A 144,179-nucleotide genomic window follows, 5' to 3' on the forward strand; every position below is an offset into this window, starting at 1 on the left:
CAATTACGGCTAAGGTTAAATAATACAGATAACCGACTCATAAAGATAAACCCCTAGAGAAAGTCTAAAACAGCAAAATTGAAAATGTTGCAGGCTCTGTTCATGGGCGGTACTGTCAAGTGCAAACTACCGTCCACGCACCCTAGCACCGGCTTAAGCAGGAATCAACATTTACACATGAAATGGCAAAACTTTGAGTTAAGAAACAATCGCAGATGTGCTCATACGGCGGATATTATGGAATATCCAATGTGACACTTCGTGCCATTCCACGGAAAGCGGCGTATGGTCCCCAAGTAGGAAAGCGTGTGCCCTAAACGAGAAATCAATGGGCGATATTAAATAAAATGCTATTTTGAAAGGGAATCAGATGTTATGAAGTAAATGTATGATAAGACGTCAAAAGACAAAACTTTAAAAGCAGGCAACATATCTTAAGGGTGATTCAACATTATTCAAGTAGAAATATAATTGAACCACCAAAATCAAAAAATTGAATGTACATGGCGATTTTTTACAGCCTCCACACGTCACAAACTACGTTGATGTGGCGATTAAAATAGAGAAAACAAGAACCCCTAAAGAAAGTCCAAAACGGCAAAGTTGAAAATGTTACAGACTCGGTTTGATTGAGCCTGTTTATGGAGGTACTGTCAAGAGCAAACTACCGTCTATCCTTTTTCTATGTCAGATGTCAAGTTTTTTGTGTGTTTCTTTTTCTTGACTAAGTAGGACCCTCCCGTTTTAGTTTAGTGCCTTCTTGGTGGCCTGCTTTGGTGTGTCGGGGGGTTGCGTCCTGTGAACGTTGCCTTTCCCTTGTTGATCTTTATTCAATCACAAATGAAAGAAGATTTTGGCCGAGTTATTGCTGTTGCAAGATATATACGGCTTGAGGCCTGTTGTGTATTAATAAACAATATGTGAGTTGTAACTATTCTCTTCAAATTAGGCAGATTACAAACAAACGAATATTGGCCGGTTTATTACTGTTGCAAAACATTAATGGAATTCCCATAGCAATTGTCATTTCCACCAAAAGATTATAAGCAAATCGTCATTTTATGTCATGTCTTAGTTACAGAGCCGGGTGATAATTCCAATTTTTTAAATACGTACTAATAAATTTGAACCAGTTTAGAGATTTAAATTATTTTTTATAAACAGACGATTTACTAGAATGATTAACAGTTTACCAAAGTTAATAGTTACGATTCATTTGAAATACTACAATCATATTGAACAAAAATAATTGCAAACAATAAGTATCTTTATTTTAACTTATATCAAATAATATGAAGAAAACATAGACCAACGCTTTGTTGAGCCATGGAGAAAGAATCAAAACTAGATTATTATCAAAAAATAAATTGTATAATTTATCTTCAATGGTAATGTAATTCTTTTTTAAAGTGACCTTTGCCGATTTTGTGCAATATTTGATCTTTTATGACAAGTATGAGATTGCCCTTAATTATTTCAAAATTAATTTTAAATATCTGTTGACATGAAATTTTAAATTTGATCTGCTTAAAGTCTTACATATTTCCTTGTTTCTTCACTATTAAATGTAGTTAAAAATTAAAAACGGCAACTGCATTGATAATGAACAATATAGTGTAAACAAATTATGTTATTAATATGCTTGTAATTGTGTTCGTGATTGTTTACTTAAAATGAGTTTTGAACCCTATAAAATTTCCAGTTGTAAATGCACATAAAAAGGATCAAAGACATGAAATGTCAATGCCACGTAAATTAACCAATGGCTATGTGAATCAGGACAAATGACATATGTCCTACAGATAACGAAAAAATCTTTTAATGCATTTAAGTTGTTCACAATATTCAACTCTCATTAAGAATTTTGCAACACGAACGTACGAGATAATATTTTCTAAGTTTTTACATGCTTGCTTGGTTTTGTCACGTGTTTACAATCATGCCTTAAAGAAGGGAGACTGATGCATATGTCAATGTCATATTAAAGTTTTTTGCAATTAACAAAATTGTTTGTATCAACATCAATGCTAATTATACATAACAATTTCAATTATTCATGAATTTATCTCTGTTGTAAGTTACCAAATAAAGTAACATTATGCTTATTTTTAGTTATCAAGTTGTGCTTTAACAGTTGTGTTTATCATTTTCATGTATTTCTGAAGATTTCTTTTAATAACGTTATGGACTAAAAATCAATCATAAACATGATTAGGATAAAATACTTAAATGCCTAAACATATTTAAAAATGCAGCACTCTTTTATCAGTTAAATGTTACAGATACTTTTTGATGGGTATTTTAAGAGTTTTACGAGTCACGTGATTTATTTATTATTTTTGCGACGTGGAATACTTATTAATCAAATTAAATTATGGCAAAATGTAAAGTTTATTTTTTCTTTTTTTTTCTGTGCACTCACTATTAACACTAAGATGGGTATAATGTCACTGTAATCGACAACATGTATATTTGAAGAATACATCAGAAGTTTCATTTTATTCACATTATAAAAGCAACCACATGTTTCCTTGATTGCGTTTACCTTTAACTTTACTTGTGAGGCAATGTTTTGTTTTTCTAAACATCTATTTTTTTTAAAATGATAAGTAAATTATTTAGAATAATTTATGTTAATATAAATTATAATGAATTTGAAACGTTCTGAAATGGAGGCAAATTGTCATTATAAAATCAATGTCTGCGTATTTACACACATCTGAGGGTTACCGTTTTCATTTCAAAACTGTATGGATAATTTCATCTAGCATCGCCAGTATAATTACGGTAGTCTGTATCCTCTCTGATGTGAATACAAACTCATTATGATCTGTCAAACGACTATCCAAGAATGCCACTTTAAAAGAAATCATGCTGGCATTTCTTTGTTCACTTGCACAAAAACATTAACAAACTGTTCTTAGAATCACGTTTTGGTTGTTTAAAGTAAACAGAAATGTCAATATAGTTAATTAGGTGCTTAATACATCAACGATAACACAGACATTTCTTGTATGTAACAATAAAAAGGTGATCACAACACCTTTTTTCAGTATTTCGAATAAAAAACAAAGTTTGATATGTAAAGACAAAATTGAAATTAATTGTTTTTACGACATTTTTTTCCAAGGTGTCATATTGCTATCTAATGATAATGAAGGGTCTTCGAAGCGTATACCATTCATTTTATTTGGTAGAATTGTTCAAAGTATTTTACAAACTCCACTATTAAAACGATTCACTATCCAACAATCGTAACAGAAAGCAAAATATTTATACAACTTTGACAGTACCAAATCATGTAAGATACTCTGTGCTTGTTTGCATTAATGTATTCAATCTTATATACATTTGGCTATAATTTCATCAATTAATATATAAATCAAACACAAATAATAAACGAAAGCCAATATTTATTTAAAGAAAAAATGATGTTCTTCAGTTACATCAAATAAGTTAAAAATGGTTATATTAAAAGCAGTTTCAAAACAAATACTTCAATTTCCAAAATGATCGTAAAAGAAAAGACATTTTTATTTATTAGATTATGTAACTTCCAAAGCATGCCATTTTCAAAGAAGCTTTTCTGTAACAGTTTAGATCAATAGTCTCTTGAAAAGAATTTAATGAACAAACAGCATTCCGGTCATAAATTGTCAGTCAAGGATTTTCGTCTTGGATTTCATTTAACAGCAACAGTGTAAAATAATCGAAGTTAAGAACGCATTTGCATAACATTTGGTGAAAACACAATGAGCCATGTGTTATTTCATTGTTCCGTTTCAATAAAGTAATTAACAAAAGCATACAAAAAAGCAAACATAAAACGAAACAAACATATACAGATGTCCTATTCTAATTGTCATACGTGAAAGCATTTGACTGATTGTATGTAACTTTTGCTTGTCATCATTTTCAGTAAACAGAATACATACATATATCAATTTATTTAGAATTTTGACATATATCATTTAGACAAGTTGTTACAAAATCCCATTCTGAGATAACGTCTGAACACCCACATTTAAATTTAGAACATTGAAAAACATTAATTATTGACAATTTATATGGCTTGTCTTTAAGAATGGACCGTCTGAAGTATATATATAAACAGTATCTTATAAATGTCTCATTAAGTTAATATTTCATTTTCCATGAATAACAGCACTGTACATGAAATACTAACAGTACATCAAATACAGTTTTTTTCGAACCTCATATTTATTGTTTACGTTTTCTAAATGTCTTGCGTCTTTGTTAATATTTCTAATATGGTTAAACCCGAACAAACGCAGTTTTTGGAAGTATATATAAGTCGGCTTGTCGGTCGGCCGGTTCGTCGGTCTGTCCGTCTGTCGGTACACTTCAAGGTTTTCGGGCGATAACATAAGTTTGGAATGAGGTTTGGCTAACAAACATGGTATATAGCAACATAATATAGAAACCCCAGTATGAATTGCTTGTCAAGGTAATGATTACTAAAAATAAAAAATAAAATGTTTCCAAGACAATAACTAGAGTTAGGAATATCTGTTACAGTCAAACTTGATTTAAAGCAAGCCTTTATGGAGATCCCGGTTTGAATTGTTTTTTTTCTTTAAAGGCTTAAATCTATCCAACCCCTAATTAAAGCAACTCTTTGCAAAAAACAATGAGCAAAAGTATATTGATTCTAGTCAAATAAAAGGGTTCATCGTAAGCATTGAAATTAGAAACATATAAATACAAACAATAGCTTGAAATGGATTATGGTCGAAGTCAATTTGAATCTTATAAAAATCATGTTTTTATGTTAGATGTATATTTGTGTTGGTTTTAATGACCAATTAGAATTTAGATACGTGACATTTTGTCAAGACCTTCATTGACGCTACTTGCAGTGCTTGAGTTTTTACGCTAACTTAGATACTGACCAATAATAACATCTTACAACAGTTGGTCAAGTTTATCTTTTTTTGTTGTTGTTGATATATTTATCCATAAACTATGAAAAAAACCCCAAAACCCCCGGGGGGCCTTTTTTGGTTTTTGTAAACAATCGCCTCAAAATTAATTACCAAATCCTCTAAAAATTGGCAAATCACAAACCTACCAATGTATCTGTATATTGCTGGTGCAAAACATTAATGGAATTCCCATAGCAATTGTCATTTCCCTCAAAAGAAAACCCGGGGACCGTCATTTAAATGAAAAATTTTTTAAAATTTTTAAACAAGCCGGTTTTATTAAATTTTAATTTCCAAAAAAGGATTTGGGCAAATTGTTTATCTTTATTTTTTAAAAACCAAAAATAAAAGAACAATGTTTAATCTAATTTTAATTTTTGCTTCTTAAATAGTTTTTTCCCTTTGACTTATTGTCCCGCGCCCACAGGCGGGGGCTTTTGTTTTTTACAAATTTTTTTTCCTGGGCCGGATTGGGGCAAAAAAACCTTTTGGGTTTAAACACAAAACGTAACATCCGCTTTCAAGAACCCCTTTTCGTTTTCCATATTTTTTCCCCTCGATGACGAAAACATGTAAATATTAATAATAGAACCGGAAAGCCGTTCTGCGTTACAAAATTCGAAAGTAAAAAAAAGCATAAATTTATCTTTTGTTTTTTCCCCTTTTTTAGTAGACATGAAAATTAAAATTTTGAACTTTTTAAAAAATACTTTTAACACACATAAATATCTTTAGTGTTTAAAATTTGCAAATAAAAGAAGATTTGAGGAAAAAGTTTTTAACAATTTTGTTTTTGAAAATTTTTTTTAAAAATTTTATATTTTGAAAAAATGTTTAATAATAACATTTTGATATATTGGGTTTTTTTGAAAATAAAAAAATTTTAAGATTTTGGGTTAATTTAAATTGGGCCCAAAGGCACAGCAAAACCACTTGTATTTTTAAAAATGGGAAATTTGGGGGGTCCCCAAACCCAGCAAAAAGCGGGTTTTTTGAAAGCCGGGACCCGATGGACCCTTTTAAAGGGTTGACCCGTTTTTGTCACCAATTTTGGTTTACACAAATTTTGACAAAGGAGAGCGGCCACATTGTTAGATAGAGCCTTTTGGCAAGTAAAATTTCCAAATTCTATGTTTTAAAAAAAATTTTAAAAAAAAAAAATCAAAATAATAAGAAAAATTTTCCCTTGAAGGGGCTTTTTTCTAAAGACCAAAACATTCTTTTGGAAAACTTTACACATTTCATAAAGGGGCAAATTCCATTTTAAAAGTATATTCTAGTGCAAAAAATGGTAATTTTGCAAAAAAATACAAAAAAAATTTTTTAAAAAACAAAAATTTTTAGGAAAGATTTTATCTGCCCTTTTAAAAAGCAGGGACCCAATGACAGTTTTTAAAAGGTAATCCCAAATGAAAAAAAACAAAATTTAAACCTTTTTCTTGGACAAAAAACAGACACATTTCCCGGGTTACAAAAAAAAGGGTTTAAATTTTTAAATTTTGTTTTTTTCTTTTTAAATTTGTAGTTAAATAAGGCTAAAAATTGTTTGTTTTTTTGAAACTATTTTTTTTACAAAAAAAAATAAGGGAGGCCAGGGTCTTAGAAGGACAGAAATACTTTTTATTGGAGTTTTTTTTAAAAAGTTTTTTTTTTGGCGCAAAAAAGCTTTTTTTTTGCACTAAAACAGATTTTAAAAAATTTTCCCAAATTATAAAAATTCAAAAACTTTGAAACCCGAATTTTTTTTGGTTTTAAGAAATTAGCACATCAAGGTAAATGTCTATTTTTATCTTTTTATTTTTTTTTAATAATTTTCCAAAAAATTAAAAACCCTTTGAAGTGTTTTGAAAAGGTTTTCATAAATTTTACAATAAAGGGTTTTTGGTTTTTTATATAAATTTTTTGGCTTTTTCCATTTTGGGCGAATTTTATTTAAAAACAAACAACGAAAAAAGGGGAACCCCCCCTTTAACAAGGAAGATAGAATCAAACAACATCTGCTTTTTGAACATAGAAGTGTAATTTTTTTTTTAGAAGGGTTTAAAAAGCTTTTCAACAAAAATATTTTTGATCTCCCTAAAAAAATAAAAAAGATTTTTTTTAAATATATTCCCAAATTTCAAAAAGGGCTTTCATTTTTTGCCCTCGAAATGAATATTTCCCAAAATTTTCCTCATACCCCCTTTTAAAAATTCGGTAAAATTTTCTTTTAAAGGAAAAACGTATAAACCAAATGTAACGCGTGATAACAAAAAAAAAAATCCTGAATTTGGTTTTTTGGAAATTTTAAATTCCCCTTTTTTCATTCCAGAGTGGTTCTACTTTCAGTATTAAAAAGAAACTTTTTTTTTAATTTTGACATGAAAAAAAAAGAAAAACTATATTAAAAATTTTTCCTTTTTGCAAAACAAATTTGTATTTTTGAAACCCAATTAAACAATTTTAAATTTTTCCAAATCATCTATCTCTTTACTGAAACAAAAACACATACAGCATGTCAAAAATAACTTTAAAAGTTTGTAAGTCTTGTTTGTTTTTAAGGGAAAATTTTCCTTAAAACCAGGTAGGCATCGGGAAAAAGCTTTTTTTTAATTAAAAAATTTTTCCCCTTTTTTAACGAGGACATTATGGACAGTGCAAAAAATAAAAATAATTTAAATGCAAAAAAGGGTTTTACAAAACTTTAAAAAAAAATCAAACAAAAGAAATTTAAACTGAAAAAAGACCGGGCGGGGAAAATTTTTTAAGGAACTGAAAAGACCCACTTTTTTTTGGGGAGTTTTCCAAATTGCTGCATTGCAGCAACATTTTTTACTTGAAAAAATTTACTTTCACTGATACTTTTCGATATACAAATGTAATGTATTTTATGAATCCCCGTTTTTTTCAACAGTTTTTAATAGATAAATATATGATTTACTGAAAACAAAACTAAAAAACAAATAAAAGAATTATCATTTATATTTTAAATTTTTAATTTTTTAAAAAGGGTTTTTGATATACAGAAATTTTTGTTTTTTTTTGGTAAAAATAAAATTTTTTTCCATCGAATGAACTTTTAAAACAGAAATTTCACAAGGGCGTAAAAAAACACTTAACAACAAACAAAACATTTTTTTTTTAATTTTATGCATAAATGCAAATTTAAATTTTCCTCAATTTTTACTGAAAATATCAAAAAAATGTTTTTCACCCCCGGTAGCTTAAATTTCAGCCCGAAAATTCTCAAAAGCTTGGGGCAAAAAAGAACATAACCCAGCGAAAATGATGAGATATTTTTCTTTTATTCAAGAAATATAAGACGCTTTTTTTAATAATAATAAAAAAAAACCCAATTCAAAAAGGAGAAAAAGTCAACCAATTTTAAAGAAATAAAATGAATAAAAAATTTAAAATTTTAAAATTTCAAAATTTAAAAATTTGCAGAAATTACTGAAAGTAAAAGGAAAAAGGGTTTGCCCAACAAGAAAAGTTCAATTGTTTAATTAAATTAAGGGTTTTTTAACCCGGGCCTCCGTGGTCGGGGGGTTAAGTCGATGATTCAAGAATCCAGTTACATTTTGGGTTTTTTGGACCCCCGGAAAGACCCTTTTTTTTTTTTATACGGGGGAATTAGTAAAGCACTGGGGGTAACCCCTCCAGGAACGATGGCTGGGAAAAACTACCCCCAAATAAAAAGGTGAAATACTTTGGGGAAAAAAGGCGTAAAAAAAAAAACCCAAAAAACCCAATATTTTAAAAAAAGAAAGCTTTAAACTTTTGCTGGAAAATTTAAGAAAAAAACCCATAAAATAAAATACAAAGAAAAAATTAAACAAACCCCGTCACATTTTTTACCAGGGGTAAGGGGGAAAACAGAAAAGCATATACTAAACCCGGATACTAAAAATTTTTTAAATCTTTTAAGGGTTGTTTACAAAAATTCAAAAAAGGGGTTTTTCTCACAACTTTTGAAAGTTTAACAAATTGGGGTTTTCCCAGGATTTTTTTCATTTTTAAAATGTTTTTTTAAAGTTTTTCACCCCAAAATTTTAAACTTTCCCATTTTTTTAAAGGGGACAAAAATGCATACCAATGAAAATTTTTCTTTTAAAAACCTTTTCCCTAGAACATTAAAATTTGTTGTATTGGGTTTTTTATCTCTGAATAATTTTTTGGGTTAAGAAACCCTCTTAAAACCGGAAACATTTTGGTTTCAGAAATAAAGGGCGTTTTTCTTCTATACAAACACTTTTATTTGCATTTTTTCATTTTAAAAAATATTTCTTTGAAAAAAACTGTTTTTTTAAACCCCCCCGTCTTTTTTTTTTTAATCAGGGCAGGGGAGTAAAACGTTTATAAGAAAAATGTTTTTATTTTTTAAAGAGAGGTTTTGAAATAAGTTAGGCTTTATTTTCAATATACATATTAAGAAAAAAGAGCAATAGCAAGAAAGAATATTTCAAAATATCATAATGAAACTCATTTTTTTAAAAACCCTTAATTTTTTATAACATCTAGGGGGATTTTGAAACTGTTATGGGGTATTTTATGAACGGGTTTGTACCAAAGTTTAAATTTTTATTATTTTAAAATTTTTTTAAATTTTTCCTAAAATATAAACAAATTTTTTAGAAAGGGATCCCTTTAAAGAAGCATTTTCCTAAAGATTTAAATGTTTTTTTCTTTTTTTAAAATAAAAAAATTTTGAAATTTAAAATATGATCACTTAAAAATGAGGTTTTTGTTATTCAATAACATTTTTTAATCAAAATTTTTATCAAGTAGTTTTAGATAAATTATCCCCTTTGAAGAGGATTTCAAACAACAGCAATTTTTATCAAAGTCTACGTCTGAATTTAAATTTTAATACAGAAAAATGTGCCATGATTTCCCTTTTAAAACCCCCATTTTCCCAAAATATGACAAAAAACGTTTAAAAAAGAAGTCTAAACAATCAATTTTAAAAATTTGAACATTTAAAAATTAAAATTTTTTACAATTTTTATGTAAATTTATTTTTTTTAAAAATGATGTCTAGTAAAATAAATTTTTGGGTTTGAATACCAAATTTTTACTATTTAAACCCTCTGGGCCCTTTTATTTACTGGTAAAACATTTTTATTTTGGTTTTTCCCTTTTTTATTTCATTGCGTAATTATCAATGTAGTATAAATCTCTAGGAGGAAATCAAGCTTAATATGAAAAGAATGCATGTTTAATACAGTACAATTTGGAAATTAATCATACATTTCATTAATGACCATTTTATGTAGTATTTTTATCCATTGAAATGATGTCTCTGGTTTAAATACGAAACAGCAACAGCACTTACGGATGTGTTTACAAATCAAAAATGATAATCAGTGTGCGTATTGAATAATAATGTGAGTATAACGGTTTTTTATTGCCTTTGCACACCCTTACGGATTCATTAGATGACAAAAAAACAAAATAAAAAAAGTATTTTCGCTCGCCATTAGATAACTGATATGTTATTGAATTTGATGATTCTCTGCCAATGGGATAAAGCAAGAACTATCCTAAAAATTTGCTTCAGGCACATAGAAGAAGATGGTTTTTCATTACAATGTAAATTAACACAAGAACATCGCTAATTATTTTTTTTTGGAACCCTTTTAAAACCCCAAAAAAAAATCGTGAGGGGAACTAAATACGTCCAAGTCCTTTCAGCTAAAGGGCTCAGTCAAGGTTTTTAAAAATAAAACACATTTTTGTATCCCGTTTTAAAAAATAATAAAGCCCAAAAAATTAAAGTAAATTTTCTTACTCCGTTTTTCCCCCATAATCATATTTTTTAAAGTGCAAAATTACCAAAATTTAAAAGCGTTGAAAAGCTTTTTCCCAAAACGACTTTAAAAAAAACCTTATGTAACCTGGAATAACTTCAAAATTTTTATTTCAGATGTTTTTCATTTTAAGTTGCATCAAATTAAAATGTAAAAATATAAGGAAAAACTTTTGGGGTTTTTGGGCCCATTTTTAAAAAACCCCGTTTTGGAATAAATAAATTTTGGGAATATACACAATTTAAGGGAATTTTTTTAACCCAATTGAAACATTTTTAAATGTATTTTTATCATTATTCCCTTTTTCTTAAATTTTTTCTTTTTATATTTAAAATTTTTATTATTAATTATTATCCGAAAAGTAAACTATGAAAAAGAAAGGGTTAAATTGATTGTAAAGACTTTAAAGTTTTTAAAAAAACACGAATTTGAAAGGGAAATGCAACATGAGTACCAGTAATATGATGGAAAAACTAGTGCAAAAAGGAAACCTTTTAAACCCCAGTCAACCAAAAAAAAACAGGGCCGGGTTTTATAAGCACTGTATTTCGAAAATAGGGAAGTTTAGTCAGTTAAATGTTTTAAATTTTTATTAGAGAAACAAAATTTCATAAGAAAAATTTTCTAATATTTTGGGGAAAAATATTTTAAAGCTTTATGTACAAAATGGAAATTGGGGTATATTTTGGGGAAAACCTAAATCCTAAAACTTTTTTTCTTTTCTCAACAAACTTGTGGGTCAAACATATCTAAAAAAACCAAAGAGAATAGTGCATATACTTTTGCAACTTTTTTTTGGTTCTGCGGTTTGGGGATAAAAAAATCCTTTATTTCCCAAATTTTATTAAACCTTAGGGTTTTTAAACTTTTTTTTTGTTTTAAACATAAAGTTAAATCCCAACCCGATTTAAATAAGGGGTACACATACAAAACCTTAATTTTTTTCAAAACATTTTTCGTACGGGTTTTTTGATTAACTGAGTTTATTTTTAGACGATACAATAAAAAGGAAAACAAGTCACCCATTCATTGGGGTTTTTTTGGGGGCAAGATTTTATTCCCTTTTAAAATAAAATAGAGGGTGAATTTTTACAAATCGTGGTGCGTCCTAGAAAATTTAAAAATTGCGTCCAACATTGACAAAAAAATTTAAAAAAACACTAAAGCATTTCTGTTATTTTTTGTATCTGGTGACCCGGAGTGCGTTTGGGAGTTTAGCGCGGAGGGAAAAAAGTCTAGTAAAGGTTTAAAATCTCCAGGAAAAGATGGTTTTGGAAAATACCCCCCCCTATAAGACCCGAAAAAACTGTTTTGGAAAAGGGGTTAAAAGAAAAAAACAAATAAAAAAACCAAAATGTAAGGTTACATTCCATTTTTAAAAAACATAATTTTTTGGGTTTAAAACCCTAATGGGGGGAAAAAAGTGAAAACCCTGGGTTTAATTTTAAAATTGCTATCTTTAAAAATTGAACTTCCTTTTTTTTTATTTTTTTGGCAAAATTTAAAAACCCGTTTAGCTTTAAAAATGCCCAAAAAACAGAAAAATTTTCCCGGTTTTTTAAAGAATTTTGCTAAAGGGGCAGTATTTTTCAAAAATTTTTTCCGCGATAAGACTTTACATTGCAACAAAATAAGGCTGTTTTTATGTTATGTTTTACTTCATTGTGATAAACGTCTCTCCACTTGATAATCTATTATTTTATTGTCATGAATGCCTTCGCTCAGAAATAACATTTTGATGCAATATAAATGCTCAATATCTAGAAGATAAACTGTTCCAGAAATCGCAAGATCCAAACGTTATTAGGATTTTAACCAAGTTTTCCAAAATTTCAAGTACTGGTTAGTAAATAAAATCAACCCATGTATAGTTTATTGAAGGAGAGTAAATAAATTTTTGGAAATCTATTCTGAAAATAAAAGATCCGCTGAAACTACAAGTGATTTTTTTCATGTGTACTAGTATTTGTTTCAACCTTTCTTACCACAACTTCCATCCACATGTACAAAACAATTATCAAAGTAATTTGATATGCGTTTACAAAATCAAATTACTTGAAAACGTGCAACACAGAATCTAAATCAAAATAAAACATTTTGATGGCCCATAGCAAAACATTTAAAAAAACCAAAAAATTTAAAAAAATTTAAAAAAACCAATTTCACCGGAAATTTTGGGGTTTTTAAGTGTTTTTGAACCAAATTTTTTTTGTATTTAGGATTTCATAACAAAAACGTGAAATTTTTTTTAAAACCTTCCAAAACCAAAACCAAAAAAAGGTTTTTTTGGGGGAACCCTTCCAATTTTTCAGTTTTATTTGTGTTGATATGGTTACCTAACCAAATTTTTTGTGGAAAAAATTCACATATAAACTTTAAATAAAATGTGTATTTGGTTTTAACAATTTTATCAAAAGTAATGTTTCCCTTTTTTTAAATTTAATTTTACCCATATATAAGAAGTTTTAACCCCATAATTTTTGTTGGGGAAAGCAGTAAAAAAAAATTTTCATTTCCCCATTAAAAATAATAAAAAATAAAACTTTCAATTTCATATCTTAATTACAAATTTCAGGCTGGGGGAGCAGGGATAAATTTCAAGGTTTCCCCTGGGGGAAATTGAATTTTTTCAAATTTTTTTTAAAATTTTCAGATGCTTTCGTTTAAAAAAGGAAAAAATTTTCAGTGATACTTTAAATCTCATAATCTAATATCCCCACTAGCAAATCGTTTCTTACCTTTTAAAAAAGGCTAATTTAAAAATTCCGTTTTTATAAATCATAAAACATGGAATTTTTTAAGTTGGGGTTTTATATTTTATTATTTTTTTGGAATCACGGGACACGTATTTGAAAACATAATTATGTTATTGTAATATAAGTCAATACATCTAAAGCATTTTGCAATATAGCTAATTGAAAGAGTATTGTTCTAATAGTTAATGTTTTGTTTTTGTTGGTGTACTTTATGAGCAAGTTAAATGTTAAGCATGTTTGTTTATTAGTTTAATAGTGTTTAAATAAAAGTTTGCTTCATTCTTTCTTTAACATTGAATGTAGCAACAAAATTAACACAGCAACTGTCAATGGATGCATTTCATTAAACACTATAGGATTGCATGTTGTTGTTTATTTAATAGTTGTTTTATTTGATCAATATCAAACATAAATGAAATGTCAACTTTACATAAAATATCTACTGGCAGTGTAAATAAAGAAAAATTAGGTATGCTCATCAGATAACGAAAAGGTCTGAATGCATTTAAGTTTTTCACAATATCCATCTATCATTGATAGTTGGCGTCTCGAACGCTGGAGATAATATTTCAAAAGTTTTTTAATGCTGATTTGATTTTGTCACGTATTTACAATCATGTCTTAATGTGTGTGTGCTTGTTTGTCTGTTTTTACGCCGTTTTAACACATGTCATGAAAAAAAAAGAAAGGGGCTGACGCATAAAATCAGTGTCAACTTTAAAATTTTTCCCCCAAATAAAAAAAGGTTTTTAAACAACTTTTGAAAGCTTTTAACTGTTATTTTTTTCACATTATTTTAAAAGAGAGAAGCGTATTTTTTAAAAAAAACTTCTTTCGTTAAATTAATTTTAACGCCAATTTTTTCTTTTTTTTTAAATGACATTGTTTGGGGTATAGCTGTTTTTTGAAAAAAATTTATTAAATTTTGGGAAAAATTTAAAAAAGGGGCACAAAATTTTTTTTTTTTTATACAAAATGCGTATTTTTCCCCACATTTCAAAACACATTGCATTAAAAATTTTTTTTTCCCCGCATCGAAGTTTTTGTTCCTCCTAAAGAGGGAAAACAAAAATTTTTTTCCTGTCAAACGGCACTCACATTATCACTGTTCAAATGTTATCATGTTGGTGCTGTCGATTGCAACAACACAATCAATTCTTACGAATCACGGTTTGGTTGTTGACAGAACGAAAAACTGAAACTGTTAACAGCGAACTAACATATACATGCAATGATATGCAAATTAATTCAACGACATCAAAACATAAATATTTCTTTATAGTATATCTGCCTTTAAAGTAATAATATTAAAAGGAAAGTACGACATTATGTCCATAAAACTGTTTGGAGTATAAAACTGATACTGAAATGCTTTAACAAAAAAAGTAATTAATAAAACATATTATAGTTATTATCATGATGACACATTTTTTGTCGGAGTTGTTTTTCGCAAAAATTGTGTCTTGCAATATGTTCATATTTTGATTAAAATATGGGGGTTTGTTCATAACTATTTATGATAAAAAAGTCCGAAGCATATAACATAGTAGTAGAATTGATCAACGTGTTTCACAAACACCACCATAAAGACGTTCTCGTTCTCACACACAAAGTACGTATACAACAAAGTTGATACAAACAATGTCCGATATACATGCATTGTTATCTCGACTTATGTTGCAATTTTATTCAACAGCATCATGATTTAAACATTTTATTTTTTAAAAATCTGGAAGAGAAAACAATAGAGAACAGTTATTTTTAAAATTAAAATATGTTCTGCAGTTACGAGCCATCACTAACTTTAGTAATTATTTATATTTTTAAAAATGTTTAATGTCTGTTGCTTATACCAAAGAAACACTTGAAATGTGTTATTATAACAATCATGCTTAAAAACATAATGATTTTTATTTTCAGAGGAGTTTATCGGTAAGAGTAAAGATCAATTATCATCTTGAAGAGAATTTGACCAACAGCATTCCAGTCATAGACTGTCATAATATTTCACCTAGTAGCAATGTGTGCAAACAATCATGTAACTCAAGGACATTATGTCGTACTTTTTGATGATGACAATTTCACAAATCATTTATTACTTGATTATTCTCAATATATTTATGTATAGTAGAACACGAATACAACGAAAAGAAAACGAAACAAAAAAAGATGTATTTTTCAAATTGTCATACTTGCCAACATATTACTCCTCGTTTGTATGTGCTGGTATTACTTTTTATCATGATTTAGTTAAGTTAAAGAATATACATATACATGTGTATCATATGTCAATTGTATTCAAAATTTAAATATTATATCATTTAAGCATGTTGTTATAGAAACACGTTCTATGGTGACGTATGTAGACACATAAATAAGATAAGAACATTGACACAAATGAATAACGGACGATATATAGTGCTTTCTTTTTTAATGGACCATCTGAAGTACATTTTATTTAGAATAAAAGTACACCTACATATCTTAAGGTAGCGCTTATGCTAATTTTTTTATTGTATCACATTTTCCTTTCGAGGCAGAAATATCTGTAAAAGATATTCAAACTGATGATGGAAAACCTGAAAGTTATTTTTCAAGAATCAACGTTCCTAATAGATCCAATACATGGTTGCTTACTACAATATAATGATATTAAGTGTTCAAAAAGGATATTGTTTATGTTGTTTCCATGGAAAGTGCGCCATTTTTCACGGAAACTATGTCTCCTATGGTTTAAATGAAAATATCCATAACTCATAGAGATGAAAAAATGCGTAATTTAGTGAACATTACAAATTATGCTTTTGAAGCACAACGTTATAAGTTTTTTTTAAATAACATTATGGCGGATATTTACAATATCAGTGTTTGCATTTTGATATACCACGTTGTTAAATAAGTAAACTATCCTACAAATTCGCTTTAAGCCCATAGTTGAAGATGGTTTCCATAACAAATGTAAAAATACACTTATACATTGCTAAGTATGTTTCTGACGTGTTTATAAATCGTGAGGTGATCTTGTTAAGGCTACTTATACTACTTCAAGGCTTTGAGGATAACATGTTTTGTATTTTGCTGAAAGACGAGGGTTGTTAGTCCCCTACCGGTTTACCATGAAACTTGATATATAGATAGATGGCAGTATGGAGATGATGCACGTCTTTTTCTTTTCTTCCTTTGTTGAAAATTCTGGTTGCTATGGCAACAAATAGACTAAAAATATGTCAAATTTTACACATAAAAAACTGGAGCCAGTGATCAGACAAAAAGTACTGGAAATATTTTTATGAAACTTGAAACATGGGTAGGTGGCAGTATGGAGAGTATGAATGTATTTTTCTTTTCTTCCTATTTTGAAAAAAAATGGTTGCCATGGCAACACATAGGCTTAAAAGATGGCAAATATAACAATATTTGTAATTAGTCAAAAAAAGCTGAATTTGTTTATGAAACTTAAAATATGGATAGATGGTAGTATTTATAGTATAATTATACACATCATTTTAATCTTGGCTATAGGGAGTATATTGAGAGCTTTCATACTTAACAAACGTCAGCAACCTCGTCAAGATTTTTAGGCTTTTTCACTATAAGTTCTTTATTTCTTAAGGTATTTATTTCAAACTTCAAACATTAGTTTCTGGTCATCAATGTCATCATATGTGACAAGGTTTTAACAACTCTAGCACAAAAATTATCAGAATTGCCTCCCTTAAACGTACATGAAAAAAATGTTGTTTTTTTAATAACTTCTTTATTTCTTAATGTATTTTTTCAAACTCCATATATATTTTTTTATTATCACTCAATTTGTTTGTGAGAAGGTTTAATACTCTAGCAAGACTATTTCCAAAATTATGTCCCCCTTGAAACTTATTATTTGGTTTTCAAATTTAAATAATTTTACTCTAACTCTTCAAATTACTCTAAACAAATTTTTTTTTCAAACTCCCAAAAATCATAATATAATATTACAATTTTTTTGTTATAAATTCTGCATCCCTTATTTCAGAAGTTATCTCCTCTTAAACTTTTGAATTTTTTTTTTCATTTTTTTAACCGTTTCTTTTACTTTTCAAATTAAAAGATAAACTTTTTCTTATAAAGAAACAGGCTTTTCATTCTAATTGTTCTTTTGTAATTCTTCAATCATGTTTGACGTCTTTGGAATCTTGATTTTCAAAAACAGTTTATCTTCCTCTTTAATAATTTTGCCTTTAAAAATGTTATAATTTTTTTTAACATTTGTGATTTTTAAAAAAACTAACTTAAAGAGTTGCCCTTTTCTCAAGTTCTTGTTTTGTTTTCATAAAAACTGTTTTCTGTGATCACTTTTAAAGAATTTTCCCAACACATTTTCTTGAAAAAAGAGAAAAATTGAAACATTAGTGAATGGTCAATGGCCTCTCAGAATGTTGCTGGGTTCTAACCGGTAAGGGACTTATGGATTGCTTGCAATACTATGATAATTGCTTGTTTTATAGGTAATGTGCATTGTACAACAATGCATAAAAATAGTTTATTTTATTATCTCAGTAGGCATACAAATACATAAACACGAGAAAAAGAATCATAAATAAATATAAAACCATATCTACAGAGGACAACATTCATTCAAAAAGATGATTGATGAATAGTTGTTCTCTACCACATTTCTTGTGTATATGAAATTAAGACAGAACTTAATCAACATGTCCAGAACAATTTGTTTACAAATATTGTCTGTCAACTTTAACATTTTCTTAACCTGAATTCTATTGTATTGTGATTGTTCAGCTGGTAGCACGCGCTTTCTACTGTACCGTTAAATAAACTACAGTAACTGTAATTAACACAAAAATATGTCATTGGGTCAGTAGGTGTATTGTGTCTATTGAAATTTAGCAAGCGGTTTTGTTTCAAAGAATTAAAGTGTTGTGATGATTTCGTTCATGTGGCAAAAAAAAATGAAATTAATAAACCTTCAAGAAGGAAAAAAAAAGAAGAGTTAATCTCCGCTGATCTTGATTTACTTTCTGGTTACTGATTTCTAAGTATGTAAGCCTGCAAAATTTACAAATGTGACGTGAATGGTGTGATACATATTGGTACATAACAAATAAGGTAATTTCCCCATTATGCGTAATTGCTGTGAGTTATTTTACTAACTAATAGAAGGGTGGAAATTTTTATACTTTCCAATTCTCTCATTTGTTATACACGGTTGTGCGTTTGACCTGCCCTTAAACGAAAGTAAAATATTAATGACTTCTCTTCACTATCAAGTATATACATGTACTATCTTCTTACAGTTTATGGTCAGTTAGGTTCAATTAAGCCGGTAATTTAGTAACTTAAAAATAACTATATAAAGGAAATACAGAAGATATATCTGTTAATGGTATACTATTATCATCTTCATTCATATTTTTATACAAGTATTGTCCTCTCTACAAATTTCAAAGTAATTAATTAATTTGCATAATAAAATAAAGTTTTCAAAGATATATATACAACTGACTGTAATATGGAAGTGTCATTATTTTACAAAAAGAAAGAAAGAAAATAAGAATAGAAAATAGCTCTGTAGATTTGTCCTCATTAATAGATAAATGTAGATATTACTCAATTTACTGTATGTGCTCAATCATTGTTCTTTGTATAGATGTTAACCTGTATAATTATGTTTATATCAAGTATCAAATTTTCAGAGCATCAAACATATACAAATATGTACAGTATTAAATAAAGATTTTTAACAGGCACTTGCAGCTTACATGAAATTTACCGTTTTTAAATGATTCAATTCATAGTGAATGATGTAACTGTAGTTACTGATTTCGAAAAACATAATATTATTTAACATGATATCATACATATGGAAGACATGAAATTTACCATTTTTAAATGTTTAACATGCATTGATTCATTTCATAGTGATGTAACTGTTGTTACTGATTTCGAAAAAAAGAATGTTATTAAACATGATATGTTTATCATACTATTGGAAGACATTTTAAATGCAATAACGCTTTGTAAGCTTTTCATGGATCTTTATATATGCCTTAATTGCCCATATTTAATACCTATGCAATGGTAAAAAACACAAGTCTTCAATTAAACACTGTTTTTAACTAATGACAACTTCGATACAGTCAGTCGTTGACCACTGCAATGATAGGGAAACAGGTTGGATGAAGCTTATATAGAACTCCGCACAAAACTCGGTGATCCAGTAAACCAGATATTTAGGTTCACAGGTGGAGAAAATAAAAATCTGACAGAGTCCGTCAAAAATGCAGTACAATCGGGCTAACATGTGACTGTAACAGAAAAGACAAATGTCTCAAAAGTCAGAGGAATAATTGAAAGTTATGGAATGTTCACGATTTGTGATACTGTCATTGTTGTTGGTATTTCTCTATAATCGCGCGGGTATTTTATTTTGAGCCTTTTTGTGAAAATATGAAACATTTCTGCCAGATGGATACCCGATATATTGACAGATGACAAAACAAGGGTACGAGGAAAAACATTAAGCAAAATGGTAAATACATATAAAAAATGATGCCCTGTGTCAGCACTTGTTTATTTGATGATTATTATGCTCTATCAGATATATCTAAACTTGTGAAGCTCTTTTTGAATTCCGAGAAGTTTACCTACTTGTCGCACCAACTAAACTCTTGCCCCGTTCCCTTTTCCAAAAACTTAAAAACGGTTCTTATCTGGTCGTCAAAACAAGTCCCGAAAGACCCTCGGCTTAAACACCAGTCTGTGCCTCAAAGGTTTAAGCATAGTACTGTGACGCATTTAATGATGATTGGGTTCGGTAAGCTGTATACAGTTTTGTAGATAACGTATACAACTCACGCGTTGGCTATATTAATAGTGAGTTGTAAATGGAGCCAAAGAAAGTTGTAAAACTGACAAATAAAATAGTACATATCGTGCGAGAGCTCTTTTTATCTAATAATCTCTTTAGCCGACCTTAAATCATCTTTTCCATTAACACCCTAGATTTGAGTCCCGTCACCGACTTCGGATTATTTCATTTGACGAATCTATCCATCTAGCTGGTCTGTGGATCTATTGATGTGCCAGCTTTTGTCTGATATAATGCACGAAGGGGCAGCTGAGGCTTGCCACATTTTCACGACCAGTAAAGTTGGAATGTCACTGTGTGACCTTTAGAAATTTGTGACTGACTGAATATCAAACAAATAAACAATTCTTGTTATCTCTAGTATAGCTACAGCTCATCTGGGAGACATTAATTTATATGTTAGAGGACATCATCTGCTCAGAATATCCATAACGTAATCTTGATCTTCCTTGATAAAACAATTTAGAACTCTCTAGAACTGTGTATACAACCTAGTTCTGACACTTAAATCAATACAATTGTGTTTATTACTATAAAGATAAGTTTTTCTCCAAATAACTGTTAAGAGTGATGGCATTAGAACTACACAATTAATTAGGACTAGTTGGTAGCTGTATGAGTAAGGAAAAATTAGCCGATAGAGAACAGAGGAATTATTCACGTTATCCGATACTTAAGATATTACTTTCTCAGCAATGGTAGTGGTCTGATTATACAGTGAGGGCAAATGACAATTTCTATGGTAATTTCATCAATGACTTGTAGTAAGCATAACTGGGGTAATGACTTCATATTCAAGTTATCAACTTGATTTGTGGAGGGGAACAACACTAGGGATCTACGTGACAATTTTGAAAATGTCTGCTTTCTTCAACAGCTTGACGGACAGAAATTAAAACAGAATTTGTAGCGTCAGTCAGTATTACACCTATTGTGGCTGATGAGTTGCCTTTAATTTTTGGTTGAGGCATTGCAGCCACCACTGTTTATCCCTGCGTCACAGATCGTATGAGGCGACTAAATGGGTTTGAATAACTGGCTTTTATGCATCTCTCAGCTCTAGAGGTGAGGTGGTTTTCACCCCTGCTGTTTCTTTGAAATTTGTCACACCCCAAGTTAGTCAAAATCATCTATTTTATTTTCCTGTTCCGGCGCCATATGTTTGTGCGCCTTTTAACTTAAACAAACAAATTAACAAAACCTGTTAGAAAAATGTGCAACGGTTTGTAGACTATAATAGGTATATATGTAATCAAGTTTCATAGCGTTTCTACAGTCACTTGGAGTGAAATGATAACAATTAAAGATCGCTGACTAAAATACATAATGCGTTTTTTTCCAGATTCTAGTTTTAGACGTTTATAGTAAATAATTATGTACCTATAAATGCAGCTTCTGATGTGGATAATATTCTAATCTTTACACGCAACTACTACCTCACAAAGCTTCAGTGGATTATTATTATACAAATTTTCGTTAAGGTAGCTCTGAGGTCTTATATCTAGGGTGGTTTACAAGTGTGAAGAGCGTCCCTGTGACTCTGATCGTCAGTGCAATATATGAACACAAATCATATAATAGCAAAATATGTTATTATAATATTATACATCATATGTATAACTAAATGATATCATAAGCATGTTTTGATCACGTGAAAACAATAAACAAAACTTTTCTAAGGACAAAGACATTATTTTCCTCCCGCTCGTCTTATCATTAAACAAATATAATCTAGTACGATTAAGAGAAAAGATAAAAGTCTTACAGGTAATGTTTATGTTCAGTTATTTCTGAAATAATATTTGTATTGTTATAGTGTTTTATCACGATTCTCTTATTCGATTTTCCAAAAACTGCGCAGCAGACTTGTTGAACATTATTACGAGATAAAGGATTTTGTTTGTGTCTCGCCCTACTTTTAGGATATATTTTTGTACTCTTATCTCTAAATTTGTGTATAGTCTGATTATATCGTAATTTGTTTAATTATGAGGTTAAATTAAGTTTATTCACATTTATATGTATATGTGTACAGTGCATGATGGATTTTTTTTATTGCTAGGAATATAAACTATGTTGGATATAGAACATCCATGCTTTATTCTTTAGAAGAATAATGTCAGATCTTGAAATATTACAATTCAGACCTGTTTAAGATAAGTATGGTCAGATTATTAGTTTTGAATAATGCCAAGTTTTCTAACGGGAAATGCGCTTTCAATTAGATTTAACATTATCTCTCATTACTTGATTATATTTTTATTTTATTCTGGGAGTATATATGTAAAACAAATTGATCATTTATAGCAACTCAAAATACTGAAAATGGTTTGCAAGCGTTATAAAAGTGAAATACAACGTTATCTGAATGCTACAAAATACATGTTAAGAAGAAAATGGTATTTGTGCCTTTTTTAGCAAATGCAACGAAGTGAGTACAGTGTGAACAGAACCAATACAGTTGCGCTAAATATATAAAAGACCTTCTGCACTTGCCTTCTATTTAATGTAAAAAAATCATCTACGATATCACATTTTGTCGTAGAACTTAAGACAATTAACAATCAAAGTAACAATCAAAGTAAAATGTGTTAGGTTGGTAAATGTTTCTAAGGTATTTACATCTTATTTACATAAATATAGATTGTTTTGTTTAGATATTGATTCAGTCACTATTTAACAAAATAACTTTAATATTGTCACTCCTGTTTTTGTAACTTAATAAATATCATTTCATTAAACAAAATTAAAAACCTTGGAAAATGATCTCATCCTTATTCAGTAACTTTACCCTTGACGTATCAGGCATTTTTTTCTGAAAATATTTCAACAATTAACATCATGATTTCAGTGATAACATGCTGACATTATCCATTTTCGTTTCCGATTAAATAACAAACTACATCGAAAAATGTCACGGTATACCTTAAATAGCCTAGGGGCTGCCAGTGGTTGTTGTTTGTGCACGCATTAGGACTTAACAATTGGTTATATAAATGAACATGCCAATCGACCTTTTAAAGCGTCATGACTCAAGATATATCTTCCTCAATTAAGAATTCGTAAAGCATTTTTATGTCTTCATTTGTTTTAGCTTACCTGTCACAAAGTGACAAGGTGAGCTTTTGTGGTCACAATTCGTCCGGCGTCCGTCTGTCCGTCCGTAAACTTTTACTTTAAACGACTTCTCCTCATAAACTACCGAGCCAATTTCATCCAAACTTCACATAAATGTTCCGTTGGTGGTCTCCTTAAAGATTGTTCAAAGAATTTAATTTCATGCAGAACTCTGGTTGTCATTGCAACGGAAAGAAAAGACTTAAACAATATTCTTTTAAAAACCCAAAAAGCTAAAACTTAAGATATTTGACATAAAACATCTTCTAGTAAGTGTCTAGCAAGTTTGTTCAAGTAAAAGCCCTGGGGTCAAAATTGGCCCCGGTCGGGGGGAGGTCATTGATTTTCTATTTTCAGTTTCTATATTCAAGTGAGCGACTTAAGAGCCATCATGGCCGTCTTGATTTAAATTGTGCAGAAATATTTATTAAAAGTATATATGTTGCATATATATGGAAATAAGGTAAAATACTACACATTGATACGACAGTTCGTGTAAAATTTGGTTGTAGCGATTAATATAAGAAGGTTTTCGTAAGTGTGTAATGCGTATCTTGGAATTCTCTGTCAACTCTCTGCAGCATTTTGAATAAGATGATATAACACAATGCGCAATGTCGTGTCTTATTCACCACCTTCTGGCGATGAATTCATTATCAACGGCTACGGACTCACTTGCACCAGCAAAACGTTTGTTTCTTGTAGCGATATCAAAAATACCTGATAACCTCGGCGTCGATGCGTTGATGTTTTTTTTTCTATTACCATATGCATACATTACGAAAATGAAAATAACGCGACGTGTTATACTATATATCGCACTGTGACGTGTAGCTTCTAATGTCGTCTGCTATGTCTTGAAAGTTAAACACGATGCTAAATGATTACATGAAATAGGTTCAAGAACAATTCACATGTCGCGTCGCATTACGACTTGTCGTTACTTGACAGACCACAATATTGCTTGACCTTTGTATTAATTAGCATGTGTCATACCATACGTTCTACAACTAAGAACAAAATTTCAAATGGCTGTAAAAGAATTTCGTACCTTAATGATCTTCAACTGCAAACTAAAACAAAAAAGTCTACTTGTTGTAAATCAAATATTGCAATTATTTTAACCTCCAAAGAAATTTAATGATATTTCATTTGACGCAAATAGTAAAGGCAAGTTTTAGAAGTAGGCGTACATGAGATTTGAAGTGAAAACTGTTTTTTTTTTATTTCAATTTGTAATTTCAATTATACTATTCAAATACTATTTGACTTAGCACACATTGTTATACAAAGTGTTGCAAGAACATGGCATCTATTAATTATTTCAATCAAGACTTACTCGTGTTATCTTTAAAAAGGATAAGGCGCTTAAAAAGTAGATAACAATATTCTGCTCAGAATTATCAAATAATTTATTTTATTCGAAATTATCCAGACAAGTAGTACAACAAATAATTAAAATTTCCGTTTTTTACATATGAAATATACTTTCAGATCAAGCGTATAACATAAATTAACAAACTGTCCTTTGTTTGCAATTGATTTCCCAAGACAACTGGAAAGAAGAAGTACATCTACGGATGAATAAAGAATTTGATAGCCGAAATATGTTCATGACACTCTATACAGTGTGTTTGAATGTACTCTTTATGCTCAAATACATAGATCACACATAAATAGTTTTAAGGAATTTCAAACATAATTTTCTGGTGTATTTTTTTCTATAAAGTGACCATCAAATCATTTAGATGTATCTTTGAGTCAGCAAATAAGAAACACTTGTCAAGCCAAAATATTTCAATTTTTTCCTTGAGAACGCTCACTAGAAATATAGCTAATCCTCACAATTACTTCAAAATAAAGCATGTGTTCTTTTAATGAAAATTTTTGATAGAAATGTATCCTTGAAAAACACAATAGGAATTTAGCTTTTTGAAAAGTTCTTAAGGGGATTAAGGATGTTGAACCACAACAGAACTGTAGTAAAGCCAGTTTTGGAAACATTCTACGGTACATTTCTTAAAACATCAAAATCCTGATTGTTTTGTAGCCCATGGTAATATACTTCGCTGCGACTTAAGGGAATACCGGCTTTTGCAATACATTTTACAGTCTTGTTCATAACTTCTAGCACTTTCTAGACAACCGCATCGTAAACTTTAATAATTTTGGAAAGTTCACATCAACATCGATATCGTTATAAAATGATAATATAGAGAATCTGGAATCTTTTATAACGATTGCGATTCTCTCTTTGATCAAATTTCCTTTGCTAAAACATTTTACGGTTATCGGAATTATATTAATTCAAATACTGGAGATTTTCCCCCGATGAAGTTCACTGATTAAACAGAAAAGATTGATCCATTGCAGATCATGTGCCATTTTGCTCAAAACTTGATAAATAGCATTCACGTCTGATATTTGATATAACTTCATTCTCACTTTTTTTCATTTAAATCAGAATATCCGGAAATCATTCATAATTACTCCAGCTTTTTACAGATAAAATATGACGATAGTGACATATTTGATTATGTGAAAAGGTTCTTCCTTTCGTTTATTAACTTAAGGAATTGGATTAAAATATCAAACAAAAGAGTGCCTTACTTAATTAAAGTAAATAATTGAAAAAGAAATCAGAAATATTTTGGTTTATTACATTGCCTATTTCTGCAACTAAATGAACATATACGTATGCCACTTTACTTTAAACCAAATTTAGTCTATGATTGTGCTTGTTGCGGTGATATGTATTTCTTAAGCATCCAATAAATTATCATCTACATGCTTATCATTTAATGAGATCAATATTGATAAAGACAGCAAAATGGTCCATGTGATTTGGAAAGTTCATGATTAAACACAAGTCATATTGAACACTAATGAACAGGTATATGTTGTTGTTTTTTTGTTATATATTCTACATATTCACGAACATACAACACAATAAATACCTAATGATAAAAGCACTCCAATGATAAATATATATATTCATGGAATTATCATATTTAATTATTTATTAATAAAAGTAATAATTGATTGCTATGAAGTGTAATCCCTTTTTCATTATTCAAGTTTTCCAAATTAAAAAGACACAACAAACTAGCTGTACACCACCACGAACAATCATAATAATGATGATACTAAAACATTCTCTTTGTGTTTCGTCGTTGAACTAATTTGTACACTTGTTACTGAATCTGTATATAGCCAAATTTTTGCGTATTTTGTTTATGATTTCCACTTATGTTTATTCGTATGTACGTATTTGCAGTATTGTACGCTAGAGACATTGCAGAATAAATGATGTTGCCAATACTACCTAATTGAAGGTTAAATAAATTCATCGTATCAATTTCTTTCGACTACGTGCAGATACGACTGTTTCACCTGCGCCGCGGATATGCACAAATTGCTTACGGAAACATATTTCACTCGAATACAAGATTTTGATTTCAAAAATTTCTCTCGATATACGCATATTTCTTTAAAATGATTGGAATTACATGACTACGAAGTTGAAAATTTATTGTAACTGAAAGCAATTGAAACAAGAAAAAATGTTTCATTGCATAGCTGAACATTTAAATATATTCTTACCTTTGTAAAATCCTATGTATGTACAAGTGTTTAATTATCTAATTATAGAAAATACAGAAAATGTTTGTCATCTAAAGGAAAAACACTAAGAGTTTGCAGTTACATTATGTGGCCTTTTTAATTATGGCATTATTCATTATGTGCATAGTTCAGTTTATTGGGTTTTCCATCACACCGACATAGTATAAGTCAAATGGCGACGTTCCAGCTATGCTGGCGGAGGAAGGCCTCAGGTGCCCTTCCGTGCATTATTTCAGACACAAACGGGCATCGAAGTAGAACAACCGACGTTACATAAGTAGCTGGATAGGTTCCCAACATTAAAGAATCCCATGTCCTTGTCCGGATTCGAACCCACGGCGCTCAGGGGCAAGTGGTTTAAAGTCAACGACCCAAACCACTCCACCACGGACGCCCAATGGACAGTTAAATGTTAATGACGTATATCGCAAGTCCACTTTAATTATTGTACATCATTTATATTTATAATGCCTATACAACACAGTTCGAAATGTGATATCATATCAAGCAATCGTCGCGGAAGTGTTACGTGAAAACTATATAAAATCGCAATGATATCAACAAATACGGACTAAAGTGTAATGCTGGAATCAAGATTATTCCGCCTTCAGAAAACCACTGATAATCGGTGCTAGACGAGCATTATCATTAAAAGTAAGCACATGTTGCGGACACACTACAACGGTGTGGCATTTTTTTTATGTCATATTTCAAATCGCATTGTAACGTAGCGTTTCTCATATGTTGATTTCTGGCTGGGGAACAGCCTAAAAATCGAAGTTGGATGATTAAACGGAAAACATTCGATGTAATTTCATTAGTTAAGTTGCAATAGCAAAAATCATCGATAGGACAACAAAAGTCGCAAGACTTGTTTTTAAATGGCATGCATGATATTTCACGTTACAACAAATCAAATGAAATTTAATTAATCGTTTTACATTATTAGGCAAACTATTATTGTGCTTACAATTGATGTTAAAAGACAGTTTCCAGAAAAGGGAATTTTCAAAAAAATATAGCCTTTAAACGAATGAATTCAGTCTCCAATGCTCAAATGTGTTTCAAACACTTCGTTCGGAACAAATGAAGTAGAACTAAGTAGAGTTTTTGAATGTACTCTGTATTTAACAAGTACAAAGGAATTAAAGTAATTACAAGCATGTCTACCAGCAAGTTTAATTATGTTCTGACTTTTTTTCTTACTTATTATTAAACAGAAAATCCCATTTAGGTTAATAGTTTGGTTTGGGTGCCCCTCTCCGTTTTATGCAGTTTGCTTAGTGCAACTAATGGTTGTTGATAAGCTGTTATGCTTAAATCAGGAGTTATTCGGCATTGATTGTTTGTGCCCCCTTAATTTCCTGTCAGCACAGATTAGGGTTTGTGCGGCTCAGTTTGTTGGGGCGGCGAGGGTGCGTTCATTAAATGCCACCCTTCCCTTCCGTTTTGATATTTGTCTTCATAGTTTAAGATATAAGTAAAGAAAATTTTATAAAGTGTTAGAAAAATGTATAATTTTTTGTACTAATTTAACATTGTATTTAAATATAAAAACACCCTTTTCTTAAGATGTAAAGGCAATAAACAAGAATTATATTTTCAAAGATTTACTGCGGATTGTTTTAATCAGAAAATGAAATAAATGAGATGAGGAGGAAAAAACAAAACACTTTCAGGTAATGGTTCTGAAAATAAATGTATTGTTATACTGTATTATCACATTTCTCTCCTTTAGATTTACCAAAATCAGCGCAGCAGGACACAAGATGAACAACAAAACAAGATAAAAGGATTGTGTCTGTATCTCACCGCTGGAAATGTTTTTATACTCTTTATCTCTGAATTTGTAAACAGCCTGATTATATCGCATTTTTTTCAATGATGAGGTTGAATTAAGTGTGTTCACATTTATATGTTTTTGTTTTGAGAGCATTATGTAATAAAAATAGCAGAATCCATAAAAAAACGTCCACAAACGGCAAAATTGAAAATGTTGCAGGCTCAGGTTCATGGACAGGACTGGAATTTGCAAGCTACGGTTTACGCCCCTAAGCATCGGCATAAGCAGAATTCAACATTTAACATAAAAATGGTGAAATATTAAAATATGTTTTAAACACTCATGCGCTTCATTTATAAATTTCTCAGTTCTGTGTTGGCTGAACTATTCAAAATAATGACTTGAGCTTTTTATCAACATTTCAAGATCTCAAACTGAATATAATCATTATCTGCCCTTTTTGCAGAAGTGTTCTAATGCAAAATGCTTTATCTATTAAAGTCATAACATAATATCTCACTAGCTGATGAAAATATTCTACATGTATCTAGAACGGGAATGGTTATAAAATTGATAGAAATTAAAAAACAAAAGAAATAGTTTGCTAGCATCATTAGGAGTGATGTTATTTGAATTCAACATACCACTTTATTTTCAATTTGTGAATATTATTGGCTACCTTTTTAACCTTTTTATTTTATGATGCTAGGACATTTTGATAGTATATACTTTCAGACAATCCCAAATTTATATAATGAATGTATCTGCGATTGTTGTATTAGTGAAAATGTTATTTACCAGACGAAAAGAGTACATTTCCGGCACTTTATGAAAAGAAGATACTTTTTTTTCAAACGTATATTAAGAAAATGACTTTGTATATCTTTGATTATTAATAAATATTATTTGACGAGTTAATTTTTGTAACCATATAGGGGAGGTTAAAGTGACACACTTTTTCGTTGTGTAGTTGAGCTCTATATATTAGTAATTTTATTTCAAACGATTGACTTTTATAATGGTGATTGACCAGTGATTGATAAAAGTATAACTATAAAAACTATCTTCATTATAAAATGACTGACATACACATTTTTTAAATGATTTTTACCGATACATTCGAAACGATATTTACATAAAGTTCTATGGGTAACATTGCCTATTGATTATATTTAAATAGTAAAAATAGAAATTGAACACAATTATGGCAATATGTGAAGTAATTTTGACCTTCATTTACACTTAGTTGGACATAATTTCAAATAAAACTAATTTAAACCGTTTCTGCCATTATTAGGTTTGAAATGTGTATCTGAAAAAAATTCGATTTACACTTGTGTTGTGTCATATACATTCATCAATAACTATTTATACTTTCAATTTACAATCGCATCAATATGCGGCGCTCAGTCAAAGACACTTTTTATCCATAAGAAAATCAATTGAAACCTTAAATTTTCTTGTAAATCTTTCGTTTTAAGTGATATCGTGCAGACAAAATCCATTTTGCAAACCGTGGAACAAAACTGTTTCCTTAAGAATATCATATATTGCCGTTGTGACAGGTATTATTTTGCAAACCATTTAGGAAGCTCACAATTTGTGACATGAATATACTAGCATATTTTAAGAAACCTTACCACCAAACAAAGGCCTTTTTGTTTATTTATTTTTTATTCAGGATTAACCATGATTTTACACGAGTTTTTATTTTATTTTAAAAATGGGCAAGTATTAAGATAAGATAAAAAATGAGAATTTGTAATTGAAAAAAAACCAACAAAAAACAAAAAAAAACCCCAAAAAACACAAAAAAAAAAACACACAAAAACAAAAACAAAAATATACGCATTGTTATTGTTTACAAACCTGTTGCCACTTGAAGGTATCACAACATGTATTTTAGTGTTAGTTTTCTTAGTCACTCATGATAGAAATGCCCTTCTATGTGAGACTGTTAAGCTAGGCAGATATAAAACAAACACTATCTTAATGAAGGTAACACATAAATCAAATCAATTGTTTTGACGAATCCATTGATGTCGTGCAGATACGAATTTATCAGCTAGGCAGCGGAAATGCATATTTTGCATACAAAAACATGATTCACTTGAAAACACGATTTTGATTTCAAGAGTGACTGTCAATGTCATCACAAGTTTCTTCAATTTCAAATTGCATAAAAGGACGATACAAAGAATAGTTCATGAGTTAAAATAAAATTAAAGACATTGTGGCGCCGTTATATGTCGCAACGCCGCTTAATGTCGCATTTGCCGCTAAATGTCGCACCATTGCCGCTAAATGTCGCAACCGCCGCTAAATGTCGCAAAATTGACTACCGTTAAATGTCGCAACTGTAACGTTAAATGTCGCACAATTTTCGCTTACCGTTAAATGTCGCAACTGTAAAGTTAAATGTCGCAAGATGTATATTCATGATAACGTTAAGCTTGCTAGTAGTAATATATTACAATAATCATAGAGTAAATGGTTGTATATATTTAGTAACTTGGGACCGAAAGGAATGTCCACATCTGCTGACTCAAGACGAAATACATGACTGTATGCTTTTTAAATGTTCTTTTTGAGTGAAATTAAACTGTCAAAACGATTGATTAAGTTATGGTATGCAAGTACGCTACATGTAATGTGCGTATGATAATCATCTCTGTTAAGTATATTGCTTTGCTTACTTGTGTCCATCTACTTGTCCCTCACCGTTGTTGGTTCGAATCCCGCAAAATACTTAGTTACTTAATTACGCACATTCAATATTCAATATTCAAAAAAACAATTAATAATTATAATTCATAATAATTCATAATAGATTATTAATCGTACATTAATTAAGTCCAAATGCAAAGTAAATGAGCCGTGTCACGACAAAACCAACATGAAGTTCTGTATACATTTTATATATATGTTGGGTTTGATGCGTATTTGTTTACTGATATATTATTGCATTATTATATGTTGAACGAAATTTAGATATATTTCAAAATAATATGTTGTAGTTGATTTAATAAATTGTAAACTGAAGTAGGCGAAATGTAGCAGACGATTGATTATTTTAATTTGTTATATCTTATGGTTGCAATTTATTATCATTATATTTTATATTTAATCATTTGTCTCATATGACATTTGCCTTAAAATAATAAAATGTGTTGATATGTATGATGTGAATTGTGTGTAACAATAAATTAGATAACATATCCATGAACTGGCGTTGTGTGTCGATAATTATAGAGATTGCATGTCACACATATTTCCATCTAATCATAATCAAGTTCATTATACGATCTGATCTGGACACATTAAATATCTGGATTTACCATATTTGTAGTTATATTAAACGGAGGTAACATTTCTGAACTGATTAATTATTGTTTTTTTCTATGTTGAATGTTGTAGAAAAGACTGCATTGAAAGGAATTCATGCTGTGTCATGCTTCCACTACTGGAAAGATGAAATATTTAAAATGGCTTCCAAGATGGATGCCATTTTGCTAGAATTCACCATGCTTAACAAGATCATAAGTGTATTATTATTTAAATGAAATTAACGTCCAATTATTGCATGAATTATTTTCAATCACTTAATTTCCGGAAAAAGACATCTCGTCTCATTTCAAAATGACAGCGGTTTTGATGGTACATCAAACAGATACGTTTTTCAAAACCTGAAATTTACCCAAAATAACTTGTAAGTTTATTTTGATTCACAGTATAAACTGTCCTGTGTTGTAAATTAACGTTTACATCAAATTTTAGTCCCTTCAGTTTATATTTCAGTCTCAGGCCGGCGTCAAAAATGGCCACAAATTAAAAAGTAAGTCGCTGCGGACATATTAAAGTATATTTAAGAAAAGTTTAAATTTACTTATAGTAGCAGTTACTTTCATAAAATAACATGACTGTTACCTGACAAAGTTTACGTAAAAGCATGATGATTTACGGTATAAAAGACAAAGTTATCGTAAGGCATTCACTGATGTAAAAAGGCTTGATAACACTGTCACATAACTTTATTTAATCTATGATAAATTTTACTTCTAACTTACTTGTTACAAGTCATTTAGATAGAAATTAAAATGTACAAAGATGACATTGTTTGCATCATCATGATTAATATGGGGTTCAATATATCACCAAAAGTTATCATGTTAATGGCTGACAGAAAGGATATTTTTCGAATTTGTAGGAATACATTCGCAATTTAAGTACTATAGTAGTTTGTTATATAACCGAAAGTTTTACATATTTCAAGTGGTAATGGTAATAAAGCACCACTTAAACATCAAACACATATTTTTATTTCTGCTACATCAGCATCTAAATGACTAAAAGAAATATTGATGTATATAGATAGCGACCGTCATCTTGAACTCCAACCCAAATAATTCAGTGTCGCAGATCGAAAATAAGTCATTGCTCAGTTTTTAAGCAGAACTCAGTTGACACCTTCAGAACTCTGAAACCCAAAGTGCATTTTGTTCTTTACAAGGAGAAAAGTTTTTTTTTTTGACTGCCTAGTTTATTTATTTTGAGGGCATTTACAGAATAATGAATGAAGAATTGAAAATTTTGCCTGTGTCTGCCTTTGTCACAGTTAAAAACGTGAAATCACTTCCATTTCCTTTCTGCAGGCCTTATCATTTTGCCACGGCTAGCCGCTATTCATACTGAATAACGCAATAGAATATGACCTAAAACTCCGTGACCATCTACATTCTTGCCCATGCTTGAACTCCACCTTAAAACCAAATGGCTCAAAAATGATATTATTGTCAGTCAGTACAGATGTTTATGATTTATGAACTTCAATGTTTCCAAATAGTGTTTAATAAAAAATACGTGATTAAGATTTACTACGTAATATACACTAGTTTACCAAAATGACCTTCCATTTAACCTACCGGCGATAAATTATGTACCTTTACAAACCACGATACCACGCGATACCTTGAGCTTTTTTTTCTAAAATACAATCACCCTTTGAGACTACATATCGGCCAAGGCTTGCATAAATTCCAACGGTATCAAACTATCAGAAATGTGATACTTGATATAACTACGGAGATTTTCTAACTACTTTAGAACCTTTTAAAACAAGGTTTTTTACATTGAACTGCTACTGGAATCCGTGCTAAAACCACCGAAAATGCATTTGAATTTGGTTGTGTTGACTGGTCCAGGGCTGGGAATCAAAACTGCGTCGTATCCTACAAAACGTAAACAAACGCCGCCATCTTGGAACGAAAAACGTATGTTTTTGTTTATAACTTTTTTTGTTGGAAATGACTGAAAACCAGATATATGTATTAACATGCTTCACTATTTTCCGCTTCGTTTGGTATATGTTGCTTGCACAACTATTTTGTAAAACAAAAGTTATAGCGAACTTGCAACTCGAAGCGGGGCAGAATTTTTATGAAAATGTGTGGATACGACGCAGTTCATATTGCTTTATTTATCGTTTTTTCCTTCAAATCAATTATATATTTGTTTCAGAGTTCACCATAAACTTCGAAATTTAATTTTGCATCATTTACTAAAATTTCATTTAAAAGAGATGTTTATTTTTTAAGAAAATAATGATTTTAACGAAATGATACGACGCAGTTGAAAATAAAATATGATACGACGCAGTTGTATTTTTGGCAGTCTTTTGAACAGGGATTATTTTGGCAATATATTTTTTTTTTATGGAATAATAACTTGCGCTAGATAGAAGAAAAACCTAGATCATTTGCGGTGTATAGCAATGTTCTGTTGCTTTTGATTATTTAGAATACATTGTGTCATGTCCAATACAACAATTCATTTGAAAGTTTACACTGCGGAAGCTACTTTTCAGTTAAATATGAACATGTAACCTAATTGATCATAATATCTGAAATAATTTCTTATATTTTCCTGTCTGTTCAATATTATCCCTAATTTTGTTCGCCAAAGAAAATGTAGAAATCTATTAATTTGAATTTATTTTGGCTAGCTACGCTCTAAGTTAACTGTGGGTATGCATGTTCTGGGTAATGACTGCTTTTTGTGGTTTGTTTTCAAACTTTCACGCTACACATTAGCTTTACTAGGGGCGAGGACCTCAGGTGCGCCTTTGTGCATTATTTCAGGCAAAATGTTGCACCTGCAGAGAACCATCGACATTTTGAAACTAGCTTGATAGGTTTTCCAAACGAAAGAATAAAAAGTCCCTGGTGGTTTTCGAATTCATAGCAGTTCAGCTCAAGTGATTTGAATTCAGTAAACATAAACAGCTCGGCCTCGGTCGGACACACCTGTCTGATTTTTTTAAACAAAATTTGTTAACGTCAGCTGTATAAATAAGCAGCATTTTTATTAACTTCTGACGTGAAGTTTTAAGATTATAAATATTTGAATTAATTATAAAGAGAATAACATTAAAATTTAGTATTTCGGTATGACTAACAGAGAAATTTTCAATGAAAACAGGGGGGTCATCCTCTGTAGAGTCATTTTCTGAAAACTTTTGTTTAAGTTTTCAGGCAACTCATTATCAAATAAAAATCACACTTTAGTATGGAGGTATGTAAAGATGCCATGTCTCTAGTCTGTTGAAAATTCGATGCGATAATCTGACCTAAATTTTCTGTTCAATATTGTGAAAACTTCTTCAATACTGTTGAAAGATCATGTCTGCCTATATCTGTATCAAATTTATCGGTGCACAGCGTAAAATACCTTTGCAAAACGGACACCTTCTTTACAACATAATTTGTAGTTGTATCATACGTAACTCGATTTTGAAAATTTAAAGTTTTTTTTAATGGAGAAGAATACTTAAGTGCAAATATAGAAAATACATTCCGTAGACCTTTCCTCATCGGCGATAAAGAAATGCGATACGACGAAATCGCGGCTCTGAAACGGAACGCATAACCTACTTGCAAAAATATATTGTAGCTTATCCATTTATAATGTAATTTTAAAAATTTAAAGGCGAGTTTCATCTGTTCTCACCGATTATTAAGAAAATGAATACAATAAAATCGGCACGTTTTTTTACAAAAGACATAAGTAATAACGGAATTGATTGAAATTATTGCTAATTACAAGTAACAAAGGTAGGCGTGCAATTTGCGCATAGCTCTTTTTCGATAGCAAGAGACCTTTTCAAAATTTGTAATTCTTTCTCTTTTTTTAAAAAAAAAGGTCATTCCTGATTAATACGGGGTCCAGGAGAGGTTACACTGGAATATTGAATTTTGTATAAAAAGTAGTAATCACTCCCAATTCGAACTCGCGGGAACAATTTTAGAAGCATGCCAAGGCAACACTAGAACACGTTGTCATATGGGTGTGCGATCTGTTTCAATGTATATTGCATTTGATACAGCTTTTCGGAATTTGTAGATGCTTATGATAGGTACTAAAATGCGACCGAAAAATGCAGCTTTAATAGAATTGTATTACATTTCCATTTTTATGGAACCAATGAGTGACCTCTGCTTTTGACTTAAGTTGTAAACAAGAAATGTTGATGGACATTATTAGCATACCTAGCACATAATTTAAATAGATTAACCAATATGCAGCCTGCACTGAAAATACAACTGCGTCGTATCATATTTTATTTTCAACTGCGTCGTATCATTCGTAAAAATCATTGTTTTCTTGGAAAATAAACATCTCTTTTTGGTGAAAGTTTAGTAAATGATGCAAAATTATGTTTTGAAGTTTATGGTGAACCCTGGAAACGAATTTATTTTTGATTTGAAGGAAAAAAAGATAGATAAAGCAATATGAACTGCGTCGTATCCACACATTTTCATAAACATTCTGCCCCGCTTCAAATTGCAAGTTCGCTATAACTTTTGTTTTACAAAATAGTTGTGCAAGCAAAATATACCAAACGAAGCGGAAAATAGTGTAGCGTGTTAATACATATATCTGGTTTTCAGTCATTTCCAACAAAAAAAGTTATAAACAAAAACATATGTTTTTCGTTCCAAGATGGCGGCGTTTGTTTACATTTTATAGGATACGACGTAGTTTTGATTCCCAGCCCTGTGGTCTATTAACGCGCAACATTTTCCTACTTCATCGCATGTTGCCATTTAAAAAAATACGAACCAAAGTAACTAGAATAAAAAAATATTATTTATATATTATCTATACATATAAGTATCATCTTATATAATCATCAGCCCGCCAGGTTAGACCAATAAAATTAGTAAATTATCTGCCATAGTATCTCGTGGCCACGAGAAAAATAAAAACACACACATGTCACCTTTGTGCCACCGAACATGCTTGTAGATGAAAGGCCGACACGCAATATAAAAATTCTGATCTAAAATTAAATTTTAATTGAATCTTTCTGGCACAATCTTCTTCTAGCTTGAACCCACATATGGGTTGCTAAATGAAAAAAGTATACAAATGCGTTTTTTTTACCAAGGGTCCCTAAAGCATAAATAATGGTCGTTAATTTATAATACCGACAAATATTACTTTAACTTCAACCAATATCTTAGAGATCACAACAAGTTCCCAGTTCACTTACGTAACCTTTATATTAACATAATACCAGTTTCTGTACATGAATTTAGAGATTGCGATATTTAACGGTGGTGTTGCGACATTTAACGGTAAGGGAAAATCGTGCGACATTTAACGTTACAGTTACGACTTTTAACGGTAGACGATTTTGCTGCATTTAGCGGAGGTTGCGACATTTAGCGGTAGACGATTTTGCGGCATTTAGCGGCGGTTGCGACATTTAGCGGCAATGATGCGACATTAAGCGTCAAGGGTGACATTTCGCGGCGTTGCAACATATAACGGCGCCACAGACATTAAACACAACGATTAAAAAATAACAAAAAATAAAATAAGAAAATGGTGCAATTATATAGCTAGACCCATCAACGTATTCTTATTACTGTGAAATGCTGGAATTCGAACCACAATCTCTTCCAAAGTAGAAAGAATAAGAAACCTCATCAACTGAGATAACTTTAATAAATAAAAAAGTTATATTATTTATGCTGGCAAAGACCTTTCATGACAATATTTTATTCAACACAAATAGTACCGACCATTATTTTACTGTCACTCGTAAGAAGTTCGGAGAATAACATATGAATGAGAGAAGTAGAGAATGTGATGGGTTGTCAATTGTTTTTATTATATCACCTGTCTTATTTGAGCCAGCATAGAGTAAAGCAAACATGTGACATCAAACACAGTCGCCCATAAGTGTCACATATTACTACCATATATTTACACATTTGCAGATGATTCAAATTCAACATATCATCATATGCATGTCTGTATGATAAGTCCTGATATAGTGCCTTCTTTTTTAAATACATAACTTGTCATTCCTAGTTTTTCTGTATAAACACTGTACAATCATTCCTAGGATATGTTGCTTTTTCGATTTGTCTTTTAACCTATTGTATGCAGGCTTCATGACCTCTGTCAAAATATTATTTAATTTAGTTGTCTTCTCATTCAGGGCACTCACATAATTCTATTTGGGAACAATACACCGTTTTTCAATGAGTGGCACTAACATGTCACATTTAAGGTTTTATGGCAACCGCCGTATGAACACAGATGCAAATGACTCTTGATTAAAATTCTCTCCTTATGCATTTCCTAATATTGAAGTCTGCTAAAGCTTGTGCTAGGACGCGTGGATAGAAGCTTACAATATTCCCTACGTCCATTTATAAACTAAACGAAACATAAAAAAAAAACCGATGTCGTCAAAAAAAGTACAACAATCACCAATAACGTCCGCTCCTTCGGTGTCTTATAAACGAAATAAAATATCAAGCCGAGCGTATTACAATAATAAACACTCAATGGTGTTGTTTGCAATTGATTTCACAGACATTTTCCAGAATAAGAAAAGCTATACTTTTTACGGATGAACAAAAAGTCTGGACGGGGCTGACCTTCAATGGCGTAAATGTATTCATGACACTTCGTTAAGATCGAATATGTAGAAATGGTTTTAGAAATTGAAGGTACTCTGTATTTTCTAGGTGGAAGCAGTGAGGGTTTAAAGACATTAAATCATGCCCTTTTTCGGCCTTTCATGGCCATCTTAAATTCCACATGGGCGGGTTGTATAAAAAAGCGCCTTTCTTCTAAAAAAATCAAAATGTCAAAAGAAATAAAATGTAAGTTTTCATTTTGATTTATTACAACATTAATTTCATATCTAACTCGTTAGATATTTTAGAAACTCTTACTTCTGGTTATGCAACAAGGCGTAATATTTTTTCTTAAACACTCACACGTTTCGGTAGTGTTTGTCTTAGAATAAATTAGTGTACAAATTGAAGGTAAATGCACCTTTTCCAATGAAAGAGCACGACAGGACATTTAAAGCCTCAGCCCTCAAGGCGAAAGATGTTAAAATCACTGGGCTACTGACATTAACTGAAAGGAAAACATACGTTAACGGATAAAATTCAATAGAGAACGCGTCGGTGTTTCACGTTTTTAATAAACGAGGTGACGATCTTACATAAAGCTGTTCAGTATGAGCCATGTATGTTCTATGTAACTATGTAGACCTTAATACGTTATTTCAAGTTAAGTTAATAAATACTTTGATTAAATGAGAACTTAAGAACGTATTCCCGACTAAAAATATTTGATACAAAACAATCAATCCGTAAACAGTAAAGTACATGTAATTAACCGGTTCATGTGACATGTTTAGAAATTGTGGATTGTCCGCTTATCGGTAAAGGGAAAAGGGTAATTTCTATGGTAATTTCATCGATGTCCTCTGGTAATCATAACTGGGTTAATGACTTCATATTCCAGTGATCAATCTGATTTGTAGAGTGTGGGTTAAGGACATATTCATGAACAGGATAAGTACAAGAGTATTTTTTGAAGTAATCTTAATAGGAGACACAGGCAAAATTTTCATTTCTCAGTTTTGAATTGTTCACTCATTATTCTGTAAATGAATATATTAGACAGTCAAAGGAACAAAACTTTTCTCTATATAATGAATAAAATGGCGTTTTCCTAACTTGACCTGCGTGAGCTAACATTTCACAATAGTTGTCAAAGTGAACTCTGGAAACGTTAAAGAACATGTCAAATGAATGACTTAGGCTTGTTTCAATCATGCAATATCCACAATATCTGTTATTGTAACTTCAAGGGTTTGTTCAAGTCGCCTGACTTGTTTTAAAACTATTTGGTGATTCTATTGGCGTCTAAATTTTGTTCAATATATATAGATATATTTACGCTTTAAACCCAAAATATATAGAATTTAAACAGAAATTCATGCTGAAACTTCAAGAAAAGTCATTTTAACGTGATTTCAGTACATAAGATCATTTCAATATTTTTGTCATTATTTTGCCTGAATATCCCTTTAATATTTATGTCACACGTAGTGTACAAAACGATTTGTTACAAGTCTGAGCGCGGTATTTGTCATAAAAATTAGTATTTGTCATAAAAAATAGTATTGTGTGTGTGTGTGTGTGTGTGTGTGTGTGTTGGTGTGTGTGTGTGTGTGTGTGTGTGCGCGAACAATGCATACCGTTTTTCGGGTTCATTACAGTTGCACTTACAAGAAACTGCAGTTTGTTTTTATTATTTCATTTTTCAACCGTCCATGTAAAATTGGTACTTGACCACTTTTAAGACATCATTTTGTTTATTCACAGCAAGCAAGCACATGTAACACTCATTTGGTTTGTACACAAAGAATTTATTTTATTTTTAATGCTTTTCAGTGGATTACTGATTTATCCGTGAAAATTATATTTGATAATTTCACAGTGAAAATAATCAAAGTATAATTTCACACTTTTCAATGACGAAACTACTTTTTCATGATTTTCCCCATGTGGTACCTCAATTTTATTTTTGCTGACAATTCTGACAATGTCAGGCTGTTTAAAGAAAAAACAAAGCTGAAATTGATAAATAACTTAAATATCTAAAGTAATAAAAAGAAGAAAACTAACTTCTATTCCTTCAAATTCCAATCACCAAAATTCGTCTCTAATTTTTTTGTTTCCTTTTTACAGTCTGAAAAATACATTCCTTCCACATGCAAAACTGCCCTTGATGACATTTGGGCATATTAAAGTATCCTACGAGCAATAACTGCCGTATGCTTTATGAAAACTTGAAAAGCAATGACAGCCATCCCCGTAGAATAAGTAAACAACCCAGCGTTCCTGAGCCAGCCTTTGAAGTTTTCCATTTTCCTTGCTGCTTTTTTAATGATTTCACATCTGTCAACACTTACTTTTTGTCTGTTACAATCCTCAAATAAGTTTTCTTTCTTTTAAAAAGGTGTATGACTAATAAATCCAAATGATATACCTCTGAATCAAACACAAGTATTTTCCCGCCGTGAAATAGAAATACACAACTTAAAAAAAATGGCTGCCGTTTACATTTAACAAAGCTAGGTCTAATATAAATTCGCAGTAAGTAACGGAAATATGGATGAATGGTTGGACTTTAACTCCTACAAGAATTGTTTGATTTTATTATTAAAACAAGCGATCATTCATATTTTTTTAATAAAATGAATATTAATATCACCGCCATGTAACGTTCATTGTCGAACTATTTTTTTCAGCTCAAGACTTCTTGTATTTAATGAGAAATTCCGACTAAATGGGGCTCTCAATGGGGATAACAGATTTTAATATTAACGTTAATATTATGGAAATTTCGTTTTAACTTGTTTTTAAGCATAAAATAAAAAGAAAATGTGTTTGTTTGTTGTGTAAGATGTAATTTTATTTCATCTCGTGATTTTTAAAAACAGTATTCTCACTCGTGGCTACGCCACTCGTGAGAATACTGTTTTTTAAAGCCCACTCGATGTAATAAATTTCATCTTACACACAAACAAACAAATATCCTCTATATATTTTTAGAGTTACGTTTTTTTCAGCACAGTTGTAAAAGGTAAATCTCTCATGTACTTTTTGCGTTAACATTTCATAGGTCTTTTGAGATTTTGTGAAAATGTATTAACTCTGGAACACCCGTCATATTAAGTGTATTGTAACGATTCTATAATTTGTACTTTAAATAAAACAACAGACTAGATGAACAACAAAACAAGATAAAGGATTTAGTTCGTGTCTCACGGCAAGATATATATTTGTACTCTTATCTCTGAATCAGTATATAGCCTGATTATATTGTTCTTTGTTAAATGGTGAGGTTAAATGAAGTTGATTCACATTCAAACGTATTTGTTTTAAGCGCATGATGGAATTTGTTTTCCGTTTTAAGAATAAAAACACCCATGCTTCATTTAAATAGCAGAATGATGTCTCTAAGGATAAGAATTCTTTAATTTATCAAAATAATGGCCTGCGGCTGGAAATCAACATTCTAAGATAGCAGAATGAATATTAGCATAGCATCATCCTTTTAGAATGATAACTGTTCGATTGAGATATGATTTATCAATTACAAAAAACAAATTGATTATAATTTTCTGTATTGATCTGGTAGAGAGAATCATAAAATAATATTTTTGATAATAATTTTCTATATTGATCTGGTAGAAAGAATACTAAAATAATATCATAATTGACAGAAATTCAGAACGGTTTGCAAACATGAAAAGAAAAAAATTAACTTAAAGTTTATGAAATTATTTGAGTTCTACAAACTACTGTCTTTTAATATGTGAGTGCTATTGGCCTTTGTTAATTTCAAATTAGTGGATGCTATGATGTTAGAATATTTTGGTAGGACTTCTTGTATTTAGAAACATGAACGTTTATATATGAGGCGCGTCATGACAAAACCAACATAATGGGTTTGCGACCAGCATGGATCCAGACCAGCCTGCGCATCCGCGCAGTCTGATCAGGATCCATGCTGTTCGCTGTCAGTTTCTCTACTTGTAAAAGGGTTTGTAAGCGAACAGTATGGATCCTGATTAGATTGCGCGGGTGTGCAGGCTGGTCTGGATCCATGCTGTTCGCAAACCCATTATGTTGGTTTTGTCGTGACGCGGCTCATATGATGAATGTATCTCCGACAGCGGCTGTGCAAAAACTTTTTTTTTCAAAATTCCTTCAAAAATGTTTATGTTCCAAAATCTTATGATATGAAAAAATATCTCGACAATTCTATGTGTTTGTTAAAATAATTATTATCTAATTAATTAATGTTTCGTGTCCTAGTTACATATCATACTGAGGAAGGCTTTTACAAATGTTTTAGGAACGTCACAATAAGTTACATAACAATAAAAAAATATACAAAAAATCATTATAATACCAGAAAACATTGAAAAAACTTTGTAACAAGAAATGTATAATATTCTATTTTTGAGTATTTATTTTGCATTTATTTATATATTTAGAACATATCATGTTGAAAATGCTACATAAATGAATGTAAAATTTTAAATAAATGAGCTTGTCGTGATAGACGTGTGTTTCAACTGCGCTATGGAAATGCATATAGTTTTTGTTGAAATATATTTTACATGCAAACGTGACTTTCATAAGATATTAAGATATTAACTTTCAATGATATATTCGTTGAACCTCTAATACACGGAATATAATACACAGGTTACACGGAATCGTTAAGAGACTGCCACTCAATGGCAAAATACTCCCCCCCCCCCCAACAAGGAACAAATGCACATGCAACACAATACAAAATGTCATATCATATCAAGTAGTTATCACACACTTTTGTGTTGCAACATATCAAGAGAAAAGTAATTCAACAATTCGGGGATTCAGCAAATCTAATACAAATATATAGCAATATTGCGCCCCCATCGAATACTTGTGTGAAATTGTAAAGAAGAATGCCTTTTATCTTTAAAAGTTGTATACATTTCACATACTACAAATATATATAAAAAATACAATATATTTCTTGCAGTCAATATTAAGTTTTTGCAAACTCCAAAGAAAATACCAGCTTATAAAAGTCCACATACATGCCTTACATGCCTTTCATTCCTAACTTTTCTATACAAAAGAGCAAAACAATACAATAAAATATACAAACTGAAACGTCTATACCCTTACAAAGAAATAATAAGTGACTTCAATGAATGGTTTATAACGGTTAGATAGACAGATTTAGATAAATTTATTTCGGCAAAGGAAGCATATACATAGTTGACACTATAACATAGGATAAAATAATGAGCATTATTAAATATATCACATACGAGAAAACTATGACATGCTCACCAAAACCAAGGATAACACAAAAAAGCTCTTATTTCCATTGTCGTCCTTTGTATTGGCGGCATGAACATAGAGAGGCAGACCTAAATATAATCATGTTTAAAATACTAATAAATCATAAAAATGTATATCACAGTCAAATCTTGAGTTAATGATACTCCTGTTTACAGCTAGGATTTAAAACACATTACTAAAATTGTAAAAAGATAATTAGCAGACAATTTAAAATCCTGAGCCGAAATATGTAAAAACATAGTAAAAAATTAAATACTGTTCATAAGATGACTTTTGATGGCAACCTTAAAACTTTGTAACCTGTTGATCTCCGTTAATTCTACAGGTAAATCATTCCATAATTTAATACCAGAGAAAGCAAAGGATTTAGAAACCTAACCTTTGACCTTAGGTAGACAATACCCACCCTTTTGACTAAGTCTTGTACTATAATTATGTACGGAATCTTGCGAAATAAAGTGTTCAGACATGTAATCCGGTTACAGTTCTCAGCTGCATAAGATTTCCTAAAACCAGTCGCTGTTATCAGGTTGATATTTACTTAAATACTGTATGCTTCTGCAAACCATAAAATGCCATTTTCTATAAATGCTAATCATAAAAAAAGGAAATCAATGGAAACTGATACGTCATCTTTAACAATATTTGACAAACGACTTTCTGGTTTTATATTAAAATCTATTACATGATTTAACTTCATTTGTGCAATTTTTCAATTAACTATACAATTTAATCATTTAGATCAGAATTTTGAGAAAACATTTATCATTACGCCTATTTATTTCTTTACATAAATTTACAACATCAGATATTTCATTTGGTTGCGACCGCATTTATAGATTTGATTGGAAAAATTCTAACTAACATTCCTTAAGAAGTTTCAAAATACATATCAACCATGCTTGGATGAAACTAGCTTTACATTTACATTTCATAAATATATCATTCGTCGATTTCGATGTAAAGTTCTATTTTATTATTAATAACTAAATGTTCTCTGTACGTTGTTCTTACATTGTGAGAATATCCTTACCTTAGCGGACAATATTTTTATATGTATTAAATACAACTTGCTTTATTCAAGACAGGAAAAGTGTAGGAAGTTTATCATTTTGTCATTTGCTCCATATTGTGACTTTTCCGCTACCCAGTTCTTGGCTCTCTGCATGCTCTGTTCCCCAATCGGATACGAATTTTTTAAAACTGTATATTGCGGAAGAATGAATTTTTTAACCAGAATGATCGCTATTCCTCCTTGTTCATAAATCTGTTTAACTTATATTTGCCTTGATTGCTAGAAAAACAATATCTGACAATATCTGACAATGTGTGCTATATCATCGATGCAGATTGGTAAGTAGTTTAAAGCGTTAAATTTATTTGCTTAGAATTCCACTCGCGGTAGATATTTTCTAGAACAAAATTCGTCTTTCTGTAACTAATTTGAAATGTTCGTAAAACATTTTTAATCAAATAGTTCGTTTTATTTTTCTATAACGTGCGTAATATATCAAACACCATATGAATAAATGTATATGTCCCAAACACGTTCGTTTTTTAACTATGGATGTATTAATCAAAATGTGTCTTTCTTAAACTTTAGTTAACTCCAAGGTAGTGCATATACACTGTTATTCGTGTCCTTTGAATTCATCTAAATTTTCATCATTTATCGCCCCTTGATACCAATGTATATTTAGTGTGAAAATAAAGAAATGATACTTTGATAAAATTTCAAAGAGATGGCAAATTTTGACACAACGTACGCTGAAAAATATTGAATCCACTATATTTGAATGTTAATGTACTTTTAGTGATTTTTTATAAGTAAAGAGTTTCATTAAGATTACAGACATTAATGGATAAATCAATTGAATATTTGTTTGTTGAATGTTCTTGCTTATCGCATTTTTACATGAAAAGGCAGCAACAGGAAGCGGAAATTAATATTGTAACCACTTATGATTTTGAAGTGAAATTTAATTCAATTATAATAAATGTTTTAAAAATTATAATTCTTATAATTCACAACTTTATTTGATGTACTCTTTATTTTTGTACAGAAGAATGCAAATTGTACGTTATGTTACTCCTACAAAATCGCTAATTTCTCTTGTTGAATTTAAAATTGAATTAAAACAGATTTCATTTGATACGCAACATTAATTATTTTGACATAAAATGCTTCTGTTATTCGACAAATCGTGATGTGTGTTTAAATCTAGCACAAGATGTTATAATAAGTTCTTTCTAATTGATGAAATATTAAGAGACTAGCTTACACTAACTCGTTAGGAAATCTCCAAGAAACAAACAAAAATCACCTTAAGTTTGTGTATGAAATTTAATAAATACAAATATCAAAACAATCTTTCTATTCGAATTTAGTTATGTGTTTTATAAAAAATACGCAAGTTGGAATACATCTTTTCTGTCTTGAATTTAAATAAATTGAATCATTTCTTTTGCTTATAATGAACCGTTCTCCAAAATATTCGTTTATCATGGCGGGAACCAAAGATCAAATACCTGTTCATAACACATAACAGATACAAAATACAGAAATACACAATTATCTAAAGATCTAGATTAATTAAGAAAAAAGATACCATGTCAAGTCTGTTGCAGCAACATAATGTCTAAAAGGCTGTATAAAATGTTTGTTTACATCATGCATGTATAAAAGGTAAAGGTCTTGTTTATTTTTGAGATAATCACTGATTATGTTAAGTAGATATTTTGGCCCGAGCATTGTGATGACATTAGAATACATTATGAAATTAGCAACAAAATATTGCTGTAAAAATCTACCGATGACATTCCTCTTCGTTAAGATAATAAATGACTATGAAATATAAATATATTGGACTTTGATTTGTGGTGATTAACAGGGCATAATATTCCACATGATTACTAATTGTTTTATCCAAAATAGCAACAAATGTCAAAAATAGAAAACCCTTAATATTTATTCAGTCTATGTCAAAAAGAATCTCTTCTTTGCTTACATGGATCAGACATGTCTGACAAGCATACTCGCAGTTGAACTTCTGCATATCAGATACATAATCCTTATATGTATGGTAATATTGCAGTCAGCCTAAAGAATTATCGTTTCAGCAACACGATCTGATACTGTGCCTTTCCTTTGCATATTCTTAAGACAATCTATCGCACTTGATTGCATTCTTCCAGTTCAACATTCAAGTTGCGTTCATTGAACACCGCCCTTCCTTGTTGATCTTGTTTTTCATATTACCTCCCCTATTTATATAGTCTGATAATGAATGTATGCTACAGGGTAATGATTTGAAAAATATGAAAAATGAATTGTACGCAAATCTTGATTTATTTATATCTTATATAAAGTATGATTAGAAAGTAATCAAAATTATATATATTATTTCATACTCGTTATAATCAAAATCATTATTGACATTGAATATATAATCATCATAATAATTATCATCATCATCATCATCATCATCATCATCATCATCAAGTCTATCATCATAATGTTAAAAATCATCATAATCAACCAAACCATTTTCATTACTATTAATAACTGTAATAATAAAAATGATATATAGTTGTCTGTAAATGATGAAAAGCCGATTTTAATTTCAAAGTTCTTCCTACATTTGATCTGCCATCAAATTCAATATTTGATAAAGAGAGCCTTTTATTGTTCAGTTGATTAAATACATTTTTTACAAGAGACATAAATGCCTGACGCCATGATGATTAGAACAGATCGTAATATGGAACCTTCAACGAATGTTTTTTGTTTCCATCTTGTTTATCTTATCCTTATATCTTAAACTTTTTCATGATTATCTCCACAGCTGGTTCGATTTCAGTACCAGTTGTATTCTTGTTAATCAGCAAGCAAGATAAAGGTTTTGAAGTTTAGAATTGTAAGCTTCTCAGTGTTTTGAAATGAATGTGATGACGTAAGATTTATTATTGCGTCCTTTATAAAACTAATTAATATAAGAATAACATTGTTTTTGAACGCGTATTTACTCATTTTCTCTAACCAAAGCAAAGCATTATGATTTTTCTGACGAATTAATCAAAGTTGTCTAAATACATTAAGTCACAAAACGTACCAAATACTCTTATAAAAATAAAGTACATACAAATATACGATTTGTTTACGTGTTTAAGTTTGGACTTTCCTAATGAGGTCACTTCAAAGGACATTAATTGTCGAGTGGCGATTGAGACATTTTCACGGAACTAACTTGACGGCTAAAAACAGCTTAATTACGCTAGCATTTGCAATAAAAGTGACAACCCATTAACGAATCTATACATTCTGGCGGCGGACTCAAAAATCATACACCCAGTTACTTACAAATAAAGCCTTAATGAAGATTGTTATCTTATACATTAAATGCGACTCGACTGGACAGAACGAAATAAGATTTATCGACAAACGGTGCCAATGCTCTTGTTACCTCAACACAATTTAGATAATGACTTGTTTGTGAAAACAGCCTTACACTGATAATTGCAGCAACTGTGAGCAGCTGCTGAAACGATACTCAACTGCAGATATGGCTATCTTTAACGACAGTTTTACTGAAAAATTTAATGAAAGTGTATTTTCAAAAATAGTGAATTCAACTACAACCGAAAACGTTAGATCGTTTTACAGTTCTGAAAGTACTTTTATAGGAAATAGTACTGACAAAACAAATGGTTATGTTGATTATTACAGTAATTATACATATTATGAATATGAAACTCCTAGCGTTCAATTATTAAAACAACCTCCTCACTTAATTGCAGTGTATTCAATTGCATATGGATTAGTGTTTATTTGTGGATTAATCGGAAATAGTTCGGTGATTGCTGTGATAATTAAAGAACCAAGCATGAGGAATGTTACAAATTATTTCATTCTGAATTTATCGGTGGCAGATATACTTGTTTCGCTATTGGTGGTACCAATCACGTTACTTACAAATCTATTTACAGGTTGGTTGATTTTATGTCACTATTATTTAAAACAGAACTGTGTCTGTTTCACGCTTTAACTACCCTTCCATCACAAATAAAAATATTGTTACATATATAAACCATTTGCTTTTTTATCATGATAAAAGTTGAGACGCTCTCTTTAACCTGACATAATGATAAAGATTAATGACTTTAAAACAATGGTAATGAATTCGAATTAGTTTCTTATTAAGTATGAGAATATTTCTCATACACAAGTATTTTAACGAACGACGATTGTCAGATTTTATGTCTTATAAACGTAATGAAATGAATACAATGTTATGGAAATAATCAGTCTACTATTAAGTTGTTGTTTTGTGACTGAAAAACAAATGTAAACATGTTCAATCACGGTATGATAAAAAGTGATAAGAAGATTAAAAATGTCCTTTTCATGAACACATTGTGACATTAGAGATATATGATAGGTCCTACTTTTTCTGTCCGCTTCCTTGTTATAAATTATAATGTTTTATTGTTCAAAGAACATATGCATGCAGTGATAACAAAAATGATGCAGTCATCAATATCAGTGTCAAATTCAAGCCTGGCATTTTACATTTTTGGAAATGAATGGTTTGTTATTTGCTAAAATGTTCTAAAATAAAACGATACACTGAAACAGACGCACTCATTTGCATGTGTCAGCATTTCAGAATATGAGATGAGCTATTAGAATGCGTTGATAATTTATTACGTTGGTAATTGAACTGCCTTAAGACAAATTGCACAAATGTCATTTTCCACTTTACTTTCCAAGAAGGTATCAAAATATGAGCCACTTAACTCAACTTTGAAGACAAGCTAATTATATTTTGTCGTTCTCTGTTTGTTTGTTTGTTTGTTTGTATGATTGTATGATTGTATGTTTGTTTGTTTTATGTTGTTTATTCAAATGAGATATAGACAGCTTTACATAAAATGTTGTTTTACCAGTGAATAGCTCCTCAAGCAATGTAAAAGTATGAACGGTAAGTATTTAAACATTGTATTTTGTCAGGATTTCCCCTAATCATATTTTATATAAACTATACAACCATCGCCACGTGTATCTCATATTTTAAAAATATTACCTGGCTTTTTTCGAATTAAATATTACACTTTATTATCACTTTTGTATAAGAATATGTGAACGTTGTGCTGCTTGTGCACTTTGACATTATAATGCATTTTGAAAGTAATATAGAAAATCTGAAGTATCGAGTTATAACAACGAAAATGAATTGTAAGTAATAAGATGTTTAAAAAAGGTTTTCACTGATTTAACCGATATCCGAGTTGTTTTTTTGCTGGACTTTGTCTTATATAACAAAATCGTTTTAACAAGCTAAAATTATATAATCTTTACAAGACCAAAACTTCTTAAGTTATTTATTTGATTTATGAGAAAAATATTACATGCTATACTACTTTAAACCTTTATTTGTTACAAAAAAACAGTAATATCTACTTTTGTAAATTGCGTGACAAATCTAGAACGCCATGGCCATTTATAGATAATGCTTAGCTACATGTAAGCATTTACAAATCTTTTAAGATTTGATTTTTCTTATTTGATAAGATTTTGTCTTCTTGTTGTTTTATGTCAAGATGTCTATCATCTTATGTATCTATAATGTATCAGTGCCTGGAAAAAAGACAAAAGATTCAAAATTTGACACAAATAAATATGCATTTTTCCCTTTACGTAACAGAAAAGCACTGTGTCAAACTGAACTATTTTTTATTGTTGATCTTGAATAAGATTGATTTTTCTACTGATTTTCTACTGACAAAAAAGTGTTTAAAATGTTATCCATATCGTTTATTTTGCTTTATTGGTAAAAATGTTGCAGTAAATGATGAAAGTTGATGGTAGTTAATAATAAATTGTGACTTGGGGATACACTTTATGAGCTAATTTTGTTAATCTAAAAAAACTAAATAAACATGTGTACAGATGTATTTCGACAAAGATCGATTAGACATGCACTTACGAGCATAATTTTTTATATGTATGGAACAATTACTTACGGTTTCTGCATATGCATTTAAATTTGCATATCTGCTGAGAAATCCAATTATTATATACACTTATTGTTGAAATTTTGATGAAAATTCTTTAAATTTGAATTTTAATTAATAAGTTCTGCCATAAATCCATAATTGAGCGCAATACTGACATCTACAAGATTCGTACACAGCTGTAAAACATAAAGTGAATGGATATCTTGCTGATTCCGAAAAAGGTTTTGCAGTTGAATAAAAAAGAATCAATTTTATGACTTTTTTTAATTAGTCTCACAAGTCTGGAAGATGTCTGGAGATCCCTGAAGCGCAATAAATACAAAGTTTAGACTCGGTTTTATTGAATCTATGCGAAAGAGATAATAAAAAGAAGTGCAATATCTTACACACATTTGCGCCGGCTAAAATTATATTTAATCGACACCGCAACAAATTAGAATCCCGGAACAATATTAAATGAATTAAATACTTTATGGTATACATACGATTTTACAAGTCCTCGTTTAAGATTTAAATGCAACAATGACAAGTTATTATCATTTACAATTACACCGTTAAGTTTGGAAAATGAAGTTTATTAAATGTGTGTATGTGTATAAGTATGTAACATATATTTAAGAAGAAATGAACAGAACAACCTTTCGATTCTTGATTTAATCGCTTGTACCTATCGTTAATGTACAACTAACATATTTATAAAATACTAACATATTCTGCTGATAAGAAATTGTAAGTGAAATACATGATAAACGGATTAATTCTATGATCTAATTTATTTAAGCATGCTTTGGTAAAGACTGAAATGTACACATTTTCCTATAATTTTGACATCAATAAATTATTTAAGTTACGTAGTTTCTGCAGAGACTGGGATGGTTTCAGTTTTATACTGATTGTCTTTAAACTTGCACTGATTACATTTTATCCATTAATTTACTAGCGTGCGGGAAACACCAAATACAAATGAGTTATTTTTGTATCATGTTTGATATAAATGATTAAGCCGAAACGTCGTTAATATCTTTTGACGCTGCAGCAACAGCTTATTTCTTTTCTCAGTCAAAATCATAATTGAATAATGCTTTCTACGATTATGGCGATGATTAGTTTCAAGACATAACTTTAGTTAATTTTTGTTCATTATTTCTTACTCAGACAATTTATTTGAATGAATACTTCATTGTACAAGAATATCAGGAAGAATCATTGATGATACACCGTTCGGAAGATTTCTAGTATCATATTCATGTATGACATTACCATCTTTGGATGCTTGTAACTGAGCAATATTTTCTTTTACAATTACAATTATTACATATTGCGCTTATTGTGATACATGTTATTTGCCATATTAAACATTGAATATAAACAAATGAAACAATAAAAGGATACATTTGATCAAATAGACTTACAACAGTCGCACCACATAAAGCGATGGTTTGAAACCCACTTTATTTTCTTCCGCGTAACTTGTAAAATTGTTATCGTCTAGCGTATCAGAGAGAGTAATTTCGTTAACACAGTCAGGTAAATGTTTTATTATGTTGATTTGAAAATATTTAATGGTGCCAAAATTTGGAAGAATAAAGCAGGCTGGAGCTTGTTAGGGAAGTAGATAATTGACCCAAAACGCTCATTAGGCTTTCTTATTACATAAATGTTTCACCTGCTATGAGTATATTAAAGAAGATAGATTTGCTTTAATTAATATTTCAGACGTTTTGACGGTTTTCATTTCAGATTAGAATTATTCCAATAACAAACGTCGAAATTGAAAATAAATTTCTTTAATATTTAAAACTTTATATTTAATATTTTAAATTTCATTTTCAATGTTTAATTGCTATATGAAAAGAAAATATATCTCCATGCTGAACTTGCTTCCATTTTGATACTTCCTAATTCATGGACTATCGATTGAAGTAAGAAACAAACCTAATTTCCCGTTGTTTATATCAAAATTGTACTATAAAAACAACAACAATCAATAACACCTTCCGGAGGGTAATGAGATAATGGTTTCGCTTTTGCTTTGCACACATATAAACATGATTCCAGACACAGTATGTGAAATAATTAGTTTAACGCATCGAGGAGTCTGAAGCCCGATGTTTTCAAATTATTCCGGCAAAAAATAAAGCCAGCACTCAAGCAGAAACATTTCAAGGTTTCACTGCCTAGTAAATAACGAAAGAAGTATATTTTATGAATTATGATGTATCGAAACGTATTAGTATAAAATATGATGAAAATAAAAAATAATGTAATAAAAAACATTCAAACTGGAACGAGTATTACGCATAAAGTATAGTTCTTCATTTGAATGTTAAACAAATTGTATCCGATTCAATATTGCAAATCGAACGCCTTTTAAAAAATGAAGAAGACGAAAACAACACAACAATTAATTTTTACACGATTCAGTCGTTCAGAACTAATTCTTTACTTAATTTTTCTAAAGAGTGCATATCTTCTAGTAATGTCATGTGACATGACAGTTCTTGAAACAGTTATCATAGTCTTATTAAAATATACTCATCTGATACATTAATGTATGTGATAATATTGTTTGAAACTATAACCCCATTAGCATACATATTGGATATAAAAGGCAATGTTTCAGAAGAAGAGGCTCGTTAACCTGGGGTTATGTATTCGATAATCATGAATATTCCACCAAGAGTCTGGGGGTATTTCTCGCATATGCATTTATTTAAGATAAATGCATTAATATTTAATAGCACAAAGTAAATTGTTATATTGAATATTTTAATATAAAAAGCTTATTACCTAACCAAGCAAATGCATGCAATATAATCAAATATTATTTAAAGTAGATCCCAGTCGTTAACATGCCAAGCAAACACTTTTGCCGGGGAGAAAAATAATTTACATCGGGCAGAATCATGATTGTTCTATCATTCTGTGTTCTCGTCATATAATTTTCGTTATAAAATATAACTTAAAAATAAAATATGTCGCATGATTATTTTATACAAGGCATTTCTAGTATACTGGGCCTTTGAACAGATATTATTATACAAACCTTTGTTCAAATTCAGCTGTTCATAGTTTTAACCTATACGTATTCATACCAAATGACCTATAAAATGAATTTTAGATGAAGCCTATTTATCATGCCATTACTTTACGGTGATAAATGACCTGCATTGGGACAATTTACAAAGACGTAATGTTCCGTTGTAATTTTCTATTAAGGCTACGTAATTGTGTCATAAAACTCAGCAGGAAATGCTAGAAATAAATTAGATTGTTACAAAAAGAGCGTCCTCAAGAGTAAAACGGTACTATCTAAAAGTAAGATGATATCCTCAAAACATTTATTTATTGTTCAGTAAATAGTAAATGATCTAGTTTCTACTTTGAACATTTTTCGAATGAACCTATTCCATGCATTAATAATGTTTAAGAACATTTTATAGAAGAAGTAGAAAAAAATAGTAACATTTTAAACCATGAACGATTGCTACTGAAAAATGGTTTATGCATCAAGACAAAATTGTTTTATTTTGTCTCTTATCGTGTAAGAACTCGTTAGAAGTTATTTAGATAAGTGTTCAAACAGTAAAAAAGTTTCTAAACAAGATTTCTGAGATAAAGTTTAAATGGATCTGCATTGAATATTTTTAGTTGATACACTTATATTTCAAAATATTTAGGCATTTCTTAATTGAACTGTCTAACAATTGTTTTATTGTCCATTTCGAAACAGTATTAAAAACAGAAAATATCGTTTTGCTCTTTGTTTTTGTTCTCTAAGGACTTGAACTAGTATATTTTATAGGTCAAAGCATTAATCGTTTCGAAAAAGTTAATTTGTACGCACACGAGACAGTTAATCAATACTGGACAGATATTACAAAGCAGATGTGGACTTATTTTCCCCAAATGCCGAAATATAATTTTCCTGTAAAATTATTTTCTATTTTATTTGTTTTTAGTATTACATGTTCTTATGTCAGGGAAATTACACTCTTCTTAAGATAACCTTTGTTACTTTAGCCTAAATTATGTGAGTCGCAGAATGATAATGTTGTCGTTCAAGAGATCCTCCTAGTACGATGTATTGATCATTCATTTGTCCACACAAATTCAAGTGTTAGAGAATATAATAATGCTTAACTAGATTTACTTTTAAATGGATAATGATAACTGTAATGTTAACATTTATTGGAATTTCTTTTTCTTAACAAAGAATGTTTTAAACCCCACTTGATATATATTTATCGGTTGCATACTTTAGAACTTAAATACCTGTTATAGTTAAATTTAGAACATTTAGCGATGCCAATAAATGAATAAATAAAGCAGACGAACGAGAATATACCACTAGCGTATATAAAAATGTGGTGCATGTTTATCGCATAACTTCTTTATTTCATTATTATTACATTTGCCAATAAGATGATATAATTATAGATTTATTTTTCCTTACAATATCCATGATTAAATGTTCTTTCTTAAGATATTTATTTACTTTTTGTTACTGAAATAATGAACATATAAAAACGATACATTTAGGATGAATTGATAATAACAGATACAATTATGATAATAATAATGCAAATGCATGTACAAAAAATCCATCTTTACAAATATATAAACCGATGAAGTATCACAACTTAAATGCATTTAGGTCATATGTGTGTAACAAAACAATAAATTAAATAAATAAATGAATAAGAAATAAAAAATCTTTTGAACTTGATATCTCAAATATATTTTGGGTACAATTCCATAAAGCAACAAATAAAGTAATAAATGTGTATACTTAAAAGCTTATTTCCGTTAAACCTGCTGTTTTCATTACCGGTTTTACAAACATAAACATTATATCTTCCTGAAAACCGTTGTAAAGCAAGGCAGCTGCATTCAAATATTAAATAATATCAACAGTAACCTGAAGGCTGAAAGGCATATTCTGATATCAACATTTTACAAATGTAATCAGGCCGGCGTAAATATGCAGTGTTATATACACACTATTTTATAAACGACCATTCTAAACTAGTATTCTAATTTTATATCACTGTTATATAATGTTTCACTGTATTAATTCATCCAACCAATCCTGATTACCTTTTTTGATTATTAAAAATATAATGATAATGCACGAGAATCGTTTTCTCTCTTTTTATAGAGTAACACTGTCTACAGTTACGGCGCCTAAACCTTGTCAGGACACTTGGACATTAAACAATAAACAGTCACGTCTCTATCGATTTACTATGCATTCCTAGTGACGTGCTCTAAAAATATGTAAGATATTTGCATTTATTGCATTGCAATAAATTATTGCTCTCACATTAACATGCCTGCAGAAGGTACTTGTCTCTGTGTGTCCAAAGAACAGACTTAACTAAACTAAATCTGCTTATTCAATTATGGTTAACTTTGCAAAACCTTGCACATCTACAATATGAATACTCTCTAAAGAAACATTATTATTTACCAATAAAAGTAGCCTATGTACTAAATTATATGTTAATTGCTGTTAATTGACTGCGTAATAGTTAATACGCATTGCTTTATCGAACACAAAAAGCATTAGGATATAGATGGAATTAAAAACAGCGGCGATTTGCTTGTCCAACAAAGCTTTTAAAACGCCACAGAGAATACAATTTATATCCGACATAAGCTTTTGGTTTGCTTAAGTCTGTAAGACCTCAAATCAGTTCACCTGCTGATTTATTGCTAAACGTATTAAATCCCAGCTTAAATTATAGATACTCTCAGTTATAAAAAGTAAGGTATTTATCAAGCACTTGGTTTGAAAGTATGCCGTATTTTTATACCATCACACTGGTTGTAATTTTGTTTATCGGCTAACGTTAAATACATTAAGGTATAGATATATAGATTAATCAATTAATTAATTAATAATTAATAAATTAATGATTTGCAACTTTACATTTGTAAGATGTTTTGAAGGAACGACACACAGAAATTCACGTTTTCAATAATTATACCACCTGTAATATAATCCGCCAATTAAGATAAGAGGTCATTACATCATTAATTTAACATTCGGCATGTATTTTGAAGTTGGTTAAAATACCCGGATACATTTTCGTAATAATTATATGCTTGAGATATGCATTCTTTGACACTGTGAAACTATTCAGTTTTTCTCGAATACATGCAAATAATTCATACTTTAAGGAATAATGTTCATGTTAACTTATTTATCTATTTAAAGCAAAGGCGTTACATGGAAACCCATTGCAGAACGGTAGAATTTCGTTTATCTTAATTTAATTATACGGATACAATGATGTCTACCTCACTATACATACACTTGTTGTTCTGTTGGGTTTATGTAGTTCTTTTTAACAATACTTGTCTGAAATACCATCTGGTATTTCAAAGGGTAATAAATAATGTAACCGGTAAATATCTGATAAGGTTGAATTGAAAAGCCTTAGTAGTGCCAATATTTGAAGAAATAAAATAGATTTACGAGAAATGGCTTTAGTAAGTAAAAAGCGTTTAAACTTAACTTAATAAGGTAGTTTCAATGCCAACGTTCAACGTTTCAGTATTATATTCTTTTTTTTTTTTGGTTCTTTTTTTATTGTTTGTTATTACACCCTATGTCAAGAGCGCAATAGGAGATGCTGGATTTATATAACTTATCAACATATCAGCCGCTTTGATTAAAATGCACACAATATAGTAATTTTTACCTACACATGTGTAATAAAGCTGACAGATTGCAAATTTGCATAAGTATTCATATGTGTGGTCTGTTGGTGAAATGGCAAAAATTCTTTTTTAAAACATAAAATGGTTGTTTTCTTATCCTTGCTGTCTAATGCGAACATCACAAATTAAACACACACAGAAAGATTGTAGAGAAGTCTATATTCAAAACCGTCTGAGAAAAACCAGCTGCTATAAAATACTTAGCATCATAATAAACAATCAAAATGTTAAAAGTCAATATCTGAATATCTTATACCTACTTATCATCAAAATTCATTTTCATCTTAAACTTTTGGCAGTAAAACCCAGCCAACATTCTATATCGGCCCGACATCAAACCGACATGGTTTTCTATGACGGGCCGATGTCGGCTTTAATCTCGGCTGCAAATAGGAATGATGTTGGCCCGACATCGGCAGCACAATATCGGGCCGATATCTTAACGATAGAGGCCCGATATTTTTTACCGACATCGGGCCTACATCAAAACTATAGCGGTGCGATGTCAGCCAACAGTAGAAAAATATCAGTCCTATATCGACCAGGTATTATCCTTATGCTAGCATGTTGATGACATCTAGCAGCAAGCATTTGCATAATCTGCAAAAACAGAAAATAAAAGATAATTATTTTACACAATAAGATAATAAAGACATATATTTTAACTTAAATGTGCAAATGACAATTACTTCCATGATACTGATGTCGCGAAATCATGTGACAAATATTTTCAAACATATTTTTACATCTTAAAAAAGAGACAAACAGATAAATTGTATTTTTCCAATAATTTTAAGTGTAAAAATCAAATTATTAACATTAACAGTGTTTACAGATTTGTTGAATCATCATAACATAAAAAACATGCTTTTCATCACCTTCCTTTGTTAGCTTTTCTTTTTGGCGCTTAATCTGTTAATTGTAGGACTGCAGTGAATATTTTCAAGCTTTTCATTTAAAATATAATAAAAGAGTGATTTTTATGTAGTCAAAACATAAATATTGAATTTAATTAAAACCACATATCATTTCCAAACTCAACTATGATTATTTTAGGAATTCATATCAAAATGTACAATTATTTGCCGCATGATTTTCAATTCAACAGAAAACGCAATATCGTACCGATGTCAATCCGATATACAAAATAGTTGCATTGATAGGTCATGTAGGCCCGACGCAGACCCGATGTACCTTTTTTGATGTAACACGAAATGTGGATAATGTGGTTCTAGTAATTGAAATCATACACAGGACAATTTATTCACATTATTAAGAAAACAATTCCGTTGCAATTAGAATTTTTCAAAATACTCAATATGTCGGCAATGCAGCGGCCCGACGTCGGCCAATAGTCGGCATATCTTGCCGACATGCCGACATTAATCTTATATCGGCCCGATATGGTCATGCTGGCTCGGAAGCAATCCCCGATTGCGTTACTCTCATAATTCAAAACTATTCGTCCAGTATCAGATACATGTTTACTACTATAATAACGTAGGAGTAAAATATATTTTACACATTGTATCTTTAAATTTATTAATTTCTCTTTACCAAGGGCTGTTAAGAATTTTTTCAATAATTATATAAATAAAAGTTGTGTAACTTGTCACTGGCGATGGGGGAATGGTAACAGTCAAACCGATCTGCAACATGTTTAATGTTTTTAATATGCGCTTTCTTTTTATTCCTTATTTTTCTATTTCCTTTTATTTATATCCATCTTTTTAAATTGACAGTTTACTACTATTAATGTTACGTTTTTTAAACAAAAAATAGCATAATGATCTAGGTGCCAATTTTGATCAATTTGAGATAAATAAACTATAAATTCCTTTGGAACCTGGAATCTTTATTTTACTTTAATGTTAAAATGATACTACAAATATTGTAGTTAAGAATAAAACGTATTGATTCTTCACAAAAGTCATACTTTGAAATACTATACATCAGCATAATTATTTGAGAATGTAAATTTGGGTACGATTCTTGTTACATACTCTTAGAACTGTACATTAGTGATATTGGTAATTACAAATACAGACAAGAATTACACCACATGACGTAGCTTGTTTTCAACAAGAGTACCGCTAGGCGGAATGTGTACTGTTTTTTAGTAAGGATGAAGCATTTGTAAGACATGGGAATTAAATAAAGTATTACCTCCTTCAAAAAGCAATCCTCCTTTATAGCTGAAGAACCTTCATCTATACATTGTATATACAGTTGCTGTTTCCAAAGCACCACCATCAAGTTGTTATCTTGTAAGTAAAAATGCTAAGACAGATGGACAGAAAGACGCCAGGGGTATAACATAATATAAGCAAATATATAAGGGCATATAATTCATGTACTAAATATAAGTGATGTTTGACAGTCGTAAAACTTTTAACAATATTAAGCTCATTTGATGTTGACCTTTGACCTTGTGACCCCAATATAGATATGGATCTCATATTCAATATAGGTAACCATCCTATGAAGTTTGAACACGGTAAGCCAAATGGAACTTGTGTTATGCTCAGAAAGCACAATTTTCAGTGTAAATATCATTGAAACCCTGACATATGACCTTAATGCCCTAAAATTTTACAGATGTAGGTTGATTAATACTGTTTCAGTCTTAAGAAACTATTGACCTTGACCTTTGACCTTGTGACCTCAAAATCATTAGGGGTCTTCTACCCAATATTGACAATCATCCTTTGAAGTTTGAACAATGTTGGCCAAACGGAACTAAAGTTATGCTGCAGAAAAAGATCTTTGTGACCCTTTTCTTTGACATTATGACCTAAAATCTATAGGGGTCATGTTTTAGATTTTGCTGTTCATCCTATAATTTTTTACCGCTGTAGGTTGATTAATACTTAAGTTATTGAGCAGAAACTGTTTTCTGTTTTAAGGTAATAGTGACCTTGACCTTTTTGACCCAAAATCAATCGGGGTCTTGTACCCAATATGGACAATCCTATGGAGTTTAAATATTGTGGGTCATATTGAACTTAATTTATGCCTCGGAAACTGTTTTCAGTTTTAAGGTAAAAGTGACCTTGACCTTCGACCTTGTGACCCCAAAAGCATTAGGGTTTTTCTTTCCAATATGGACAATCATCCTATGAAGTTTAAATATTGTGGGCCGAAAGGAACTTAAGTTATGCTCCGGAAACCAAATTGCTAACGGACAGACGGACGGAAGGACTGACAGACAGAGGAACGGACGCCAGCGGGTATAACATAATATGTCCGACATTCTTTCGGGCATATAAAAATAAATAAATAAATAAATAGTATAGTGTAGTGTAGTGTAGGGTAGGGTAGGGAAGGGTAGCGTAGTGTAGGGTAGGGGTAGGGGTAGGGGTAGGGGTAGGGGTAGGGTATAATATAACCATGCTTAATTCTAAAGATTGGTGACGTTTAACTCGAATAATTGATTTTATTAAAGTCTTATTGAAATTGAAATAATTTATTTTTTAAATTATTACCCTATCTAAAGATAATACAATAAAGTGCAACAGCTCGAAATAAGTAAAAGCCCTGAATCTGTCTGTATACATGATATTTGACTTAACAAAACCTCGAGCTAAAAACAGTAGAAGAGGATAACGACTATTAGCTTGTCCAACAAAGCCATTAAAATGCCGACGATAAAACAATTCATATCCAACATAAGCTGATCGTTCGCTATGGTAAGCCCCTTCAGAAATAAATCAGTTAGCTTGCTGATTTATTTCCGATTATGTAAAAACTTGCTTTAATGATGAAAACCATTGTCTCCATACTCGATGTTGTATCTGTACTACATGTCAAACATACAATAAGAATAATGGTAATATATGTATCTGCTTTATAAAGATATTTCAAAATAAAGCAGTTAAGTTTATTTCATGACTTCATGAAAATTAATATAAAATCGTAATGATAAACCTTTATATCTTAAAATTTTAATTCTTTCTGACATTAATCGTCAGTTTATTGCTAAAAATTGTCCTTGTTTACTGATACCTCCGAGCAAAGAGATAACCCGAATAGAAAAAACTAGAATATTGCACCTTAATTATCTAACAGAAATGACTACAATTAAGTGCAAATATTAGTTTTTCAATATTTAAAAATGTTAGATGCTTGTTTCCTAAAAAAAGGAGCTCAAAATGTGAAATTGCATGTCATAACAGGAACAGCATGTAAACAAATTAGTATTTTGACTTCCATATAAAAAACTTAATCACTATAATTGTACTAATTGCCAAAAAAGCAATAAAAGAAATAGTTTTAAGGTTATAGGGTAATGAGAATCTTTTTGTAAACTTTAAAAAACACCAGAAATAAGAAGCAATTTAGAAAAAGAAATAAAAGGATTCCTAGTGCATAATGTGCCATTATTTTTTCTCGCACATGCATTTATATGACATAAATTCATTAATACTTAAAAGCACAAAGTAAACGAAAATATTGAATATTTTAATATTAAAGACGCGTTACCTAACCAAGCAAATAATAAAATCAAATTTATTTCAAAGGAGATCATAGGGGTTAACTTGCAAAACAAACACTTTTGCCGGTGAGAAACATAATTTACATCCGGCAGACTCTTGTTCTGTTCAGAAATCTTTCTTAGACATAACTATTTATCCCAATGATGTTTTCCACAGTGTAAAGCCTTAGTACCATTGAGTATTCACTTCATACAATTTCGTTATACGATATATCTTAAAATAAAATTATATAACAAGGTATTGGCAATGAACATGTATATATGTTTGTGCCCAAAACTAGTTCTGTTCTGTTATGTCAAGTGATTATTTATACAAGGCATTCCTGGCACACCGGACCTTTGAATGAATATCATTGTACAAACTTATGTTCAAGGTTTTATCCTAATACGAATTAATACTATATGACCTATATAATGAATGTCTCAATTTTAGATGAAGCTTTAAATACAGTTTTAAATCATGAACAGTTGCTACTAAAAATGGTTTATGCATCAAGGTGATTTTTTTATCTTGTCTCTTATCGTGTAAGAACTCGTTAGTTATCTAGAGTTCAAACAGTAAATGTTTCTAAACAATATTTCTGAGATACAGTTTTAATGGATCCGTTTTGAATATTTTTCGTTGATACACTTATATTTCAAAATATTTAGGCATTTCTTAAATGAACTGTCTGACAATTGTTTTATTGTCCATTTCGAACTAAAAATATAGTTTGGCTCTTTGTTTTTGTTCTCCTCCAATAACTTGAACTGGTTCATTTTATAGGTCAAAGCATTAATCGTTTCGAAAAAGTTAATTTGTACGTACAAGAGACAAATAATCAATACTGGACAGAGATTACAAAGCAGATATGAACTGATTTTTCGCAAATGCCGAAAAAATCATCATGTAAAATTTATTTTCTGTTTTATTTGTTTTCAGAATATAATTAATGTGTGACAAGTACTTATGTTAGAGAAAAAAAACACTAGGCAAGTTTTCATAGGATAACCTTTGTTACTTTAGCCTACATTATGTACGTAACAGAATGATAATATTGTCGTTCAAGAGATTCTACTAATATGATGTATAAAATAAATGTTTTACAGTATATCATTCATTTTTCCACCCATATTCAATTGTTAGAGAAAATAGTGATCAATCTTCTTTAAGATAGAAGTAAATAATGACAGTATTTATTTTCTAATTTTATTAGAATCAGGAATCGACATTTTGAACAGTTTGGTATTGCTGGAGATATAATTAAACTGCGAATCTAATTAAAATGAAATCAGTGATAGTTAAGTAGAAAGAAGATAAAGGAATGCAAATGAGATTAAGGACGAAACAGAATGAGAAATAAAATCGAGAATTAATTATTTAAAATTTAACAATTGATGCTTCCGAGGGATCACTTTGTTTCCAGAATTTTTATACTTCACAACAGCAGGTGTCAAGTGCTGTGTGGCAGCTGTAAAAAGTTGCCCCGTACTTCACTTCAGTGTTGTTATATTTTCTGGTCCTTCGGGATCATTGATGCCAACACTATTAAGTGTTGAGAATTGAGTACCGCTCAAGCCGGTGCTAGGGGGCGTGAGGGATGTTGCACATTTCCATTATCCTTCATGTACAGACTCAATCAAACCGAGTCTGCAATTCTCTTGTAATTTTGTTGTGATTGATGCTTCCGAGGGATCACTTTGTTTCCAGAATTTTTATACTTCACAACAGCAGGTGTCAAGTGCTGTGTGGCAGCTGTAAAAAGTTGCCCCGTACTTCACTTCAGTGTTGTTATATTTTCTGGTCCTTCGGGATCATTGATGCCAACACTATTAAGTGTTGAGAATTGAGTACCGCTCGTGCTAGGGGGCGTGAGGGATGTTGCACATTTCCATTATCCCTCATGTACAGACTCAATCAAACCGAGTCTGCAGTTCTCTTGTAATTTTGTTGTGATTGATGCTTCCGAGGGATCACTTTGTTTCCAGAATTTTTATTGAGAATATACAAATGTAAAACATACCATGTACAGCAAAAACATTATACACATGAGATAAATATATAACAGGAATTCATTAGATGCAGGAGGAAGAACATGCCATACATTAAACAGCTAACGCAGCTGATGTTAAGAGTAAAAGATCTTGAAAGAAAATCCCTCGAGATCAATTATCACACAATTGATTAGATAGTGTCTGTTGATGAAAGGAAAAGCGTTACTAAGGTCTTTCGTGTCATTAACACCGATTCCATAGCTGTCCAATCTCAACATTTTTGTTTAAGACTCTTCACATATTTCTGAAATATCAATACGATAGTTTATATTGTAATCATGTCGTTTTAAGTTAAACTTGTTCGTAATGTTTTACATGTTACACATATGAGCGCAAGCAGATATAAAAACGTTCGATTCAATGATTCCAGAAAACCATTGAAATTTGACAGCATTTAGATTATGTACTTGGTAGCTAAAACAGCTGCAACATGCCAAGCTGCTTTTGTAATGTTTTTTTTTTGTATAAGTGTTATCAATTTACCACGTTTACTTCCACTGATAATAAATATATGTTCGACTTTATGTCGTTCAGTGCGACATATTAGTTTTGTTTTTTGTTTTTTTTGTCTTTTTTGTTTTTTTTAACGTTCTTTTTTCATTTCGATATTTAAATTTTTGGATAGCCTCAGTAACTGTACAACAAGCCTGATGTTAAAAATTGACCTTAATGCAGGGTTCATAATCTTTGATCAATTTTCAAATTTCCATGTTATTAAGTGTTTCATTTTGGACACATGCTGATATTGATATTACACATCTTTCACAGAATGTAATATATTGTCACATTTACTTATGATGATCGCCACCGAACCATTTCTGTGTTATGAATATACATAATAAGCAAAAGCCAGTGCTGGAATAAAAAAAAGACTATTAATTAAGTTATACTAATGTTACGATTCATACGCAAAGATTTCGTTGGTACATTACTTTGGGTACTTAAATACTTAACTAGATTTACTTTCAAATGGATAATCATTACTGTAATGTTAACATTAACATTTATTGAAATTTCTTTTTCTTTACGAAACACGTTTTTAATCCAACTTGATATATATTTACCGGTTGCATAACTTAGAACTTAAATATCTGCTATAGTTAAATATAGAACATATAGCGCTGCCAATAAATGAATAAATAAAGCAGAAAAACGAGAATACACCATTAGCGTAAATAAAAATGTGGTGCATGTTTATCGCTAACTTCTTTATTTTATTCTTATTACATTTGCCCATCAGGACAAATAAGATGATATATTTATAGATTTATTTCTCCTTACAATATTCAAGATTGAATGTTTTTTCTTTAGATAGTTTGACTTTTTATTACTGATGTAATAAGCAGAACATATACAAACTATACATTTATGATGATTTGACAAAAATAGATACAATTATGATAATAATTATGCAAATGCATGTAAAATCCATCTTTACAAATATATTAACCAATGAAGTATCACAAGACCTCAAATCAGTTCATCTGCTGATTTATTGTTAAACGTATTAAATCCCAGCTTTAATTATAGATACTCTCAGTTATAAAAAGAGTAAGGTATTTATCAAGCACTTGGTTTGAAAGTATGCCGTATTTTTATGCCATCACACTGGTTGTTATTTTGTTTATCGGCTAACGTTAAATACATTAAGGTATATATATATATAGATTAATTAATAAATTAATTAATTAATCAATAATTAATAAATTAATGATTTGCAACTTTACATTTGTAAGATGTTTTGAAGGATCGACACACAGAAATTCACGTTTTCAATAATTATACAACCTGTAATATAATCCGCCAATAAAGATAAGTGGTCATTACATCATTAATTTAACACTCGGCATGTATTTTGAAGTTGGTTAAAATACCCGGATACATTTCCGTAATAATTATATGCTTGAGATATGCATTTTTTGACACTGTGAAAGTATTCAGTTTTTCTCGAATACATGCAAATAATTCATACTTTAAGGAATAATGTTCATGTTAACTTATTTATCTATTCAAAGCAAAATCGTTACATAGAAACACATTGCAGAACGATAGAATTTCGTTTATCTTAATTTAATTTTACGGATACAATGATGTCTACCTCACTATAAATACACTTGTTGTTCTGTTGGTTTATGTAGTTCTTTTCAACAATACTTGTCTGTAATGCCATCTGGTATTTCAAAGGGTAATAAATAATGTAACCGGTAAATATCTGATAAGGTTGAATTGAAAAGCCTTAGCAGTGCCAATATTTGAAGAAATAAAATAGATTTACGAGAATTGGCTTTAGTAAGTAAAAAGCGTTAATAAGGTATTTTCAATGCCAACCTTTCAACGTTTCAGTATTATATTCTTTTTCTTTTTTTTTGTTCTTTTTTTATTGTTTGTTATAACACCCTATGTCAAGAGCGCAATAGGAGATCTTGGATTTATATAACTTATCAACATATCAGCCCCTTTGATTAATATGCACACAGTATAGTAATTTTTACCTACATGTGTGTAATAAAGCTGACAGATTGCAAATTTGCATAAGTATTCATATGTGTGGTCTGTGGGTGAAATGGCAAAGTCTTCTTTTTTAATACATAAAATGTTTGTTTTCTTATCCTCGCTGTCTAATGCGAACATCACAATTTAAACGCACACAGAAAGATTGTAGAGAAGTCTATATCCAAAACCGTCTGAGAAAAACCAGCTGCTATAAAATACTTAACATCATAAAAAACAATCAAAATGTTAAAAGTCAATATCTGAATATCTTATACCTAATTATCATCAAAATTCATTTTCATCATAAACTTTTGGCAGTAAGCAATACTCCATTATGTCACTCTCATAATTCAAAACTATTTGTCCGGTATCAGATACATGTTTACTACTATAATAACGTAGGAGTAAGATATATTTTACACATTGTATCCTTAAATTTATTAATTTCTCTTTATCAAGGGCTGTTAAGATTTTTTCAATAATTATATAAATAAAAGTTGTGTAAATTGTCACTGGCGGTGGGGGAATGGTAACAGTCAAACCGATCTGAAACATGTTCAATGTTGTTGATATGGGCTCTCTTTTTATTCCTTATTTTTCTATTTCCTTGTATTTATACCCATCTTTATAATTTGGCAGTTTACTACTATTAATACGAGCAACTGATGAAAGTTATATGTTTAAGTATCAACTATGATGTTTGTTCATCCCCATTGATTATTTTTTTTCATTAATACTGAAACACTGAGAATATTCCTGCCGTTGTATTTCCTATTTCTACGACTTTTTGCTCTATTTTCTGCTTGTTTACTACACTCTATTTGTGTACTGACATAGGCTGTTGAGGGTTGAATCGTGATGTCTGTTTCTATATAGATAATTCGTTAAAACTAATGTTACGTTTTTAAAACAAAAAATAGCATAATGATCTAGGTGCCAATTTAGATTAATTTGAGAAAAATAAACCATAAATTCCTTTGAAACCTGGAATCTTTATTTTACTTTAAAATGATACTACAAATATTGTAGTTAAGAAGAAAACGTATTCAATTTGATTCTTCACAAAAGTCATACTTTGAAATACTAAACATCAGTATAATTATTTGAGAATGTAAATTTGCATTCGATTCTTGTTACATTCTCTTAGAACTGTACATTAGTGATATTTGTAATTAAAAATATAGACAGGAATTACACGACATGACGTAGCTTATTTTCAACAAGAACACCGCAAGGCGGAGCATTATATGCCCGAAAGTGTACTGTTTTTAGTAAGGATGAAGCATTTGTAAGACATGGGAATTATATAAAGTATTACCTTCTTCAAAAAGCAATCATCCTTCATAGCTAAAGAACCTTCATATACATTGTATATACAGTTGCTGTTTTCAAAGCACCACCATCAAGTTGTTATCTTGTAAGTAAAAATGCTACGACAGATGGACAGAAAGACGCCAGAGTGACCCTGTCCTTTGACCTTATGACCCTATAATCTACAGGGGTCATGTTTTGGACTTGACCGTTCATCCTATAAAAGTTTACAGCTGTAGATTGATAAATACTTAAGTTATTGAGCAGAAACTGTTTTCTGTTATAAGGTAATAGTGACCTTGACCTTTGACCTTGTGATCCCAAAATCAATACGGGTCTGTTACCTAATATGAACAATCATCCTATGAAGTTTGAATATTGTGGGCTAAATGAAACTTAAATTATGCTCCGGAAACTGTTTTCAGTTTTAAGGAAATAGTGACCTTGACCTTTGACTTTGTGACCCAAAAATCAATAGTGTTCTTCTACCGAATATGGACAATCATCCTCTGATGTTTGAATATTGTGGGCGGAAAAGAACTTTAGTTATGCCCCGGAAACCAAATTGCTAACGGACAGATGGACAGACGGACAGACGGACAGATGGACAGACAGACAGAGGAATGGACGCCAGCTGGTATAACATAATACGAGCCCGAAATTATTTCGGGCATATAAAAATAAATAATATAATATAGCATTGCTTTAATTCTTAAGATTGGTGACGTTTAACTCGTATACTTTATTCAATTAAAGACTAAATGAAATGGAAATAATTTATTTTATTACCCTATCTAAAGATAATACAATAAAGTGCAAAATCTAGAAATAAGTAAAAGCTCTGAATTTGTCTGTATACATGATATTTGACTTAACAAAACCTCGAGCTTAAAAATACAGAATAAGAGGATAACGACTATTAGCTTGTCCAACAAAGCCATTAAAATGCCGACGATAAAACAATTTATATCCGACATAAGCTGATCGTTCGCTATGGTAAGCCCCTTCAGAAATAAATCAGTTAGCTTGCTGATTTATTTCCGATTATGTAAAACCTTGTTTTAATGATAAAAATCCATTCTCTCTATACTTGATTTTGTATCTTTACTACATGTCAAACAAACAATAAGAATAATGGTAATATATATGTATCTGTTTTATAAAGATATTTCAAAAAAAAGAAGTAAAGTCTATTTCATGACTTCATAAAATTAATATTAAATCGTAATAATAAACATTTAAATTTTAAGATTTTTATTCTTTCTGACATTAACCATAAGTTTAGTACTAAAGATTGTTCTTGTTAACTGATACATCAGATCAAAGAGATAATCCGAATAGAAAAAACTAGAATTTTGCACCTTAATTATCTAACAGAAATAACTACAATTTTACTTTCGTAACAAAGTGCAAACATTAGTTTTTTTAATATTTAAAAATGTTTGATGCTTGTCTCCTAATAAAGGAGCTTATAATGTGAAATTGCATATCACAAAAGGAACAGCATGTAAACAAAAGTATTTTGACTTCCATGCAAAATTATTAATCACTATAATAGTATTATTGACAAAAAAGCAATAGAAGAAATAGTTCTAAGATTATAGGGTAATAAGAATCTTTTTGAAAACTTTAAAAAACACCAGAAATAAGAAGCATTTTAGAAAAAGAAATAAAAGTATTTCTGGGGCATAATGAGCCATTATTTTTTCTCGCACGTGCATTTATATGAGATAAATTCATCAATACTTAATAGCTCGTTACATTACCAAGCAAATAATAAAATCAAATATATATTTCAAAGTAGATCACAGTCGTTAACATGCAAAACAAACACTTTTGCGGGTGAGAAAAATAATTTACATCCGGCTGAATCTTTGTTCTGTTCAGAAATCTTTCTTAGACATAACTATTTATCCCAATGATGTTTATTTCCCACAGTGTATAGCCTAGGTAAATTGTGTATTTACTTCATACATGGTCGTTATAAGATATAACTTAAAAAAAACATTATGTAACAACGTATTGGCAATGAACATGTATATATGTTTGTGCCCAACACGAGTTCTGTTATGTCAAATGATTATTTAAACAAGGCATTCCTGGCACACCGGACCTTTGAATGAATATCATTGTACAAAGTTATGTTCATGTTTTATCCTATACGAATTCATACTATATGACCTATAAAATAAATGTCTCAATTTTAGATGAAGCTTATGTCTCATGCCATTACTTTACGGTGGTAAATGACCTGCATTGGGACAATTTACAAAGACGTTATGTTCCGTTGTAATTTCCTATTAAAGCTACGTAACTCAGCTGGAAATGCTAGAAATAAATTAGAATTTTACAAACGAACGTCCTCTTGAGAAAAACGTTACTATCTAAAAGTGAGATGATATCCTCAAAATATTTATTTATTGTTCAGTAAATAGTAAATGATCTAGTTTCTACTTTGAACATTTTTCGAATGATCCTATTACATAAATAATGTTTAAGAATCATATATAGAAGAAATAGAACAAAATAATAGTTTCATGATCAATTATAATCATGAACAATTGCTACTAAAAATGGTTTGTGCATCAAGGTGAAATTGTTTTATCTTGTCTCTTATCCACGCCCGGCAAACTGTCGCTCCACTTCGAAATTGCGGTGTACGGTAAAACGAGCGAACGGCATTTCCGAGATAGAGCGGAAGGCCGATTTAAACGGCTAATTGTAAGTATTGTTTATGTTTTTGTCTTGTTTTTCATTTAAGTTGTATTTTTTCGAAAAACGGAAAACGTAGTTCCGTGTAGGATTGATTTAGGCTTCCAATTATCTAAGCTGTTACAAAAAGAAAATTATATTAAGCCCGGGAGAACTTTTCTCCCTGACGTAGCGAACGACGATTTGTAGAGTATTGAACTTCCAAACCATAGAAATGCCATACCCTTCAGGTTTCTTGAAAAAGTGTATTAGTAAAATATCAACCCGTAATAAGAACTTGTCCTTTGTGCAACATAAATTCCTCCCGAAGGATTTCTTAAATTTGTAAATCGATATTTCTCGAAAGTAGTGGAGCCAAAGGCAAAGGTTCGATGTTGAGCGCAATGCGATATTAATTTGACGTATTAGGATTAGCGTAGTTTATGATTTATTATATATAAAAGCTATAGAAGTTAAAATAGACATGATCAAGTGTTGAGCCGGGATATATATAAACCTTTTAAAGACAACTAATAAAGTGTAATATATTATCAACAACTATATCGTAATAAATATAATCGCGAAGGTGTCGCCTATAGCTGCCATGTAGATTCCATTATTTATGCTCCAAATTTGGATGAGACCCGACCATTGAATCATACACATATATGCATGGCGTAAAACAGGATGCCACTTATTCGAGGTCAATCATGATTTTAGACACGGTTATGTACATTTAAAAACGTGTGTCCGTGCAAATTCGACAAAATCGAACATTTTCAGTTCTACCACGAACAAACGTGAATGGTGGGGTTTTGTCCGTATCTTGAAACATAACTGAAACACGTGTTAAATCCTTATAACGACTGACACATTGTCAAGAATTTTCATAGCGATTCCCCACCTTACAAATTCATGAAAACGTGGCTTATTTGTGTTTGCTCTGAACATGTAAATTAGAGCTATTAATTACAGAAAGTCATGGTAAAATGAATTCGGTAGTAGTGATCCAGTTAATTTAATGTGTCCCGTGCATTGCATAATTTTGTTTCTGTTCTGCACCTTGAATATCTAACTTCTCGAAAAACATTACATTTTGGCGTGAACAATCGCGTTACACGTACCTGCTGGTAAACATTTGTTCGTGGTAGAACTGAAAATTTTAGATTTTGTCGAATTTGCACGGACACACGTTTTTAAATGTACATAACCGTGTCAAAAATCATGATTGACCTCGAATAAGTGGCATCCTGTATTACGTCATGCATACATGTGTATGATTCAATGGTCTGGCCTCATCCAAATTTGGAACATAAATAATGGAATCTACATGGCAGCCATAGGTGACACCTTCGCGATTACATTTATTACGCTATAGTCGTTGAAAGGATATCACACTTTCTTAGTTGTCTTAGTATCTCGGTCTCAATACTTGATCATGTCTATTTTATTTTCTATAGCTTTTGTATATAAAAATCATACACTACGCTCCTCCTAATACGTCAAATTAATATGGCCTTGCGCTCAACATCGAACCTTTCGCTCCATCTCTTGCCCTTTGGCTCCACTACTTTCGAGAAATTATCAAATATCGATTTACAAATTTAAGAAATCCTTCGGGAGTAATTTATGTTGCATGAAGGACAAGTTCTTATTACGGGTTGATATTTTACTAATACACTTTTTCAAGAAACCTGAAGGGTATGGCATTTCTATGGTTTGGAAGTTCAATACTCTACAAATCGTCGTTCGCTTCGTCAGGGAGAAAAGTTCTCCCGGGCTTAATATAATTTTCTTTTTGAAACAGCTTAGATAATTGGAAGCCTAAATCAATCCTACACGGAACTACATTGTCCGTTTTTCGAAAAAATACAATTTAAATGAATAACAAGACAAAAACATAAACAATATTTACAATTAGCCGTTTAAATCGGCCTTCCGCGATCTCGGAAATGCCGGTCGCTCGTTTTACCGTACACCACAATTTTGAAGTGGAGCGAAAGTTTGCCGGGCGTGTTATCGTGTAAGAACACGTTAGAAGTTATCTAGATAAGTGTTCAAACAGTAAAAAAGTTTCCAAACAAGATTTCTGAGATACAGTTTTAAAGGTTCTGCATTGACTAATTTTACTTGATACATTAATATTTCAAAATATTTAGGCATTTCTTAATTGAACTGTCTGACAATTGTTTAATTGTCTATTTCGAACCAGCATTAAAAACTAAAAATATCGTTTTGCTCTTTGTTTCTGTTCCCTCTCCAAGGACTTGAACTAGTATGTTTTATAGGTCAAAGCATAAATCGTTTCGAAAAAGTTAATATGTACGCACCAGAGACGGATACTGGACAGAGATAACAAAGCAGATATGAACTGCTTTTTCGCAAATGCCGAAAAAAATCATGTAAAATTTATTTTCCATTTTATTTGTTTTCAGAATATAATTAATATGTTACTTATGTTTAACTTAGAGAAAAATCACTAGGCAAGTTTTCTTAGGATAAACTTTGTTACTTTAGCCTACATTGTGTACGTCACAGAATGATAATATTGTCGTTCAAGTGAATCTCCTAAAAGGATGTATATAGCATTCATTTTTAAAACCCATATTCAAGTGTTAGAGAAAATAGTGCATAAAAGATAAGAACAATCTTCTTTAAAATAGAAGTAAATGATGACAGTATTAATTTTGTAATTTTATTAGAATCAAGAATTGAAATTTTGAACAGTTTGGTATTGTTGGAAATATAATTAAACTGCGAATCTAATCAAAATGACATCAGCGATAGTTGAATAGAAAGAAGATTAAGGAATACAAAGGAGGTTAAAGATGAAGCAGAATGAGAAATAAAATCGAGAATTACTTATTTTCAATTTAACAAGTAATTTAAGAATATACAAATGTAACACATACCATGTACATCAAAAACATTATACACATTAGAAAAATATATAACCGAAATTCATTACAATCAGGAGGAAGAACATGCCATACATTTAACAGCTAACGCAGCTGATGTTAAGAGTAAAGATCTTGAAAGAAAATCCTTCGAGATCAATTATCACACAATTGATTAGATAGTGTCTGTTGATGATAGACAAGGAAAAGCGTAACGTCTTTTGTGTCGTTAACACCGATTCCATAGCTGTCCAATTTAAACATTTGTGTTATAGACTTTTCAATTTAATCGTGAATAATAATAAATTTTATATTGTAATCATATACTGTTTTAATTTAAACTTGTTGATAATGTTTACATGTTACACATATAAGCGCAAGCAGATATAAAAGCATTCGTTTCAATGATTCCAGAAAACCATTTAGATAATGTACTTCGTAGCTAAAAACAGCTGCAACATGCCAAGCTTTTGTAATGTTTTTGTATAAGTGTTATCAATTAAACATGTTTATGTCCACTGGTAATAAATATATGTTCGACTTTATGTCGTTCAGTACGACATATTGTTTTTTGTTTGTTTGTTTGTTTGACGTTCTTTCTTTTCATTTCGATATTTTAATTTTTGGATAGCCTCAGTAACTGTAAAACAACCCTGATAGGACTTCTGCCTTTTTTTTAAATCCCCCACCCCCTTCCCCGGGTCTCCTGTCCCCTTCCCCTGTGCCCGTTTACTTTGTGGGCCTATTATTCGATCATTTTTTGTTTTCTTTGAGTGCCTTGTCAGTTACAAATTATTTCCTATTATTCGATCAATTGTTTTTTTTCTTTGGGTTCCTTGTCAGTTTCAAATTATTTATGATTATAGTGATAGCCTGTGCATTCTCTGCCTTGTGCCCTGTCCTGTTTTTGTCCGCTTGGGCTCCTTGCCACTTGTTCTTGTTGCTGGGTCATGTGAGGGTTGCGTTCATTGAATGCCGCTTATCCTTGTTGATCTGTTATCATATTTTATTGCAGGGTTCATAATCTTTGATCAATTTTCAATATTCTGTGTTATTAAGTGTTTCATTTTGGAAACATGCACATATTGGTATTACACATCTTTTGCAGAATGGAATATATAGCCACCGAACCGTTTCTCTGTTATGAATAAAGATAGTATGCAAAAGCCAGTGCTGGAGATAAATGGCTGTTTATTTAGTTATACTAATGCTGCGATTCGTTAGCACATTACTTTTGGTACTTAATAAATTCTTCTTAACTAGTTTTATTTTCAAATGGATAATGGTAATTGTATTTGAATTTCTTTTTCTTAACAAACAATGTTTTCAATCCAACTCGATATATATCAGAGTTCTAAGTTATGTAACCGGTAAATACCTGCTATAGTTTAATTTAGAACATTTAGCACTGCCAATAAATGAATAAATAAAGCAGAAGAACGAGAATATACCACTGGGTTATATACAAATGTGGTGCGTGTTTATCGCATAACGTCTTTATTTTCATATGTGTGTAACAAAAAAAGAAAAAAAGAAATAAAAAAATCTTTTGAACTTGATATCTCAAATATATTTTGCGTACAATTACATAAAGCAACAAATAAAGTAATACATGGGTATTCTTAAAAGCTTATTTCCGTTAAACCTGCTGTTTTCATTACCGGTTTTACAAACATAAACATCATATCCTCCTAAAACCGTTGTGAAGCAAAAGGCTGAAAGGCAATATTTTGATATCAACATATTACATCAAACTTAATCAGGCTGGCATAAATATGCAGTGTTATATAAACGTTATAATATAAACGCCCATTCTGAACTAGTTTGCTAATTTTTATAGCACTATTATATAATTTTTTTATAACTGTATTAAGTCATTCAACCAAACCTGATTACCTTTTTCGATTATTAAAAATATAATGATAATGCACGAGAATCGTTTTTCATCTCTCTTTTTATAGTAACACCGTCTACAGCTTATGCGCATAAGCCTTTGTGAGGATACTTGGACCTTAAAGCATACACGGGCATGCCTTATCGATTTACTTATCATTTCCAGTGACGTGCTATAAAGATGTGTAAAATACGTGTGTTTATTACATTGCAATAAATTATTGTTCTCACATAAACATGCCTACAGAAAGTAATTGTCTCTGTGTGTTCAAAGAAAAACATCTGCTAGTTTAGTCTTATTCAATTTTGGTGTACAAAACCTTGCACATCTACAATACTCTCTGAGGCAACATTACTGTTGACCTACAAAGGTAGCGTATGTAGTAAATTAAAGTTTATTTACTATTTATTGACGGCTTAATAGTTAATACGCATTGCTTTATCGAACACAAAGAGTATTAAGATATAGATGAAATCGAAAATAGCGGCGTTTTGCTTGTCCAACAAAGCTTTTAAAACGCCACATAGAATACAATTTATATCCGGCATAAGCTCTTGGTTTGTTTTAGTCATTTTATAAGACCGGAAATCAATTCACCTGCTGATTTATTCCTAAATGTATAAAATCTCAGCTTAAAATATAAGTAGTCTCAGTTCTAAAAGGAGTAAGGTATTTATCAAGCACTTGGTTTGAAAGTATGCCGTATTTTTATTAATCAAAAAGACAAACAAATGAGTAAACTTGATACCCGGATTTGGAAAGTTATATTCGTTATAACATAACATTGACTGCAAAAAGTAATTACAATAGACATATGAGAATTGTTTCTCATAGAAATGATGTCCTACTGTTCTGTTTCCCTAAATTTATCATCCTATATTTATTTCTATACCTGGCTTCCGTTATCAAAACATTAAAAGAGTGTTGTTATAATTATTTCATTCGTTAATATTTTCATTGTTATCGGTGTGTCGTGAAAACCTATCGTGTGCAAACATTTTGTTTGGTAATGAACTAAATAGAATGGTGCAGAATAAACAATGCTTTGTAATTCTAGACATAAATGAAGTGGTGGCATCCGCTGCAACATGAAACGAAAGAAATGTTTACATAAAATGCGTTTTCTAAATCTGAAATATGAAACAGTGTGCATTGCATTCATTCCCTGCGGTCTGGAGACCGCAGGGTATTGGTACGCCTTTATTTTTGGAGGAGCACTAGACCTGTTTTCGGTACATGGAGAAGCATGTGATCTGTAAACCGTACACGATTGGTTAATTGACCTTTTCGAAAACCTGGCTAAATACCGTTTGTCGGTACGTTACGGAATTACCTCTAGGGAATTAGTCAGAATTACACCTAATTAAGAACAAAAAACTATTACGTGATATTTCTTATTTTCTATAATTATTTAACCGTTTAAGGTGGAAAATCTTGAATGATATATTAGAAAATTATCATTGTTTCTTTAATATATATATCTCAAATTTTACAAACAATAAATTGTTTATACTGAAAATCTACAAAATAAAAATATTCGTAGTGGCATCTGCCATAATAAATATAGATATTTTCTGCGTAAACTTGTGTTTACTTTTTTTTTGATTGGAATTATTCATAAAATGGTAGGCCTATTTAATTATTTTCTTAAAAAGAAATAATTGTTTTATGTTCGACCTTCTCCGGTCATCAACGGTCACCAGTTTCCAAAGACATTTTTCTATATTGATCGATTATTGTCAACTTTATTCCTGATACAAACGTTTATTTATTCCCCTCTCCCAAAACAACGTTGAAAATAGTTAAATGAAATATCTTTATATCATTAAAAATATTCCCCGCAGGAAACCATTTTACTTCTTATCATTTTTCTTTGTTTTCGAATTTTTATGCTGTGGTTAAGATATAAACGATAATGAGTAAGGCACAGTCGGCTAAGCGGCTAAATACCGCTTAAGCCATTGCTCGGGAGTGTTGAGAGATATATCTCATGAATAAACTCAATCAAACTGAGTCTGCAATTTTCTTATTATATTGTTATTGTCGGTGCTTCCGAGGGATCACCCTTTTTCTAATAATGTCAGCTTTTTTAATCTTGGGTTACGGAATCTTTAATATAAAAAAAAACATCACACTGGTTGTAAATTTGTTTATCGGCTAACGTTAAATACATTGAAATATTGATACATAGATAAATTATTTATCAATCATTAATTTATAAATTAATGATTTCCAACTTTACAGTTGTAAGGTGTTTTGAAGGAACGACATACAGAAATTCACCTTTTTAATAGTTATACCAGCTGTGATGTAATCCTCCAGATAAAAGGTCATTACGTCATTTATTTAACACTCGACATGTATTTTGAAGTTGGTTAAAATACCTGGATACATTTTCGTAATAATTAAATGCTTGCGGTATGCATTCTTTGACACTGTGAAACAGTTCAGCAGTTTTTCTGGAATACATGCAAATAATTAATACTTTAAGGAATAAGTTTCATGTTAATTTATTTATCTGTTTAAAACAAAGGCATTACATAGAAACACATTGCAGAACGATAGAATTTATTTTATCTTAACTTAATTATACGGTTACAATGATGTCTACCTCAGGTACATTTGCATGTTGTTACGTTTGGTTTATATAGTTCCTACAAACAATACTTGTCTGTAATACCATCTGGTATATCAAAGGGTAATAAATATTGTAACCGGTAAATATCTGATAAGGTTGAATTGAAAATCCTTACAAGTGCCAATATTTGAAGAAATAAAATAGATTTACGAGAATTGGTTATAATAAGTTAAAAGCGTTAAGAAGGTAGGTTCAATGCCAACCTTTCAACGTTTCAGTATTATATTATTCTTATTTTTTGTTTTTTTTTTGTTAATATATCCTATGTCAATAGCGGAATATGAGATGCTGGATTTATGTAACTTATCAACATATCAGCCGCTTAGATTAATATGCACAAAGTGTAGTAATTTTTACCTACACATGTGTAATAAAGCTGACAGATTGCAAATTTGCATAAGTATCCATTGGTGAAATGGCAAAAATATTTTTATTTTAGTAAAACATAAAATGTTTATTTTCTTATCCTCGCTATCTAATGAGAGCATTACAATGTAAACTCCCACAGAAAGATCGTGGAAAAGTCTACATTGAAAACCGTCTGACAAAAACCAGGTGCTATAAAATTCTAACATCATAATAAACAATCAAAATGTTAAAAGTCAATATCTGAATGTCAATATCTTTTACCTACTTATCATCAAAATTCATTTTCATCTTAAACTTTTAACAGTAAGCAATTCCCCATTTTGTAGCTCTCATAATTCAAAACTATTTGTCCAGAATCAGATATATGTACTATAATAACGTAGGAGTAAGGTATATTTAGACATTTTATCTTTACATTTATTAATATCTCTTCATCATGGGCTGTTAAGGGTTTTTTTTCTTCAAAAATTATATGAATAAACGTTGTGTAACTTGTCACTGGAGATGGAGAAATGGTAATCGATAGCTTGCATTTATCAAACATATTTAGTCAAATCGATCTGCAACATTTTTAATGTTGTTGATATGGGCTCTCTTTTTATTACCATTTTTCTATTTCTTCTTATATATATCTTTAAGAATTAACAGTTTAATACTATTATTTGTACGAGTTACTGGTGTATTTCACATGTTAAAAATCGACTATTAATATTGATTAAGTTTCAGTAAAGTGGCTATTTACTTATTATTCATTAACAATGAAACGCTAAGAATATTCCTGTTGTTGTGTTTTTCTATTTCTACGACTGTTTTCTCTATTTTCAGCTTGTTTAATACGCTCTATTTGTGTACTGACAAACGCTGTTGAGAGTTGAATCGTGATGTCTGTTTCTATATACATAATTTGTGAAAACTACTGTTAAGTTTTTTTTAACAAAAATAAGCATAATGATCTAGGCGCCAAAATAGATCAATTTGAGAAAAATAAACTATAAATTCCTTTAAAACCTGGAATCTCTCATTTATTTCAAAATTGAAGTAATTCTGCCAATATTGTACTTAAGAAAGAAAACCTATTGTTTCTTAACTAAAGTCATACTTTGAAATACTAAATAGATCATAGTTATATATGAATGTAATTTTGGATACATACTCTTAGATCTGTACATTAGTGATATTTGAAATTTAAAAAAAATAGACAAAAAAGGCACGACTTGACGTAGCTTATTTTCAAAAAAAAATTAAATATTATTAAATAAATAAATAAATAAAATAGCATTGCTTATTTCTTAAAATCGGTAATGCATAATTGCTTTAATTAAAGTCTATAGAAAATGGAAAGTATTTATTTTTATTACCCTATCTAAATATAATACAATAAAGTGCAAAAGCTCGAAATAAATAAAAACCCTGAATCTGTCTGTATACATGATATTTGACTTAACAAAACCTTGAGCTTAAAAAAACAGTAGAAGAGGATAACGACTATTAGCTTGTCCAACAAAGCCATTAAAATGCCGACGATAAAACAATTTATATCCGACATAAGCTGATCGTTCGCAAAGGTAAGCCCCTTCAGAAATAAATCAGTTAGCTTGCTGATTTATGTCCGATTATGTAAAACCTTGCTTTAAAGAAAGAAACCATTCTTTCTATGCTAGATTTCGTATCTTTACTACATGTCAAACATACCATAACAATAATTATAGTAATAGCAACTATATGTATTTGTTTTATAAAAAATGTTTCAAAATGAAGCAGATAAGTCTATTTTCTAAAATATGAAAAACAAGATCAACAAGGAAAGGCGGCGTTCAATGAATGCTAAATCGTAATGATAAATCTTAACATGTTAAGTTTTTCATTCTTCCTGACATTAATCATCAATTTATTACTAAGATTGTTCTCATCAACTGATACCTCCGAGCAAAGTGATACCCCGAAAAGAAAAACTAGAATGGTTCATCTTAGTTTATTAAAGGCCCATTATTTAACAGAAACAAATACAATTTTACTTCTTTAACAAAGTGCAAATATTAGCTTTATAATATTTAAAAAAAATGTTAGATGATTGTTTTCTAAAACATAGCATGTAATGTGAATTTACATTTCACAAAAGGAACAGCATTTAAACACAGTTGTAGTTTCACTTCCATACAAAAAAACGTAATCACTATATTAATTGTATTAATTGCCACATAAGAAATATAAAAAAATAATAGGGTAATGAGTTATGTTTTGAAAACTATAAAATACACCAGAAATAAGAAGCTTTTTAAAAAAAGAAATAAATGTACTTTTGGGGCATAATTGGTCGTTAAGAAAATAAACTCAAACAGTTAATATTTTTTATTCGAACGTATCGTTGATTGATTATCAGCATTAATAAAACAATCATGCTGTTTTATATTGTTACTTTATATGTTTAAACATTATATTAATCGATGAGCTACGCAGCACCATCGCTACCTTAACAATATTTGAATAATTACTTGTTTGAGAAACCGCCTTACAGCGATTATTACTAACTCAATAGTAGAACCGCGAGTGGGCTACTCAACTTGTGTTTACTGAATGGAATACAATGGCTAGTATCAATGATAGTTTAAATAAAACTTATCAAGAAAATGAATTAAACTTGGATTATTTTGTTAATGCAACAGAACATGTTATGGATATTAACCATAGTGCAGGTTATTTAGGGAACACAAGTATGGAAACATCATCAGTTTCTTATTATGAATATGATGAAAATAGTACGTTTTATGAATCGTCCGAGATCGCTTTGTTAAAACAACCGGCTCATTTAATTGCCGTGTATTCAATTGCATACGGATTAGTGTTTATTTGTGGATTAATTGGGAATATTTTTGTCATAGCTGTGATAATAAAAGAACCAAGTATGAGGAATGTTACAAATTATTTTATTCTGAATTTAGCAGTGGCGGATATACTTGTTGCGTTAATGGTGGTACCAATCACTTTACTGACTAATCTATTCACTGGTATGAACTTTATTATATAATCTTAATTAATCATTCTGTTTTGCATTTTGTATCATATTGAAAAGAAATTGATATGTTATATTGCCTTAAAAAACAAATATCAAGAGAAACATTGATAGAAAACAGATTAATAATAATATGAAAAAGACAAACATTTCAAAGATTCTTATTAAAATGGTTTCTACCAGTCACACGTTATTATTCAATAATGTTTATTTATAAAACTATAAAAGACTTTCATAGTACTGTATTACATTTACATAGAGCAAACACGTTTGTTTAGGACAATAAAATTTTAGGCATAGTATAGATACTTATAAAATTAGTAAACATTCCAGGGATGGTTACATAAAATTGGAAATATTTGTTGCTTATACATTTTACTAGTTCGTTTAATTATGATCATCAATCAATATTCAAATATTATCTTTAATGAATTTACACATTATTTTCTTTTCTTATAAATCAATAAAATTCTTTTGCATCATGTCTTCGTTTATAAGTTTCCAGATATCTTCTTTTAATTCTGATGAAAGTCTATGAAAAAAGTCAGATGTCTCGGCAGTAATTAATATAGACTGTGAAATGAAAATGCATTGTAAAGTGGCGCTCTTACACATGATTTGGCACCGCAGTTGATGCTATATCAATTAAGCGAGGCATTCTGTTAATTAAGCTTGTTAATATCCCATTCACTGTAGATAATCTAATAACGCAAGTAATGAGTCGTGTAATCAAATATATCTAGACAAGTAATTTTAAGAGGTGTCATGACAATGAAATCGTAGCACCTGTTAAATTACTTTTGTATCACATAACACAATGTATCAGTCATTATAAAGATCGTGGTAATTAGTTAACTTTTATTGTAGTGATTAAAGTACCTTTAACCGTAAAGTTAAACAATATAATCTAAATGGTTCAGGATGCATATTAGAACCAAAGGCATGATGAAGATTGTAGCGAGTTGCACATTACACATCATTTTCATCTCTTTTTCAAACGAAAGCTTTTTTTTAATAAATGTGAAAATAATATGCATGATTAATTTTTCATCATCTGTAAATAACTAGAATTCTCTCGTTTATGCAATATTTTATTATTATTGTTATTACTACTATTATTATTATTATTATTATTATTATTATTATTCTTTTGAAGTCGTAATTGAGCCACATTAATTGTTTGATTGTTTCACCTCTTTAGTATTTAATTTGGTTTTATGTTATAACTCCATGAGTTCAATAGACCATTTCCGTTGAATTAGGATTTACTTTATTCACAAAACGGCAACAAATGAAAAAAATATAGTTTGATTTTATTCGGTATAATCATATTTGTCCTTGTTAGACGTAGAAAACTTAAATCCTATTTAAAAAGTGCTTCTGCGCATATGAATAAAGTTTTGAATTAGTCTTTATCGTCGCCATATTCGTTTTGACATCAGGTTAATTAAGATGTGACATATGGAACATGCTCTTTTGATTATTCTTTTGATATACTGCTTTAAATTAGTTGGTTAATAGGTGTTACAATATTCTTTTTGTTTCTGTTGCAGTTGAATCATTAACGTTACATTTCATACTTATAAATATTGTTTCAACATCATTAGATTGGAAATAACAAATAAAACATTACAAAAGATTTATTGAGTAATCAGTGTCAACAAACACTAACGGCGCATTCAAGTGATGTGAAAGAAAATACTTTTGCACGCTACATGGCAATTTAAAACCAATAAACATGTCCATAAACGGCCGATATTATTTGAACGCAAACCGCGGAAGTAGAAATAAAATTACAATTACCGCGTAAACACATTCATGTGATTCAGTAAAATAATGATTTGGGAAATTAGGTAATTTCTTCTTGTTCATAAAAACTTGATTTTATCTTAAAGTTTTTGTCTGCTATTGGCTGTTTTATTGTTAAAATAGTATATATACTTCATATTTATAACTATTACGAATGTTTAATATGATGGGTGATTTATAATGAATGGATCACCTGCTTCGACAGCCTTATTGCGAAGTAGTTAATAAATAAAGAACCCCTTAAACAACCCCTTTTACATTGGCTGATATATTGTTATATAAGCTGATATTGTGTTACATTTACAACGTTCGAACAACCTGCAGCCGTAAATCAAATATAACCATGTATATATTTTACACCTTGGTAAGAAATGACTTTTTCAACACTTACAATTCTGATGTTATATGTAGATCTGAAAAGTATGTCATTTTTATGCTTATAATCTTGTGAGATACACATTCATTTTTTCTATTCATTTATACAATACTAAAACGTTCTGAAAACTGTAGTAATCCATAACAAGTCAAGATAAAGTAAGTATAAAAAGACAAGACATGGATATTTATAATCTCCAAGATACGTAGGATGTGGATAATAAAGATATAGTCCCTGCTTTTGATTTATAAGAATTTCATATGCAATCTTTTACAAAAGCTGTCCCAGTAGGAATAATATCTTATATAAAACAGTAATTTCTATTCATTTTTCATGCTCGTATATGATTGAGGAGGAAATTCAGTCTATTCAATTAAAGGCTGTCATTATTTGCATCTTGATGTCTGACAACACTGGGGAAAATGTGCAGAATCTTGTTATTTATTCTTCATTGTTCGTGGTTTTCTATTCCATGAAAGATTCACTCAATGAATTTCTCAGTTCATGCAAATATTGAATAATCATGACGCCTTACAGTTTGTTTGGTATGAAATGATATATTATAAAAAAATGCGAAAAGACTAACAATAATATGAATAAAAGAAGCATATGAATCGCGTGAAAATTCTTTTGCATAAAGTCCTGTAGTAACATGTATATCAAAGAAAAGGTAAAAAATTGTCGATTGTCCAACATTGTTATTTTCCAGAAAATGATTTGGTTGCCGTTTTAAAGTTTGTAAGAAACGTTCATTTACAGTAAAAGTCCAACATAAAAAAATCGAAATACAATGTAATTAAAAAAATTAAAACAAATGTTTATGCCTTTGCGTATGTATTTTTAGTTTATAAAATTAACAACTGACCGCAAACAAGTTATTTTTAGAATGTTTTAAGTGGAAACAACTCCAACATTCTGTCTAATGCGTATTGGAAAACATTATAGTAAACATAACTGTGTGATTGTTGAAAAATAAAATTCTGGTAAACTGTAGTAATCTCTCTTATACCTATAGCGGGTAAATTGTCAATTACCGGTTTTACTTTATCAAGCACTGTAGGAAAAACGCTGATAACGATATTACTATTGTAATAATTATGTAATTAAATGTAATATGACATGCTGTCGGCAAAAACTGTTCCTCACATTTCTATTCTGCAAGCATTTTGTTTACAATACGAAAAGAGGTAACAGATGTGTGTAAATGTAAATTAGTAAAACAATTGTAATAATATATAATTCGGCACTTATATGACTAACGACTTTACTTCTGTTGACCCTACTTATGTTGATGACTTTACTAAATTAAATGTGTTGAAACAGATTCGTTGGCTGATTGTCGTTTGTAATATTAAATCTGAGGTACTAAAATTAGAGTAGTTAAATCTTTTAAATACTTCTCCGCAAAAACAATGTATTATTCTTTTACATATTCAACAAATGTAATTAATATGCAGTTGAATTGTTTGAAACAGTATGTATTTTCGTTCACAAACATATCATAAACAATCTTGTATATATGTCCACAGCAGACAATATATCCTGAAATAAAATCGGACAATTGAGATATCTATATGAATCACGCAGTATTTATTTTCTTTTAATTCAATTAGTGATCTTGATTTATTGTTTATGTTTTAAGGGATGTTATATCAAACATCTCTAGAGAAAACAGACAGAGCTAGCAGATGTATACTGAAAATCAGAGGTAAATCTGGCAGCTTCCTTACACCTGCCAAGATCATTTTTTCTACTTACATTTATTGTTTAACACTTACACTTCTATTCGCTATGTTAATTATGTAATACCAGCACTTCATCATAACTTTGTTAAGTATCAATTACGAAAACTCGTAGCATAATTATCCTGGTATTTTTAACGTGATACTTTGATTACCGTTTCAAATAAGTGTACTTTTATTGCCTATTGAAATAAGTGTACAATTTGGAATACAAACTATACATACTCTCATTAATTTAGTAGTTATGAAACACCATTTTTGTTATTTAGTTATCAAAATTATGTTACCACCATTACTGTTGTGTTTCATTATTATGTTATTCCCTATATATCAAATTGTTTATGATGCAGGAGTAATTGACGTTTTTGTCAATAATTAAAATGTCAGTAATAATGATATATAATCTGGAAGTGTTTCAGATCACATTTTTAGGTTAGGATTTAATTCAGACTTGTCGTTTAGCTTAATAAGGCAGAAGAAGTGTTTTGACTTTTTAAATAATAAGAGCAATATAAGGAACACTGAATGACATTAGGGAAAAGGGTGATATCACTACGCAATGCACGGCTGCATACTAATAAATATTTAAAAATATATGATCTTAGCCTTATGTACTGTTCGACATTAACCGTTAAATATTCAGAATAGTGTAACAGATCAAACAGAAGTATGCACTTTTAGCGAATCAAGGTTTTTTTTCATTGATATTTTGTCTTACGAATTAATATACTTTATAATGGTGTAATAACATAATTAATGTCACATTATTAAATTTGATGTACACATTTGATGATCAGTTTAAGCTTTACATAACAATTGACCTTTTAAAAATGTGTTTTGCAGTTATTATACAGTGGTACGTTCATAGGCATATGCAGTATCATACATAGTGTGGAAAAATGATGAATTAGTAGATGGGTAGCAAAGAATATTAAGAATACATAAAAGATGCACTATGCGTATCCTTGAGCAAGATGTTTTGTCCATAGAAATTTATTGAAATCTATGTAATTCTTACTGAATATGACTAATTGGAATAAATGGATGAATAAACTATACATGGGAAGCTGCATGCGTTTCCTATTACGGGACATGTAAAATTGGTCCTTTCGTATAACACTGCCAAGGTTTTTTTTTTCTTATGACACATCGTATTGTGATAGCCTAGTGTGCAGAACTTAAACATAACATATCTACTTTGTGTGAAGTCAAACATGTTTATTTTATGTTTACAAACGACTATGTAGCACCTACAATATTTTCTAAAAACAAATTTGAGCGTATTATATATTTAAATGATGTATATGAGATTTGTAAAAAAACAGTATAAGACTTAGATTTACCTCCAGCTAATTGCGTTAGGTGGAATCAGGTAAATAAAGTAGATATTTGATGCTGTAACAGGTAATCGAGCGTTCTTTCTGCATAAATATTTACATTATATTTTTATACAGACACAATTTGTATATCACTATCATTTTCTATCTCTATGTCAATTATGTGATAACACAGTTATAGAATACTTTAGTTTGTGATATATTAATCAAAAGTGAGCGGTTTCTCATTATTCTACATTACTTGTCCATTACCTGTTCATAATATTATTGTGTCAGTGTGATAAAGAATCAAGCATTTCCGAGATCTTGTTTAAGTATTTGTATAAAACACTAAGATTGCATTTCAACTGAATTCAGCTTGGCAACACACTATTATGAACTTACATGAAATAGCAATATGGCTTCAAACGCTCATGTCGCATAACTTTTAAAAAGATAATAGAAAAAAGAAACATTATCTCAATTTGGAATCAATTTACACAGAAATGCTAAAAGAGAATCTTTTAGATTTTTATTTTTGAAATCATTTTGACATAATCTTTGCTTTACTGTTTACATAAATTGGTGTCGAATTCAGATCATGTTTAAGTATACTTATTTTTACTATGTTTGCATCATCATGACACATTCCCAGTTTAGTTTGTAACGGATTGGCTTCAACAATTTATATGTTTGATTCTCTTCAGTTCAATCTTCTAAAACCTGAAAAAGTTAAAGATAATTCATTTAGATGTAAGAAAACCTTAGGCATGTAAATCTTATTATTTTGTCTTTGTTATGAAATATATGAATACTTGAAATACAAATGACCAATTGAAACTGAAAACCTTGTGTGCAGAGCTGTAGTTTTCAAATATTTAATTCTATATGCATAACAGTTTTTGTTGTGGAATTGATTGGATATATAGATACCAGTATTTAACGAATTTGATAACAAGACTTTATCTAAAATATAATTTTAAAAAACTTATGTTTTGATTTTTAATTAAACTGTTTAATATGGAAAGTTATAATATCGAACCTTGTTTCATAGATATTAAATGAAATTATTTTAGACATATCTATGTATCAAACTGATCTATTGTCAACCTTTTCAATTATAAGGATATGATTTAAAGGCCAAACCAGTTAGCCATATAACAATAATTGTGCTCAGTCCATATTTATTTCTTCAAAGAACAAATTCACACATATATCATACTTTTTTAAATTACAATCGCGTATTTTATATTTCGAAATTAAAAATGATCAAACAATTGAATATTCTAGAATCGAAACATTCAATATAAGGTAAGCGGGAAAAACACAAGCAAAGTTGTGTAACGATACAAGATATTACATGTCTGTAATGTTGTCAATTTAACACTGATCATTTGTAAGATCTGTTTGATACACAGTTCTTTTTTGCAAGATCCATTACTAAAAAAATTGCCCTTGTTTATTAAATAAATTTCGTAAATAGTAACACTTTGTTTACACAAGAACACAGCTCTATTTAAAGAAGCAACGGCACTCGAAGATAACCGTTACATGACAATGATAACAACTGTAATGGATTTGAAGGAGCGTGTGCTTTTTTGTAAAGTTGTAAGCCGTTAAAAGATCAAATATGAGATGCTTTATGAACATGAGTCGGCTAAATGCATTTGTTTTGTAGCATAAGTTGTGTGCGCTTTAATATGTTGTATGACAAAGCAAAGCTAGCTTGCTATAAGTTGATTTATTTCTAATAAGTATAGAATTTCAGACATTGTAAGAAATATATTAAAACGGTTTTTTTATATTTTGAAAAATAGTGCTTTGTATGTTTAATTTAAGTTAATTTTAGTGTTTAATTGTTGATTTGTTAACCATCAGTTAACGTCAAATCACTTTTGAATATCATGATATAAAGGTTAATGTTTTTAAAATCAACTGACACATTCGATTTGTCAATATTATTGATTTGAGGCAGTAATGAAACCATGACTAATCGAATATTGAATGTCAACATGATTTGAAATATGCCTCTTATAAATCCAACATTGCTTGCCGAATTAAATTTTCCAGTACAAGTTAACCAGTATTAATTTAAAGTTGATTATTTAGGCCAAACGCTTGATATGTTACTGGCCATAGTTTTTCAAACGTCACTCAAAATGAACCCAGTAGTTTAGAAACATGAGTAAAAGAAAAGTCATAGGTATATATGAATAATATTGAATGTAATTTGCATTTATCGGTAGAACCATTATACAAAATAGTTTATTCATTACGTATTCCACAAAACTTGTTGATAAGTTAATTACTGACGATTTTACAAAACGTAAAAATAAAAATAAGCAAAGAAAACGCCCCCACACAAAAACAAACAACAACAACAAAAAACTAATGATTACATTCTTACTTCTTAAAAGTCATTGGTCTCCATACATTTTTATTACAAATTTTACTTATTTGGTGTATAATAAGCTGGCATAAAGATTTAGTTATAGCAGATTTTTTATGAAACATTGCATGTGAAACAGCAGTAAAATATTTCGCGACAATTTCTATTTTGTCTCTGTTCAAATATTTCACAAAATAGCGTGTCTTTGTGAATAATCACTTGTATAAAACGGTAATTACTATGCTGTTTCAAGATATTTATGACGTAAATATAAAAGTTTTCAGTTTCGATTGGTAGAATGACAGACAATGCCCAAATTACATGAACAATTTATGTTTTTGAAGACATTCTGATTGCAGTTCAGTATGTCATCGGATGAAATCTAAAATGTTGTCCAGCGGGATGCTAAAAGTAGATAACACTTGATAGGAAAGTTGACCTGATTAATTTGTTCGGTCAAATAATGAATTTTATTTGATTATTTATTACACGACGGTTTTATTCATGTAATAAGGCACAAGTGCAATTAATATGACATCGTCTTGGCGTTTTCCTTTCGCGTATATGTCAAATACTTCATACTATCAAAGTAGTTATTCATTATTTTTGAGGTGCCTGACTTATTTTTCAACAAAAATATTTCAACCAATACTTAGCTAAACCTCATTTATTGTATTAAATGGTCAATATGAGACCCATCATCCTACAATGCTTCGGCCAGATTTATTGTTTCCTGGCCAAGTTTGCGCTACTCGTCTTTCATTGCCTTTGTATCGATGATGCGAGTCTTCGTTTTCCTTTTAGAGGACATGCCAGCCCATTCCATGAAGCCGCTTGAAAATGCATCGCGATTTACAAACTGCATTTTTTACCAATGTCTTCTACCTTTCTGATATAGCATACCTTTCATCGCCCATAACTTCCGCCTAAGTTAAACGTAGCCTTACTGAAGTTTCAACGCTTTTCCATTGGTTGTATTTCAGTTTAAGATAAAACTTCCAAGATGTGCTTCTTAATTTGTTTCAACAGTCAAGCTTAACTTCATGTACACGTACATTTTGTATGCATAGGTTGTAACAAAACCGATAAGCCACAAAAGGCACGATAAACTCGTGCATATGTTTTACAGTGCACGGGTTTCTTTTGTTTACAAATGAGTCAGGTACCTCTCGTTTTACAGACCTTCATTTTAATGACTTTACTCCAAGTTAGTACTTCTAGTTAGGACTGGTAAATATACATCAAACACCGCCGATGTCTTAAGCCTCTGAACAAAGAAGTATACACCATATAACTAACATGGAAAATAACACTCTCTATAAATGTATATAGTTTATATGTGATAGATACATATATCAATATCTTACAGATGTAACGTTAGCAAGTCGTCGTACGGCATAATGACGCAATAAAACACTTGTTACCTGTCATAAATGGTCTTTTAATTTTAATAAAATTAATCACGATTCACTTTTCAGCGTTTTGACAAACGGAACACTATTAATGTATTTAAAGAATACAACTTATATATTTCTCATTATTATCTGCCATTATTGTATTATTTTATTCTTTATATGCTTGTGCTGTACATGTATCAGCTAAGGTGAAGGCTGTTACAAATTGGTACATTGCCTCAGCATCTATTTTTAACTATTTTAGAACTAAGATGCTCGAGGACATTGATAACAACACTTATCGTCTCGCAGCAGTTTTAGTGGTATTACGTGTTCTGAATAAAACTTTACAATCAATAAACTTTGCGGTCCCAATAAACTTCAATTGAGAGATATTATTGAAACGACGAAGTCCATTTCAAATGATTATTTCTGTTGAATGAATTTGTTCAAGTGTAAACATGATATTAACATGACATTACATGCTATAACAACAGGCATATGAAACCTTTGCATCACCAGACCTTTGCTGTTAAATTGGAATATATCGTTTATACCAGATATGATAATGCATTGTTATGTTTTGTAAAAATATCATGTAAAGATAGCTGCAACTTAAATAAGTATTACTGGTAGAATCCGAACTAAAACATTAATTTTGTTATGTACCTTTGTCATTTATTTACTTTTTCTTTTATCCAAACAACGTTTTAATATAGATATGATAGATGTACATTAAAACAAAGTCATTGCGCATTGCTATACCAGTCTCAATAGTAAATGCTGAACTTTTTATTTCAATTTCCGTTTTGTCCATATACTGATATTATACTTATTTAATTTATAGTTTTTACCAACCTTGAAAGTTGGATAAAAGGATCAAGTTTCCATATTTTTAATTAATACAGAACGTTGTCAAAAAGTGCCTTTTGTCAACATTAAACATTTAGATTAACAATTTTTTAGATAAATTGAAAAAAAAATGAATTGAAATGTTTGCAGAAGTTAATTTCCGGTATCATTTCTCTGATTGGTAATCTTTTAAAAGCTAATGCTACAAAAGAGAGAGGGAGAGAGAGTTTGTGAGACAGTGAGCTTGTTTTGTGTGAAACAGTTTTCCTATAATCTAGTAAATGTAAGTATCAGAAAGTGAGCGAGGAAGGATTTTTATTGTGATATGTTGTCGTGGAAATGATTGAAGAGACTATGGATGTACATGATAATAGTAGTGTTGGATATCTTAGTACGTACATTAATCAAAGAGTGATTGAAACTTCGACAATGTCTCAACATGATGTGATTGATAATGTTACGGTTGTAGATGTCCCTTTAATAAAACAGCCTGAACATATGATAATAGTGTATTGTGTATCGTATGTTCTTGTGTTTGTAATCGGATTAATTGGTAACAGCTTCGTCATAGCTGTGATTTATAAAGATCCAAGCATGAGGAATGTAACTAATTATTTCATACTGAACATGTCAGTAGCAGATATTATCATTGCCGTGTTCTGTGTACCATTCACCCTGCTGGGCAATATTTACTCAGGTGAGATCAGCATCATTAAAAATGTATTATGTTGTTACAACATTTTTATTTCCAAACTAATTAGCACTAATTTATTTATGTTTTATTAATGTATGCCTGTATAGAAATCGAAAAATAATTTGATCTAAAACACGCCCTTCACATGTATATCAAATCACGCATAAGACTGGTCTAAAATTCCCAAATATAAGAACGAGCTCCTGAATCTGTCTCATTTACAACTATGCATTTTATTTAACAATTTAATATATAAAAAATTCATGCACTTTATCTGTATGTTATTTCATTAAATTTGAATAAACAGAGTAGTACATTTTTAAGCACTGTATATACGCGTTTTATTATTTATTCTGCATTCTTTAAACGAAAAAGAATTAATTGTAAACTATTGGACTTGAGATAAAAGATTGAATATAGATATGACATTTAACATAACTGAATGAACTTTTGGTTTAAATTATCAGTCTAAAATATCTATATGAAATAACTAAATGAATATTCTTCAATTTGCTATTATTTAACATTTATACTTCGTGTCGATTTTCTATTTTTTCTCTTTGATGAAACATGATGTAAAGTACCGTAGACTTTGCCTAATCTTAAAATAGGGCCGATCGTTTTGATATGATATGACATGATATTGATTTGATATGATATTGATTTGATATGATATGATATGATATTGATTTGATATGATATTGATTTGATATGATATTGATTTGATATGATATGATATTGATTTGATATTTATGATATTGATTTGATATGATACAGATATGATATGACATGATATTGAGTTGATATGATATTGATTTGATATCATATGCTCTTGATTTGATATGATATTGATTTGATATGATATGACATGATATTGATTTGATATGATATTGATTTGATATCATATGATATTGATTTGATATTGATATCATGATATTAATTTGATATGAAACAAACTCTCATATTCAATTAAAGAACTCAATACCGTATTTTGTATTTGTAAAGTATTAAGTATAAAATAAGTCGATTTCTTTTGTTTTCTCTGTTTTATTCACAAATATTATACATACATGTATATACAATGAGACAGCCAAACAAATTCCATTTTAGATATTCGTAAGTATTAGAATAACAACATACACTACAAAAAAGGAGAAAAAAGTGTCTCTTTCCCTTCTGTTTTTTTTTCTAGAATAATCTTTATTTTACCTAAAGAATAACGTTCGGACTGACAACCATACTAATAATCATAATAATTATTATTATTATCATCATCATCATCATCATCATCATCATCATCATCATCATAACGATGATGATAATAATAATAAGATAATAAGAGTGTACTTGTAAGTGATATAATTAAATGTAACGATTCGGAATATAGATATAGCTCACTTCTAATAACATAAATATTTATAAAATGAACATGGTTAAGAAATTCAGTTTTGTAAACGTAACAAAATACAGTCATACAAACCGGGGCGTCCGTGGCCGGGTTGAACGGTCGTTGACATCAAACCACTTGCCTCTCACAGGTGTAGATTCGAAATACTGCCAGAGACTCTTAATTCATTTGAAAAAGCTATTCAGTCAACTACGAAATGTCGGTGGTTCGAGTCTTAAGTAATGCAAGGAGGTGCACCTGAGGCTTCCACCACCATTAAAGCTTGAAGTTTGCAGCATGGCCTTAAACGTGTTGCTGCGAGGTAAAGTCCCACAAAAAGTTAAACAAAACGATTTGGAGCCGAATATTGATTTGAACATAAAAGCTTACAATAAGAAAAAAAAACGAAATAAGAGTCGAATAAGAAATGACATGTCTCATTCTGTATATACAGGAGACATTCATCTTAGGGCAATTTATGGAAATCAGTTCGAATAACGCCCAATTTGTCAAAGCGAAAGGTCCAATTTAATGTCACTAGCTGAAATATAACAAATAATTACGATGTATGAATATTTAGGCGTTTGTACCGTTTTCTTTAGAAATCGTTCACAGTATGAAAATGTTACATTGAATGAATGGAATAATTGTTATTTGTTTCGTAATATTTCAAATGTGCATAGCTTACACCAGATGCATCTATACAAAACATCTTGTAGTTAATAAAACTTTCATATTTGTACTTTTGACTTTCTTTATCCTATCCCCCTTTTTTGTTTGTTTAAAAACCCGAAAAGCTGTTTCTACTCAAATTTTTTTGTGGCGTTTTTTTGCATGAAAAATATCTTTGTTTTGCGTTTTTATTTCTTTGGTTAAATAGGGTTTTCGTCCAAAAGTTGGAAAATTTTTATCTTTGTTTGCTGGGAAATCTTAATGATTTTGGTTATCAAAAAACTTATCATTTTTGTCACCCGGTTTGTATGAAACTTTTTCAATCTCCGAAAAAGTTATTTTTTTTTCAAACTATAATTATTTTATCTCGGTTTATTTGACATTCGCCGACGTAATAGTCGACCTATAAAATACTGATCAATCTTAGATAAGATTATAAATGCAATAGATAACTCTATTAATGTTTGCTGATTATTTCAAATTACGATTTGTATGAAACATTTTATTCGCGTTGTTAACATCTTAAAAGACTGCTTATCATTTCCCCAGGTCGTTTGGAAAATAAAAGAAAATCATAATTATCTTTATAGTTCAGTTTTCTAGCTGCTATAATACATTAATGGTATGATTTATGTTATTTAATGTGAAAATTAAGTCTTTATTTTTCTTCTTTCATCATCAACAAAATAGTATTATGCCAAAAATATATATACAGTATATACATTTTAAAACAACAATATGACATTTGTTATTTACACCTGATTCGGTTCTGTTAGTTAAAAGAAATGTGTGTTTGGGTTTGTTTACAGCATAGTTATATCATTGATAAAATGTTGTCAATCAATAAAACCGTGATTTCTTTATTTCATCTGGAAGCCGGTTCTTGAATTATTTCCCGGATTCATTGAGTTGCGATGGCAAGGTCAGAAATCTAAATTAGCAATCTTTTCTTCGCATTATATACATTTGTTCATATCAGTACTGGCTGTACTCTATGGTCAGCCAATATTTCAAATTAAAAAAAAATATTTCTAAAGCAATGAGATAGAAAAATAAATTGTGAGATACACAAATGTGTCAGTGTGAACAGTGTGATTTATAGTTTTGACTTGTGTACGAACAATCTATTGCTATAATGATTCATACAACATCGCAACTATCAACTTTTAAATATTGCAAGATATTCTTATGCACATTTTTATTACAAATCTGAGGAGTAACAGACTGATATGAATAAAACATACTGATCAGTAATGGTTGTTATTATAATTTTCCTTGATGGTTTCATTATGGAAATATTACAGCTTGCTATGGTAATGCTTGCAAAAATTTTATTTACTTACGATTCTTGGCGGATAAACTTTTTTTGCTGACGTTTATTATCTTTTTAAAAACTTGGAAAAAATATTTTCCCTGTTTTTTACTTCCTTTATTGCACTCTTTTTTAAGGAAATGTTATTTCGGGAAAAGACAGGACCCTTTTTTTCATGTTTTTCTTTTCGATTACGCAGTGCAATTGTATTAACATCTTGTTTAATTAATCAAATGTTTGTGCTATGTATTGAGATTGTTTACGAAGAATACTATTAATTTTAAAGAAAAAACAGTATTCCAATATTATTACAAATAAACAAATTTTTTTTTAACTGACACATTTTAAAACCCCATAAAAAAAAAAACGGATCGGGAACAATTAAGCTTTAAATAAAAAAAAATATTTTTTTATTTTCTCAAGAAGTTGTATTCTTAAAATTTGTAAAATTAAAAGTTATGATGTTTTGAATATTTTTTGTTTAAAAACCAAAAAAGAAAAGTCTGTTTTAAAATTTTAGTGTATGTGCTTTGCTTTTGAAGTAAAATTTAAAAATTTGTTGTTCAGAAAATTGAAATATTTTGAAAAGAACGACGGGGGTTTATTTTTGCCCCCCAAAAAGACCCAGCCGCCCCACGCCATCACATACGCAGCGCGCGCACGCACACACACACAGCCCCCCAAAATTTGGTGTTTTTTCAAAGAAAACGGATTGTTATGTTACTTTATATCGTCGTTTCGTTGATATTTCAGAATTTAAATCACCTTTCATATATTTCGACCTACAAGAAACTGTTCAAGCATTGTTTAAAACGATAGAATCATTTTAAATATAATGCCTCAAATATATTTCCTCTATATTTTCAGGATGGCGATACGGTGCATTTCTCTGCAAAATCACGCCATATGTTCAAAGTGTAGCATTCAGTGCGCATCAGTAAATACTCTGGCAGCAATTTGCGTTTGACAGGTAAAGGTTCTCCTATAAAATCTTTTGAAAAAAACAAAATCATAAAATCAGTATCAAATGATCTTTAAACTAAAAAAAATAGCTTGCTGAAATATGTGAGCGAACTCCTGTAGAGAATTCGTTGATATATAAATATTAATCTTTATTATAACTTATATAAAAAATATCATCTTCATTACTTTTTTATTCCAATTTTCTTTTCTGCTGTTTGCTGTGTGAAGCAAAATAACATATAACTAATTTAATATATATTTCTTAACAATATTGCAATAAGTATGTTTAACTTTTAATTTGATGTTCAATTTTTAAGAAATATAATTCAAGATTTCACTTCATTTACAAAAAACTTATTTATAAAATAATTCATAGAAAAAACGCTTTGTACAGATATGTCAAATATAAAGAAATGATATATTCAGATACTTGGCAATTTGCTACACACGACATTCCAAAATTTCAACATGTGCTTCGCGGACGACAATAGCTTCTATTTGGATATTTGCCGGCTCAATAATGATCCCGCTCTTAGTTTTCTATCAGAAGTACATGCACCCAAAATTCCACGAAGTACCGATGTGTCACCAATTATGGCCAAATTTCGATCTTCAAAGAGGATATTTTCTCGTAGCCTTGTTTTGTGTTTGTTACTTGTTACCTCTAATTATGATTCTTCTATGTTATATTCTAATTGCCGTAAAGATCTGGAAAAGAAACGCGCCTGGCGTTCAAACAAATGGAAGATTAATTATCTACAAATCTAAAGTGAAGGTTTTAAAAATGTTGGCAGTAATTGTGATTCTGTTTGCTTTCTCGTGGCTTCCTTTGTACGCAATATACCTAAAGTTTTACTTTCAATCCGAGGATTTATCAGAGGGTGACCAAAAAACTTTATTTGAAATTGTCCTACCGTTCGCGCAATGGTTAGGCGCGTCGAACTGTGGCATGAATCCAATTATTTATTGTTTCTTCAGCAAAAAGTACAGGAGAGGTTTTAAAAAACTGCTATATTGCAGATTCCAAACGCTGGCATTCAGAAGACAGAGCAGAACTACACGATCATTGAGTACAAGATACATAAATGTAGAAAATTCCAGCGGAAATGTAAATGACACAAAAAACAAAAAACTGCCAAAGTAAAGAAAACAAAGTGTCAAGTAATAAGTACATGGTGGTAGCTTTTAACAACGGAAGAATGACAGTGTCATTCCGGAAGGAAAATGCCTCTGACGATTCAAGCTTCTAGAGGATGTTACTCTGGACACGACCTGATTTATATTCTCCCTCACATTTATTTGAAACATTGCAATCGTTCACAAAAAAAAAAGAAAACAACAAAAAACACAAAATATTATCTGAAGATTTTATGAGGGTTATATTGATTAACATGGTTCATATTTAAAAAGATCAAAACATACATGTATTTTAAAAAGAATATATATTTTTTGAAATGTACATACATTGTAAATTAAATAAAAAAAGTAAATTTAACGTTTGAGAAACCTGTTGTGAAGTATTCACATTAATTGTACATGTTTGAGATGACTACAAGACATAAAGACGAATTTCTGAACAAACTATGAGTGTTGTCATTGAATTCGTAAGTGTTAATATGACATGTACATGTATAGTGGTAATGAAAAAAAAAACAGATATCAAATATTGTCTCGTAAACGTATTTAAAAATATGGGCAACGGAATATTTTAGATTATTTTAATGTTTGTTGAATGTATATATTTTTCATGGTGCAGGACATCGTGTAAAATGAGGTTATAACTAAACATGTGTTTTTCTTGCTGAAATGTCAATTTGCCATTAAGAATTGTGAATAAAGTGAATTAAATCATAAACAAGTTACAATCATTGCAACCTAAAGTTTGATTTTATATAATCGTTGAACGATATGTACAGGATGATACAGGAAGACATTGAGATCAGTATCCTTATTAACTCTAAGCATTAGAGCACCAATAGGAAGTCACTTCTTATGTCCTTTCAAATTTTGATTCCATGGCTAAAAATAGCTTTCTCGGGAAATCCTAATCACAATAAAGGCGAAACAAATACGGTGCCAATCAGATCTACATGCAAGAAATAACTTAAGTCAGATTGACATTTAGATTCGACATAAAACAGATTAGAAGAATCGCTAATGTGACGGTTGAAATACCACAAAAATAAATAAATAAAAGATTCTCAGTTTAAATAAAATGAGAAAGTATTTATACCAATTACACAGTAAAATCTGATAACGGACGGCTTAAAAGTCATGTGTTTATACTGATTATACTTGGCAGAATTAAAATGGATCAAGAACTTACAAACGCCTTTCCCACTTGGCCTAAATGACAATATTTTTCAACAAGGTAACATCTCTAAAGATCCAAACATTGATATATTTTCTATTCTGAATATTCGTAAACGTAAATCCCGATCTCACGGAGTACGTAGAAATGGCAACATCAAACGTAAATCTAAAATTACCCTGTCTGTCACCGACTTAAATATTATCTTAAAGAACTCTGGTAAACATGCAATGTTATCACGTCTTACTTCCCTTTCATTATCATCTCTGAAAATCTTAGACGCGGAAGCAGATAATATAGTTATTCAAACAGATCCTTTATATACAGCAGCTTATCTTATTCAAAGTTATACTCAGCACGTCTTAAGACCTCATATCGACAACACTTCTGACCACAACAGGCATTTCCTAAAAGTAACCTTTCTTAATAAAGGTATCGATTTCATCGATTTACCAAGTATTTTTCGTGATAAACGTGTCACTAATTCAGTTCCTTTATACTTCAAAAACACCGAGATACCAATTATTTGCTATAAATATAAGAAACCTGTTAGAAATATCATATTTAATTACAACAAAGTGGTTTCTGACTTAGATATTCAGTCTAATACTCAAACAACTTGAGACTGCAATACTTCTAAATTCTGTAATTCAGATTTTGGCCATATAATCACTGGTAATTTTGATATAATTGCAGACAAAAGAACTCGTAACTTATTCTTGAAAGGACCTAAATACAGAATTCCTTCTGAAATTGATTTTAATGCTTGTCGTGGTCAGATTGCTGAATCTATAGAGGATTTTTCGGTCAAATGGTGTCGCCGTGAAAATGCGGATAGTAATGCTCTAGTTACATGGAAACGTAACATCTTTAAAATTATTGATTCACGTATTAATTTTTATCGTGGAAATGAACATCTTTTGCCACCTAAAACAAGACTTACTTTAAGACATCTGAAGAAAGATATTCTAGCTTTTCATTCAAAATTTGTTTTGGTGCCAGCGGACAAGGCGGCTAATAATATTATAATTGTATGACGAATCCATTACATTAACGTTTTGCATAAGGAACTTAATAGTACTAATGCGTATTCTAAAACCTCTGCCTCCGAAAAGGACATTGTAAACAGTCATATTACTAATATTTCAAATCTTAAAGTACAAATTAATGAAAAAGAACTTAAACTTCCTATTATGTATTGGATTCCTAAATTACATAAAAAACCTTACAAAGCTAGATTCATTGCCAATTCTACATCTTGCACTACAAGTAAACTTTCTATTTTATTGACGTCTTGTTTGACTGCCATTAAAACACATGTAATTAGATATTGTGATAAAGTCTATGAAAACACAGGCAAACATCTCTTTTGGTCAATTAAAAATTCTAGTGAAATCTTGGATGAATTCAAAATTAAGAACTTTCAAGCTTCAACTGTCAGTACATACGATTTTTCTACACTTTATACAACTTTGCCACATAAATTAATCAATGATAAACTAATTTCCCTAATTCAGAAAACTTTTGCACGGGAAAAAGTTACCTTTCTAGCATGTAATTCTAACAAAGCTTTTTTTACTAACGGTATTGTAAAACATTATACTATGTGGACCTGTGACGAAGTTTGTAGAGCACTCTCTTTTCTTTTAGACAACATTTATGTCAGGTTTGGTAATACCCTATTTAAACAGATCATAGGAATTCCTATGGGTACTTATTGTGCACCCCTGGTCGCCGATTTGTTTTTGTACTGCTATGAAAGAGACTTTATGTTGAGTCTCTCTGAAGATAAACAACAAGATGTTATAATAGCATTTGAAAATACTTCCAGATACCTTGATGAAATTTTTATTGTGATTATTATTATTTTGATCAAATGGTGTCTGCTATTTATCCCCATGAACTAAAACTTAATGAAACGAACTCTTGCAATTATGGTACATCATTTTTGGATCTTCATATTACTGTCAGCAACAATTCTATTCACACGAAAATCTAGGATGAAAGAGATGACTTTGATTTTTGTATAGTTAATAATCCATATTAAGATGGAGACGTATCCCATGCAACATCTTACGGGGTATATGTTTCTCCCTTGATTAGATTCGCTAGAGCTTGTATCAACGTAAAGGATTTCAAAGGGCGGAATATTCTTATTTCTAGCAAGCTTCTAAAACAGGGCTACCGCTATCATAAATTACGGAAATATTTTTACTAAATTTTTACAATCGTAACTTTTGATTTAATTTCCAAATTCAATAGTGATTTAAAAACTCTTCTGCGACAAGGGATTAGCCAGCCTGGTTTTTATGGCGATGTGATTTACAAACTTCATAAGATTTTGGGTCATGGTAATTTTTCTGCTGTTTTTACTAAAATCATTAAACGTTTTATTAAAAAGAGGTTATGACCCTACTATTTTAAGACATACTGCATGTTTAGTGTTCAACCCTTTTACAGTTGGACACTACGCTTTCCTCTTTTGATTGCATCTGACGGACCAAGTGGGAGACTCTATGATGGATAGTTCGTAAAGCCCTTTGGGACTGAATTGTCTTAATGTTCGTCTTCTGCCTTGCTTCGTCGGGCCCTTGTAGGTGATTTTCTTGTTGCTCTGTCTTCCTTTAGGACATTGAGTACTTTTGTTATGGTCATTGGGTTTACTTTTATATGTTTCTACATGATCATTTTAGTGTTTTACTTATTTAACCTTTTGTAACCATGACAACTGTTAGAATTTCACTTGGCGGGGATTCATTTTATTTACACTGTCTCGTTTATAGGAACATGGTGGGGCTAAGAGCGAGGTTTGGTGCACCATTAACCGGTTTAAACTCCCCAGCAGTCATTATTATGCTGCTGACCGTTCCAAGGCGGCGCCCCACTGTGTTCCTCAGATGTATGTCTTATGTTGTTTCATACTGTTTTGGTGGCACTTTTGCTTGTGTCCCTTGTTGTTTTCTCGTCTACGGTAAGTATCTTCCCCATTGCCTCTAGTTTTTAATTCTTTGATTACTCCCCACCCCCTCCCCCGGTCTCCTGTCCCCTTCCCCTTTGTGGGCCTATTTTTATTTTCTTTGAATTCCTAATCAGTTACAAATTAATTATCATTTAATGATTAACCTGTCCGTGCTCTGTCTTTGCCCTGTCCTGTTTTTGTTTGGGGTCCCCCTGGGCTCCTTGCCGTTGGTTCTTGTTGCTGGGTCATGTGGGGGTTGCGTTCATTGAACGCCGCCTTTCCTCGTTGATCTTGTTTATCATATTTTGAGGGGCATGCACTTTGCCATATTGAATAACGAACCCGATAGGAATTACATCTTATATATCTACATGTATATTTCAACCGTCAGAAGAAACTGTTACAGTTATTTAATCTGCATTTACCCTTGACGAAACCAACTCGAAGTATCATGTACATGTAATTTAATGTTTCAACACCTAAAGAGACAATTGTAAAAAAATATGTCCATTGATCCTGAAGTTTAAGAAAAAACGTGGCAATTGCTGATAATAATTAAGTTGATTAAGCACAATTTAAGGTTAATGGCTTACTTTAATCAATTTTCCTACATTATAAGTAAGTTTTTAACTTCAATGTGCTTCTTGTAGGTGGTTTCCCATCCTTTATCATACATGTAAGATATTACTTTACGCAGATAACATTTCTATCCGGTTTTATTTTTTGAATCTAATTTTCTTTGATTGAAGGAAATGGAAACAACATCTCTTATTTCCTATCTGAATTTCTTTCATTTACCCTAATTCTTACATCTGTCTTTTTACTGACTACAAAACTGCTGAAAAAAGCTTTTATTTTCAAGGTTATAGTTTTAAGATGTCATATTGTGATTAAGGATTACTTAGAATTAATATGATAAACAAGATCATCAAGGAAAGGCGGCGTTCAATGAACGCAAGAATAATCGCATGATTAAAGTAAAACATATTACTCGTATATTGACATAAACGTTCATTTAGTGACGAATATCAATTAAAACGCGAATTTAGTTTTAATTTCTTATTATTATTCCGTTTTAATGAAGCTTGTATTGAGGCAAACACAGAAACAAACGCACGCACATAGAATTCAATTAACAATCTAAAAATGGTTGAATTCATATTTGTTTTTAAAATGTTATAGGATTGTTATCATTTTATCATTCCTTTTATGTGACAGATAAAAACCACCATTATAAAGCGTGATTAATATCCACTAGGATTCCAGAAAAGGGACATATACCGGAAACTTTTCCCCCTGTTTATTTGTTTATTCAGCAAGCATTGAGAAAAATCAAGTACATTTCTATTTTCAACAATCTTGAGGTTCCACGATCTTGTTCGGTTCCCACAAACATTGGTGCCTTGTCGGTAATTCTTAATGACATGGTGTAATCTGGATCAGCGTCCCTTGAAAGCTGTTCTTGATTTTTACCCCCGTAGTTCACAATTTTCTCTAGCAATGCCTTAGGAAGTGACGCACAATATTTCATATCGATAATTATTCTCAATTAACACTGATACGAAACAGTAAGATCTGTAACTTCTATTCAATTTTAAATACATGACATATTTTCAATCGACACAGTTATTCGAAATCAATTTTTATAATGACAATAGTTAAAGTTATACGAGATAATGGTCACATAAACGAACTATAACAATACCATACAATTTTAATTTCCTACCAACGTGATTTATAATTAAGATATAAATTGCTTTAATTTAGAGACAAATTAAATTTTGAGTTTTTATCAAAACTAATTTCCCCAGTAAACCTTAAATACAACGTCTTCCTTTCTTTATTTCTAAATTTCATAAGGTCGACGATTTAACAAGTTTATTTTATATCCAAAAGTAGTTTAACTGATTGTTACACTTTATTTTAAGAACAAATTTGTTTTCACACAATAACACAGTTGTTAACAAAAAGTGGTAAACAATATGGTTTGTGTCTGAATTAAAGGAATGAATCAAATGGAATGCTTTTTTTCATATCTAAGATTTGTAATTGCGATTACAAACAACACTGAGCAGTACTCGAGGAAAATATTTTTGTCGTTATTATAAAAAATTGCAACGACGTACCCGCTGTTGAACTGACATTATGCCCACCTGAGTGTAACGGTAAAAATCAAATAACTTAATATTTTATTGTATTAATGGTGTTTATTTGTATATTTTTTTCCATGCAAAAATAATCAATAATCCATGTGACGCACGGAAATTTTATAAATTTTTGCATCTGGAATTTATAGGTAACGATTCATTAAAACAAAAGACTGGCCAAGGGTAGTCGTTTTACCTTTTTATAACAGTTATTATATTTAAGCCTTGGCATTATTTGACCATCTTTTACCGGTCATCACTATCATAACTGTCTATCGTTTGTAAAATTTTACACATTAAGGCTCGACTTGAAAGTTAAAAAATGACTTTATAGAGAATACCCGGGGTCAGCCAAATAAAGGACGGATTAACAATTATCTGATAAAAGCGAAACTACAAAGAAAGTATGTGACGTTTTAATTTCTTATTCTATTAAATTATTATTTCACACCTTGTAAAATATAACTAATGCACTGACTGTATTTGTACCACATGATGTTCCATTATAAATCGTTATTGTGTCCAGTCTTATAAATGTAGCCTCTTTTTCTTTTCAATAAGTTTCATATTTAATCCATATCACACCCAGTATAGCCTCTCTTTTATTTTCAGATTTCAAAAGCTTCATAGCAACTCCATATCGTACCCCATTACTTTTTTTCTGAGAGTCCAAAACCCATACAAATCCTTATTGTTATTGAAGTTAAAAAGTTGTAAAAAAATGTCAAAAAATGTTGTTTTTTTTGTTTTTTTTTTCAGGCCCCGAAGGTGACCCCATTTATTGCCACCGTCGCATGACTATTTAAGGGTCGGAGGTCAATCCCTTAATAGTCTTACAATAATGTGTTAAAACATGAAAAATTAACATAGTATTAACATAAGTAATTTACGGCAAATTATTTTTTGAAAAATTGAATATGTAAAGGAGGTTTTAAGTTCAAGACATAGAAAACTATTACTAAATCTACATTATGCCTTAAACAAATACATAATTACTTTTTTCTATATTTATGAGTAATACACAAACTAATGCTACTAATGGGGTTAGCTAGGAGGCTTGACGATAGAATAAATAGACATACGAAAAAGGATGATTATTTACAAAAGAAAACAACAATATAACACAACAAAAACATCAAAGACAAATACTTTGCGGCCAGGGCACGTTAAAAAATACTACAAACATGAATTTATTCTTCCATGTATGCTCAAACAAAGCTAGGTTTGAAAAATGAGAAGACAAAGGTCGCTTCTAACACCAACATACGAACAAGTATTTTGATGATTCACATTAATCATTATCAGATTGGAACAAATAATTTGGATAGGTCTCTATTATATTATGATTAATGACATATATTTAAAATAGTATGCCAGTCTTTTTTAAATTGGTCAAGATTTCCACATTGGATAGCTTTTTCTTCATTTACCTTTAAAACATATGAAATATACTTTATAGCACCAGCAAAAGAAAGCATTGTTTTATTAGTTTTACATTTAAAAATATACATTTTGACATATAAAAGAACTAAATTGTTTACAATATTTATTGTATTGTTTCCTTTAGTGTAACCAAAAAGCATAGTTTCTTTATTCAAGTTTGGCATGTTTAGTTTATCTATACAAATTTCGTGTATTAATTTATTGCTGTGAATGCATTCCCAAAGGATATGTTCTATATAGTTTTCATCATGAAGATTACAAAGGCTACATAAGGGACTGTTAATATATTTCATTTTGAACAAAAGATTATTTGTACCCAAAATCCTATGGATAAGTCTTACTTGAAACCATTGTAAATAAGTATCTTTTGTCAATTTGAATGGTAAATTATACATATTCTTCCAGTATTCATCATCATTTGGGAGGCATAGTTTTTGTGACCATTTGACCTGACAAACGGGCTTGCTGAAATTGACATTAAGCGAATCATACATATATTTTGAGCCTTTTTGGTCTTTAATTATCCCTTTAATGTGTATTGGAATTGTTGGCAATTTTTCTCTCTTAAAAGTTAAAGGGTTGAAGCAGACATTTTGAAAAAAGTTTGTAACTGCTTTTTTAATTCCTAAATATAAAAGATGATTGATATTTATATTGTAGATCTTGCCTAATTCTTCTGGTGTATAAAACTGGCCATTGTCTTGTAAGATATCATAAATACAACGAATTCCCTTATCATACCAAGATTTCCAAAAAATACTTTTATTCCCAATAGTAATGTTCTGATTGTAAAATAAAGGTAAGTTACAAATGTCTTCTTAATCAAATTTCTGATGCTCAATAAACAATGAAAATGCATTTAAAGTGTGTTTCCAGAATTCAGTTTTTAATAGATTTTGACATTTTCTCGACATAATGCTTTCCAAAACGTGACTAATTTTTGTACATCAATACCCTGTGTGTTAAAATACTTATCCAACACCATCACTTGAAATAATTCTTCTTATCCATGTAAAGTTTTAACGCATTCATAAAAGCATTTATATTAACCATTCTTAAACCCCCTTCCATGTAATCTTTAACTAACACATTTTTATTAATTTTTGAAGTTCCATTCCAAATAAAAGCATATAATTTATCATTAATTTGTTGTGTATATTTATCCGAGGGATTCGGCAACATTATAAATAAATGGTTTAGTTGTGAGATAAGTATTGTTTTTATTACTGTTATTTTACCGATTGGAGTCAAAGCTCTCCTATTCCATTGTTTAATCATTTTTTCTATATTGGATATTTTTTCTTTAAAGTTAAGATCTACCATTTTTTCAAGATCAACATGGAATGTTATACCAAGCATTTTTAAACTAGTTTCGTTCCAATTCAGTTTCCATCTTGTTTTTATGCTATCACTGCTGTACTTTTTAATGCCTATCCAAACAACCTTTGTCAAAAAATGTTGATGTGAAATAAAGAGGTCACTAAACATGGTAGAGAACAATACCGATTATATTGGACTCGTACACAGCTGCACATCAGGCACGGCCAGCGCCTCGTTCAATATAGGTTAAACAACTGTGTTCTCGTCCAATATATAATAACCTCATAATATTATGTTTGGTTGATTTGGGTTTACGTTACACCGACGCAGTATAGGTCATATTGAGGCGTTCCAGCTTTACTGGTAGAGGAAAACCTCGGGAATCCTTCCATGTACCTAAGTAGAACCATCGACGTTCCGTAACCTAGCTCACCTCACATGAAAGAATCCAAAGACCCTGTTTGTTCATTATGTCAGGCACAAACGGGCACCTGAGTAGAAACACCGACGTTCCGTAAGCTAGCTTGATAGCTACCTAACCTTATATGAAAGAATCAAACAATCCTGTCGGGAGTCGAACACACAAAGTGATTTGAAGTCAAAGACCTTAACTACTGGTTTAAACATATTTATTTAAGCTCGATTGCGAAACAAATTCTTGCAACTTATATTAATCACTTTCCAGTTCGCTTCCTGGAACCGACCAGTCCTGGTGTCATTTAGAGAAACATGGTCGTGACCCGAGTAGGACTCGAACCCATGATCTCTGGGTTGAGAGGCAGACACTTTAACCACTAGGCCACCTTAACTACTCGGCCACGGACGCATCATATAAATTTACCGAAATTAATATATTTGGCTTAGGAAAAGGAAGAGCTTAATACTGCATCAGGTCGTTCAATAAAATCACATTTACTATTGCTTTGTTGTTTTTTTTTTACTAAAGAACCGCTTAGTAACATAGACATGCCTTACATACATAAAGATAATTTTCCTATATCTGTAAACTTAATTTTTCATATCATGTCAAGAATATCAAATATCTCAGCAACATAGATAGTGTTAACCTTTATCATAACTATACAATCTGTTCTTGATTTAACATTAAGATTTATTGTCTGGTTTTTACTTTCCGGTGGGCGTTCCAGCTCAAATTGGAAATCATTATAGTTGAGTAATTGTTTACATATGTTATTTCAGTGAAGTAAATTAAAAATATCGTGTTTACATTAGCAGGTATTTTAGATTATAGAGAGTAAATTGATAACAAAGTGTGTGTTTGCTGGGGTTTTGATAAATTAATTGTTATTTATGCATAAATTTACTTTTTATTATATTCCAGAATTAGGGCTTAAGGACATAAAGGAAATGCGTATCTAATGTGATACTGTTCGTCTTATAAATTTAAAAGGACAACACATTTATGATATTCCTAAATTGACAACAGCTAGCGCAATTTTAACTCAACCACTGAGTGCAGTTAAAGAAAAAATGAAATATACAAGTCAAACAAAGTAATTATGTTACCGAAGGAGAACGTAAGTAAAAATATATAGACGTAATCAGACATAAAGTGTTGTATTTCTTTTTCAATAAATAACGTGATTTTTTGACAAAATCGATAACGAATTAGCCAAATTTATTTGAAAAATGATAAGGACTGAAACCACTTATTTTATGATCCTTCAATAGCCCGAAGTGGGATTAACAAATAACCCACTAACAATCCGAGGGTTGATAAATCAACTAATAACTGTTAGAATGTTTCGTATATATGTGGTTGATGTTTGTATCTTATAGCATCTTCAAGATTATGAATCATAATGATTTTGTATTGGAAAAAATATTTGCTTTTTTCCGCAATTTAATAAAATTTAATGTATCAACGAAAATGAACGGCGCCTGATTTGTATGAATTAAATAATGTTTTTGTACACACAATTTAATTTTTTTTGTCATTCTTGGACATTTTAATTTCGAGAGCTAAGTTAAACAAATATGTGTGAGGTGAATAATTTTAGCATTTGTATTCAACTGTGGCATTTCCTAAAATGTTTTAATGGGATATGCCACGGTATTATCCAATGACAAATGGTCTCAATACAGTATATGTGTAACATCTCGGACTACATATAATAAAAATAGAAATCTCGTAAGTTATTAGTTTCACAGCTGAGTAGCTGTTTAGAAAAAAAAAACATACATGTGTTTGGTGAGATATTTCTTAGGGAAGTTAAATATAAAAGGAATCAATAAAATATTTATAAAACATAATTATGTCCTATTCGCATATACAACATGTACAAAGTCATTCTTTCTTTATTATGTATCATGTTTCAAGTCATGCTTGCCTGTAAGCTACATGCCTCCAGATAAGAGATAATATTTCATGAACATTAAACTTGAGAAAAATGTATTAGGATAAAATAAAGTAAAAATCTACAATGTATGTGGGATAAAGGACTTGCAGTATTTTAAACAATAGTTTAACTGCGTTCAAACGCTGTTAAGGCTAATTAGCTTATTTTACTTAGTTAACTAAGCATAAATCAATAAAATTACGCTCAGCTTACTTTAAAAAATCAGCAAGAGGCAAATAGTTTTATTACGGTAAATAATGAGATAACGGTAATGGCGAGAAAACGCAAGAGTTTTTACTCGGAGTTAATCTCAACATTTCTTTTTTATTTGGAAATTGTGTACCGCATTTATGAATTGTAATTGTCAACCTTTATAGTTTTCTGGACGGCAATTCCAAGTATGTGTAGTGAAGCAAATACTAAAATTGGTATTGTGATCTTATCTCGTGTTTTCTTGAAACCGGAAGCTAAAATCATCATTTAACATCATAAAAAGCTGTTATTTCAAGGACAGCCTCAGATACAATCTCATCCTTGAAAACAGACAGGAACGGTTTGTAATTAATATTGTACATCTTCTCGAAATCCTTAAATAAAACCAGATTAGATTTCTGATAATTCGGAAGAAATATCAACAACATATAATCGGAAAAGAAGATATGCAAAAGACAAATGTTTATTAGAGAGATACAGAAGTTACCAATAAAGATATATAAAAGTGAAAATATTTCGCCATATTTGTAGTTAACTAGGAAAAGACATTCTCATTCAAGTAACTTATATGGATTTATTATCTGTAAAAACCTTAAATCAACCATATAACTTGTCCTTTTACAGACCAGTAATTGGTGATTAAGAATGATAGTCCTTAGGCAGTATAACTAAAAATATTTTTATTATTAAATTTTATTCATTTTCATAAGAAACATCTGTGTATCTGAAAACAAGTTTAGCATGAGTATGAATAATAGATATTTATTATTCATACTCATGCTATCGGAGCATTTTGGAAGGGAAGATTGGTTCAAACAAACTATACTGACTACTAAGCGTACGCATAGGAAAAGAAAACAGCTTTTGTTTGATACAATATGTCAAGAAAATCATGCTTTCTGTCTGAAAGGTAATTCCTACTTTATCATCTTGTGGGATCGTTATGCGTTTTACACATCGTGGATAAATAGAAGATAAGACCTTTCTTACATATATTTTACATATGTTACTTAACGTAAGGTAACATTAGGACGTGCCATTTGCCAGCAGTAAATCAAAAAATCCAGATTTTCGTTCGGTTGTCACTTTTCAACTTCCGCACAGGTAATCATAGGCTGCCCATCGAGGTTGGTCGGTGGGCTCAAAACCACGTACCACATCATGAAAGGAAGAGTCCACTATGTACGTCCAATGACCTAGGTGATGAGATGCATTATCTCTTGACCTGCCCGTTCTTTAATGTAGAAAGGAAAAAATATATACCATCAAAATATTACCAAAGACCAAATATAATTAAGTTTAGAGATTTACTTTCAACTAACGACACTGGTCTTCTTGAGCGACTAAGTTATTTTGTTAAGAAAATTATTCGACAGTTTTCCCGGAATTAATCTTTCTAAGAACCTTTTGTACTTATTTCTGTGTGTATAATATCATAATTTTTCTTTTGAATTATTATTGTTTATATTCATCTCTGCTATATTGACATGTATTGTGATTTGTTTACCTCATGTTTTGTAAAAATCTTACATGATTTACAAATTAGTGACTGCATATAAATTACTTATGAAAACATTTTTCAAACAACAATTTACCATATATCAATCCATTACTTTACAATACTTTATTATTTTATTATAATTCTACTAATTAACAAAACAAGCCGATTAACTAACTTACCTTTAATGTGTATAAAGTTCCAGGTTTCCATATTTATTCCTGTGGTTTAAATATGCTCAACTAAGTCACTTAGTCATTTTCCACCTTCACCTGTCAATCCAACCCCTTTGCTCTATCAGCCAATCAAAAAAGATAGGCGGAAACCAATTTCATTTGTTATTTCACCAGTCAATGAAATACCCCGCAAGAAGTGTCACGCTTTCCACGACTTTATCGGTACCATGCAATTCTCCCAACTAAGATTTAAACGGGCGCAACTATGTTCAAATAATAGGGGTGGCAACATGATAGTTGCAATTTATGTTATTCACTATTTATTATGTATGTGTTTGGATTCTATTTTCATTTTTTCTGTGTGTTACTTGACTTTTTTGTTAAGACCATGTAAATGTCACATAATTGTGCATATACATATATATAAACAAAGAATGAATACTGTAAATTTCTCTTTTCTCTTGCTTCATACATGATATAAACAATTAGTAATGCATACTAAACCACTGAATATTTGATACCATAATTATTTGTACATACTTAATGATATTTGTTGCTTGTTCCTATACTCTGAAATTTCTTTAAAGATATGATCACCATCCCCATATCTCACCATCCTTTATAGTTATAGTTAAAAATGCTGTGACATATATATTATGTTGTAAAATAATTGTTTATTTGTTCACATGTTATTACAAAATGTATGTTTTGTAATCTGTGTCTATGAAATAAAAGAAATGTTCTGTTCTGTTTAAATGTAGCTGGGTTGTGTCGGGGACTGGGTTCTGTGATTACAGAAAGCATATAGTTTCTTTATAAAATAATGGACAAACAAAACAAAATATCGTTTGCGGAAGTTATGTCAGAATTGAATATTATTTTCAAAAACTAAAGGTTGGATTAAAGTGGCATTATGCCCATCCAAGGGTATATAGTGAGGTGAAGATAAAAAAAATTTCATTTTGCCATTATCCCTTTAAAGAAAATTATCGCACACAAATATTTTTTATGATGAACACATATTCAGCATGATTGAATAAATATTATATGGTAAAGCATACATAATTAGAGTTTTACAATATAAATATTGGTTTTAGAACAAAAAATTAATGTATTGAATATTGCAACGTTTAACATGCCATATTCACTTCCGAACAATAATACGATCATGTTAATACTCTTTCTAGTTCAACGGTATGTAATTAGATATTTCAAATCCTTTTCGTCTGTTTGGTTTGTCTCTCATTTTATTTCTCTTCAAAATCATATAGAGCTTATCTGTAATATAAAGTTATAATTGTTGGTTCATATTTGTTGAGTCAATGCATTCAAATTAAGAATACGATACAACATATAATAGTACATATTCCACAGGAACATCAGACGCATACCTGGAAAAAAGAACGTATCGTATTCCTTGAAATTGATATAATAAAGTTATAGATGTACTTGAATATATTCTATTGTTTATACAACAAAGTAGATAAGTCATGTTTTAATGTTAGTGCTCATCGTGCTTATGCTTTCAGGTACAATATGGATTGTCTGTTCAGTCAATAGTAATATCGTTGAAAGAACGACGGCGGGCTATTATTTTATTGTCACACACACAAGCCACCACGCACGCACACACACGCACATACACATACGCACGCGCGCGCACGCACACACACAAGGCACCGAATATTGGTGTTCATACTAACTACAAGACGAGATTGTTATGTTACTTTATATCGTCGTTTCGTTGTTATTTCAGAATTTAAATCACCTTTCATATATTTCGTCCTAAAAGAAACTGTTCAAGCATTGTTTAAACGATAGAATCATTTTAAACATAATGTTCACATATCTTTCCTCTATATTTCAGGATGGCGATACGGTGCATTTCTCTGCAAAATCACGCCATATGTTCAAAGTGTAGTTCAGTGCGCATCAGTAAATACTCTGGCAGCAATTGCGTTTGACAGGTAAAGGTTCTCCTATAAAATCTTTTGAAAAAACAAAATCATAAATCAGTATCAAATGATCTTTAAACTAAAAAATAGCTTGCTGAAATATGTGAGTGAACTCCTGTAGAGAATTCGTTGATATATAAATATTAATCTTTATTATACTTATATAAAAATATCATCTTCATCTACTTTTTTATTTTAATTTTCTTTTCTGCTGTTTTGCTGTGTGAAGCAAAATAACATATAACTCATTTAATATATATTTCTTAACAATATTGCAATAAGTATGTTTAACTTTTAATTTGATGTTCAATTTTTAAGAAATATATTCAAGATTTCACTTCATTTACAAAAAACTTTATTTATAAAATAATTCATAGAAAAACGCTTTGTACAGATATGTCAAATATAAAGAAGGAATGATATATTTCAGATACTTGGCAATTTGCTACACACGACATTCCAAAATTTCAACATGTGCTTCGCGGACGACAATAGCTTCTATTTGGATATTTGCCGGCTCAATAATGATCCCGCTCTTAGTTTTCTATCAGAAGTACATGCACCCAAAATTCCACGAAGTACCGATGTGTCACCAATTATGGCCAAATTTCGATCTTCAAAGAGGATATTTTCTCGTAGCCTTGTTTTGTGTTTGTTACTTGTTACCTCTAATTATGATTCTTCTATGTTATATTCTAATTGCCGTAAAGATCTGGAAAAGAAACGCGCCTGGCGTTCAAACAAATGGAAGATTAATTATCTACAAATCTAAAGTGAAGGTTTTAAAAATGTTGGCAGTAATTGTGATTCTGTTTGCTTTCTCGTGGCTTCCTTTGTACGCAATATACCTAAAGTTTTACTTTCAATCCGAGGATTTATCAGAGGGTGACCAAAAAACTTTATTTGAAATTGTCCTACCGTTCGCGCAATGGTTAGGCGCGTCGAACTGTGGCATGAATCCAATTATTTATTGTTTCTTCAGCAAAAAGTACAGGAGAGGTTTTAAAAAACTGCTATATTGCAGATTCCAAACGCTGGCATTCAGAAGACAGAGCAGAACTACACGATCATTGAGTACAAGATACATAAATGTAGAAAATTCCAGCGGAAATGTAAATGACACAAAAAACTGCCAAAGTAAAGAAAACAAAGTGTCAAGTAATAAGTACATGGTGGTAGCTTTTAACAACGGAAGAATGACAGTGTCATTCCGGAAGGAAAATGCCTCTGACGATTCAAGCTTCTAGAGGATGTTACTCTGGACTCGACCTGATTTATATTCTCCCTCACATTTGTTTGAAACATTGCAATCGTTCACAAAAAAAGAAAACAACAAAAACACAAAATATTATCTGAAGATTTTATGAGGGTTATATTGATTAACATGGTTCATATTTAAAAAGATCAAAACATACATGTATTTTAAAAAGAATATATATTTTTTGAAATGTACATACATTGTAAATTAAATAAAAAAAGTAAATTTAACGTTTGAGAAACCTGTTGTGAAGTATTCACATTAATTGTACATGTTTGAGATGACTACAAGACATAACGATGAATTTCTGAACAAACTATGAGTGTTGTCATTGAATTCGTAAGTGTTAATATGACATGTACATGTATAGTGGTAATGAAAAAAAAAACAGATATCAAATATTGTCTCGTGAATGTATTTTAAAATATGGGCAACGGAATATTTTAGATTATTTTAATGTTTGTTAAATGTATATATTTTTCATGGTGCAGGACATCGTGTAAAATGAGGTTATAACTAAACATGTGTTTTTCTTGCTGAAACGTCAATTTGCCATTAAGAATTGTGAATAAAGTGAATTAAATCATAAACAAGTTACAATCATTGCAACCTAAAGTTTGATTTTATATAATCGCTGAACGATAAGTACAGGATGATACAGGAAGACATTGAGATCAGTATCCTTATTAACTCTAAGCATTAGGATCTGACGGGGACCAATAGGAAGTCACTTCTTATGTCCTTTCAAATATTGATTGCATGGCTAAAAATAGCTTTCTCGGGAAATCCTTATCACAATAAAGGCGAAAGAAATACGGTGCCAATCAGATCTACATGCAAGAAATAACTTTAGTCAGATTGACATTTAGATTCGACATAAAAAGATGAGAAGAATCTCTAATGTGACGGTTAAAATACCACAAAAAATAAATAAATAAAAGATTCTCAGTTTAAATAAAATGAGAAAGTATTTATACCAATTACACAGTAAAATCTGATAACGGACGGCTTAAAAGTCATGTGTTTTTACTGATTATACTTGAGGGGCATGAACTTTGCTATATTGAATAACGAACCCGATAGGAATTACATCTTATATATCTACATATGTATATTTCAACCGTCAGAAGAAACTGTTACAGTTATTTAATCTGCATTTACCCTTGACGAAACCAACTCGAAGTATCATGTACATGTAATTAAATGTTTTAACACCTAAAGAGACAATTGTAAAAAAATATGTCCTGAAGTTCAAGAAAAAACGACAATTGCTGATGATAATTAAGTTGATTAAGCACAATTAAAGGTTAATGACTTACTTTAATCAATTTTCCTACATTATAAGTAAGTTTTTAACTCAGATTATTAAGTGCACGAAGAGTTCAATGTGCTTCTTGTACGTGGTTTCCCATCCTTTATCATAAGATATTACTTTACGCAGATAACATTTCTATCCGGTTTTATTTTTTGAATCTAATTTTCTTTGATTGAAGGAAATGGAAACAACATCTCTAATTTCCTATCTGAATTTCTTTTATTTACCCTAATTCTTACATCTGTCTTTTTACTGACTACAAAACTGCTGAAAAAAGCTTTTATTTTCAAGGTTATAGTTTTAAGATGTCATATTGTGATTAAGGATTACTTAGAATTAATATGATAAACAAAATCGTCAAGGAAAGGCGGCGTTCAATGAACGCAAGAATAATCGCATGATTAAAGTAAAACATATTACTCGTATATTGACATAATCGTTCATTTAGTGACGAATATCAATTAAAACGCGAATTTAGTTTTAATTTCTTATTATTATTCCGTTTTAATGAAGCTTGTAGTGAGGCAAACACAAAAACAAACGCACGCACACAGAATTCAATTAACAATCTGAAAATGGTTTAATTCATACTTGTTTTTACAATGTTATAGGATTATAATGATTTTATCATTCCTTTTATGTGACAGATAAAAAGCACCATTATAAAGCATGATTTATATCCACTAGGATTCCAGAAAAGGGATATGTAACGGAAACTTATCCCCCTATTTATTTGTTTATTCAGCAAGCATTGAGAAAAATCAAGTGCATTTCTATTTTTCAATCTTGAGGTTCCACGATCTTATTCCGTACCGACAAACATTGGTGCCTTGTCGGTCATTCTTTGTGACATGGTGTAATCTGGATCAGCGTCCTTTGATAGCTGTTCTTGATTTATACCCCCGTGGTTCACCATTTTTACAATGCCTCAGGAAGTGACGAACAATATTTCATATCGATAATTCTCAATTAACACTGATGCGAAACAGGAAGATCTGTAACCTCCTATTCAATTTTAAGTTCATAACATATTTTCTATCGACACAGTTATTCGAAATCGATTTTTATAATGACAATAGTTAAAGTTATACGTGATAATGGTCACATAAACGAACAATAACAATATCATACAATTTTAATTTCTGCCAACGTGATTCAGAAATAAGATATAAATTGCTTTAATTTAGAAACAAATTCAATTTTGAGTTTTTATCAAAACTAATTTCCCCAGTCAACGTCTTCCTTTCTTTATTTCTTTATTTCATAAGGTCGACGATTTAACAAGTTGTTTTTATCCTTAAGTAGTTTAACTGATTGTTACACTTTATTTTAATAACACATTTGTTTTCACTTATAAAACACAATTGTTAACGAGTGGTAAACAATATGTTTTGTATCTGAATTAAAGGAATGAATCAAATGGAATACTTTTTTCATATCTAAGATTTGTAATTGCTATTGCAAACAACACCGAGCAGTACTCGTAGAAAATATTTTGAGCCGAATCACGACAAAACCAACATAATGCGTTTGCGACCAGCATGGATCCAGACCAGCCTGTGCAGTCTGATCAGGATCCATGCTGTTCGCTTACCAACTCTATTACAAGTAGAGAAACTAATAGCGAACAGCATGGGTCCTGATCAGACTGCGCGGATGCGCAGGCTGGTCTGGATCCATGCTGGTCGCAAATCCATTATGTTGGTTTTGTCGTGACGCGGCACATTTTCGTTTATTATAAAAATTGCAACGACGTACCCGCTGTTAAACTGACATTATGCCCACCTTAGTGGAAAGGTAAGAGTCAAATAACTTAATATTTTATTGTATTAATGGTGTTTATTTGTATTTTTTTCGATGCAAAAGTAATCAATAATCCATGTGACGCACGGAAATTTGATAAATTTTTGCATTTTGAATTAATAGGTCACGATTTATTAAAACAAAAGACTGGCCAAGGGTAGTCGTTTTATATTTTGAACAGTTTTTATATTTAAGCCTTGGCATATTTTGACCATCATTTATCGGTTATCACTATCATAACTTTCTATCGTTTGTAATATTTTACACATTAAGGCTCGACTTGAGAGTTAGAAATGCTTTTAAACAGAACAGACAGAACAGAACAGAACAGATTGTATTATTCAATATGACTTGAACATAACAGTTCCTCGTCGTTACACAAATATACAGCATACATTAAATACAGCGAGATTGAAAATACAAACATACAAATTTAACATTTGATATTATCATACTAGTTATATACATTATTCATATTTTCATTTCTAATACTAAATGCTTTATTACAAAATATTGCTAATCTTTTTAAAGTATTTGTATTACATGTATTTAACAGATCAATAAATTTAACCATACTGGCATGCCTATAGTAATAACGTGGTATATACAATTTTCTTAAATCTGAATAAGTAGGACAAATTAACACAAAATGATATTCGTCTTCTATGTCGTTTACATTGCAAAATGTATATTTTCTTTCCGATCTCACAATGTTTCTATGTCTGCCAGTCTATATATTTAAACGGTGCGAAGACAATCTTAGTTTAGCTATTGTATTTCTCAATTTTGTGCAAAACATTTTATTTAAATAATTTGATAATTCAAAGAGAAGAGAGTGAGCTTTTATTATTTACACCTTGTCTCCAGTTACTGATATAGAAGATATCTATAAGTCTTGTTCTAAGTATTGGAATAAAAATATTAACATTGACAGATTCAGGAAATAACCAAACATCATTAAATCCTGTTTCTTGTAACGATTGCTTAACTTTAGTTGCCCAGTTAGTTTGATTTACATCTCTATCATCAATTTTTCTAAGTGACAAAATTACAATTTCTAGCAAACAATTATTACTTTTTTCTAAGTGTAATTTCAAAAAAATATTTTACAATTCTTATTTGCCGTATTATAAAAAGCGGAAAACGACCAGTTTCACCGTACAAGCAGCATTACATGTAGTCATTTTTACATTTAAAACCCATTTTTAAAAACTTTCTATGAACCTTTCTATTTTTGTTCAGACATTGTAAATCCCCATACTTCACAAGAATAATTTAGTATGGATGCAACATAACTGTCAAAAAGATTAAACATATTTTTGCTGGTATTTCCAATGGTCTTGTTACTGAAAGTAAAGAGCTCATAGCTTTTAGTGCTTTTCCTGATAGAGTCTGTATAGCATTTGTAAATGAGGCACCGCTAGATAATACAAGTCCAAGATAGTTTAAAGAGAATACCCGGGCTCAGCCAAATGAATGACGGATTAACATTTATCTGATAAAAACGAAACTACAAAGAAAGTATGTGACGTTTTAATTTCTTATTCTGTTAAATTATTATTTCACACCTTGTAAAATATAACTAATGTACTTACTGTATTTGTACCACATGATGTTCCATTATAAATCGTTATTGTGTCCAGTTTATAAATGTAGCCTCTTTTTCTTTTCGATAAGTTTCATATTTAATCCATATCACACCCAGTATAGCCTCTCGTTTATTTTCAGATTTCAGAAGCTTCATAGCAACTCCATATCCCACCGCATTCCTTTTTTCTGAGATTCCAAAACCCATATCAAATCCTTATTGTAATTGAAGTAAAAAAGTTGTGAAAAAATGTCAAAAAATGATGATGTGAAATAAAGAGGTCATTAAACATGATAGAGAACAATACCGATTATATTGGACTCGTACACAGCTGCACATCAGGCACGACGGCGCCTCGTGCAATATAGGTTAAACAACTGTGCAATCGTCCAATATAATTCAGTACTGTACTCAACAATGTATAATAACCTCATAATATTATATTTGCTTGTTTGGTTGATTTGGGTTTACGTTACACCGACACAGTATAGGTCAAATTGAGGCGTTCCAGCTTTACTGGTAGAGGAAAACCTCGAGAACCCTTCCATGCACCTGAGTAGAACCACCACACATGAAAGAATCCAAAGTCCCTGTTGGTGCATTATGTCAGGCACCTGAGAAGAACCACCGACGTTCCATAAGCGAGCTGGATAGCTTCCTAACTTCATATGAAAGAATCAAACGATCCTGTCGGGAATCGAACCCTCAGCGGTGAGGGGAAAGTGATTTGAAGTCAACGACCTTAACCACTCGGCCACGGACGCATAATATTAATTTAACCGAAATTGATATATTTGGCTTAGGAAAAGGAAGAGCTTTATACTGCATTAGGTCGTTCATTAAAGTCACATTTACTATTGCTTTGTTTTTTTTGACGAAAGAACTGTTTCTAACATAGACATGCCTTACATACATAAAGATAATTTTCCTTTATCTTTTAACTTAATTTTTCATATCATGTCAAGAATATCAAATATCTCAGCAACAGAGATAGTGTTAACCTTTATCATAACTATACAATCTGTTCTTGATTCAACATTAAGATTTATTGTCTGTTTTTATTTTACTTTCCAGTGGGCGTTCCAGTTCAAATAGGAAATCATTATAGTTGAGTAATTGTTTACATATGTTATTTCAGTGAAGTAAATTAAAAATATCGTGTTTACATTAGCCGATATTTTAGATTATAGAGAGTAAATTGATAACAAAGTGTGTGTTTGCTATGCTATTACTCGCGAAAGATAGAAATAACAAACGGATATATTGCAGATACTTTGCAATTTGTAACACGCGACATTCCAAAATTTCAACACGTTCTTTGTAAAGGAAAATAGCGTCTATTTTGATATTTGCCGACTACCTAAGTTTTCTATCAGAAATATATGCACCCAAATTAACGTGAATAACAAATATGTGTGAGGTGAATAATTTTAGCATTTGTATTCAACTGTGGCATTTCCTCAAATGTTTTGATGGGATATGCCACGGTATTATCCAATGACAAATGGTCTCAATACAGTATATGTGTTACATCTCAGACTATATATAATAAAAATGGAAATCTCTTTAGTTATTAGTTTCACAGCTGAGTAGTTGTTTAGAAAGAAATAACATACACGTGTTTGGTGAGATATTTCTTCGGGAAGTTACATATAAAAAAAGAATCAATAAAATATTAATAAAACATATGTCTTATTCGCATATACAAAGTCATCCTTTCTTTATTATGTATCATATTTAAAGTCATGTTTGCCTGTGAGCTACATACCTCAAGATGAGAGATAATATTTCATGAAAATTAAACTTGAAAAAATGTACTAAGATAAAAGAGATACACGTGTTTAGATTCAAGTAATAATCTACAGTTTATGTGGGATAAAGGACTTGCAGTATTTCAAACAATATTTTAACTGCGTCACAATCGCTGTAAAGGCTAACTAGCTTATTTTACTTCGTTTTGGTAATTTACATGGACTGTAATGTGTAAATTATTAATTTGTTCACTTTAAAATATTTATTTTTAAATACATTTTCAAATTTTTCCTCAAAATAAGCATGAATCTGGCGGCATCCTGCCTTAATTGTTCGTGTTTTTCTTATTACTTTGTCATTTTCAGAGTCAGGAGCTTTTTACATACTTGTATCTATCTTTGACGATTGGCTAAATGTCATATTGTGTTTTACATGAAATTCAATTATTTAGTTCTTGATCAGAGCGACAAATGATATGACATTACTGTTATTTTCCATTCTGTTAATTCTTTTAAGCTATAGAGACAGAAATGTCAAGTATATCACAAAAAGATGGTGGTGTAAGATTCTACCAAAACACAGGAGAATGAGTTATCAGATTTTTTTTACAATTTACAATATTTGACCATTTTTTTCCCGTAAACCGCGTGCCCAATGTCAATCAGAATGGAAAAAAATCCAAAATGCGTGTTCGGTGCACGCAATGTTTCTGCCGAGTTACATATACAAATATTGCTTTCATGTACAAAAACTCAAAACCTGATTTTAGGCATCATCGGGGTCAACAATATTTGGAATATTTCCAATAAAGAAATAAAATTCTTTAATATACAAGGAGGGAAAAAACATGTTTTTTTACTAATTTCAACATTCAAAGTGTGTCAGGCTGATTCATGAAATGCTTTCTCACCGTTCAAATAAATATCGTATCAATAGTGTGTTTTACATTAGCCGCTACTGGGAAAACAGTATCATTTTATAACAATAATTATATTCATGCAGTATACTCACATTCTACATTTTTTACTGCAAGTATAACACCAAAATTATGTTGAACAGACATTTTTTAACTTTCATTAGTAGACCTTTTTTAATTATTATTAAAATGAGTTAACTAAGCATAAATCAATTAAATTACGCTCAGCTTGCTTTAAAAAATCGGCAAGAGACAAATAGTTTTATTACTGTAAATAATGACCCAGGCGAGAAAACGCTAGAGTTTTTACTCGGAGTAAATCTCAACATTTCTTTTTTATTTGGAAAGTTTGTGTGTACCGCATTTATGAATTGTAATTGTCAACCTTTTTAGTTTTCCAAGTATGTCACATAGTGAAGTGAAGCAAATACTTAAATTGGTATTGTGATCTTATCTCGTGTTTTCTTGAAACCGGAAGCTAAAATCATCATTTAACATCAATAAAAAGCTGTTACTTCAAGGACAGCCTCAGATACAATCTCATCCTTGAAAACAGACAGGAACGGTTTGTAATTAATATTGTACATCTTCTTGAAATCCTTAAATCAAACCAGATTAGATTTCTGATTATTCGGAAGAAATATCAACAACATACAATCGAAAAAGAAGATGAGCAAAAGACAAATGTTTATTAGAGAGATACAGAACTTACCAATAAAGATATATAAAAGTGAAAAATATTTCGCCATATTTGTAGTTAACTAGGAAAAGACATTCTCATTCAAGTAACTTAGGTGGATTCATTTTCTTTAAAAACCTTAAATCAACCATATAAATTGTTGTCCTTTTACAGAACAGTAATTGGTGATTTAGAATGATAGTCCTTGGGCGGTATAACTAAATCTATTTTTATTATTTATTCATTTTCATAAGAAACATCTGTGTATCTGACAATAAGTTTAGCATGAGTGTGAATAATATATATCTATTATTCAAACTCGTGCTATCGGAGCATTTTGGACGGAAAGATTGGTTCAAACAAAATTATACTGACTACTATAGGCGTACGCATAGGAAAAGAAAAGAGCTTTTGTTTGATACAATATGTCAAGAAAATAATGCTTTCTTTCTTGAAGGTAATTCCTACTTTATCATCTTGTGAGATCGTTAAGCGTTTTGCACATCGTGGATAAATAGAAGATAACACATATCTTACATATATTTTACATATGTAACTTAACGTAAGGTAACATTAGGACGTGCCATTTACCAGCAGTAAATCAACAAATCCAGATTTTTGTTCGGCCCTTATCTTTAAAATGTCGACTTCTGTTTGTTAATTACATTCTCCATGATATTCATTAGATGGCAACGTCGGCAAACTAAATGAGGGAGAAATATTAAAAAGTCTCGTAAAAGAAACAATTTGTTTTAAGGGTGTTGAAAAGAATTTCCATATTTTATTGTCCTACATGTACGTAAAAAGGACATGTGTTTAGTTGTTACTAAGATCGATACTTTGGAATATTCATACTAATAAAATAAACCTAGTTACAAAAATAAACGTCTGTCTCGTCTGTCAGAATTTACCACACTTTTTATATATAGTTACGTTTATTCACTTAATTAATGACATATAGCATGGCATGGCCTATTGCAGCGGCGTTCAGTTAACGTGTGCAATTTATTGAGCTAGACATACATACTTAAGTTTAAGGAAGCTAATGCATCACGTACAGCATGCAACTTCATTTGTAATTAATTATGTAACATCACTTTATTAAGTTTACATTCAGGTTTCCTTCAAGTACTAAATTAGCATTACAATCAGACGTTCCTTCTGCAATTTTGTTAAGTTAGGTTTTGTTCAGATTCAGAGGATAAAGAGTATTTTAATTCAGTGCAGTTTAAAATCAAAAAGAAATACTAACTTTAGCCGCTACTGCTCGTGTTATATAGACCATTTATGATTTTAATGATAATGATATTATACATAACCTTTAAACTTTAAAAATTGAGAAATACGTTAAACCATATTTAAGTTGTTTGTATTGTTTTCTTATAAACTATCATACTATTGGGACGAACTGAAAATGCACGCTTGATGGCTTTACCTACATAAAATATGACATAAGACTGGCAGTCTCAGTCTATCAAATTTGACTATAACAAGGGCATGTCTTTCTTTACCTGTTTTCATTTCAGAAGAATTCAAAATCAACGTTAATCTTTTTCATTCGGCGGCTTATTCTGGCTGTAATACAGTATTACATAAAATGTCATGTTTTATTCTCGTCTTGTTTTTAAATTAAACAACAAAATGTGAATATGATATTAAAATGACATCGTGTTTTACAAGATAAAGTTATATGACATAAACACAACGTACTTTTGAAAGTCTCATAAATATAGGGAAGAAAATGTTTAATGTCCTCCAATTACAAACTGTTCTCAAATTTCTTAACCCATTCCTTTGTAATCTGTAATTTAATTTTTTTCCTGCTTCAAAGTAATTATTAAAACAGTCTATAATTTTATTAAAAAAAGAATAAAATGAAATAGAATTCCGCAAAATAATTGAAAAAGGCACAGTAAGAAGAAACAATGCAATTTAATAAATGTTTTTAAACGAACAGGAATATTCTGAGAAGAAGTTGTATTAAATTAACTTGGACAGAAGCAATGAAGCAATGCATCAATAAAAGGATTGGTATCCGGTTATATTATGACTTGTAACAAACAATGTCGGTTTCAATTTTTCACAGACAGAAGAGTTTTGAAAACTATTTATAGATCACTTAATAACATGTTTTTAACAGTTTCAATTGAATATAAGCAAGTAATATATCATTTATGAAGCAATAAGTTGTTCCCCAGACATTTTGTAAATAACAACTTATGATTTACTTCGAAAACGAGATACGTTAAAGAAGAAGAACCAACAATGCTGTCATCGCCTATTAAACGCATGCACAATTTATCGGAAGTTGTTCATTTTCTGTAAGTGGTTTTTATTCAATATTGTGTGATGACTAAAGTATTTTTTGTCTTGTGTTTGCTAATTGAAATCCATTCCAGTGTCTAGTACTTTGAATCTAATGTTCATTCGTTTCCAACCTCTGACTCTACCACACTGCTCTGTCACTTGCAGAGAAATTGGTCATTACTATGTAATTATTCAGGAAAGTCGGTAATGTGGACTAACCGTCGGGATATGACAATAGATGTGTTAAAATCAGCGTAAAAGTCAGGCAGGCAAACATACAAAGGCTGAGATAACCGACTTTATAATCTCACATGTTTCATTAACCATTAACTAAAGTATTATGTCATAGACAATAATATGTTTCTTACAAAGTCTGTCTTTAATGAACAGCTTTCTTTTCACTTTGATATAAATGACATTTTCGTAGTTTTATTAAATTTAACGAGACCAGCAATAATGCTTACCATTCCGGAAACTGTATTACATATCATATGTCTACGAAAGACCATTGTTTTAGATATTGTCTAGCTTCACAATGTTGTTTCTATTCAAGTGAGAAATTTATCATCTTATTAAATTTTCTGAAGGCTGTTTCACTCAAATTCGTGATAATTATGGTTTAGTTATTGCTAAAAAATTAATGGAGAAACTGACAAGAGGAATATTGCCAAAGAAAAGACATCTCAGACAGATTAATTAGTAAACAGAAATGATAAATTTATTTGGAAAATCACATGGACACATCCACACAAAACTAATAATTCGATGTTGTGAACGATCAATAATTTGAAAACAACAACAACAGAAACAGCAACAACAACAAAGAAACAAAAACAGAAAGCACTAACAACCCCCCCCCCCCCCCCAACAAAAAAAAAAACAATAAATAAAAAAACACACAACACAAAAAACAAACAAAAACACAAACAAACAACAACAAAAAACAAGCAACACACTAAATACTTTAAGTTAATATTGGAATGTAGCTGGGTTGTGTTGGGGAATGGGTTCTGTGATTTCAGACTTTATAAAATAATGGACAAACAAAACGAAATATCGTTTGCGGACATTATGTCAGAATTGGATATTATTTTCAGAAACTAAAGGTTGGATTAAATCATTTTGAAATAAAGAAAGAAGAAAAAGAGGAAGAAAAAGAACCGCGATTATCTTCAAGAACTTAAAACAAAAATGAATCAGTAGGAACAATAGAAAAAGACCATAAACAATGGAATAGGAGTTTACACCAACATCACATTGTCATTCTAGATCACAAGAAAAAGACGCTCCACATTTGTTATACGTTAAATTAATGATATCTTCAAATAATTTAATTATTATTTTTAAGAGAATTTAATTATGGCAGGTAACGTGAATGGCAACGTCTGATGAGAATGATTAGACCATTTGTATTCTTTGAATACAAGCTGAATTTCACGGTGATTCTTGAAATGAAAGTTAAATTGAACAGTATGGGAAAAAGGATAAAAAATAAAATATAAAATTCGATATATACATGAATAAAATTCGATATATACATGAAAAATTATTTGTTTATAATGTAGACGTTTCCTTATATTGTTATCTTTAAAAATGCCTACGTTTTTATAATGATAACTTAAAAGCGATGATGATGATACTCCTGTGAAAGGAAATGTGTAAGTAAAAATACATTTGTTCCGTGAAACATAAATCATATACGATTGATTTGTCTACATCTATAAACCGAGTAAGCTAAAAACGAAATTGCTACATGCTTTTTACTTATAAAGAGGATCTCAAACTACTGCAGCTTTTTAAACAGTTTTATGCAGATTCATGTTCATCTTTCATGTTCAAAATTAGATGAAGAAATTATCATTTTATACCGACTTATTTCAAATAATTAAATGAGATAGTCAAGACATATTCATCTCGTTATTTTGATATAATATTTAAATTACATTTACATCTACATTCTTTGTAACTATTAGAGGGTCAGACTTACAAAAATACTATCTGATACAATTGGCTAATGATATTTTTGCAGATTTTACTGGCTGACTGTTACTTTCTTTACCAAATTGATGGTTTAATATATCATAAAATGTTCAAGTTGTTAAAATATCAATTGTTACTATAATATAATATTGTGTTATTTGTATTTGTTGAGAAATTGTCAATGATTGTTTTTTTTTCTGATTTCACTGCAATGTAACTTTTTCCGCCAATTGCATCATAACAAAAAATTTAATGCGAGTGCAATTTGTCTTAAAATATTCCATCATAGTTGAACATTGTCTTTCGTTTTCATGTTTATTAATATAAAAACTATTTGTTGATTAATGTTAGTTTGTATAGCAATTTATAGCAATTCTGGAAATAAGGCTGAAAACTGAAAACATGGTTTTATTTAGTCTGACATAATCATGCAAACACTATGAAGATAATCACTGAAAAGGACTGTCATGATACTCAATATCGGACTCTATTTACTTGAATAAAGGCATTATCATTAATGATGTTCGCATAAATCCCTCACCAGGTAGGCTTTCTATATTGTTTATCTAATTGTTTGATCCCTGTCTAACAAAGTACGATACATAATGATAATACTAACTTAAAGGCAGAAAGTGATACTTAAAGTGACATTATGCTCATTTTTCGTTGTCGAGTTGAGTTGACTTGGCTATATATTAAAAAAAAGATTGACAACTATACCGGTCATAGACTAAAAATTGGAAAGAGTGTAAAGGGTAAATTATAACAACTGCCTTACATAGAAAGAGACTTCCCTCTCTTGCTATCAATTGAACATGAACGATACATTCCGAAGGCAATTTATAGAATTCTGAAATTGGTAACAACTTTGGCAAATTCTAAAGTTATTTTAGCTTTGACCTCGTTCGTATAATACCACTTATATATTAATAGCGATATGTTGCAGCATGATAAACATCAAAATATTAAATTAAAGGATAAATAATTGTAACAGAAATATAAGCTAAAGTAACAATATAATTACGGAATACAATACGAAAATGTATTATTTGATATCAAATGTATTGAGACAGCCTGGGTAATTGATCTTTTTGGCATCACAGTATTATGATTGATAAATACTCCAATTTTCTGTTCCAATTCTTCAATGCAAGCATAACATATTTTTGCTTTGTTTATATACCGAACAGTAATACATTCATGATAATGCTCTTTCCAGTTCAACAGTATATAAATAACACATGGGTTTGTGGGTAACAGTAAAAATATCATCCCGAGGAAAATACTGTTACCCGAGGCGTAGCCGAGGGTAACAGTATTTTTACGAGGGATGATATTTTTATTATTACCCCTCACTTTTTTCGTAATGCTAATTTCCCATAGGCCTCTGGGAGTTATTTTTACTGTTAATGCAAGTGTACCACGTGACTAAGAATTTTGTACTGTTACATAGGTAACAGTATTTTTTAACAGTATAAAATCTGGTAAAGACTTTAGTTAAAATTAATGGTGCATATTAGTTGAGTCAATGCATTCAAAAGAAGGATACCATACACCATTTAGTATATACTACAGCAGACACATATCTGAAAATATACAAACAAAGATCAACAAAGTAGGACAACGTTTACACAATCCTTTCTTCGACACAACACACTAATGCATTTATAATCACGCCGTCGTGTGTCATGTTTCCTGCAATAAAAAAAGTTTGTTTTTTTTGCTAGACAATGTAACAACAGGAAACGATTTAGATAGACGCTGAAAGCATTGAATACGTACTTTCTGGTGTTCCCTGTGTCACTGGATTTGTAAGACAATTATTGTATCAATTGCCCAGAACAATTTGTAATAGTTCATCGCGATTTGTGTTGGTTATTCAGACTTTACAATAAACAGTGTAAAGATTTGTATGCGTGTATTTGAACCTACAAAGTATACGTATCTAGATGAATCCAAGGAGGAAGATGTTATGCTACCCCATTTAAAGAAAAAACACGTGTCCGGTCCATATGTATAAAGGATCTAACAACTGAAAGTATATAAAAAAGAGAAAACGGAATTACCAAACAGCAAATCTGAAAATGTGTAATCTCGATTTGAGCCTGTCCATGGACTGTAGTGGTAAATGCATGCTTCGGTCCGCGCTCCCTTGTACCGGCTTAAACAGAATTCAAAATTTAAACACGAAAATGCTTATTTTTTTATTTTAGAAACATCCAGATGTTGTGAAACGGCGTTTATCATGGCATCTTCAATGTGACACGTTCGTGCAATTGAACGAAAAGCGGAGTATGATCCTTCAGTAAATGCGTGTGACCTAAACAAACTTTACCAAACAATTATTAGCTAGTTCCGTAAGCTGACTGTATAGCTTTTTTATTTAACAACTCTTGCGCATGCAGCTGTAAGGTAAAAGTGGCTTTAATAGAGAAAAATAGTATCCCTATAGAAAGCACAACACGGCAAAATTGAAAATGTTGCAAGGTCGGTTTGATTGAGCCTGTTCATGGAAGGTACTGACAAGTGCATGTTACCGTCCATGCCCCCCCCCCCCCCAGCCCCGACTGAAGCAGAATTCAACATTTAAACACGAAAATGGTGAACTTTTGAACATCTGCAGATCTGTTGAACGACCTTAACCACCCGACCGCGGACGCTCCAGCATATAATAATTGGAATTGTCTATACGTTTATTTAAAGAAAACACTAAAAACTATTGAAACAGTCTATAAGTTTATTTTAAAGCTGTATACATCCAAATGAACCAAAATATTTCAAGACGATGAAATTTGAGAAAAAAGTACTGAGATTTTCAGATAATTAAAAGAATTCATGGTGAAAGTAATAATTTCCATGTTATGTGTGATTTATGACCGATTTTGCCGTATTCTTTCCCATCTTACTAACACTGTGAGTTTTTTTTTGCATATTTTGACCTCTTTTATGTAATTTACATTTGCAGTAGGTGTTGTTTACAATGTGTAAAATATTTCTTTTGTTCACTTCACAATATGTTTTTCTTTTTAAACAGTTTCCAAAGTTTCATAAAAAATAGCATCAATCTGGAGGTAAGCTGCTTTAAAATAGAATAGAGTTAACTAAATTTATTTTACCAGCTAGTATTACACGGTAAACACACGTGCAGGATACATTTTGATAAAACATAGGCATTACTTCACCTTGGAAAAAGAGCAGCGATATACCAATGAAACAGGAAAGGGTTACCGGCTTTACTCGCCTTGTAACACAATATTTCGATTTCAATATTTCATAGACAAAAGATTTTTGAAAATCACTGATAAAACACGCAATAAAATGCTTTATAACATTTTGAATATAATCAAATGTTCACATGTTATTCATGACTTGTGGAATGAATTACAAACAATAAGAAGTTCTTCAAACACTTCTGCAAAAACTTCTAATTGGCGAGAAAAATGCTTAATTTACACCACAAAAAAAATAACAATGCTTACAAATCAATTTGTGTCGTCACATATTAAGCATGAGGACATTTTATTGATGTATTGACTACACAAGTTAAGAATTGGTCTTATTCTGTAAGTTTTGTTTTTGCAGCATTGGCTGTCTTCCTTTTGCTGTACTAACTAAATGAAATCTATTATAATCCGCGTACATTGAGTTTAATGGTCATTTGTCTCTCGTATCAGCGTAAAAACAGATAATCAAACGAACAAATAAATGCTGATAAATATACATTATAATCTCGCATATGTAATTAACTCTCTACTGAAATGATATGTTTACAAAATATCATTATTTCAGATTTTGTCTTCACAATGTTGTCTCTATTCAAGCAGAACATTTATCATCTACTCAAATTTTCAGACGGTGGTTGGATTAAAATTCGTGGTTAAACTATTAATTATCAATTAATGGAGAAACAAAACAAGCAGATTATCGCCAAAGAAAAGACATTTCACGGATGAAGGAATAAACGGGAATTATATATTTATTTTGAACAAAAACATGACACAACGACAGAAAACTATCAATACGATGTTGTGAACGGTAAGTCATTGACAAAAGTAACGTTACATCAATTCAATATGTCTGTTACGTATAATAAGACAGTAGTTAGTGTACGTAATAACATAAACCTTTTTTATAGTTTTACAGAGACCTTTGTGAGAACAAACTTAATAAAAATTAATAGTTATGTAAAGATTATTTTGCGTCATAACAAACCGTTCATAAGATATTACATAAATCGAATGAGTTGGAAATATTGATCGCTTATATCTTCTTTAGTTTGCCCGATTTCGAGATTTAACCAGAAAAATTAATAAGAATGATCCCTTAAGCATACATATTTTCATAAGGATGTCTGTTTTATTAGATTAATAAGTTTACCCATGGCCATGTTGAGCATCAAAGAAACAATATAAAGACTCTTTATAACAAAAAACCTCCCAATGTCTCAATAATGTTTTTATAATCGTGTCATTGCGCTTATGTTTTCCCGCAATCAACTACCACTAAGTCCAAATGTTTTCTTTCCCTATACTAAACAAACGGCATAGATGTACGTTGAAAGCCTCGAATCACTACGTTCCCGTGTGGATTAATAGGATCCACATGAGGTGATTAGTTGCTAAAATGTTTAGAGTTATTTTAAATACGTCATAGCAATAAGTGTCAGATATTCAATCTATACATTTAAAATAAGGAATGCGCGTTTATGTTAAATCTTATACATTTAAAAAATGAAAATGACGGAATTTTATTTACTTTAAATCAGGAATATATTATAGGTAGACGACACTATGAGATATTACTTGTTATGACTTATGGTTTAATGAAATCATGATTGACAAAACGCTTTCTCTGTACTTGGTCTATTGGATTATGTCATTAATTTTCGATAAGTCCAGAAACCGACTAATATTATTTATTCATATCCTATAAGATTGTTCTGATATGGTAGAACAATTATTGCAAACTTAAGTATCTTTCATTTCAAATCTATATAATCTACAGATATCCAATGAATAAAGCAGAATTCATTGTCATAGCTTACTTCAAACCACTTGTTTCTCTGACTCTACAACTTAAAAGTGTATGAATCGATCAGTATTTATAAATTTATATTAAATTTTGGAATGAACTAGTTATTTTTGAGATAGTTGTATGAATGCTATAACTATCAGATATTTACGCTTCTGTGAAAAAAGCTCACAGCTTGAAACATATCATATCAGTGCGAACTACTATATTGAATATGCATTTTCTCTTTTCCCTATATAATTATGAAGCGATTCAATAGGTAATTAGGGCAGTATGCATATTTATCATTGGTTGCGGAATACCTTATTAAACATTGTATTGGTCATGCTTATAAAATGTCTTCAGGAAGGATTAGATTTAAAACATTTGGCATGAAGGAATGAAGATTTTTGGAAAAAAGCACCAGAAACTCAAACAGTAATCATTATGACAAAAATCAAACAAAATTACAAAGGACAATTTCCCGCATAAAAATATCTGTCTATGTCAAATACTTTCTTTGTTCAATTAAAGATTTCAAACGGATGAAGACGTTTCATCTTGTGTACTTAATTATTTACGTACATGTTGTTTGTAACGCGAAAACATTTGAATATACGTATTCCTTGGCATTGATGAATAAACTAATACCTATAAACATTAATACTGATTTTAATATACTTTACCAAATTTCATAAACATTTTGTTAATTTAAATACTATTTATATTTGTTACAAATGTTCTTTAAAATAGTTTCCATAATTACTCTGTACAAAATATGTAAGCAGTTTGAAATTACATATATAGCTATGAATATATCATCGTAGAAATTGTTTGATTGTTTAAAATTCTAGAACTATATAATTATACAATTCAAAGTGTAAGAAAATATTACATTGTTGTCACATGACAGGCACAAACTAACCTTAAGTCAATGCCATATTATCAAAGTTCCCAGTTACCAAGAAACGTGTTAGCTTGATTTGATAGGTCCTATTGGTATTTACTTGCATCATTAATATTTGCGTGTCAGACATTTCAGATCAATATAGTTTTACACCGGTTGATAAGGATGCTATATGTTAGCATTTTAGCTATCTATCTCAGTGTAACGTAATATCTTATCATGAGAAGAAACATTTCATTAAACTGCATATTGAATTGTTGGCAATCTAACATTTTTTAATACTATTTGCCAACATAAAGTGAAACTTATGGTGACGGAAACCAGCAAGGAAACTCTCCGATATTCCAAAACAAAATACGCTTGGTGTATCTCACATAAATGTACATAGTGGCACCCACAATGTTTATTCTTCTTCCTCAAAAGGTCTTGTGCATTTTTTTCTAACTTTATAATATGATTTCAAGACGAGATGTGTTACCGTTGTTTGGTTGTTACGGTGTACCAATCTTTTGATTTTGGATTTGACCCATTATGTGTTACGACATATTTCCATAAAATTTCAACACAAATATATAGAACTTAAAAAGTAAGTTAAAAATGTTTGATATTGTTATTGTAAATATATTGAATTAAGTTCAAAAATGAAGTTTTTGTTGTTGTTTTTTATTTATTTATTTATTTAATTACGTATCGAGAGGAAAAGCTATCACAATTACATTGCATTTGTTATATGAGTGTATTAACATATTGATCCTTAAGTTTATGTAATTCACTAAAATGTAACGAAACATTGCACATTTACACTTCTGTTTTCTTTTATTTCTTCTTAATTGATCTGCCTTTCGTTGTATAATTTTAGAAACAGTCAAAATACCACATTGACGTAAAAGAGCTACAAAATTATACAAACTCACCCTCTTGCCAAAGCCATCAATAAAACTGATTGCATTAACCTTATTTTAATTATTGTTCATTACCTGTTTATTACTTTAATAGAAAAATAACTGAGTTATCGCTCTGTCTTGTTGATTCTTCATGCCGTTCCTGTCAAGTTTTGAAAGACCCTAGCAATCATTTCCTCTCAATATGAAGTACTCTCCTGGTAAAACGGTTAAACATCCCAATTTTATTCCATACTAAGCACCAATTCGGACGTATAAAAATATGTGGCAATTAATTTAAGTCTTACCTAACTGTCACTCTACACTAAATTTATCCCTTATAACACAATTTGAAAGTGAATTCATACTGTTTTTTTTTCTTTAAAAACATTTATTGTAAACACTGCATAAACAATGGAAAATATTATTTTAACACTAATACTTAATATCTAAGATTAGCCCTACATATGATATTGTCCTTTTGACAGACTTCATCAAGTTTTAGTTTCTTTTTGTAATCCGTTTCCTAAATTTATGTGTACAATATTACTTTATTACTGGTGTTCACTTTTTATGTTTTTTTTCGACGCAAAAATACTCAATAATCCACGTGACCCATGACAAGTTCTATAAATTTGCGTTTGAAATTGATAGAAAAAGTTTTATCAAAACGAAAGACTTGTATTTTTTACATTTAATCCTTGGCACATTTACCATAATTATTTATTAGTCATCACTATCATAACAATCATTTGGAATAATTTACACATTTAGCTCGACTTGAGCGTAAGAAAATGAACCTAAACCCGCTTTAAAGAAAATAACCGGACACACACACACACAAAGACGGATTAAGTTTGATTTATATAATCGTTGAACGATAAGTACAGGATGATATAGGAAGACATTGAGATCAGTCTACTAATTAACTCTGCGCATTAGGATCTGAAGGGCACCAATAGGAAGTCACTTCTCATGTCCTTTCAATTGTGATTGCATGGCTAAAAATAGCTTTCTCGGGAAATCCGAATCACATTAAAAGCGAAACAAATACGGCGACAATCAGATCTACATGCAAGAATAAACTTTAGTCAGATTGACATTTAGATTCGACATAAAAAGATTAGAAGAATCTCATATATGACAATTAAAGTACTACAAAAAAAAAATATCAGTTTAAATCAGAAGAACCAATTACATAGTCAAGTCTCATAATGGACGGTTTAAACTTCATATGTTTAATATACTGATTATGCTTGAGATTGGAGAGGTGAGGGGCATGAACTTCGTTAATATTGGCTATGTATAGCTGAATTACGAACTCGATAGGAATTAAATCTTACATGTCGGCATGTATATTTTAACCGTCAGATGAAACCGTAACAGTTATTCAATCTGTATTTAACCTTGAAGAAACCGTCTCGAAATATCATGTAATTAAATGTTTCAACCTATTGATCCTGAAAAACCTTTAAGAAAAACCGTGGCAATTGCGGATGATAAGTGGTTTAAGCACACTTTAGGTTTAATGACTTGCTTCAATCAGTTTTCTTACATTATATGTTAGTAATTAAGTGCATGAAGAGTTGAATGTGCTTCTTGTACGTGGGTTCTCATCCATTAACATATTACTTTAACATTTCCTGTTTTATATGAATCTAATATTCTTTGATAGAAGGAAATGGAAACAACATCTAAAATTTCCTATCTGAATTTCTTTTATTCATCCTCATTCTAACATTTTTCTTTTTAATGACTATACAAACAAGGAAACAAAACTGCTCAAAAAAAAGCTTTTATGTTCAATGTTATAGTTTTAAGATGTTATATTTAGATTAAGGATTACTTAGGAGAATGGCATGATTAAAGTAAAACATATTACTCGTATATTGACATAATTGTTCATTTAGTGACAAATATCAATTAAAACGCGAATTCAGTTTTAATTTCTTATTATTATTCCGTTTTAATAAAGCTTGTATTGAGGCAAACACAGAAACAAATGCACGCACACAGAATTCAATTGACAATCTGAAAATGGTTTAATTCATACTTGTTTTTACAATGTTATATGATTGTTATGATTTTATCATTCCTTTTATGTGACAGATAAAAAGCACCATTATAAAGCATGATTTATATCCACTAGGATTCCAGAAAAGGGATATGCACCGGAAACTTCGCCCCTGTTTATTTGTTTATTCAGCAAGCATTGAGAAAAATCAAGTGCATTTCTATTTTTCAATTTTGAGGTTCCACGATCTTGTTCGGAACCCAAAGACATTGGTGCCTTGTCGGTAATTCTTTGTGACATGATGTAATCTGGATTAGCGTCCAGTAAACACAATTGTTAACGACAGGTGGTAAACAATATGTTTTGTGTCTGAATTAAAGGAATGAATCAAATGAAATGGAATATTTTCATATCTAAGATTTGTAATTGCGATTACAAACAACACTGAGCAGTACTCGTAGAAAATATTTTTGTCGTTATTATAAAAATTGCAACGACGTACCCGCTGTTAAACTAACATTATGCCCACCTAAGTGTAAAGGTAAGAGTCAAATAACTTTATATTTTATTGTATTAATGGTGTTTATTTGTATATTTTTTTCGATGCAAAAAATAATCAATAATCCATGTGACGCACGGAAATTTTATAAATTTTTGCATTTGGAATTTATAGGTAACAATTTATTAAAACAAAAGACTGGCCAAGGGTAGTCGTTTTATATTTTGAACAGTTTTTATATTTAAGCCTTGGCATTTTTTGACCATCATTTATCGGTCATCACTATCATAACTGTCTGTCGTTTGTAATATTTAACACATTTTGGCTCGACTTGAGAGTTAGAAAATGACTTTAAAGAGAATACTCGGGCTCAGCCAAATAACGGACGGATTAACATTTATCTGATAAAAACGAACTAGAAAGAAAGTATGTGACGTTTTAACTTCTTATTCTGTTAAATTATTATTTCACACCTAGTAAAATATAACTAATGCACTTAAATTATTTGTACCACATGATTATAAATCGCTATTGTGTCCAGTCTTATAAATGTAGCCACTTTTTCTTTTTAATAAGTTTCATATTTAATCCAAATCACACCCAGTATAGCCTCTCTTTTATTTTCATATTTTAAAAGCTTCATAGCAACTCCATATCGTACCCAATTCCTTTTTTTCTGAGAGTTCAAAACCCATATCAAATCCTTATTATAATTGAAGTAAAAAGGTTGTGAAAAAAATGTCAAAAAATAGTGATGTGAAAAAAAGAGGTCATTAAACATAGTAAAGAACAATACCGATTATATTTGACTCGTACACAGCTGCACATCAGGCACGGCCAGCGCCTTGTTCAATATAGGTTAAACAACTGTGTACTCGTCCAATATAATTCAGTATTGTACCCAACAATGTAAAATAACCTCATTATATACTATTTGCTTGTTTGCTTGATTTGGGTTTACGTTACACCGACACAGTATATGTCATATTGAGGCGTTCCAGCTTTACTGGTAGAAGAAAACCTCGGGAACCCTTCCATGCACCTGAGTAGAACCACCGACGTTCCGTAACCTAGCTGGATAGCTCCCTAACCTCACATGAAAGAATCCAAAGACCCTGTTGTTGCATTATGTCAGGCACAAACGGGCACCTAAGTAGAACCCCGACGTTCCGTAAGCGAGCTGGATAGCTTCCTAACCTCATATGAAAGAATCAAACGATCCTGTCGGGAATCGAACCCACAGCGGTAAGGAGAAAGTGATTTGAAGTCAACGACCTTAACCACTTGGCCATGGACGCATCATATAAATTTACCGAAATAAATATATTTGGCTTAGGAAAAGAAAGAGCTTAATACTGCATCAGGTCGTTCAATAAAATCACATTTACTAGTGCTTTGTTTTTTTTGACTAAAGAACCATGTAGCAACATAGACATGCCTTACATACATAAAGATACCTTTCCTATATCTGTAAACTTAATTTTTCATATCATGTCAAGAATATCAAATATCTCAGCAACAGAGATAGTGTTAACCTTTATCATAACTATACAATCTGTTCTTGATTCAACATTAAGATTTATTGTCTGGTTTTTTACTTTCCAGTGGGCGTTCCAGCTCAAATTGGAAATCATTATAGTTGAGTAATTGTTTACATATGTTATTTCAGTAAAGTAAATTAAAAATATCGTGTTTACATTAGCCGGTATTTTAGATTATAGAGAGTAAATTGATAACAAAATGTGTGTTTGCTACGCTATTACTCGCGAAAGATAGAAATAACAAACTGATTTATTGCAGATACTTTGCAATTTGTAACACGCGACATTCCAAAATTTAAACACGTGCTTTGTAAAGGAAAACAGCTTCTTTTTTGATATTTGCCGACTACCTAAGTTTTCTATCATAAATATATGCATCCCAAATTACAACTACCCCCCACCCCGATTAGTATTGGGGTTTTGATAAATTAATTGTTATTCATGAATAAATTTACTTTTTATTATATTCCAGAATTAGGGCTTTCTTTAGGGAATGTAGGGATTCTGTATTTATCTATTTTATAAAAAAAAAGACATAAAGGAAATGCGTATCTTATGTGATACTGTTCGTCTTATCAATTTTAAAGGGCAATACATTTATGATATGCCTAAATCTCATCCTTGAAAACAGACAGGAAATGTTTGTCATTAATATTTTACATCTTCTCAAAATCCTTAAATCAAACTAGATTAGATTTCTGATTATTCGGAAAAAAATCAACAACATATAATCGAAAAAGAAGATGTGCAAAAGACAAATGTTTACTAGAGAGATACAGAACTTACTAATAAAGATATATAAAAGTGAAAAATATTTCGCCATATTTGTAGTTAACTAGGAAAAGCCATTCTCATTAAAGTAGCTTATATGGATTCATTATCTTTAAAAACCTTAAATCAACAATTTAACTTGTCCTTTTACAGAACAGTAATTGGTGATTAAGAATGATAGTCCTTGGGCGTTATAACTAAATCTATTTTTATTATTTATTCATTTTCATGAGAAAGTGTGTATTTGAAAACAAGTATAGCATGAGTATGAATAATTTATATTTATTATTCATACTCATGCTATCGGAGCATTTTGGACGGAAAGATTGGTTCATTACGACAAACAAAATTATACTGACTACTATAGGCGTACGCATAGGAAAAGATAAGAGCTTTTGTTTGATACAATATGTCAAGAAAATCATGCTTTCTGTCTGAAAGGTAATTCCTACTTTATCATCTTGTGAGATCGTTATGCGTTTTGCACATCGTGGATAAATAGAAGATAAGACCTTTCTTACATATATTTTACATATGTAACTTAACGTAAGGTAACATTAGCACGTGCCATTTGCCAGCAGTAAATCAACAAATCCAGATTTTCGTTCGGCCCGTATCTTTAAAATGTCGACTTCTGTTTGTTAATTACATTCTCCATGATATTCATTAGATGAACGTCGGCAAACTAAATGAGGGAGAAATATTGAAAAGTCTCGAAAACGAAACAATTTGTTTTAAGGGGGTTGAAAAGTATTTCCATATTTTATTGTCCTACATGTACGTAAAAAGGACATGTGTTTACTTGTTACTAAGATCGATACTTTGGAATATTCATACTGATAAAATAAACCTAGTTAGAAAATAAACGTTTGTCTCGTCTGTCAGAATTTACCACTAAACAGAGTATTAACTTCTTATATATAGTTACGTTTATTCCCCTTAATGAATGACATATAGCATGGCATGGCCTATTGCAGCGGCGTTTAGTAAACTTGCAATTTATTGAGCTAGACATACATATTTAAGTTCAACATGCAACTTCATTTGTAATTAATCATGTGACATAATGTAACATCACTTCATTTGTAATTCATTATGTAACATTATGTAACATCACTTTATTAAGTTTACATTCAGGTTTCCTTAAAGTACTAAATTAGCATTACAATCAAACGTTCCTTCTGCAATTTTGTTAAGTTCGGTTTTAGATTCAGACGATAAAGAGTATTTTAATTTAGTACATTTAATATTATACATTACCTTTAAACTTATCAAGAAATACGTTAAACCATTATTCAACAAAATGTGAATATGATATCAAAATGGCATCGTGTTTTACAAGATAAAATATGACATAAACACAACGTACTTTTGAAAGTCTCATAAATATAGAGAAGTAAATGTTTAATGTTCTCCAGTTACAAACTGTTCTCAAATATTTGCTAACTTGTATCTTAACCCGTTCCTTTGTAATCTGTAATTTTTTTTTTCCTGCTTCAAATTAATTATTAAAACAGTCTATAATTTTATTTAAAAAAAGAATAAAATGAAATAGAATTCCGCAAAATAATTGAAAGAGGCACAGTAAGAAGAAACAATGCAATTTAATAAATGTTTTTACACGAACAGAAACATTCTGAGAAGAAGTTGTATTAAATTAACTTGGACAGAAGCAATGAAGCAATGCATCAATAAACGGATTGGTATCCGGTTATATTATGACTTGTAACAAACAATGTCGGTTTTAATTTTTCACAGACAGAAGCGTTTTGAAAACTATTTTATTTATAGATCACTTAATGAAATGTTTTAACAGTTTCAATTGAATATAGGCAAGTAATATGTCATTTATGAAACAATAAGTTGTTCTCCAGACATTTTGTAAACATCAACTTATGATTTACATCGAAAACGACATACGTTAATTAAAAGAAGAAGAACCAACAATGCTGTCATCGCCTATTAAACGCATGAACAATTTATCGGAAGTTGTTCATATTCTGTAAGTGGTTTTTATTCAATATTGTGTGAAGACTAAAGTACTTTTTGTCTTGTGTTTGCTAATTGAAATCCATTCTACTGTCTAGTACTTTGAATCTAATGTCCATTGGTTTCCAACCGCTGACTCTACCACACTGCTCTGTCACTTGCAGAGAAATTGGTCATTACTATGTAATTATTCAGGAAAGTCGGTAATGTGGACTAACCGTCGGGATATGACAAAACTTAAAGATGTTTTGTAAAAATCAGCGTAAAAATCAGACAGGCAAACATACAAAGGCTGACATAACCGACTTTATAATCTCACATGCTTCATTAACCATTAAATAAAATATTATGTCATTGACAATAATATGTTTCTAACAAAGTCTGTCTATAATGAACAGCTTTCTTTTCACTTTGATATAAATGACATTTTCGTAGTTTTATTATATTTAACGAGACCAGCAATAATGCTTACCATTCCGGAAACTGTATTACATATCATATGTCTACGAAAGACCATTGTTTTAGATATTGTCTAGCTTCACAATGTTGTTTCTATTCAAGTGAGAAATTTATCATCTGATTAAATTTTCTGAAGGCTGTTTCACTCAAATTCGTAATTATGGTTTAGTTATTGCTAAAAAATTAATGGAGAAACTGATAAGAGGAATATTGCCAAAGAAAAGACATCTCAGACAGATTAATTAGTAAACAGAAATGATAAATTTATTTGGAAAATCACGTGGACACATCCACACAAAACTAATAATTCGATGTTGTGAACGATCAATAATTTGAAAACAACAACAACAACAACAGAAACAGCAACAGCAACAAAGAAACAAAAACAGAAAGCACTAACAACCGCCCCCCCCCCCCCCCAAAAAAAAAAAAACAACAAAAAAAAAACAAAAAAAAAACAAGCAACACACTAAATACTTTAAGTTAATATTGGAATGTAGCTGGGTTGTGTTGGGGACTAGGTTCTGTGATTTCAGACTTTATAAAATAATGGACAAACAAAACAAAATATCGTTAACGGAAGTTATGTCAGAATTGGATATTATTTTCAAAAACTAAGGGTTGAATTATATCATTTTGAAATAAAGAAAGAAGGTAAAGAGGAAGAAAAAGAACCGCGATAATCTTGAAGAACTTAAAACAAAAATGAATCAGTAGGAACAATAGAAAAAAACCATAAACAATGGAATAGGAGTTCACACCAACATCACATTGTCATTTGAGATCACAAGAAAAAGACACTCCGCATTTTTATATACGTTAAATTAATGATATCTTCAGATAATTTAATTGTTTTTTAAGAGAATTTATTTATGGCAGGTAACGTGAATGGCATCATCTGATTAGACCATTTGTATTCTAATCCGGAATACAAGCTGAATTTCACGATGATTCTTGAAATGAAAGTTAAATTTAATGGTATGGGAAAAAGGATAAAAATAAAATATAAAATTCGATATATACATGAATAAAATTCGATATATACATGAATATAATTGTTTATAATGTAGACGTTTCCTTATATTTTTATATTTAAAATGCCTACGTTTTTTATAATGACAACTTAAATGCTATGATGATGATACTAATGTAAAAGAAAAATTGTAAGTAAAAATATATTTGTTCCGTGAAACATAAATCATATACGATTAATGTGTCTACATCTATAAACCGAGTCAGCTTATAAACGAATTTGCTACATGCTTTTTACTTATAAAGAGGATCTAAAACTATTGCGGCCTTTTTCAACAGTTTTATGCAGGTTCATGTTCATCTTTCATGTTCAAAATTAGATGAAGAAATTATCATTTTATACCCACTTATATCAAATAATTAAATGAGATAGTCAAGACATATTTATCTAGTTATTTTGATACAATATTTATATTACATTTACATCTACATTATTTGTATCTATTAGAAAACAAAAGAAAAGGGTCAGACTTAAAAAACACTATCTGATACAATTGGCTAATGATATTTTTTGAAGATGTTACTGGCTGACTGTCACTCTCTAAACCAAATTGATGAATTACTACGTCATAAAGTGTTCAAATTGTTAAAATATCAATTGTTATTATTATATATTATTAATTTACTTTTCAATATTATGCACGTTTCACTTCAAATGTAAGGCAAATATGACTTTCAGCACGGCATTATGAATATAAAACAAGGTCATTATGCACTATGAAGATAATCACTGAAAAGGACTGCCGTGATATTCAGTATTGGAATATATTTACATGAATAAAGGCATTATCATTAATGATGCTCGAATAAATTCCCACCAGGTAGGCTTTCTATCTAGTTTATCTTATTGTTTTATCCTTGTCTAACAAAGTACGATACATACGGCAGAAACTGTTACTTAAAGTGTCATTATTGGCCCATTTTTTTGTTGTTGGGTTGAGCTGACTTGGCTATATATTTAAAATGACTGACAACTAAACTGGTCATATACCAATAAATGGAAAATGCAAAGGGTAAAATACAACATCTGCCTAACATAGAAACGGACTGCACCACTCTTGCTATCAAATGAACATGAACGATACATTCCGAAGGCAATTTCTAGAATTCTGCCAAATTCTAATGTTATTTTTGCTTTGCCCTCGTTCATCCATCAATTACAATTAAATGGGCATAATGCTACTTTATATATATTTATAACGATATATTGCAGCATAATAAACATCAAAATATTTAATTAAAGGAGAAATAATTGTAACAGAAATATAAGCTCAAGTAAAAATATAAATACTAAATACAATAAGAAAATGTATTCTTTGATATCAAATGTATGGAGACGGCCCATGTAATTGATGTTTTTGGCATCGCATGATTATGATTGATATAATTATATTCCAATTTTCATTTTCAGCAATTCAATGCAAGCATAACATACTTCTAGCTGAACAATTATACATTTATGTGATTGATCTTTCCAATTCAACGGTATGTAATCTTATATTTTCAATCCTTTCCGTCTGTTTGGTTTGTTTATTAATTTATTTCTCTTCAAAGTCATATAGATCTAATATGTAACTGTAATATAAAGACTTCAGTTATAATTAATGGTCCATATAAGTTGAGTCAACATACGATACGACATTTAGTAGTCTATATATTCCACAGGAACATCAGGCGCATACCTGGAAAAATACGAACAAAGATCAACAAAGTAAGACGACGTTTACATAATCCGTTCCTCGACACAACATGGCCACACTAATGTTTTTATAATCGTGTCATGTTTCCTGCAATCAAAAACCACTAGGTTCAAACTGTTTTTTTCCGCTAGACAATCTAACAACAGGAAACGATTTAGATAGACGCTGAAAGCATTGAATAAGTACGTTCTGGTGTTCCCAGTGTCACTGCATTTGTAAGAATTTTTATTGTCTCAATTGCCCAGAACAATTTGTAATAGTTCATCACGATTTGTGTTGGTTATTCAGACTTTACAATAAAGAATGAAAAGATTGGCGTGCATTTGAGCCTACAAAGGAGATTTCATTTGTTCTTTTTTGGAATTAGTTTTATTTTCTTGTTGCAAAACTTAATCATAAAAAAATGATTATTTCATTAGATTGAAAAAAAGTATGGAAAAATCATTCCGTTGTCTTTTACACTTTTATATATTCTCACATACAGATAGTTTTGTAAACAAATCAACTGAAATAATGTAATATTATAAATGTGATAAAATCAACTTTAACGTTTAATTTTTTGATATGCTAGTTGTGAAAGCGAATATTTAAGTCTTAAAGGTAAACGCAACATAGAATTATGTCTCGCTTTTCAATGCAATTTCCAAGAAAAACTTAAAAGGTTAGTAAAGATGTTGTGTGCACATCTTAAAGAAAAAAATGGTCATGTTAATTAAATCAAATTACTTTACTGTTCAAAATGCCGGGTTCATCAATTTAAGCAAGAGCATACGTATCA

General features: G+C 30.4%; 2 protein-coding genes across 3 annotated transcripts; both read left to right on the plus strand.

The window, feature by feature from the left end:
- Window positions 1-48,544: 48,544 nt before the first annotated feature.
- On the plus strand, window positions 48,545-114,837 carry LOC132755951 (neuropeptide SIFamide receptor-like). Of its 2 annotated transcripts, none has more exons than XM_060746892.1 (3): window positions 48,545-49,120; window positions 112,913-113,012; window positions 113,431-114,836. In XM_060746892.1, the coding sequence occupies exons 1-3, from the start codon at window positions 48,697-48,699 to the stop codon at window positions 114,245-114,247; spliced, it is 1,341 nt and encodes a 446-aa protein (XP_060602875.1). In that variant the 5' UTR covers window positions 48,545-48,696; the 3' UTR covers window positions 114,248-114,836. The 2 variants fall into 2 exon arrangements, with proteins under 2 accessions (XP_060602875.1, XP_060602876.1); XM_060746893.1 differs by lacking the exon at window positions 48,545-49,120 and adding an exon at window positions 91,881-92,287 and having other exon boundaries at window positions 113,431-114,837.
- Window positions 81,161-96,613, plus strand: LOC132755952 (neuropeptide SIFamide receptor-like). The gene is made up of 2 exons (XM_060746894.1): window positions 81,161-81,707; window positions 96,523-96,613. The coding sequence occupies exons 1-2, from the start codon at window positions 81,287-81,289 to the stop codon at window positions 96,594-96,596; spliced, it is 495 nt and encodes a 164-aa protein (XP_060602877.1). The 5' UTR covers window positions 81,161-81,286; the 3' UTR covers window positions 96,597-96,613.
- Window positions 114,838-144,179: the final 29,342 nt, after the last annotated feature.

Source organism: Ruditapes philippinarum, unplaced genomic scaffold, assembly GCF_026571515.1.
Source record: "Ruditapes philippinarum isolate M1 unplaced genomic scaffold, ASM2657151v2 ctg2765_1_1_1_1, whole genome shotgun sequence".
Taxonomy (NCBI): domain Eukaryota; kingdom Metazoa; phylum Mollusca; class Bivalvia; order Venerida; family Veneridae; genus Ruditapes; species Ruditapes philippinarum.

Excerpts from the sequence above, each read along its gene's own strand:
- LOC132755952 (XM_060746894.1), top strand. The coding sequence starts at position 81,287 with ATGGCTAGTATCAATGATAGTTTAAATAAAACTTATCAAGAAAATGAA. Across the intron at positions 81,708-96,522 it reads ACTGACTAATCTATTCACTG|GATGGCGATACGGTGCATTT; the intron begins GTATGAACTTTA and ends CTATATTTTCAG.
- LOC132755951 (XM_060746892.1), top strand. The coding sequence starts at position 48,697 with ATGGCTATCTTTAACGACAGTTTTACTGAAAAATTTAATGAAAGTGTA. Across the intron at positions 49,121-112,912 it reads ACTTACAAATCTATTTACAG|GATGGCGATACGGTGCATTT; the intron begins GTTGGTTGATTT and ends TCTATATTTCAG. Across the intron at positions 113,013-113,430 it reads GCAGCAATTGCGTTTGACAG|ATACTTGGCAATTTGCTACA; the intron begins GTAAAGGTTCTC and ends GATATATTTCAG.